Genomic DNA, 121,896 nt, shown 5'->3' on the forward strand with positions numbered 1-121,896 from the left:
CTCTGCAATTAACTCTCTGATTGATTGACTGGGCATCAGTTTGTGCAGGATCAACCCCTTTGAGATGAAAATGGGGAACCCAGTTTAGTACAGTAATACATTAAAGTGGCAACAAATGGCTTAGATGTCAGTGTTTGACAGCTCCAATACAATAGGCTAATCAAATGTTTGGGTGCCAAAAACCATCTACCAATTTTGATCTCAGGAAGGGAAGTGGGGTTCCATCATGTCAGAGACCATAAAAACTCATCGAACTTTGCCAATATTGCTCTGATGGCAAAGACAGAGTCTAACTCTTCCAGACACACCCCTTAAGGACCTTGGCAGACTTCGCTGCACATCCCAACCTGCTTCTCGCCTGATCACCGAGACAGAGTCGGGCTGCCACCATAAGCAAAGTAAACCAAGCTGGTTTGGGGACAAGTACAGTGTCTTCAGACTTTCCTCCAATATCTCCCTTGCGGCACGGGCCAAAATACAAGATCTGTGCACATCCAAGTTGTCTTGAATCGAACTTCGCTACGAACCTGACTTCAGAGAAGAAGCCTCCCCGGAGTCCATACACCTGCCAGGACCTTGGACCAGCTGATGAGCTGACATTTAACAGAACTTGGATTGGCCTTCCCCTTCTTGCCGTTCAGTATTGAAACACATTTTATTTATCACTGACATCAACCAATAGGATAGCTTAAAATTTGTAATACCTGATTAGGGCTATGAATGTGGTCTGGAATAGCAAATTCCCTGACCTTGTTGTTTTACATTGTTGAAAATTGTATTTTGTTTTTGCTATGTGTGTGTTGGTCTGGAATAGAACATTTCCAGAAATTGCTGTTTTTCCCTGTTAACACTGATGAAACAAACTAACCACATAATATTGGGTAGCGTGTCACTAACACATAACACGAATAACATCTGTTAAACGGTAGTAATTCTATAGCATAACTTCTATATGTAGCATTTCAGAATTATCATTTCTTCTGATTGTCATAATATTATCACTCATGCAAATTATTGTTTTCAATGAGCATATTCATATAGTCATTATCATAGCAAATAAAATATTTTCCAAACCATTGTTGTGTCCACATTATTTTACTAAGTTCGCCTCAACAGATGTATAGAATTCTAATTGGTTGTTGAACCTCACTATAAAACCTGTTATCTATAAATATCACTTGTACAGTGACTGCCGTTGTCATGGAAAGCACTCTTACTTCAGTTAACTTCTATCGGAATGATGTTTCAGGAAAATGTTTTATGTGACATATTCTGTATCATCTCACTATTTAACATCTGAGAAAATGTCTTTTCACAATGCCAAAACCACCATTGGTGTGTCTAGCCAAAAAGCTTAGTTTCCTCTCATCTGACTATGACACCTCATTCCAACTGAATTTTCAAAAGCAGTTTGCAGTAGAATAGGGATGCTTATGTTGAAAATGATATAATTTGTACAGTGAAATATGGTGGTAATGATAGCCTTCCAGCTTTAACAAAGTTACAGAGTGAGAGGATCATGATAGGTGAGAAGCGGTGACTCACATACATGAATGACCTGAGGTAATTTTATTTCAATGAATTTTTTTTCCGGCATTTTAAAAAAAATTAAGAAACAATTAGTCACTAAATTGTTGCTTCAATTCATGAGAATCAAATTGCATGGATGTAGCTGAAAGTTGGTAATAAAATATGACTTAACCGTTCTGAATCATCTACACTGAAGGTGGATCAAGGGTATCCTCGAAATGAGGGGCACCAGTTAATTAATTTTAACAACTATTATCCTAAATTAATTTGAGCTGATATTAATGAGCAGACACAACTTAAAAGAACAGGACAACAAAAAACACTTCTGTACAAGACATAATATATATTCAAAAATATGATATGTATTTTGCTCAAACACAGTTGCAGTTTTAATAGGTAAGTATTATCTTTTTTAATTCAGCTGTGGCTGGATGGTGTCCTTCTGCTGCACACTGAAACAAACATAGAATCAAACTTAGACTTCCCCACCCTACAAAACAATGTCACTTACAACGTAATTCTGAACAAGAAGGCAAGGCCTGGCTTAATCCAGAGCCTTGGATTTCATTCCAATCAGGAAGAGAAGAAGACATGCAGAGCACAGAGGAGATAAGAAAATGAAACTATTTGAGCTCATTATGTGTTGAGACTCATAGCTGATTGGCAACGAGCAGGAAGTCCATCCCACATTTCAAGCTGTTGGCCAGCTCTGAAATCACACAGAATAATGTAGGTTACTTCAACCAGGCAGCAGGCTAGTTGCCCTTATTTCCTCACTCTTAAATAGCATCAGTATGAAACTTTGGTCAGGATAATAGAGGATTCATGCCTCATACTGTTGTAGCTTAAGTCTCGTATGACACTCATTTTGAATCACTATACAATCCAGTGTAACAATGTACAGCTTTACACAGGAACATTTGTGGTCTCTGGCTTCCTGACCATAAGACTGAACCTCTGCTGAGTCACATTCACCACTAACTATTTCTGGTCAACCAAGGCATAATTAAGTGCCTGTCCCCTTCCTGTTGTGACTCATAATAACTTCACAATTAATAATATTGTGAATAAACTCACTGCTTGATCAATTAGCCATCAGCTTGGCACAGGAACACCCCTATTAGGAGGAAATGAGGAGCATTTTATTTAACGCTGACATCAACCAATAGGATAGCATAAAACTTGTAATCTCATTTAGTCACTTTATTGCTGTTTGTTGTTGTGGTTTATTTTGGTATGCCTGTGTTGGTCTGGAAAATCAAATTGCCTGACCTTGTTGAAACTTCATTTTATGAGACTGATTAAATGAACTGAACATGCAATATAGAGTACTGTGTCACTAACCCATAACACCAATTTACTTTTGTCAAATGTTAGTGCTGTTAACCTCCATGTTCAACTGCCACAGCATTATCAATTCCTCTGCAGAGGAATTAAGATTAAGAATTGTACATTATTATTCCTCATATTATGCACATTATTGTTTTCAATTAGCTAATTTGTATATTCATTATCATAGCCAGTGGACATATATCCTTTATATCCAAACTATGTCTATGTCATTTCACTAAGTTGGGCTCTACAGGCGTACAGAATTCTAATTGGTTGTTGAACTTAATTTGATCTGATGAAACCTCACTACACCAACAGTGGCAATGTGTGAGGGATGTGGTAAAAATATGGCACTACTAGTTGAGTACAGTATTCAGCTATTTTATAGTATTATACCTGAGCCAGAATCCATTATGCTCCAAACCTAAATTGCAGTCTCAACACCTCTCACAGCTGCTATTTGTCAGTGCTAAATACTTCCACTTGTAGTGAACAGCCACAGTATACAATCAATAGATAGAAGTGATTTCCAGTACTTTGTGCCTGGCATGTGCACAGATAGACATCCACATAAGATGAAGCATATGCCTCTGCCCTAAGACAGCAAAAGTGCAGTTTTGACTGAAGCAATTTTTCTTTATAGTACAAGTGCCCATTTTTAGTTTGAGCAGGGCCAGCTGTAGGCATAGGTGACAAGGGCAGTCACCTTGGGCAAAATTCATCTGTGGGGGCACAAAACGATGGGGGGAAAAAAGATCACACCTGCTTTATTAGATTAACTAAAAAGTAAGACGCATTAAGTCAATTGAAAGCACATGGTCATGTGTAACCCATTGTGTCTGTGCACAGAATCAGATGGCAGCTGAAAGGAATACTGGGATTGGTCAGCTAGTGAATGTCAATATTCAGGCAGAGTGAGTGCCAGAGGTTTTTCACTTCTGTCAGCTGCAATGAAAACATTAGGGGTAGTTTATTATTCTAGACACCGGGTGAGCAAATAATACTGCCTGAAAATCTCTTTTTTTACCAAAGGCTGTGGTTTAGTGGACAATGTTGTTGAGAAACCCAAAGAAAGCATCACAGAACTGTTGCCAGACCTAATCTGCTGTGAGTAAAAACAGGCTTGGCACTGCAATTAAGGTGGAAGAAAAAATAGAACAAGAAAAATTTGCTTAAGTAGCAAAAACAGGGCCTTTAAGTATGTTAAAATGCTAATCAATATGTCTGCCAGCAGCACTAGAAATCATGGTGGCAGAAAGAAAAATGCTTCAGGCAAAATTATGTGCAACATGCACAGTGCCGTCCGTTAGTATTTGGACATTGGCACAGTTTTTGTACTTTTTGGCTCTAAACTTCAGCACATTGATATGAAATGAAACGAGAAATATGAGGTGTAGTGCAGACTGTCAACTTTAATTTGAGGGTATAGTATGACGGTAAAATATTTTCTTTATAGCAATTTTATTACTGTTTGTCAATGGCCGTGTGTAATGCACTTAATTTATATTCAAAAGAGTTTATAAGTATTGGCATGGATTCTACCACTGCAAACAAGACATCTCTCTTGATAGGGTTAAATCAGTTCAAATGCTGCAGTTAGATTAAAACTGATTCATCAGAAAAGTAGAGAGCAACACTGTTGGAATCAGTGCATCCTTTTCAGTACATTAGGTGCACTTGTGTGATTAAAATTCTCACAACAATGTGGCTGTATACACAAATGACATTTCACTCATACATTAGAACACAGTAAAATGTTTAATATAGGCACACAATAACAGCATTTGTAGCTTTCAATCCTGAGCTCATTAAATGCAGCTAAAATGTCAGATCACATAAATGATTGGGGTAATTAAGAGTGGAAGTTGCCCTGAATGTCAAAAATAGATGTGGCTCTCTTTGCCCATCCTTCCAAACATTGAGTTGGAGTAATTGAATTCTGGGCAGACATTACCACATATTTTGTCGCTGTACAACAGCCTAGGGTTATAGGGTAGTCTGAGAAAATGCTTGTGGTAGAGATTTATTTATTTATTTATTCATTCATTCAGTTGAGGAGATGGTCTCCTCAGAAACATTTAACTTTAATCCCATCAAAAGCCAGTGGGTTGCTGTGGATAATCTCATGCTAGCAAACAAGAACATCCTGATTTAAAACAGCAGGTTTCAAAGATGAATAAGCAACAGATCTGCTTTGGGTTTGAGCTCTCCTGTTAAAAAAATAAATAAAAAATGACATAGCAAACAGGAAGTCGACTGCACAAAAATTAGCACTGTGACTGGTTTAAATGGTCTTTTTAATATGGGCACCTTGCTCAATAATTGATTTTAATATACTAACACAGCCCTCTGATGGTGTGACCACAATGTCAAATTGTGTATGCATATGGAGGAAACCGGCTGAATGAATAGTTTAATTTGTCATCGGTTTTACTGTCTTTGTTGGATGGGCAAAAACAAACAGAAAAAGAGCAGCACTAACTCAGAAAAAAGAAAGAAAATAAACAGTAATGAGCTCAGCCAAAGGAGGAAGAACAGCACAGCTCAGACACAGTTCATTCCAGTTTGTCTCGCAAAGCACTGCGGCTGGATTATTAAAATAGGGTTAAGACTGATTGTGATGCATTATCGTGTTGGTGCCAGACCATAGAAGTAATGTAGTCATGTAAGCAAATGCTGCTCAGTTCTGGTTTGGCAGCATTGTGTCAATAAATCATAGTTTGACAGCAGGTAAGAGATAGAGAAGCCCTCTGCTTGAGGGAATAAAGACTAAAGTATATATCAGATGCTAGTGGATATCAGATATAAAAGTAATATTTATTACACAGAATGCAATTGCTCTTAAAATGTCCTCACTTCATGGCTGGAAAAATGGCAACTATTTCTAAGGCATAAACATTATCATAAGGATGAAAACAAATCTTAATACTCGACACTGTGAAATGTTTATATTCATACAACATTTCATGTTACATTCATAGCGTGATGGGTGTGGGGATGCCCTGTTGCCTCGTGACCTGGACAACATACCATTATTGAAGGAACCATGAATTCTACTCTGTACCAGAAAATTCTTAAGGAGAATGTCTGGTCATCTGTCCGTGAGCTGAAGCTGAAGCATAATTGGGTTATGGAAGACAATGATCTAAAACACAAAAGCAAGTCCACATCCTAATGGCTGAAAAGAAACAAAATTAAAGTTTTGGAGAGGCCTAGTCAAAGTCTTGACTTGAACCCAATAGAGATGCTGCGACAGGACCTGAAACAAGCACTTCATGCTTAAAAACATACCAATTTGTCTGAATTAAAGCAGTTCTGCAAAGATGAATGGACTAAAAAATTTTCCACGACGAAGTGAAAGATGGATATTAAATTACAGGAAGTGTTTGATTGCAGTTATTGCTGCTAAAGGTGCAACCAATTATTACGTTTATAGGACAATCACTTTTTTATACAAGTGATAAGGGTGTTTTATGATGTTTTCATTAAATAAATTAAATTATTATTGTGTCTTTGTCTAATATTACATTTTGTCTAAAGATCTGAAATCATTCAGTGTGATAAATATGCAATAATAAAGGAAATCATGAAGGGGGCAAATACATTTTCATGGATTTGTATGTCATACCTATGCATTTGCACAGCTTGTAAAAATTCATCTTCATGAAAACACAAGGCACAAGATCCCCAAGGATGAAAATGTGAATCTGCTTCATGAGGATCTTCATAATGCAGGCCAAACTCACGTGTTTTGATGTCACTGCTTGAAAGACATGCCATTATACAAATGTAATAAATGGAAACTGGTGAATGCATATTTTTATACAATTGTGTTTTTTAGTAAAAGAAATGGAAGAGTATATTAGGAACACTGTGTACACACCCGCAGACACTTCTTGTAACAACATATGTCAATTTGTGTCTAGCTCAACAGTAAAGTATTCACTATAGAAACACTGAGTAGCTCCATAACAAGCCAAAATACTTTCCTTCAACTAAAAAAGAGATGTATGCCGAGCGATTGTAGCCATCAGCTCCCTCACCAGAAGTGAAAACCCTGGGGACAGAACAGGCTTCTGAGGTCACCAAAAGTGAAGCAGAAAAGAAAAAAAAGAAAAGCGCTTCTCCCTTCCACCAGAGATCTAAATACAGAGTCCATTGAACAGCCACTACATTAATCAGAGCCACGTTTCACATAGTTGCTTTCAAGTTCTCGCTGTGGGCAATCAATACATTATAAAGAAACTGCGCCGTGTATCAAAAACATGCCAGTAATTGCTTTTTCTTCCTCTCCAGTTTTTCGTGCATATTTACTGCACCACAATTGCAATGCAGTTACTTCGGTTTTTTGCCATTTATTGAGGGATGTGTTTTTGTGCTTCTGGTTGTGAAAATGTTTCACTCATTCGCTCACTATTCTTTTGATTCCACAGACAAGACTATAGTGTTGTAAAATGTGGGCTTCACAATTTATTCCTTTTATGTGAGGAGTGGGGATGCGATTTTGTCCCCTTTTGTGCCCTGATTCAAAGTGTTCAAAATGAGTTCAAGCTATTTTGTATAGCAAGGAGTAACAGCAGGAGAAACAGCAGTTCAACCATGTGGAAAGTCATTCTTCTTAAGAGCTTAACAGTAGAGTTATATCTATATTAAATACAGGTGAATTTGACCAGAACCCCAGTGATGTTATGGCCTATGTCTTGTCCAATTTCATTTGTGTTTAAAACAGTAGTAATGAATAAATCAGACATTCAATGCAATTCAGTGCTAATGTGGCAACACTCCACAAATGCTTTTTTGTCTACAGTTGAATTAACTCTGTATTTGCACATCTGTGGTAAAAGCAGCATCCATGACATCCTTTACTCAGTAGGTTATGTGACCCTAAAAACTTCACTAAACTTTCTACACTGATCTAGCATGCTAGTTTTAAATGTTCATGAATTATAGATCAAATTACAATACCTTGCTAAGGTTAGCTACATAATTTATAAAATGAATGAGGACAGCACATCTTGTTTATGCATTAGTAGGTAATATGTGACATAGAAACTGGTGGAGTGAAGCTACTATGTGGTATGAAGAACTGTGTGAGATTAACACAAATGTAATCATATGGGGGCCTGCATTTTTATTTGCTGAATTGTCAGTTTGATTAGCTTTCCAAGTATTTATTTATTGACTTAATCTTATTTCTTTATTTTTGTAATGAGGTAGCCCAGGTAGCCCAGGTGTAACGAGGTAGCCCACCTCTTGCCCGGGTGTTCAATCCATCAGATTACAAAACTATGTTCCCTCCAGCACTGCCAGATTGCCTCTTTCCTCTAATCAGTGCTTGTTTGTATACATTTTCACAGTTAAAACTGAAAAGCATGCAACTTGAAATCAGTTAATTGCGGTTGCTATTGTTCCAGGTGGCCAGAGATACCATACATTTTTTACTTTAGGATAAGTTCCTGTCAGCCACATCAATCTGTTTCCCAGCTAACTGTACAGAAAGACAATTACAAATCTATTTTGCAGACCTGTACAGACACATCTCATCTTGAATCAATATACCAAAATATCTGTGTTTTCAAAATAGAGCCTCATTTTTTTTTCTATGTGAAAAATGCAGAATCCTGCATCAATGTAACTTCTGGGAGTAAAAACGGTTTGTGCTCCTGCAAATTTAACTTGTCCATACAGAATGACAGAATGCTCTTCATGTCACTGTCAGTGAATACCTTTAGACAGCCCAGCTGTATTGAAAATGTGGTCAGTTTTCTTGAAAAAAGATGTCAACCAACCAACTGATGTTTCCATCTCTTAGCCTCTATCTGTTGTGTAGAAAACCCTTTGCATACATCAAACAGAAGAAGTATCTGAGTGGTGAAGGAACACATGTAGTCTTACCCAGTGCTACTGTAACGGGATCAATGTAAAGATATCTTTGCTATCTGACTCCAAAATGATGTTTTAACCTTTCCTCTGTGCTAATTGTTTTACATAGAGACTACAAGTTATCTGCCAGTAGTGTGGCTCTATATGGATTGCTATCTGTCTTGGTAGACACAAACGTGCCTTTGGTGTGTGTAACCTACATGAACACAATTGTGTATCTTGCTACGGCACTAGTATATAGGCGAGTGATTACACGATGGAGATATCCTGAGTTCCATGTTAATTTTAGGACCCTGAAACTGCTAAGTGTGCAGTGGTAACAGTCAACAAGGAATGCCATGTTAAAGTGAATGCAGTTTAGTGCACAGTGTGTTCAGTAATGACAGTATACAAAGGTACAAAAATATGTGTGTTGTGAGGCTATACACGAATGTGTGCAGGTTGTACTGACAAGCCTCCCCAAACTATTTCTCCTTTCCCATTATATAGCCCCACCCTCCCCCCCCGCCGCTTGCACTTTCTCTGTAAGCATACCACACTGGATTAACCTTTGTATTTGGCTGGGTGCTGATCCATAGGTGTCAACATCTTTAGAGAGCGTCCCACCACCAAAGACACCAACTTGTTCCCCATGACATCAGCTTTCCAACAATACAAAATATTCTCCACTGTATTACGGCGAACCCATGGTTTACATAATGCTGATCTACATAGACTTAGGGAGAGATAGGGAGATAGTTAGAGGGTTAAAATGTGGCTAAAGCTGTGTGAGAGATGCAGTATGATCGCGCTTCTGGTAAGTGATTTCCAGGGTGAGTTTTTATGCCTCTGTTGCCAGATTACTGAGCTCCTTGAGAGCAAGATCCTTGATCATGAGTGCCAAATTGCTGGAGTCTACAGTTCATAATTGGTAGCATTCCAGGAAATAAGTAGTATGTCTTTCAAAGGACTGGTGCGCATGCCACAGCTGGGAAGGGGGGACACTTCAGAGCAGACAGAGAGAGATAGTTGGGTGACAGTAGGGTGCAAGCACAGAAAACAGTGTTCATACCACACAGGAGTGGCATCTCCGGAGGTTGTGGTGTCCAACCAATCCCAGCTTTTTCAGGAATTTGACCTGGCCCTTGACCCTGAGAGTGTAAGGACTGATGAGACATTGGACAGCCAGATGGCCACATCCTCCTGGAAAAGGGAGTTAGTGGTAGTGGAGGACTCAGTTATTAGGGAGGTAGACAGCATAGTCTTTTCACATGAAAAGGAATCCTGTACAGTGTGTTGCCCGCCTGGTGCCCAGGTAGGAGATCTCCTGGAGTGTGCGGACACGCTTCTGGCCAGGGCGGGGAGGGATCCAGTTCCTATTCACGTAGGAAACAATGACATGGGTAATGGTAGGTCTGAGGTTCTGCAGGATAAATTTGTGGGGCTAGCCGAAAAGATTAGGAGCAGAACCTCCACGGTAGTTTTTTCTCTGGAATACTACCGGTACCACCTGCAAGCAGAGGGAACCAGAGTGGAGGCTACAAACCTGGTGCAGAAAAGAGGGGTACAGGTTTATGAGGCACTGGGACTCCTTCTGGGGCAGGGGTGACCTGTACATGCATGGTAAGCTGCACCTAAGGGGTACTGCTGCACTGGGCCAGCGTATGCTTTGAGTAGCTACTATGACTGATGTTCTCTTTGCTCAACTGTTTGAATGTGTCAAACTGCCCATTTATATTTAAAGTTTATTCTCCTGCCATTGTGGTTCGTAGAGAAAAAAAGCACTGCTTGGTATTTGTCTTAGAAATCTATTTAATCCTCAGCAAATGTCTAAATGTTCATCAATACAACGACCTGGACAATACAACAGCATGGACAAATTATCTTTTGCACAGTGACATTTCCTCAGCAGGTGTCGTTTGATCTTATCGGCCTGGAGAATCAGTGAGAAGGCTCTCTGGTTGAACACATCCACACATTCACCTTTGCACCATTTCAGCCATAGTGTGGACGAGCACGCCCAGACTTTCAGTGTCAGACTGGCTGGTGGTCCAGCACCATTAGGACCTTACCTGTGCATGCGGCAGGCTGGGAGGAACAACGGACTGGACCTTGCACACATTGCTTGTCTCTCTATCCCATTGCAGCAGGCAGTGCACCCCAGCAACACAACTGGTATGAAGGCAACTAAATTGTTGCATAATTTCTTTATTTATTTAATGAATAATAAAGTAGAAAAAAGTAGCACTTCATGGATGCAGAGCAGTGAGGAGGGCTTTGGTGAGCATAAAAAACATGAATCAAAAAACAAAAGGCACTCTGCCCATATGAAGTTAAAATGCCTTTATTACATTATGCATTGTAATAAAGCCATTTTAACTTCATATGGGCCGAGTGCTTTGGTGCCTGTTTTGTTATCTGTTTATTTATTTTGCAAAAATCTCAGAAGGATACAAATTTCACTCGATGCTCTGTGGCTTACCCTTGGTGTTTGGCCCCCAACATCGCTGCTTACAGCAATGTTTTAATAAAGATACTGGCTCACATGGAAAAAGACACAGCCAGATATACTACCTATTTTTACCAGACTGCACTGAATTTAAAAGGCAGCACATTTAAAAAAATGTTTTTGTAATTGGTGGTGTAATTACAGTTACACAATATGTTAGTTTATACTGTTGACCAACCATCATAGTTATTTCTTATACTGAGGGCTATTGGGCTTGTACTATCACTTATATTTATTTAAATCAACAAAGTTTATTCAACAAAAGCAATGAGTTTTTGAATAAAAATAAGTAAAGTATTATATTAATCTTCAATGTCTTTATTTTCTTCAAAAGGTTAAGAAGCTTCATGACAATGACGTACACACTGCTGCTGGACATGGCTGTATGCACATGTGAAGCAATGTTCACTCATGTAAAAAGGACATGCATTGTCACAACTGATGGGTTGTACAAACACTCTGAGTATGTTACAGTATGTTACAACGTATCTTAAAGTCATGGCATTTACTGGAGATTAAATGTGGCAAAAATGTGGCAAAAATGTGATGCGTTGGGGGTGAACTGTATACCATAATTTTACCACTGGCTGATGTGGGTTTTGATAAATAAACAGCAGATTAAGTAAATTATAAGGCAGTCTTCTTTTTACTCTTATGAGTATATTATGTGTGTTCCATGCATGGTTCCTCACATATTTCATACGTTTTACTTTAGTCTTAATGGTACACCTGTTTCCTTCAAATACTGTCATCATCTATGTCTCTGGTGTGTTTTGCCACAAAGTTAGAAGGCTTTATTTAAGAGCGGTGCAAACTTGTGGGGGTAAAAGGTTTTTAAAAAGCACTTGCGATTCCCTTCAAAACTGCACTTCAGTCTTAAGAGGCTCTGGTACCTTTTATGACTTTAAATTATTAATGTGTGTCTGCTCTGAAGCATCACAGCTGAAGATGAAAGGCAGGTGAAGATGAAAGGTAGCCAAGCACATTCAAATATGTTCAATGAGCAGAAACATGTTTGTACTTTTGTTTCATAATTCGTACATTTCCAGCTGTTTTAGTTCAACATCTAATGGTTTTGTGCATTCAGAATGACTAGGGTCAGGGTTTTTCCAAAGCAGTTTTCTCACCTGCATTTCAGTCTTCCCTCAGCATTAGGTCAATAGAGTCTTTTGTGATAGACAGTTATCACTTTACATCACCCCAGTAATCTATGTTAGGAAATTAATTGCCACTTAATGAAGGTTTACAGCAATGTTGCTCTCACATGCTGTATTCAGTGTGGATATTAGTGTCAGGTGATTTTACAGCAGTGTCCATCTTATCAGACCCCTAAAGGAAAACAGACTTTACTGAGCTGACTAGAGGTCATCAGGGTTTGATAAAAAGACGGCAGTTTGGCATTCTACTGGATAAGCATTCTGTCAAGCTTAAGTTGGTGTCTTTGATGGTGTACAATGGGTGCGAACTAAAGATCTTGGAACACCATTCAAAAGTGAACAGGTGAGCACCCAGCTGTAGGCTACTACAAAGGTTAATGTGGTTTGATAGGCTTACAGCCAAAATGTCCTCTGGTGCGCCATTCGCGTATATAGCTATTCCACTACTCACATTTTGCACCATTGTATATTGCCATTATTTACCATAATGTACAATAAACTGTATTCACCGTAACCTGGCATTCCTCTTTGACTTTTACCGTTGCACACCAAGCCGTTTTAAGGTCCTAAAATACATATAGAAGTCTGCACCCTGTAGTTGCTCGCCTATACACAGTACCAGTACAGCAGTATTTTGCAATAAGATATCCAGCTTCAGGTCCACAAATCTGGAAAAGAAATTGAGGTACTGGGAATGGTATGACAGCAATTGTCCCATCTCCTTTTGCATGGCTCAGGTGGGAGTTTTATCAGTAAGTTTGAACCTTGCTCAGTTATTTCATTTCTTAGAAGAGTGCAGTGCAACTTCATGCTTGGATGATGCTTAAAACCCTTCCCTTTTTTACAGCTCCCATGACTTTGTCAACTTCGGGGAAATGGCTTGTCTGTGCCATCTGTTGACTCATCTGTGACCACAGACATGCTGTGAACTGATTTGACCAGTTCCTTTATATATTCTTTTTTGTGCATCAGCCTGTGTCAAATACGTTTGCCTAAGCCACTGTTTACGTAATTTGCAAAAAGAAGTGCAAATAATCTGTGGTCATCCAGTTTTTCTAGAAGTATGATTGCACACAGAAATGCATCGGTCAATTTGTGTATGACATCAATCCACCACTCAGAGCTTTAAAGCTTTCTTGTGCCCTGCTGACAGAGAGAACAAGATAGCTTTGTTGTTGGTCTCCATTCATATATATATATATATATATATATATATATATATATATATATATTTCTATTGTTGTTTTATTTGTATGGATATATTGCAAATTGTGCAGAATATATTGAATTAATCTTTGTGTAGTATGCCAGGCAGATATTGCACACTTGGTCACTCAAAAACATTTTATTTGTTTACTTTCCTTCCTCTCCATATGTTAGGAAAATGTCTTGCTTATGTTATGAGCTTCACAATTAACTACAAATTGAATTGTATCATTAGTGAGGTGAATGTGCTAATCCAGTGACTTCAATATTTATTTGCTCTACTCATTGGGGCAGAAGCTAAGGATGTTTGTCAAAAGTCATAACCTTTTTCAGGGATGTAGAGAGGGTACTAAACATAAATTAAGTCAAGATGTAAGAGTGCCATTGTATTTATGTGTAATTCTTGGTTTGTCAGTTACCTCAAATGGTGTCATTCAAATATTCCAGTTCCACTGTATTTTTTTCCAAACACACCGCAGTAAAAAGGCTTCAGAAATATAGAGCTGAAGCTAACTGCCCAAATGAATAATGAAAATGACATAATGGCTGTAGACCATTATTTATTTATAACCCATATAGTGCATATTTGATATTTTCCCATAAGTTTTAGAATACAACGTACAATGACATAATGGGGATTTATCCTCGTCGTGTTTACATTAGAGTTAAATTTCCCTTTAACACAGTATCTTACCATGGTACTCATGTGATGCCATGTGCCGAATTTGGTATTTGAATTCCGCACAATCCCTACCACCTACAGCTTTTCAACGAGACCTACCAAATTTAGCAAAATTACTGAAAAATACCCCATCATTTAACATTGATGGAACATTAGAATCTGAATTACATACCTGCAGCTTACATCACAAGCACCTGCTGCAGCTGCCACAGATACAGTCAATCATACTTGCAAAGCTTCTAAAGGACAAAAGCTCTGGCAAGGTGAACAACACACAATATCAATGTGAGTTCAACCCAAATTAGTTAATTATCTGTTATGATTCTTGTGAGTGAAAATGCATATGTCAGCATTCAAATTCAAACATATACACTTAAAAACATGTTAGACTTCATTTTCCTCTGTTATCTGTTCAAATTATGTCATTTGGAATGAAGAAATCTTTTTTTATGGTGTAGGTAACAATATCCAAAATGTGCAATTTGAAGAGGTTTTGGGATGCTTTGTTTTGTTTTTTCTTTTTCTTATATTGTTTATCTACATTATATGTATACCATGAATAATTCCTCACAAATTTCATAGGTTTTGACAGTTTTACATTGATGGTGGGCGGCAGGGTGGTGCTGTGGGTTAACACTGCTGCCTCTAGGTATGAATGTGTGAGATAATGGTTTGTGTGCCCTGCCTCTTATCCAATGCATGTGCCCTGTCTCTCACCTGATGCATGCTGGGATAGGCTGCAACCCCCAGGGCCCTGACTAGGCAGAAGCAGGTTAGATAATGGATGGATGGATGGAATATTGATGGGACACTTGTGCCCTTCAAATAAGGTCATCCATGCTTCTGCTGTGTGTTGCCACAAAGTTATAAGGCTTTATTTAAGAGTAGTGCAAACCAGGCATAAATTGCCATTTCAAGTGGGAATATGTTAGATACAGGTTAGGTAGCTAGCTAAACCTCAAAGTATACATTACTGTAAAAATAGTGTGCCTACTTGTGCATCATTTGTGATAACTGAGGATGTGCATTTCAAAGCTAGCACTACCCATTCCCAAGATATATATATATTTTTTTTTATACAACTTCATGTTAGATGTAGATTAACAGGGTTGTCTGTGGCATTCTTACCATGAGTTTAAACCTCAGACCTGTATTACAACTTGAACAGCTAATCCTTACTTCACAGCTTTGGATAGTTAGTCCAGTTGTACTGCAGTTTTGTGGTCCAGAGGTTTAAACTGCAGCTAAGCACTCTGCAATTGACACACAATGATGACGTTTGTAATAATAATCACAATAATAATAATAACTTGTTATTTTAACAGTGTACCATTCAGGTCTGTTAAAAAAGGTCCTTCATACCTGTTTATGTATATTGTATGTTTACAATGAATTATACCCTCTTTACTATAATTATGTAATTAATACTTAATTGCAATTCCTTTTTAATTCTTGCTCCTCTTTTCCTTCCAATTTGAAATGCCCAATCATGACCATGCACTGCAATTCATATTGAAACCAACTAGCATAGCCTAGTATCTCTTTAAAAGAATGCAATGACGGTCATGTCTTCTTAGTGCACTACAGTTTGCAAGTCAGGCTCACACAGATATGAGTCCACGGAAGACATTTCATGTGCAGCTCAACAGGCAAACTTGAGGGGGAACGTACAGTTTGCTGGTGCACAATGAGATGCTGTCATCCCAGCCAAACGACACCCTGGGTGATACTACACCCAACTGTGGGGGTGCCAGTCACAGTCAGAACTGGCACGTTCCGGATTCAACATTAGATACAGGGTGCTGAGCATCCATGCAACAGCATCTCAACAGAATGAGCCACCCATAAACCATCTTAATTGCTGTTCTAAGTAAAGTTGTTAGCAAAATAGCTATAAAGCAGCTTCCATAAAGGAACAATATTTTGCATGTACATGGAGAGTGTAGTTAAAAAATTTTTTTTTAAAAAAAGGTTAAAACTGAACTAAACGATATTCACATGCACACAAATTACAGTACAACAAACAATACACATACTATAACTGTTAGCCAGCATGGTAATACATAAATGAATAAATTCATGAATAAACAAATAAATTAATGAATAAATACACCACACCTGGAAAGGCTTGATTGAAATAAAGTGATATGCATAATAACGATATACTATCATGAATTCATGGACTGAAGTCCTCAGGGTAAATGCAATAATGGAAATGTGCTGCTCTAGTTCTCATGAGTTTGCCAGAAGGAAGACACTGGAGGAGAAAGTTAGCAGGATGTGAGTAATTGCTGGATATTTTCAGAGCTTTGTGCTGGATAAGGCAAGAATAAATTGCGGCAACAGAAGGTAAATTGTGATGGATAATTTTAGAGGCTGTGTGAACTACTCTTTCAAGCAGTTTCCTCTCCTGCTGCATTGTATTGCAATACCACACTGTGATCAAAAAGGTGAAAACACTTTCCATGACAGCTCTGTAGGAGTGAGTCATTGCTTCCTGAGTCACCCCAACCTTCTTTAGCTGTTGTAGGAAATACAATCTTTGGGGTGCCTTTTTAATGACCAAATCTGGTGTTCGCTTTCCAGTTTGTGATAATGGTTTCAAAAAATGTAAAAGTATCCAGCACACCCACAGTGTGTCCATTTATTTCTAGTGGTTGAAGTTCACCCTTTACTGTGCATAAAGTCAACACCAATTCTTTTATTTAGAATATATTGAGCTCTAGGTTGTTATGACAATGAAATGTTGTTACCACCTGTAATTGACCTGATGGGTGTTGCATCCTCAGCAATGTAGCCTTTGTTGTGAACTCTGATTTTGAAACTGGGTAATTTGTGTATAATGAGTACAAACAGCGTGACAAAATGCACCCTTTTGAGAGCCAGTGCTGTTAACTTTACACAAGATTTTGTTTATTTTAACCCTTTTTCCTATCCAGTAGAAAGTAGTAGCGTTCCATATTCAGTGTAGTCTAAAATCGAATAACACATAGATTGGTCTATACCTAGCACTGTCAGCTTTCTGAGCAGCTTTGGGGGAGTAATCTTATTAAAGGCAGAACTGAATAAATAACGGAAAGAATATGATCATGCATTCCAGGAGTACATAGGTATTGTAGAATGAAGTGAAGACCCACAGTCTTCTCAGACCTCTTGGCCCCGTATGCAAACTAGAACTAGTCCATCTGAATGGTTGACAGATTTTTTTTGTCACCGGCCTCTGAAAAAATAAATTATTTTACATAAAGGCAGTGCAATAGGTTTGTAATTATTCAGTTACTGTAAGTTTGTAAGGACTTAATGCATTCCAGAACTCTCAATATGTGCAAGCTTATCAGCACATTGGTATAGCAGTAGAGACATGCCAATTGTTATTTCCCCCCAGTAAGTGCGAAACTGACCTGGTAGGTGATCTGCTTGTAAAAAGAGAAACCCCTGGTTATCCATTGTTGAGTCAGGTACAGTGGCATTAAGCCAAATCTCTGTGAAGCACAGCCCTGAGCAGTCTTTGATGTTTTGCCTTGATTGAATTAAAGGGCCAGTTCTTCAGTTTTGTTTGCTGAGGGGAAACATTGGTTATAAGGAATAATCTTGGCAATATACAATGTTTGCGATGCCACAGCCACATAAAAACACCTGTTCTCTGGCCTCATTTCCTTGGTTGCTGGTTGCAGTGAATGCTAATCCATTTTGTATTTGTGTTTCCCAAGTCACTTCAAGAAAAAAAAATATCTGCAGGTTAAGACCTTGTTCTTTTGCAGATACGTAATAAATCAAGCCTGTTATGTCCATTGACCCAATCTGATCACTCAAAAAATTCTGAAAGAGTAGAATCACTAACAGAAGGACAGAGAATCACCATCGCTATATCCCAGAGCCATGTTAACCTCTGATGCAGTATTAAACCCTTCATCTTGACGAAGACCATTCTTGGACTTATCCTTAAATAAAACTGAAAATGTACACCTTCGGGGGGATCCACTTGGCTGCAAATACCATTCCAGTTTCTCAGGCATTTTCATTGTTTCAACAAAAAATGCAATTAGACAACCTTATTTTACTTTTGCCCTATGTACTGTAATTTTCATGCAGTTTAACATTTGTCAGAAAAATGAATGTCATCTTAGGGGATCTTATGGTCTTTGTGGATATCTGTAAAACACTACTTTATTCTGTACTCTACAGTTTGTTATTTTTGTTGCTTGCCCAGGTATGTAATTTCTCTGGAGTGTCTCACAGATGTTGCCATTTATAATCAGTCAAAGGGAGATGGCAGTGGCAGTGGACTTACATGTAAAGACAAAGACTTTCCTTTGAGTTTTGATCTCAATGGTGCACTTGACTGAGAGATATATTGCAAATTTCACTCAAAGTCGTATCTCTTTCTAAAAAATTGTGAATTACTGAGTCAGAGACTTCTCATATAACTTCTAGTTATGCACTTTTACTTTTCTCTTGGTATTCAAATGCACATGACTGAGAAAAGTATCATTTGGTCTCTTCCCACTCACCTGAATCCTTTTCAAGTAAATTCCACTGTGCCAATTCACATTATTTTTCGGCTGTTAGATATCAATTAGTTTTCCATATAAGAGTTCACATTTTTTGAAATTATTTCAGAAATATTAATATTTCGCTAAATATTATTGCTAAGAATGGTGTATTAATTTCAGCTGTTTTATGGTATTAGGATACCATGAAGGCACACTGCATGAAGTGCCTAGTTCCATCTGTTGAAATGTTAAGTTCCATACAGTCAGATCTAAATTAAATGTGTGAGTTTCATATCCAATCACTATGAACAAAGTGGTTAAATAAAATTTAAAATTCATATGCCAAGACACAGAAAATATACAGTACCAAAAGTATGTTAATGGTAGATAAAGATTTGTTATTTCTGCAGTTATTTGTTATTTCAAGGCATTTGCATGTGAGATCAATGGAACTTAAAGCAATAAATCCTAATATTTGGTTGTATAGCCCTTAAATGCAATAACGCATCAAGCCAATGTCCTATTAACATCACCAAACATTTGGCATCTTCTTTCCAGGTCCACTTTCAGATGATCCTGGGGGTTTCTGTCTTCAGTCTCCTCTTCAACAAATGAAATGCATGCTTGATTGGATTTAAATCGGGAGACTGAATTGGCCAGTCCAAAACATTCCACTTTTTCCCCATTGATGAATGTTATTCTTAGAATTCTATGCGTAATTCTTCTTAATTCTGTTCTCTTCACTTACCAGTTAGTTGGTTTTCAGCCATAGTTACTTCTTTGGTCTTAAAAGCAGACAATGCAGGAATTATTTTTACTTGAAAATATTATAACCATGATAAGGGGTGGCTGCACAGCCTGTGGTATGGGATTATATTCCAGAAGTGCTTGCTGCTTGTTAGCTGCTGCAATGACTGATGCTAAGAAGCCTAGATACAGCGAAGCAAAACAACAAGCTGACAGTGCTCATTCAATAACTAGAGTGAAGTTCTCCAAGGGGATGAAAAGCAACGCGGAGTTGGCCTGTTTTCTGTTGAACCTGTAAGGAGCTTTCTTTTAGGTAGTTAGTCATGTTTGTAAGCTAGATACCTGAGGTTGGGGAGTTTTTGTATTGAATTCTGTCTTCTTCCCTTTGGAAACTGCAGTTATAGTTTCAATGTTTATAGTTGCAATTTAACTGGCTTGATAATTCACCAGCATTTATTTCAATTGGGAACTCAATTGCATGCTATCTAGCTACGTGTGGCCAATTTCAGTAACAAAGCTAACAAAGTTGCAAACAAAGACTCCCCATCCTCATCAGGATTCCCTGATGATAAAATGCAGCAACACTGCCTAGGCATTGGTAGTTCACCTGCATTTATTTCAATTAGGGAAACTGAATTCAATACAGTATGTGTGCTATCTAGCTACACGTAGCCTACTTCAGTAGCAAAGCTAACAAAGTTGCAAACAAGGTCTCTTGTCCTCATCAGTGTTAGCTGATTATAAAACACAGCATAACTACAATTCACATAAAGTACCAGTTGTCTTTAGCCATGAACAAATACATAGTATGTTGTATTTGAGAAAGAGGCTAATATTTGAATAGGATTCATTTGTGAAATAGTCATTCACTTTTCAAGTGTATTCACTAGCAGTAATGTACATGATCTGCTAATGTTATTGCTTTTTCTACACACGATTCAATGTTCACATCCCAGTTCTAGCTAAATGTCCAGAATAGCTTAATACCAACGAGGAAACACAAAATAGCTGCACTACGGAGAACCATACGATATTCTCACATGTTAAGGGGTGCACTCAGTGTAAAAGATCATTATGACAGTGCCTCATTACTGTTACCATTTATGTGGAATCATTCATGTTGTTAAAAATACGATTTTCAATATCTCTATGTCATCTCTTTGCTTGACATTTTGCTTGTAGCGCCCAAGGGTGTGCCCTCAACGGAGGTGTAGGTGGGGCTCAGGATGGAGGAAGAGGAAAACACAGAGTCTAGAAGAGCAACAGTTCTCATTAAGGGTGAAAGTGGGTGGGCTCAACATAAAAACAGCAGTTTCGGTAAAATGGTAAAACATATATGCTTGTACATACCAGGAAATAAAAGCTGATCATCTGAACTTTTGTCTCATAATAATCTTTTGATCTCAAATTGAAATTCCTTAATTACATTGCAAAAATAGCAAACTTTAACATTACCATACTTTGGACGGCACTATTCACCCCCTCATTCTAAATTAGACAAAGCAGCCTGGTAGACACGAATAGCCTGAAAGTCATTAGCCTGGTATGTGGCACTCCAGAATGTAAAGTGTTGGTTTGCTATATGGTGATATCTTGGCATTCTGAACATACCTAACTGCATAGTCTGGGTCTCCACTTTGTGGTGCTGTATTGTGCATTTTAGATTGAATGCCAGTATCACCCTGCTGTATTTGTCGGCCAGTTCTAAGGGTGCTCTGCAGCCCTCTCTAGAGTCTACTTCTCTGTATATGAAGGTAAAAATCATGAAAGTTTAAAATGTCCCTTATTTTATACTGCATGCTATTTATAAATTGCAGATGCCTAGTTAGGATGTTTTCTATTGTTGAGAGCATGTTTTATGTAGAAGAGTATTCTGTATTTTAAGATGCATTTATTTTGACCTCACATTTTTAGCATGTATAATGTACAAAACCCCTTAAATATATAGATATTGTGTGAATGGATGCATTAAAATAGGAGGGGGATCTGGATGATTTGAAGAATTTGTGAGTCCATAAGACAGGGTTTTTAGCTTAGTAAGATAGCTCTTCATAGAAGCTGAGGTTTCAACTCCACAGCAGACCTACTCCTATTTCAAAAGTACTATGTCTTGAAAAATGTAGACTGATAGAAATCTGTGGTTGTGGTTGTGTGGGAGTTTGGTGGGGGTGGGCGTAGTGTGAAAAGGCTGCATGCAGGAAGTGACATCACCCCCTAGGGACAGAAAAAGAGTATGCCTGGGTCCCTTTAATAGGGAACTGTGCTAAGCATATCTTTTGAAGTGCTGTCTTCATCATTTGAACTACAACGGACCTACCTTTACAAGTGTACAGGTACATGGTTTTACCAACGTCAGTTATCAAAGCTGACTGATTCCCTGAAGAAACTATACATTTATTTTACATTCAGTCAGACAATTCACATAATGATACTATAGAAAGTTTCATATGGATGTGTTTGATTAATGAGACTAGCGCAAAATTTGTGTATGCCAGGTAACATACAGTTCATCCAGCAGTTTGTACATTTTACTGGAGAAATATACAAATATCCAGCATTCTACCAAGTGCTACCTCAACTAATAGCAGGTATCACATTTTAAATGTATGAACTAGCAAATTAAATAAATAAATAAGTAAATAAATAAATTATTGCTATGTAAGTTTCATCAATGTCAGCAATACATTGTAACTGTTCCACTTAAATTCCCTTGACAGAGTCCTGTAGAGTACCAACTTAAAACACCTCCTTCACCACTTCACACAAAGACAATTAAAAGGTCAGTGATTCTATTTAAGATCACCTGAACTGTTCACTCGTTTATCATTCCTGTACAACACCTGGAATATTACCATTATCCTGCTTAAATGAAAAACATTTCAGCCTCACAGTTATTTCTCATTAACCTCTGTTGCATAAAGAAATTCCTTTTTGTCACCCTGACTAAGAATCAAAGGAATGCATACTGCTTGTTATGCACTTTCAATTAAAAAGTTTGGATTTGAATTTGTATGTAATAAACACCACCCCAGTGTCCCCCCTCCTTCTCTGCTGTAGTTTAGTCATTCAGTTGCCAATGAGTGTAACAGAGGCTTATTAATGGCTACAGGTCCTTCTGGAATCCAAATGCAAACATGCTTCTGAATTTCAGCCCAGAAAGCATTTTGAGTAGAAGCACATCACTGCCATCTAGAGAATAAACAGGAGCCTAGATCCTTTGAAGAAACAGGCATTCCCTCTGGGCCTTATTAAAATCCCATATTTTATTTCCATACAGGGGTAAGATATGACATCTTTCAACCTTCAATATAATTATACACCTTTAAAAAAAGAAAAAGAATTACGTTATTTAATAAATGATAAGCAGATTTTAGATTTCCTGGTTCCTCCACTATGCCCAAGTCCTGTTGGAAGGGAAGCATCGATGCAGCTACCTTGATCCACAAAGCCAAACAACAAGTTCTGATAACAGTCAATCTTTTCTTTCCATCAATGCCTGCTTTACATATATCATTCCATCATACTACTTAACCATTGTGCTAGTTGGTAGTACTTCCAGTAGCCAAATGGTCGTTACACATAGTCCATCATGTCCACCGGAGACCACCTTACTAGCAGCGTGTTGGCGTATGGTTGTTTTGGGGTGAGGGTTGCTTCTGCCCTCCATGCATGCTTGAGTGGATGGCTGGGAGGGTTTCCAGAACAGAGCCATACTGCCAAACATAACTGTACTGCCTTATAAGATGGTTAATAAAGATTCTTTGATGACAGTGGTCCTGACTGAAATCGAGCAACACATTAGTTCTACCAGGCCACAAGAGTCAAACCCGGCTCCGGCTGAATCAGCAGATGGCTCAGTTGATTAGTGATGTTCACCTATCACAGGCCATTCAAATAACAGGGGGGTCTATTTAAATGGCCTCTCCCTACTCATTTGCTTGCTTCCTCCTGCATGCATGCTTGCTGCATGCTGCCAGTCTAAACCTGCTTCCTCCTGCATGCATGCTTGTGATCCTGCCTCTTGCAGGTTGGCATAGGCTCCAGAACCCCCCGCGAACCAGACCAGGAATAAGTGGGTACAGATAATGGATGGAGAACACTCCCCAGCTGGTATGAGTTACACCAATATTACCTTTCTGACCATTACTAGATAGAAGCCAAACAACTTCAGGGACAGGTCTGAGGTATACTTTGGCAGTCCCTTCTCTTAAAACAGTTATATGCTGGTGATTATACTAACCCCCTGCAAGTGATCTGTGCTTCTCTCCTCAACCTTAACAAGCTGCTGATTGCCTGATTGGCTTCACCTGCCTGTGGCCTTACATAGGCCCTGTCACAGCTGAGGAAGAGGAGATGCTTTTGCTGAACAGTTTTGTGGCTAGCTGCACCATGATGCAGACTTGTGGCTTTGTTTTGGTTATTTCTTTTTGTGTGGTGTTGGATAGGGAATTTTCTTTTTCTTTTATGTGCACATTTTTGTTGAAGACTCACCACTTATTTTTATCAGGAGGAAGAAGTCTATTTATAATTGACCAGGGTTAGTAGTTAGTAGGCCGTTCTTTGGCCTGACCTGTTTGTCCAACATGTACAACTATTTGCACATTGTAGTTTTTGGGTTTCCGTTTTGCATGTCTTTATAATAAATGTGTTTGTTTATAGTATGTTGGGGACATTTCTTTTGAACTTGCTTTGTTTTGGGCACAGGGGGCTTTGTGTTACGTTAAATTTTTTTGTTATCCTTGTTATTGTATTGCGGGTGGATTTGAGATGTAACAAATACATTTTTCTTAAAACTCTAAAAATGACAAATCATTCACTCTCAAATTCCTCATGAGTCATTGTAAAATGAGTCATTGACAATACAATGGCCTGCATATTGTGTGGGTGTATGTGTGTGTGTATATATATATATATATATATATATATATATATACACAACATGCATGTGTACAGGAACATGAGCACTCTGTCAGAAGGAAAGACTTGTACTTGTTTTTGTGCTTTGAAAAACAGCTTAACAGTATATGTGACCAGTGGTAAGCTGTTTCAAAATGGATAGACAGATTCACAATAATAGACAGTGTTCCCCAGGTCTTAATGAAGCCTGGATTTGTCTCATTTCATGTATTCTTGCAGTCCCTTACCTTCCATGCTGTTTTTTTATTAATTTTTTACAGAAGTTGCATTTTTATATATGTTTTACAAAACGGATACCGATTTTTATGTGTGCCCTTGGCCTTTTTCTTTAGTGGACATACCACCTTAATTGACTTCCACATCAATCAGGGTAACCTGCACTTTTTCTGCCTACAATAAAATCCCACAGTCCCTCAGTAAGAAGACTAATTGTCTAAATGTGATAGATGCAACTGGGCCAAGTCACTGTATTCTATAGTTTTGAGAGCTGTATGTGCAATTGGAGTGAACTCCAGTTTTAACATTAAAGGTTCCATCTTCCTTCTTTTTTGCATTAATTACCCAGGGTTTTATCAGGGTTACAATGATGCATTGGAGAACGAGGCCACCCACCTCTTAGGAGAACAACAAACTACACCATTCCCCTTCTGGCCCTGCAACTGCAACACCTTCTTCAGCTCCTGACCTCAATCATGACACTGTGCAGGGACTTGAATGCAAATGGCAACAAGGAGAAAGGAAAGAGGTGTGCAGGCACATTAACCTTACATGAGGGTCATCATTTACAAGGGTATTATAAGCATTCAACAGAGAAAAAAACTGGGCTACTGATATGGGTTTTGAGGGGCTGTTTATCTAAAGAATGGTGAAGAACAGATTCAAAAGCATCCGATGGGTATCGGTAGCATCAGTAACTGACAAATACTCAAGGAATGGACAGTAAAAAAGTAATCTCCAGATTTTGGCCAAGTGTTAATTTAGAGTCCAGTCACTAATTTAGAGATTAACAACTACCTGTGGACCGTGACAGCTACCTCTGGACCATGACAAAATAATAGAACTAAGCATAGAACGAAATTAAATAATGCATGGAACAAAAAACACTACTTTTTTATGGGAAAAGATACACCTGTAAATTTTAAATATACACTACATTTCCAAAAGTATGTGGACACCCATTCTAATTAGCAGTTTTGGCTATTTCAGCCACACCCATTGCAAACAGGTGCATAAAATCAAGCATATAGCCATGCGATCTCCATTGACGAACATCAGCTGTAAAATAGGTCACATGAGCTCACAGAAAGGAAGCCCTGAGTGCTGAAGCATGTAGTGCGTAAAAATCATCTGTCCTCGGTTGCAGCACTCACTACAGAGTTCCAAATTATCTCTGGAAACAATGTCAGCATAAAAACTGTTCATCAAGAGCCTCATGAAATGGGTTTCCATGGCTGAGCAGCCGTGCACATGCCTAAGATCACCATGTGCAATGCCAGGCATGTAAAATGTAAAGCACAATGCCATTGTACTCTGGAGCAGTGGAAACACGTTCTCTGGAGTGATGAATCACACATCACTATCTGACAGTCTGTTGGGCAAATCTGGGTTTGGTGGAAATGCATAGTGCCAACTGTAATGGCCCAAATAGTGCCAACTGTAAAGTTTGGTGGAGGAGGAATAATGATCTGAGGCTGTTTTTCATGTTTTGGGCTTGGCCCCTTAGTTCAAGAGAAGTGCTACAGCATACAATGACATTTTAGAGAATTGTGTGCATCCAAATTTGTTCCAGCAGTTTGGAGACGGCCCTTTTCTGTTTCTGCATGAACAATGCCCCCGTGCACAAAGCAAGTTCCATAAATAAATGTTTTGTTGAGTTGGGTGGAGAAGAACTAGAATGGCCTGCTCAGGGCCCTGTCCTTTCCCCCATCAAACACCTTTGGGATGAATTGGAATGCTGACTGCGAGCATAGCCTTAGACCCAACATCAGTGCCCAACCACACTAATGTGGCTGAAAGGAAGCGAATCCCTGCAGCCATGTTCCAAAATTTACTGGAAAGCCTTCCCAGAAGAGTTGAGGCTGTTACTGCAGCAAAGGGGGTCCAACTCCATATTAATGCCAATGGTCTTGGAATGAAATGTTCCACAAGTACATACAGGTGTGATGTTCAGGTGTCCACATACTTTTGGAAATGTAGTGTATGTTTGCAGCATTAATGTACTGTATGCTTGTACACACTGGACCAAGTTACTTGAAATAATCTAGGAAACATTAGGTTGCATTGCTTTGGAATACAGCTCGTTTAATTTGTGTGAGCTAAGATAGCCACTTTTGTTTCTTGTAACTTTGCCTAATTTTGATATAAATACGTTTAATGGCAGTCCTAGATTTTGCACGTTTGAATTAAGGACTTATACTGTAGACAGTGCTTTGTATGAGCCTTTTTATACATTGAAAACTTGAGAGACTAGTACAACAAGAGGCAGGAACACAAGAAAACTTGAGAAGCTTGTACAACAAGAGGCAGGGAAAACAAACACTAAGACCAAGCAACTGAACAGGGAAACACAAGGGCATGATAATAAAATTTAACACAGGTGAGCCAACTAACAAAAATCATTAATCAATGAAACAATCAATGAAACAATCACATGAAAGATACAGGACACAAAGCCCGCTAGGCTGCCATCTGCTGATGAACAGCAGGAACCATGGCAAATTGCCAATTAATGCATCGACACATGTCTGCACTGAAATTTCATGCCCGTGTCCTGAGACGCGGGCGCCCATGTCTGGTCATTTATGCCAAGTGTCTGGACAAGAACACTTTCGTGCATGAAATTATGTTCATTTCCAGCACTGCACTGATTTTTGAAATTGACACATGTCACGCGTGGCAGGAAGTCTGATTTCTGTCTGCCCATACATTTCCTGCAGTGTAGTTGGTAAAACCATTTAAATCTCTGAAGCTTATGACACAGCTCCTTTTATATTGCTTTATGTCAGTAATTAGCACTTTGGAAACCAACTATATTTCTTTAGCCCATAGGGCCCAGGGGCGTAACCACTAGCTTCACTATGAGCTTCTTTCATAATCACATTTCTCTTCTTCAGACAGCAGAAGAATGAGTCTTTTGAGTCTTGTTTCTAGGGGTCAGAGCTCCTTTGAGTCATGACAAAAGTTTTTTTTATTTTTTACATTTACATGACGCTTCCAATTCTGAATCTGGAACATCCTCTCAGCACTACTAAAGGTGTCACTGTAAGAGATATCTTTCTGTGAGACGAGAAACTGTGTCAGTACCAAAGTCATTAAGCATAGTGTCAGAGGAAGACAGGCCAAGGAACATACAAGCCATCCACAAAGTACTGTGGGTGCTGTGTTAGGGTACTGTATAGTATCTGTAACAAATCTCAGTGTGGTTTTTTTTTTTTTGCCAACGGCTTGCCTATATCATTTTAAATCTGAAATTAACGTTGAATGAGAGAAGAGATTCTCATATGTCTCCAGGATGGGTAGTGTAAACACTTCAAATATGTTGTGAAAGAAAACAATTCCAAAAGGTTTAAGAGAAAAGCTACATTTAAACATTTGAATGTTAAGCCATGACCGATTAAGAAGACCATATTTTGATTGTAATAAATGGGAATGAAAATGAATTAAATTAAATCAGGTGGAATATATTTTCATAATATTGCCACAAAAGTTATAAATATTATATAGCATGAGAGTACCTGTGTAATTACACAGATATTATGGGTCAGTTAGTCAAGAGGCATGAAAATGTTTTAATAAAATTGTCTTTAGGGTCTTAATATTGTATCTTTCAGTGCAAAAATGTTTTTAAATGACGAGAGATTTAGGTAACCCATGTCTCTTAGGAATGTATGCTCATAAAAGCAACTTGAAACATGGCAGTGTGTTGTGACTTGGTACTTAGTTATAGTTATGGGCCTGTGTGATTTGGGGTAATGTGCTGTATGTGTGAGTTGGATTTGGCTGCATTTTTACATGGATTATACAAAAATTACCTGGAAGGTTTCTTCCTACAGCCATTAATATGTGTAGAACAATAAATAATTCTGTCTTAAAATCAATATGTTTGAAAGACTGCAAATGACTATTGTAAAATCATTAGAAAGAAAAACACTGGAAAGTACGGTGAGGTTAGACTATTCCTATTCTTTAAAATTTATTTACATGATGAATTCAGCATCATATCTATGCTTCAACTAATTTTTCATATCTGGGTGCAGTTAGGCTGAATTGTCATTGTGAACTTATGGCTACTGCTTTAGTATTTATTCATGTTATATATATGAGGAAAAAAAACCTTAAACAATAAGGGAATGCAAACTAAGAAATCCCTCTTGCCCTTTTCAACTGAAATATTGTGATAAAAAGATTTTATTTTCTTATATTGTAATTTGTATTGAATGTGCCTTTTAAAGTCTGCATATTCCACAGACAAAACTGATTTATGCACTGTGACCCACGCACAGGCTCACTAAAAAGCAATAAACGGTAATTGTCTTGTATTTTTTTCTGATTTACAGGGATATATCCAGTATTGATGTCAGAGGCAGCTTCATAAGGAGCCTATATCTGCCTGGCCCAGTCCCATTAAAGAGCTGGTGATGGTGATACATTTAGCTGGTCTCCGCAACACAGCATATCGCTGGCAGCATAAAGCATGGGTGCACTGACTGCTGTGGTCTCAAGCAGATGGATCTGCTTCATTGGTCCATGCACCAATCAGACAAGCTAGACACTCCAGTTTCACGACTCAGATGGATACAACTCTTATCACCCGAGAAATACCAGACATCACATTATCATCTAGATAGAAAGGCCACACTCCTGGTTGTACGATCATGGCTGTGAAATTCTTCAAGTAGTGGCAGGCTAGTCACATCAGGGAGTGAAAGAGATCAACAAGACAGGCAAGCATTATTTCCATCAGTGTGCTATAATTACTGCATATTCAAGACCCAGTTATATATTCCATTCAGCTTCTAGGGCAGGGGTGCCCAATCTTTCCTGTTTTCATCCTACTTTTCTACAGCTTCTGCTTGACAGATCGGTAGAAACACTTGATTGATATGAAATGTGGGCAATCTGCTGCTGTTGAGAACTTTGTTACATTAAGCATGCCAGTTCATCTCATAGACACAATTGTGCATAGAATTTTGTGGTATGGTCACATAAATGTCAAATTGTATGCGACAGTAACACAATTACTTTGCCAATGCATTTTATATGGGGCAGAGCAGTCATGGTGATGACACGATGAATCTGGTCAATTTTAGTCAGGGAATTCCTCTTTTAATATCTGTCGGATAACGGTATAAATCTCAAGATGGGATTTTTTCGTGATATGATGCAGGTCTTTTTTCGAATATAGGTTTCTATACAATTTGGCTTATATTTGTGATAGTGATGTGATAGTAACAGGGCAGGGCAACTGTGGTGGTGACACAATAAATATTGTCTATTTTCAGCAGGGAATTTTGTTTTCAATATTCGATGGATAATGGTGTTTTAAATCTAAAGTTTGGATTTTTCTATGTCCAGATATAATAGTGGTATAATAATTTTACTTTTATGCCAATGCAGGTACAATTTTATGTGATATTGAACATAGTTTAACTACACACATGGTAGGCTACTGAAAAATTAGTAGTTAAGCTCATAGCTCTGCCCAACACTATCAATCAATCAATCAATCAGACTATACTTGTATAGCACTTTTCATTCAAGTTAAATGTAACACAGAGTGCTCACAAAGTACTCAAAGCAATGATTTTGTAAATTAATAAAACACTCAATAACAATAGCATTCAATAAAACAGTAACTGAGGAAACACTGTCTTAAAAAACCGATGAATGCATAAAACTCAATTAAAAGCCAGACTAAAAAATAAGTAAATAAATAAATAAATAGATAGATAGAACACTTTACACTAAAAATGTTGGATGGTGGTTGCATGCAATATTAAGTAGACTCAAAAAGGAAACTGTTGGATTTACTTAATAAAATGATGGCCAGTGGTTTCACACAAATAAGTAAGCCATGTGACATCTTCAACTTAATCAGTTTGGCACAGCCTACTTAAACCTCTAGATGTCATTTACCACTTGGCTATAAGATTCATCAGAGGCGATATATTTGCTACACTGATGGTGTCTTCTTTATGAAAAAGTTGGCTGCCCCTTTCTATCTGTGAGACATGATCAGCACTGCTATGCTTTATCTATAAAGCCCTGCTGGGTAGGTTACCATCTTATCTATCCTCACTGTCCTTTGAATTGGAACATTATGAATTATCACACACACTCACAAGACTGACTTGAATTCCATGTCCCCAAGACAAAGTCTGTCCTAGGACAGGCTGCCTTTTGCTTTTATGCCCTTCATATTTGGAACAATTTACAAAAACAACTTTTAAATTAGACTCTGCCTTTAATACACTTGCAGAACCTAATATGGAATTTTATTGATTTTGTTTGTAATTGTTTTGATTTTTGTTTAATTAACTGTATTATTACTGCATTATTTATTCAGCATTTTAATTATTTCTTGTAATCCTTTAAACTAATGATTTAACTATTTATTCTTTGATTATTGTCTTACGTGGTGCCTTCTCGTAGTTCTTTTCTTTGGTCTTTGTAACTTAGCAGTATTTTATGAGATGCTCTCCCTCAATGCTTCTCCAAGGTTTAAATAAAGGTGTGGTTGATAATAGCGACCCATTGTGACCGTTTAGTCAGAGTCTGAAGTAGACATTTCAACCTTGTAGCAACTGCTTTTGTGTCAGAAAAGCAGTCCTTTAGTAAATCTGGCCCTGTCTTACCCATTTCTGCTATTGAAGGCCATTTTCTCAACATTTTGTAACTTTCATTATCAAAACAGTAACATTGCTGAAAAGAACCAGGGGACATAAAACGACATTAAAAACATAAATGGAAAATTTCCCTTCAGGCTCCAACTGGTAACTGAATGAAAAAATTGAAATATGCTGTCCAGAGAAATTCTGGGGGTGTTTTTTTTACTGAAAAGTTACATGCAAACATCAAAAGTACAGACATTCAAAGCTTAAATGTAGAACACCTGTGTGAGTGGAGTTTAAAACCTAAAATGTATGAGAGCAGGTGGATTAAAATGGTATGTTGAATGTATGTCATAACCATGTTTGTAACAATTGCTGCTCACATAAATATGTGTATTATACTCATGGTTGTGCATGGGCCTATGTTGTCTTTTGTGAAACACCAATATGTGTAAATCAAAACTGTGCTATTTAAAAACTCTACTATTGGATAAAATACAGTATTTGTTTTATTTTATGATTTTGCATTTATTGCCAGCTTATCTAATTTAATTTAAACATTAACATTTAATTTAATTACTGAACAGCTTATCCTTGCAAAATTGAGCTGATTCTCTACAGTATGTTGATTGTGCATGGTGTCCAAGCATTGAGAATGATCAATTTAAATTATATTGTTATTAACAGCTGTTCATTCACTTTTATTAACTGGTTAGTTGATGTCCACTTACATTTGAATTGGTGTAATTGATACTGGTGTATTTTGACCACAGGCAATTATCCTATAATGCACATTAGATTCTATTGCCATTCTAATGGAAACAGAGAAGCAATAATTGTAGTAAGCACATTTAAGCAAGTCACGATGAGTCAGACAGCATTTGGGAAATAAGGCCAGCAGCTGTTTGTATAAAGACAGTCACAGTGAAAATTCACTCTTATGTGTGGGAAAATTCCTCACGATTTCCTCAATCTTCTCAAAGTAAAAATGAGAGACATGTATAAATATTCTTTAGCCTTGAAAGAATAACTTGCCAATAATTAAAGAGACTTAAGGAGGACTTCATAATTTAACAGACTTTAACCTTTATGGAGAAGCCAGGCATTACCAAGGCAGAAATAGTGGGTGGGGGGCAACATTTATGAAAGAAATATGTTACTGTAATTGTACAATAAAGCTTAGTTAATAAAGAAAATATATAATAACACAGCTCCTTAAATCTTGAAATCATGGGATCATTCTACACTATCATTAGTAGAGCCATAATGCAGACAGTTATGGTCATGGCATTGTGTCATATACTGATAATGGTGAGAAGTTTCAATGATTTCCCAACCAACTTCAGGGATAAAAAAAACAAGCTGAGTTAATGTAAATTGCCAGTGTCACTGCATGATCTGCCTGGCTTGCCCAATTTGCCTGACATGTCTGCTCTCAAGATTTAACATTCATGACAAAACATCAATACAATCTACGCATTATCTGTCTATAACAACAATAATTATTCTCTCTGCTTTGACGCTGTGAATGATCAGCAAGCTATTGAGAACTGTAGGCTATTATGACAAGCACTTGTAGTGGATAAAGTACATGAAAATATGACATGCCGGTTCAGGGCATGGTTTATCATCCCAAATCAATTGAAATTGTCCTCCAATCAATGTACTATTATCTAAGCTGTTGTGCGAAGATACGCTGACACATTTCTATCCAACTAAGTGTGGTTTCAAACACTTAAATGAACTGTCCTTTAAATATTGCAAGTCAGTTTTGAATTAACGTACTGCCATGGCTTGTAAGCCATGCAGCCAACCTTTGGTTGAATACAGAATTCTAAATTATATTAATTATTAATGTACACAATGTATATTTTTACTGATGCCAGTAAATATTGTAACAGTGATGTCATTCAAAATTGAATGCTATTTTTGTTCTTGAGAACCCATAACATTGATTGATAAAGCAGCAAAACATAAAAATATGAAATAAAATGAGGATGAAATGTTTTCTGCTTAAGCTGGCACAGATTTGATTTTTAAACAAGTACAGTGTACAATGCACTTACTCATTTGAAAAATCAACCAAAATAACATTTTTCATGAGTACATGGGGACAAATACAGTTATTATTGACGTGTGGTAAAATACATGGCTAAAGTTCAAAGATTTGTGAACTTCAGTTATTTTCCCATATCAACGACATTTAATCTCACATAAAACCAGTTCAACAGCAAGATTAGGTAATTTGCATCATTAGTACTCTATATTTGGCATTTAAAGCACGTTGCAATTGTGCTCAACAGGATCTTAGACAAACGACTTGATGAGCACACTGCTATCGGGACTAAAGTAATTTGTTATACATCCCAGCAGCTTTTTGAGCTGTGATGTTCACTGTCTGTGGTACTGACAGTTTTTCTTGCACGTTTGGGAGGAATCCGTCAGCTCACCTGTCCCAGCACAGTTATGCCTGCCTTTCCTGACATGACATGCGCAATGTTCTACTGTAGTCTTCTATGGTGATTTACATTGCTCAAGGGTCAGCAACGACTCAGGCACAGCAAACTCAATAACATATTTAAAGTTTAACTAAGCTTCTTCATGCTACTTTCTCTGAACTATATGCATTGTGTTTGCATATAAATTAATGAGGTCAATACAATTTGTCATTTTCATAAAAACATATGAAATCACAAGAGAGGTTGTGCTGAATGATGTCAATTAATGTATATGTTGACCAGCACATGAACAACTGTGTATATATATACACAAGTGTGTTCTATCAGTGTTCATAAATAAGACCTAGCTAGGAGCAAACAACGTTAAAGCCTCTGTCTTACTATGGTATTTTGTTTGATAAACACATTTATTTCTGATTGGCTTATCTAGGCTCAGGCAAAAACCTGCCATTTAATATGAGGCTAGTATTAATAATTCGCCCAGGTCATTTTGCAATGAAAATGATATGGCTGGCCTGCAGCTTAGGTGGGTCAGTGGAAATAAAGCTATTGTCTCTTGCAGATGTTCTGTATGATACTTAATAGACACAGTTTTCTTCTGATGCTGTTGACTTCTGATGTTGACACTGATAGCAGCCTGACTCAACAATGCTGCATAAAAAATGAAGAAGCTGCAGAAAACAAATAGACGGGAACATCTACTTTTAAAGCAAAGTTCCCACCGGGAGTGAAAATGTAATTGTTCAATTTTTAAAAGCACTCAAAGTTCCAACTCCATTAATCAATCATTTATATATATTCCCCAGTAAACATTTACACTTTTATAAGCTCAGACAAGCTTGAGCAAAATACATTCCATTAGAGAGTCCATAACTGCTAACTGGAGCTGAGCTGGGCTTGAAAGTATTCTCTGAAAGTGAACCACCAGTGCCAAATGTTGCTGGAACTGCAAGTCTTGCAGTGGAGACATATCGTATATTGTACATAGGAACCAGTTCTCCCAAGCTGTGGCACTAATGCAGCGATGTAGGCTATTCAGATCAGATCATGACTGTTCCAGTGCTCACTGTAGCCAGAGCTCCCTCTGGGCACTGTAAAACCGGCACAGCATCCTTGGCCCAGTGATGAATGGAGGGATTTAGATGGCAGTCTCTGCTTCACAACCTCAATTCCTCTGGATGATAGGATGCCTGCAATCTGCCTTTACCAGCTGCACAGGTTATTGAGTCCTCCAGCACAGAGTCATCACAGCTGGTGGACCATAGATTGAAAAGCAATGGTGGCAGGTTTAGAGGAAATGTGTGGCTTTAGAAGAAATGTGTGCTAGTGCATATCCTTTAGAATTGACAAATGGCGTTGCAGTGATGAGACACTTACTATTCTGGTTTAATTACTAAATTTGGGGAGGAAATATGGAATTAAAAATATGTTTACTTGCATTGTATGTAAGTAAAAAAAAGGTAAAGAACTCTACAGGTAGTGGATAGTTGCTATATTAATATTTTAAACAAAGCTTCATTACTTTTAATCTTTATAATCTAGCTCCTGATGTTAGAAAAGCTATCTAGCAACATATAATATAGATACAACAAAAGATGACACAACCTTCAGCCAAACAAATCCAGGGAAGATCAATTAACAATAGATCCTGACCCTCCAGACATCAATCAATGGTTGCCCTTGCATGTTGTGACATGTCACCTTAACTGCATGGGTCCCTGACAACATTCCAAGCTTTGGAAACATATTTTTGGCGAATAAGTCATGAGCCAAGAGAGAATGTTTTCTTCAAGTATTGCATGTAAAGCAGCTAAATGATTTGGGAATGAGCTCTGAAGCTCAACCCGCAATACACTTGCTATTGCTGTAGTATGTCTTGTGACTTGCTGTTTCCACATGTCCATACAAGTAAATAGACAGTGAACACAAGAGGGACTCTTTTGGCAACCGGAAAGTATGCATATATATTTGTACTAATAATATGCATGCTGTCTGGATAATTAAGGCTGAAGACCGCTGTTAATAAAACTTACAGTTAGCAAGTTGTATGAAATCAAAATTACAGTTGAAAATAAACTCATGTTTATATATTTTTTTTAATAATGTGTGGAAGAATGGTGCTGTTACAATACAAAAAGGTACAAAAAAGCTACCATCACATTTTGAAAATGTGTGGAAGAATTTTCCAGGTGAAAGGGTGATTAAAAAGCAGTCCATGGCCCTTTCCTTACAGCAAGATTGTTATACATGTTAAGCTGTCATTGTTTTGGTTTGTTTTTACATCCTCAAGAAAGACTGAGACAGCCACAGACCCTCGGAGACTAGAAAATAAATGAGGTAGAAAACAAAAAAAATATGTGAGCTGGAAATTAGTGTATTGGTTCATAGACCCCAGTCCATTGACTTATTCATGCTTCTCTATCTATCCATTTGTTATTAGTGGTCGCTTAGTGTATTTATGCAATTATGTATGTACAGTTCAGTACCCACACATACATTTTTATTATTTTATTATTTAAGCAGTTAGCTAACTCAAATAAATGAGACAAGCTGGCTACCTTTGTAACATAAAAAAACAAACTGTGTTTAGTAGTTCATTTTAGTGCATTATGTTAATAAATTACTATTAAGCACAAACCATTTTTTACAAGAACAAAACAGAACTTAAAATGTACACTCCATAGAATCAGATGAGTTCTTCAAATTACCCTGACAAATGGGAAATAAAAAGAGATGGAAGGGCAGCTAGATACAGACCTGAAAGCAAAATAGAAAAATTTGAATAATTAGAGATTGGTAGGTCACTCTGAGCTCAAACAGTAAAGAGCAGATATGAAGAATGTATCTATAATTTAAGGACTGCAGCTGAAGATCTTAAGGACAATAGAAATGGGAGCTTCGGCACATTGAAATAGAATGAATTTTTTATGAAAAGCCATAAAGAAAAAGGGGGGCAGGGGTTAAACTGTAATCTGTAGTCCACTGATTAGTTTTAAAAAATATATGTTATGATTAAGTCACAGCTGAACAGAGGATGGTAGTTGAAAAATAGTGATGATGTAAAAAATGATTTGTGAGAAGAAAGAGATACTCTTTGAGTTTTACCATTCATGCCTTGACCCAGAAGGATGTTACAGAAGTTGTAAAAAAAAATTATTAAAAATTAAAAAAACCGACCCCAGTCTCCCCTACAATTTAAACAAACGTTAAAGGGATATTTAAAATCAAATCAAAACAATTTTATTTATATAGTGCTGTTTACAGAGAACTATCACAAAGATATTTTACAGAGTAGCATAAAAAAGACCAAGAAACAGAGAAAAGAAAAAGATCAAAGAAAAGGCCTGAACCCCTAAATAGGAAGCACAAGAGGTGAAAACAAACAAACAAACAAAAACAAACTTCCAGTGACAAAAAAAACTTCCTGATGGACGGAAATATTAGGAGGAACCTGGCTATGGAGAGAAAATCTGTCCTCCACTGTCCAGTCTAGTGTAAAGTAATGATAGAATGGAAAGTAACAGAAATGTAATCATGGATCTATCACAGCAATTAAATTAGGTTGAGCAGGTTACAGTTGAGTTAATAAACTAACTGGAATAGTAGTTTATGAAAAGTCCAAATTGTATAGTTCAGTATAGTGCAGTTTAGAGGGGCCAGGTGAGACATCATCGCTATCTGGAGCTCCAGGCTGCATCAAGGTATGGGCATGGGAGGAACGGAGCTGCAGTGGTTCGTGACCATGGAGCAGGGACAGAGCTGGAGCGATCTGTGAACTCAGGGTGAGGAAACATGGCTGGAGCGGTCTGTGAAGAAGAGAGCTATTGGGCCACACATTTCTCAGGGATATTTGATAGAAATGGGAAATTTGAAATAGGTCTATAGTCTATAGCAAGGTCTGTAGGATCCAAATTTGATTTATTGAGCACTGGCTTGATTACTGCCATCTTAAAGGATATTGGGAACATAGCTAGATAATAATGAAGACTTAATTATATGAGTACTTGGTAATTGGATTGCCAAGAACAGGGAATAGCTCCTTCAGTAGCTACGTGGGTATGGGGTCAAGAGTGCAGGTGGATGATTTTGAAGATTAAATAAATTTGACTAGTTCGCTCAAGTATGGGAGTAATGGATTCAAGTCTCTTTTGCATGTCTAGGAGGCAAGTCTGTGATATTAATAAAAATGACTGTTTTTGACTGGTGTGGAAGCAGATACAGTATATTTGGTATTTCACTTTGGTGTAACACAAGTAATTTTGAGTTTAACCCGTTGTATTTGCATAGCATGAATTCTAGCAACATCAGTTGTCCCTGTTGACTGTTAATAGCATCACCATTCCTCTCGGTTGTCCAACCCCCTATTCACTCCCATTCATTTTTGGGAGCTCATCGAAATGAATAGTTTTAAAGCACTACTACAGAGGATAGCAGATCGATAAAATGGAGTGTGGTGTGTTATTGCATGTGTTGTCTAGAAGACAGTGTGCGGTGGTCCTGCTCAAGGGGCTTTGAGAGAAAGATTATTTTGCGAGAGAAAGTCCATCGTTGGGTTGCGGTGCGGTACTCCTGGGGGGTGTTTGGTGGGTCCTGGAGAAGGGACGAGGGGTTCCATCTGTCTTAATTGGATGTGTCTCAGCACTACCTGTGAAAAACGAAGCAGTTGGTGAATCCAAGACTGAGAATATGCATGCTTCATTACAGTTTATGGTTCGGAATCAGAGGCTAGAGTGGTGTCACTTGTGAAAGAACAGTAGAGGTGCTTCACTGGTCGAGTCCGTCGTGGCACAGCACCATTGGGGCCTTTGTTGGACTCCACTGGCCGTGGTTCAGACTGCAGACCCTGTAGAGTGGATGGTGATAATAGAAGCCAGCAACAACCTCCTGCCTACGATTGTAGTGTTTCTGGACAGTATTAACTCGATTCATTTAAGTATGGGGCCGTGTACCCTGGAGACGACAGTATTTCCCTGCCTGCAGGTTCTACAAGGGAACATTGAATTTGTCATAACAAAGATCATTTTTGTTTTTTATTTCCTGTTTGCATGGTTGTTTTGTTCGCGCCACAGATCATTTCCACATTTCCACCAACATACAGTAGATGGGGGGCACAATACTGACACAGCTTCTTCAATTTTCCATTTAAATTTTCACTAATTTAATGAATCCACAGTTCTTTTTGGATGCTAAGGAAAAATCTGTATCTGGGCAACACACGACGCACCAGTTGTCCATGCTTCCTACATGCTGCCTTTTCGCCCTTATCCTCCTGATGCTCCAGAGCTAGTAGGACATGTTGTTGCATTGTTGTGTTGTGTTATTGTCACATTTCACACTAGAAATAGGCGGCGCACCTTCCAGGTAAGATACAGGGTGCCACCAAATGAGTCTCCTGGTACTTCTGGCTCTGATTAACAGGACAATGAAAAGGCATAATCAGCCAGGGAGGAGAGGGTACCTGTATGACCTGCCGTCACTGAATATGTTGATGGCTTGGAAGCACACACATGAAAACATTTACAAGTTTTAAGATACTTACCCACTAGCTATTCATGATTAAACGGGTGGAGTGCTGTGAAAGGAAGGTGGTGCGGTCTGAACCCATGTATTTGCCACACTGGTGATCGGCAGGCCAGGCCAGCATCACAGACCACCTGTATGTTGGAGCTGTTTTCTGCTACTGTTTTCCATTTTGGTAGATATTTTCAGTCTCACTGGGTGCCCTAATTGACACAGGAGTGCAATCAATAGCCCCAATTATGCTTGGAATCCGAGCAATTCGATATGACCGCTGTCTCACAACTCACCTATTGTCTGCAATGTGGAAATCTGAAGCATGTTTTATCATGAAAGCAAAAAATTGGGCAAAGTACCTTGACACGATCACCTGGGATACAGCCATCTCAACCTTTTATACTTTTTGAAATTGCCCTAGTGCCAGCACTGAAAGTGTAGTTGTCAATTTCATGAGTACTGGAAGTGCAGGCTGTTGGTTAATTCAGCTGTCAAGGTCTTCAGCCAGTAATTCACAGAAGGAATACTTGGCAGCTTTGTTGTTATTGAAGAGATGTACGCTCTGAAAATCCCTTGACCCACCACATTCAGATTGCTTACATTCCTTCAGTTACCATATTTCTAATCCCTTCCATAAATGAAGATACAGTAGATTGTGTTTGGTAGGATGCTGTTTTTTGTTCTTAAAAATATATAGCAAGTATGTGATGATAATTCTGCACACCACAATTAGAACATTTTTCTTTGCTAGATTCTGACTTTGAGCACCTGCTCCTCAAGTTCTCTGCACGGCCATGCACAAGAGAAGAAGTGTTGCAGTATCCAGTGTCTGACATACAGAGCTGCACAACAGATCCCTTTCGATTCAAGCAATCGACACAATCAGGCAAGGGTTCATTGGCAGAGCAGTTGCTGCAAGAGCTAGAATGGAAAGAGTATTGCTTTTTGCAGGCAGTGCAAGTGTTTGGATTTGATGGAACAGAATAACAGAATTAGCAAGACTTTCCCTCTTGGCACCACTATATATATATATAGTGGTGCCAAGAAGGAAATTGGGGTGCTGTCCACTAGAGGGCAACACCGGCCCTACTCACAAGTATGGCCTTAGCCGTAATCACTACAGCTGTGGCCCATTACCTAGTTATTCAGCCTAATAAGGCCCTAGTTGAGAGGCCAAAGGGGAGGATTGTTTGAAGATTGTTTCATGAAGAAACAAAGATGGTGGTGCATGGTGGTGGTGCATGATGGTGGTTTGTGGTGGTTTGTGGTTCTTTTGGGGCTGTTTTGCAACTTTTGTTTGCCTTTCCTTTATGGAGTTTTTGGTTGCCAGATTGGCCTTTCCCTTGGTTTTGTATGGATTTGTTATTTTTCAGTTAAAAGACCATTAAAAGGCAGAAAGCCAAAATTACCAACTTTGTATCTGTTCACCACATGATGCCAAGGCCCTCCCCAGCCATGAATCACAAGTGGTGGAGAATGGTGGACAGACAGTTCTTCAAAAAAAAAGAAAACACTTTTCCCAGAACTTTTTTGGAAAAAAAAAATTCTTCTTGGTGATCCATGCCGTGGAAGAGGCACTATCGAGAAAAGGCGCAGCGAGCCAGCTGGCCTCCCTGCCTGCCCTATAGAGGGGCTTTTACATGAGAAGATGTGGAGGCCTACTCTCTGGACTAGCTGGGGGACCTAACAAATGGTGGCTGAGGCCTACCCCACCCCCAGTAGGGGCCGGGTGGTGTGGCCACCAGAGGAGCTGGGCCGATGCCTGGTACACGTCTGGCACTCTGACAATGTCCCAGACGATGAAGAAGTCTGGCCAGAGTCATGGTGCGAGAGCTGTGAAACTGCACCAGCTGGGAGTCTGTCCGCCACCCGGTCCTGAGGAGCCCCTGCAGTCAGCAGCAGTGGGTTCTCTAGCTGGGATCCTGCCTGGGCCATGACTGGGATGCCCTGGAGAAGTCAGCGGAGGAAGAGAACTGGGATGAGCTGGATGGCTTGGGGTTCTGCAAATGATGTGGGAATCTTTTGGACAAATGACTTCACAAGAGTTTCTTCTGATTTGTCAGGTGTGTTCAATTCTTAATGCAGGTATAACAGCTGTCAGTATCTAGTCTTGATTCTAAGCTTTTGATTGTCTTTGGAGTCTGTTATTGGCATTTGTCAACATGAGATCAAGGTCAAGAACAATGACGGTCAAGAAAGGCATTATGAGGCTGAGAAATAAGAAGAAAAAAAAGTCAGAGACATAGGCCAAATCTTAGGCTTACCAAACATTTGTTTGCCCTGCACTTGCTTCAAGATGGTTTTATTTTTTCTTACTTTCTCTATCTTGCATTTCAGTCTGTCTTTGTTTAGTCCCCATGACTTTGCTGATCCATGGCTGTCCTCTCATTCTGTACCTGTTCTACTTTTTATGTTTCTTTGTACAGTATGTCGCTTAACACCTTGCCACAGGGGTACCACAGGGAGTAATTCAGCACTGCAGACTAGTTTCTATAGACACCTTTTTGTCAAGGTATAGTGCAGTGTGCAATGACAAAAGAATGAAAGACGTCTACCACCGACATTAGGCCTCCCTACACGCTAGGGAAATGCACATGCCACTATCTACATCTATTTGTTCACCTGATAAAAGCATTTGTATTTGTACTCAAATATAAAACAAAAATGGGCATGGCCCATTTCTGGCATTTCTGGTAAGACATGAAGACACATAATTTCTTACTAACATAATTATCAGTTTTTACTGCCTATCTGCCTTTGACCTGTGAGGAAATTGGTTCTGTTCTCCTATTGGTAATATGCTAATCCCTCCCCATATCCCTATCTCACAAGATAACAATATAGAATAGAGTTGGGAAAATTTACATACTGTGCCATTGCTGGGAATGCCTATATCTACAGTTAAGCACTTGGTAAACATGTTTCTCTTCGTCTTGCCATTTTCTCTGAAAATTACACCTATTATTGTCCCCTTATGCGGCACTGTTTGTGTTAGTTGTGTTTAATGCTCTAACACTTGGGTTTTCAACCAGGGGTCTGCCAAGGTATTATGGAAGGTCCATGATTTCTTCCCCCCAGGACTGCAATTTTGCTGAAAGATTAAAATGAATAAAAAGAATGTTAATGCAGATTTATTTTTGTAGGAATTCATTGAAAAGAATGATTAGGGGCGTAAATAATTGTAACACATCTTTCTTGGGGAAAATAGGTTTTGTTACTTGTGTGGAATTGTTGTATTGTTTGATGTCATTTTGACTTTTAGATGTGCTAAACATGTGTTGTTTGTGTTTATGAGTGTTTTGCAATTGAAACTTTACTACTGTTTAGCCTGTTGTGCCAGACCATGTGGTAGAAATACACAATGACTAAGAGGCTGGTGAAAACCGGGCTAACTATTGTGGGGTTGCCATTCATGGTCCTGAAATGTAGATACTGTTTCAAGCCATCAAGAAAAACTGCAATAACGTCTGCTAGTCTGTATTCTCCTGAATTGGTGGAAGATGTGGCAGCAGTGAGATAAGACTATACATATGACTGAGCATTCCAAGTGGGGGGAAAAGGGCATGAGTCAGAGCATTCTTTATGTGAGGCTTATGGGTACCCAGCTGATCAGTAAGGGTTGCCAGTGCACAGTGAACCACTCATCCCAGCTGAATCCCTCCCATCCCTGGGTGATGATAGAGCCAAATAAGTGTCACCTTGTGGGGACAGAAACTGCAGTCAATACTGGCAGTTTCTGGTCCAGATTCAATGCCAAACCATTTGGCCAAATCAAATACAAGAATAGTGCCTTAACAGGATGAGCCACCTAGTAGCCCCGAAGGGATTCTTTTAAGCAGGCTCATAATCTTCACAAAATTAACACTAATTGATATATCTCATTGTCAAAGTAATGCTTTCCTGGATTTTGTGTAGGCTGTGATTAGGATTTGCCTAACCTAGAGGGACTTTCAGAGTTATTGTGGCATTCTGGCCAATGATTGACACCTGTCTCATTCACAGGCATGTGCCATTTAGCGTACCAAATGCCGAGTCGCTGCATTCTCTCTATGCCCGAAAGCATTATCTTTTTCCTTTCATTACAGCTCTTGCAAAGTAGTTAAATAGTGACAGATCTCATTCAGCTGTAATCCCCAATTCTGGCAAAAAATAATAATAAAAAATAAATACAAAAGATATTTTTTCCTAGATCTGCACTAATAGTAGATGCTGTAGAAGAGATTACACAGGGATATTGTGTTATACCAATTGCATGAACCAAAATTATATTTTGAAGATAAACATGACTGGACATTTTAAAATCTGCTCCAGGCCCATAATAGGTAAGCTTTGATGCATTGTTAAAGGATTTTTCTACTAATATTAACCCCAAGTACAAAAGACAATGATAGATATTTAGTATTTAATGATTGTGATAAGAGTAACCATTGGTGTTGAAATTAAACATTTTCACGTTTCATTTGAAGCTTGTGTTGTCAAAAGCTTGTTTGACTCTTTTTAATAACATACTGTATATTTTTCATCCATGCACAGAATTACTTTGTATTATCATCATTTTATGCCCGGCTGTGTGTGGTAGCTGGGTATAACTGAGAGACAGGGCATGATATAGCGGGAAAACATTCTTCCTCTGTCTCTGTATAAAAACAACACCAGTCATGTTCCCGCAGTCACTGATAGTGATGTCCCTGTAGCATTAGTGTGGGTAACAATGAGCTTGTTCATGTTTGGAGCATTGCTGCCACCTGGCTGTAAGATATTGTCATTTTCAAAAAAAAAAAAAAAAAAAAAACTCAAGAAGCAACTGGTATGATGGCGTTTCCATTTCTAGGAATTGCGTCACACAGTTTTCCTTTTGGCGCAGTTGTTCAGGTCAGGATAAATATTGCTGGTCAAGGCAGAAAATGTTGCTATGGTGATATCCTTACAGACAAACTGGGGAAGTTTGCTCATGACCTTCCAGCTTCATTCTGAGATATTGAGAGCATTTTCTTTAAATACAGATTTCAATGGGTAATGCAGTAATCTGTGTCAAACAAGGGAAGAAAGCTAGTGTAAAATTGAATTTAGTAAACTGTCACTTCTGGCAGTGCATATCTCTCATTAGCCAACATGTCATTTTTTTATATAGGTTTTCCAGTTGGTTATAGGAAATAAAGTGCAACAAGCTATTGTACAAATGTAAGCTTATTCATTGTTACTGGGGCTCTCTAAGGGGTGCTATAGGGATATTTATAGTATAGTTTGCACCATGAGGACAGAATGTTCTGAGATCCATGGAAGGTGTATTCCTATGGAGCAGCTTGTTTAAACAGCACATGGTGATTTCTGATAACACTGCCTGAGTTATCTATCCTGTTCCCTTCATTCTTAAATTGATAAAGCATTGCAATATTGTGGCTTTCTTGTGCTTGTTCTTCTTTGTGTAATTTTTCAGAGCCAGAGGCAGAATCATACATTGATCAAGGCACAGAAGCTCAATGCAGCCACCTAATGCGCCATGGCCATTTTATTTTGTTATCGCTCAAACATAGAGCAATTAATCTTCTTAGTACCTTATGGTTTACTTTTATTTCCAAACACATTTAGCACAGAAACAGGATTTTCAAACCATTGTTGGATTCATTGATAAGATTATGAAGGGAGGGAAAATCAATTGAAACAATCCATTGTTCACAATTTATTAGCCTCATTGCTTTCTCAATTTAAAGCTGTTTTTATGTGTAGGTCACAAATGCTATTGATATCATATAAAAAATATCTATATTACTGTATGCTAATGTAATTTTGAAAAACAAATTCAGAAATTAGCAAATGTAAAGCTAGTAAAATGTAAAGCTATCAGATGCAACCAACAGGCTATGCTTTCTGAATTAGATAGATAGATAGAAAGATAGAAACTTTATTGATCCCGTAGGGAAGTTCCCTTAGGGAACTAAGACAACTGGCCAGTGAGGTACATAGGATATTAATACATTCTAACCAAGACTTCATAGATCCATAACTTTAAATATGCCTTGTAGATTATCTGAGCAGTCCCTACTCTAAATAATGGATTGACTAATAATTCAGTGTAGATTAAATTCAAAATCAGGTTTTCTCTTTTTTAAGGTTAATGTAGGCCCCTATGTGTACTTCTATCCAGTGGTTTCAAGGGAAGTGCATTCAGGCGGGCTTGTTTCATGCTCCAGTAATTACTTTTAAAATATTTAAAACAAATTGGGATGCACTATTAGAAGGAAATATTTGTTCTAGACAGCAGAAATGAAGTTCTTCATTGGCTTACCCATTTGCATCAGTGCAAATTCTTGGCCGAAGTCTGCCAATCTATAAGTATTTTTTACTATATGCCTGAGAATTCTGTGTGATATTTCCCGTCCTCCACACCCCTGATGCTTCTTACTGTTAGGTGTGAGGTGCTTGGGTCCAAACATAAAAAAAATGACAATACTTTAACCAACAAATATAAGACCAACAGGACACGAAAAACAATACACTGCTTTCACTTTCTCCTCGTCAAGCTAATGGCTCTGTTCCTGAAACTTACGATCACATGTCAATATATATGTGGGAGGAACTAGAAAATACTATGGAAATACAATTTCACTCATAGTGGTACAAATTGTATATTGGCAGAACACTTATCGCCATTAACTTGGGATGGCTAGCAGTGGCAAAGACATTAAATATGATTAAACCTGTATACAATGTTCTTACAAATTGTAGATTTCTTTGGATAATGCAATCGCATTATATTTAGAATGGCACAAGTAGTAACAGTATTGAAGACTAAGGAGCAATATCTGAACAATTCAAGGTAAAAAAAATTCCAGATATTCAAGCCGAGGACCTTTAGCTACATTCATCCCTGAAATCTGTATATATCTGTATGAGTGCTGTGTTTGAAATCAGTGGCCAGGGTTTCAGCTTTCACAGAACTGGTACATCCCTGAAAACTACAAATCTCTGTTTACATGGTTTTGGGTTTGTTACCGTCACATCAATACCCTTACAATGGTGCCACCCAGTGGATGGAATGTGATATATTGATGAAGTTCACTGCATTTGTACTGTACACAATATATTGCATTAGGACAAATTAATCTTTAACCTTTTATATTTAAATCAAGACCAAAGTTTAGGTTGAAGTATGACAATTTAAACATCTCCACTGTAGATCTGGTGAAAAATGCAATACCAGCATTGTGCCAAAGAACGCCCCAGTACAAAGTATGCAGCTATTCTTCAATGCTAATGAGGGGATGCTTAGAGATGCATTCAAGCAATGATGTCAAATTTGTATCCTGAAAGTATTTACAGGAAATGCTTACATTTTTCAAACATGTTGAGAACCAAAAGCCACCAAGACCTAACTGCCAGTGTAATTTAGGCTACATTTAAATGAACATAACCTTTTATTGTCTGAAATATTCCATTACAGAGTGAACAAAATACTCATACATGGTCAACTTCAGAAACCGCTGCGGGGGAATTTTACTGATGAGATATTCCCTGCAATTGAACAGATATTTAATGGGTTTCAAATTGCTAACAAAAACAATGTATGCAAGTTGTACTTTGTGCATTTGAAAACTCCACACCTCTTATAAGTTAGAGGGAACATTTGTGTTGCAACATAACTAAATTTCTTAAATTGCATTTCTTCAGAAATCACATATGACTGCTGAAATTCATTGGCATAGCTCGTGAAAACTAATCTGCAATACTCATGCAGACTATATGCAAGTAATTGCAGTGATGGGGTTGTCTTATGACTGCCAGCAGTGATCGACAGTGAATAAAACAAAGAACATGATTGATTTACTGCCAATTGCATAGCCAATGTAAGAAATTATACTAAAATGTTAATATACATACAGATAGGTGTCAAGCTTTGAAAATGCAAACTTCAATGATACTTTTCATTTTCCTTTTAAGAAAACACAATGGCCAATTTCATTATCCCATGTGCACGTCTTCCTATATTTGTATGTGCCCAATGCCAGACTAACACACAAATGCTTGGGTGTCAGCAATACAGCATACTGCATCAGTATAAAAAGAAAGCACTGCTTTCCAGGCATCGAATCAGAATCATAGGAACACACCACCATCTATTTGTCCGCCATACACCCTTTTAAATCAGGAAATCTGAATTGCATACTGTGGAGCCTCAACGGCAAATGTGCAAGATCAATGATAGGACACTAACCAAGTTTAAAGGATACCTGAAGTCACCCATAGTTAAAAGCTTGGTTTCTTTAATGCAATAATAATTATACAATAACTATTTGATGGCTTGCACTTCTTTTTACAATATGTATCACATGTACCATACCAGCACCTAAATGTATATACATTAGATAATGTTAAAATAGACAAAAAGTGTTAATGAGGGGACACATATGACAATTGTCACGCGGTAGCATTAAAAAGTGAATCATTTAAAGATTGTACTCAGGGTTAGGCATTAAGTGCATGACCATCTCAGCACCCTTTCTGCTATGTCATACAATCACCAGAAGTAGCAGCTGCTTTAAAGTAGTTAAAATCCAAGTGTCTTATAATTCAAAATTGCCATTTTATTGGAGTTAGGACTAATGCGTGAAAAAAGTAAATTCCAAGTTGCAAGCTGCGTATGCAACAAAATGTCATGAATATATATATATATACCGAGTTATTAACTGGTTTTATATATATACAAGTATATATAAGTATATTCAATTGGAAATATGGCAATAATGCTAAAACTGATCAGATCTTAAATCCCTTCAATACATGGGAACATGTAAGGTCACTTCAGCCTTCAAGCTTGGAAATGTTACCATGATGATCTTGCTCAGTATTAAGACAAATCTCAGAGCTGAGAGGAAAACAGAAAGCCATTATTAGCAAGAAATACCAATTGCAGCAGTTTGACACAGGGAATCATTCATGAATTCAACTCATCTGAATAAATGGTTTCTTTTTACCATGGCAATGGTTCCTTTGACAAAAAAAGATGTTTTTTTTTTTTTTTTTTAAGAGTAAGTGGCTTTTTGTTTTTTCCTTACTTGAAGCAGCACGGTACAGTGAAAATCAGTTCAGATCATTCGATTGCGTTTGTGAGTTGGCGAGTCTGTGATGACATCGCCACACTGGGCTGAGGTCCGCTTCCTAGTGCCACCATTGTCTAAATGGAGTGCCATTTCTTCCGATATGAAAGTGTTCAAGTCCACATCATGGAGTCCATTTCTCCTGCGACTCGGGTTGGAGCTGCTGCTCACATGAGTAGGAGACCCAGGAGTACTGGAACGGACACTTATGCTGGCCATTGCTCCACTTAGACCTAAAAAATATATTGAAAAAGGAGCCATTTAAATTTAGTTTGGGATCACCATCAGACTTCAAAACATGCTTGAATTGTGTTCATTTTAAAATGTGAAAAATCTGCCAGCAAGCACAAGCAGACTAAATATTCACCAAGGTCAAATAAGGAAAGAAAGGGATTTGAACCCCAAATATAGATTTCCTAGTTCAAATTCATGGCTTTAAAACTTAAACATGCAAAGTACTGAGGCTCTCTTCCCACAAACTAGGATCACCTAGGCCTCACCTGCAGTTCCCAATGTGGCCAATGCCACAGCACCTAGAGAGATTACCCCCATGGCAGTCTAGCAAATGTAATGTTTAAAGTGTGAAATCCATTGAAAATGGCAATCTTCTTGTGCTTCCTTTTGCTTGGGATTTCAACATTTTTGCCAGGTTCAACATTTGGTTTCTTATGAACCAGCCACTCCAGGTGGCAAATATGGCACTGTCAATTTGACAACTTTGATTTATTTGAATATAACTTTAGAATTGTATATATCTTACAGCTATATATATATATATTATAAGCAACTGCCTCTGAGAACTGGCTACAATGTTCAACCACATGTTAAGTAAGGCAGAGAGGGAAAAAAGGCTCAGGTTTACCGTGCAATGCAATGGCTTCTCTGAACGGCTGTAAATCAGTCTCTACAGATGAGCTAGTTTCAGAGGAAGGTGCCCGGTTCGGAGACATAACAGTCAGTTTTGGTGGAGCTTTAGAAGTCCTTGGTGGAGGTACTTTGCCACACAAGAAACTGATTAAGTCCTCTCTTCGAATCGTTCTTCGTCTCTTTTTAACCCATGCCAAAACATCCTTATTGCGACGTTGATAGCCGATCTGAATTCCTAGGTCATAACTTCTTTGATGAGCTTCTATGCTTTCTGTTGAACAAGAAAAAAGTAATTTGGAAAATTATATGGGCACAAGACAGTTCCCTGATACATTATGCAATAGTAAATGCATCTTATCACAATCAATGCTGCATTTGTGATGAAGGGACAATATACAAATTACATAATGTAGTACTCTGGAAAAGTGAATATTCAAGTATTGCTCAAAGATAAAATATGAATTAAATTATGCCCAGGTGGGCACACAGTTCAGCTGTGGCTTCTCATTTTAAACACCAACTGAATACACCTCATATGTTTGTTAACTCACACTGGGAACAAACAAGTTATAGTTTCAATACAAAACTAAAGATTAAAGTACAAGAATAAGTTTCTCTATTAAAACGACTGGTCCAACTGACAAATTCAGATATTCTGGAGTCAATCAGACATAAAAAAGCATAAAATGTCACACTAACAAGAGAGCGCACATTCTGATCCGTGTGTGTACTACAACGATCAGGACGTGTTTTAGCAACCTGCAAGTAAGCTGGCAATTGTTACCAATGTCATAAGAAACAAACACTCAAACTACGCTTCATGGTAGAAACCGTAGCTCTGCCGCCCATTTGAAGTATAGCGTTTTAATAAGAGAACACGAGACAGTAAGTTGGCTACAGAGCACTTATAGGTCTAAAACGTACCTTTATACAGATTGGTTACAGCTGTTGCCGCATTCTGAAACGGTACCCATAGCGAGAGTCCCTGTTGTTGACATACTCGGTCTATAGGAAGGGAAAACAGGAAATTCTGAATGCTGACGCAAGGCATTCACAAGTGATCAAACAGTATATGGATGACTGAATTGCTGTCCGTTTCTAGACAGCTAGTGGGATTCATAGATTCAAAGCATCATGTTAACACACAACAGTATCGGCAGCAACTTTATACACAATTCAGTAGGCCAGATTTCCAGCTGTATTTGCTAGATAGCCAAGTTACGCCATCTTGTTTGGTCACAATTCTGGTTACACATTTTTACTTAATCTGTAGTACATCGCCTTTAGCGTTTCAATTGTCTCAACCAACTCCTGAGGTTAACGCTTAATGACATCCTCCACGTCAATCAGTTATCCACTCTTTGATAACTAATTTTTAGATGTTGTCTACGCCATTTTGTTTTGTGTCAGGTCACTTTTTTCCAATTCGGCTCGCTTGCTAGCTAAAGAACTGCATTTCATCAGGATATGTATCAGAGTTTTCACCCGAGAGTACGGTTGGCCAACTAGATACACACGCAGCTATCTTAGAGTATGTGGAAAACTTGCAGGGAATAATTAGTGGCTATTGGTGAATTGTTGCTAGATATTTTTAGCTAGCCATCGAACTCCTCCCAGGATTTCGCCATTTTGTTCCTTTTAAGCTAGGTTGCTAGCTATGCATCTTGCTAAGCAATATTTTCCACAGCCATTACTAGACTACCAGCCAACATATCAGGCCAGATAGTGACTGCCCAGTTCTACAGCCAACGTTATCAAGAAAATGCCAGCGATCTATAACTAGCTAGACTGCTATAGCCAAAGCTAGCCACACGAAGACGCTTGCTAAACAAACCAGCTACTTCAAGTATAACGTTACCCATGTTTTCTGGACTCGCTTACTTGCTCTGTGTCGCTTTGTTCACCTAACATGCCAAGTTAAAACACCTACATAGCGAGCAAATCTAAATCTCGTATGGTGATGAGCAAAAAAATAGCTTCTTAATATATTCGGACCTTTGTAGAGCTGTGCAACCGCAGTAGCGGAGTTCTGGAAGAGGTGCCACAGTTTCTGCTGGCTTTGATCAGCCTCCTCCTCATTCGGCTCCTCCTGTTCGGCCTCGGCCAAGCACTGCCGCTCCCATTTCGTGAACCAGTGTTCGGGGCCATGTTCCTGGATCTCTGCTTCTCCCTCCTCCTTCTTATCCTCCATTACAACACTTAATCCCCTTTTAAATATAAAATATGTTTCCAGTACTGGTGACACTTATCGCGTTAGTAAGGAAAATATATATCCGTCATGGGCACATTAACCAGCTAATTCCTACTTCCCACTTATACGCAGTTACTTCGTAACCGCTTGCAATGCCAAACAAACTGAACCTAATACGACACTGACCCGTTGTATGCTGAAAACATATTACCCTGCTGGCCACAAAACTCCGCCTGTTCAAATGAAGTACAACAGCAATTGGCTACAGAGGCCCCTAGTCTGCGTTTCTAAATTATTCTGGAGATTTCATTGGCTAAGTGAAGGTCATGTCACAACGTTAAAAACCCTTGCAGCTTGGTAGAGAAGTTTGAGGCGGTTCTGTCCCCTAGCAATTGGATGAACAGCTGTGAGCTGCTGACGTTGCGGTCTGGTACACGCCCCGAAATAAACCAAAAACAAACATGTCACGTGTAAATGGAAGGGATAATATAAGTTTTTTTAATTGACTGCGTTGCCACGTTCATAAAAAAGAGATCCTTCTGAATAAAGGCATTCCTTTATACGGAATTTTCACGGCTTAATTCTCTTGTGAGAGAAGACTTACTTTTGCATTGAAATACTCATTGCGATCATTAGACTATGATCTGGTCCGCGCATTCTCACCTGCAAACACACCCACACAGTCTACTTGTGATGTGTAATTCGTTTTAATTGAATTAATTAATTAAAAAGACTTAGTACATCCTGAAATTCCTTCTTCTATTAAGCTAACAGCATTTCAGTCTTCAGGGCTGTATAGTATAATGGTTTGGGTACGTTGTAACTCCAAGGTTGTGGATTTGTCTTCAGCTAGAGTGCTGCCATTGTACCCTTGAGCAAAGTACTTAATCTGAATTGTGTAAGTAACATATCTGGCTGTATAAATTTATTGTATGAAAAACATAATATTGCTCTGGCCAAGATCATCTACATTATCATACAATTCTTTCTGTTACATGTGTGTTGGTTTTATGAAGGCAGACAAACCAAACAAAAGAAAATTCATTAATGAGGACGTTTTGAGTTGCTTATAAATTCATGCAGTTGAGGTTGTGTGTGCCTTGTCCTAAAACCTGTGGAGGACAAAACTCATCAAAGTTACTTAAGTAGGCAAAATAAATAATAAATTGAAACTAAACGGAATAATAATCATAACATACATATTCACAGTTCAGTAAAAGTGACATAAAAACATGAAGAAATGTATATATTGCACAAATTCTGCATTACCAAATTTAGTTTATTATATTTTTACATGTCTGGTCCGCGATTGCTGATAGTGAATGTGGTGAGGTGTGAGAGCAAAGAGTGGCAGATGTGTGCCTTAGGTTATTAAAAGCAAAGCTAAAAAAATAAATAAATAAATAAATTTTTTAAAAAGCCCCCCACATTAAATATTTGGGCACCTGCGTAGATGGAAATCTCACTTTCAAAACCCCATTGACAACCTAGTTAAAAATTCAAGAAAGAAAATTGGCTACTTATTTGGAAATAAAGCCTATAGTCCTATATTCACTAGAAAGAGGATTGCAAGTCCATTTTTATTTCTGATTTCGATTACAGACATATATAGACATGCAGCTGCAACTGCTCTCAAGCCTAGGCTGTCTACTAGACGGATCTTAGATTTATTAGTGGTGATTACAAAACACAGCACTGCATCTTATGTATAAAAGTAGACTGGCTCTCCATTTCAATGAAGAGAGATCAGCATTGGTTTATTGGTTTTATCAGCATTATAAAAACTACCTTTTTGTGTCATCACTCTTAGTTGGAATACACACACACTACACACACTCTCAGGACTGGATAATTCTCCATGTTCTTTGAGTTAGCTTGGACCCAGTAAAAACTACTTTAAAATGATGTGCCCCTCATACCTGGAATGAACTGCAAAAAATACTGGAAATAAATGATTTTGTAGCACTGGGGACATTTTATATCCTTTATCTTGTTAATTCGCATTTGTAACTTGTTTAACTGATGCCTGCCTTTCTTTCATTTCTTTTAAATCTTTTTATTTTATTTTTTTATTATTACACCTCAGCACCATTAATGAGGGTCCTATCCTCGCTATGTAACTGAGAATATTTAATAAAGAAAATAATAAAAATAGTCGGTCTTAATTTGATGGTTATAACATTGTGACGAATGCAGTGAGATTGCACGTGGATAAGATTTTTTTTTAATGAATTTGGTATGCGCGTTATTAAACCTCTAATAAAATATCTGTTTAAAATAGTATGGATGAAATTAGATGGGTTGAGTGATTCCAGCAGTGCTAGTCTATCAGTGTGCGAGATAAATGGAATCCTTCCACAACATCTTAAATCTCTTTATCCCCTGGCTTCTAAATTAGAACGGCCCATGCGTCCATAACATCCAGCCTCTCTGTTTATCCCGCAATTAAAATTGACAGAGTTAAAGTCAGTCATGGATCAAGTAATCTTTTGATGAATGCTGTGAAAGCGAAACAATTGGTGCACCAATTAAAATGGTCCATTAATCATCTCACGGTGATACTACAATTTCCATATATGAGACTGTTGTGCACACCAGGTGACATCACCTCCTGTTACAGACTGATGTTCTCTGCAGCTTTGAGATATTTCATATTCGGTGTCAGGATAGTCATAACTCTAATTTGTATTCTTAACAAATGCATTATTCGCTTTCCAGTCCTTAATCACTACAATGATACTGTAAAAGTTCACAGACTAAGATATGTTTTATTTCTAAGGTGCAGCATGCCATTCATATTATTTAAATGTTTCTGAAATTCACCACAGTTTTACATTCCATTTGACGATGAGATTGAGAACTATAGCCAAATATATAGGGTGGATTCAGTAAATGTGGGACATCAGCAGAAGTGGGACTTAAGCTTTGCATTACTCTCCTATGTACAAATCAACAGCCTTGTCAAAAAAAAAAAAAACATTCTTGAATTGTTGCTACAATAGTTACTGTCATTCAACAATTGTTTTTTATTGAACTGATGTCTTGACAGTGGGCGTGGTCAGCCGTCAAATTAAGACTGATCATTGCAAGTGAACAGTAAGTGGACCGGCATGTGAAATGACACTTACGAATGATAAGGTTACTAGGTTAATAAAAACGAGTCAAAAACGTCCTCTTTTGATCTCCAATATAGTGGCTAAGACACTGGTCAAAATACAATTTATTTATTTTTTGTCATATTGTCTTTAGTTCTTATGATTAAGGGGGGTTTTGCACTGTCCCACTTCTGCTGAACCTGTTAGATAAAGTGGGACAGTGTTTTTCAGGTAATGTGGGACAATTTTTAATCAGTCCTGGTGTAATAATACAATTAACCACAGTTTTATACACTTACATGCTAGTTTAAACCATACTGATGATTATTTGGTGTCTGTCAGTACTTCACATCTTACTGTTACTCAACAGACTCTATATAATCATAATGAATGAATATCATCATGATGCAGATAGCGTAATGAGTAGAGGCACCTAGTGTGTAATGACTAGCTTGTGGGATTAAGCCCTGCTCAGAGCATATTTTTTTTCAAAATAAGATAATATAAACTTTATTGTTCCCCAGAGGGAAATTCAGGTGTCATAGCAGCAACAGCATTGAGAATGAAACACAGCAGAGGTATAGGTAAGAGTAAGAGTCAAGAACCAAATCAAGATAAAATTAAAATGAAGATAAAATAAAATAAAGTACTGAGCTGCTGGCCCTAGATATCTGCACTGGATCTGTGAGTGAGTGAACAAAACTCTAAAAACTTGTATTACCTAGAAACATACTGTATAAATGTGACGCCCACTAAATGTGTCACATTTTTGTGATTTAGTGAATGAATTTACTTTTATTTCCTTTAATATTGTTGTGTTTGATTTTAATCTGCCAATACTTTCAAATGAATGTTATTCTAGTTTTAACCACAGGAGGGAGCTGTAGGTCTAAATGACTGTCCCACTTTACCATGCTGTCCCGCATTACTTGAGTACTCCTATATCAGCTGAATACTCCGACTGAGTGAAAGAGGGTGCCATCATGCTATGTTTATTTTCTATACACAAACGCACAATAAAATTTCCACAGATGTTAAGAAGACTTATAACAATTCATAGAAACATCACTGGTGCAAGTAAAAAAGTTTTTGACAGTCTCCTACTGAATTTACCAAAAAGTGTCCCACATTAGCTGAATCCACCCTACTGACTGACTAGTCGCGTTCCTTCAGCAAGTGCAAGAGCCTGAGCTTGCTGGGTAGCGCTATGTCCATGCGGATGTGACATTAATCATAGAGCGCGGTCGCCATTTTGAGTTGAGACTCAAATTGAATACTAGAGGAAGAGAGTCGTATTAGCTTGAAGATTATTTAAAGCAAAGACATTTTGAACATGTACAATACTACCACTTATTTTAGCGAAATCAATACGGAGATTGTTTACAAGAAAATTAACACGAGCTCGACGAGATTCATTACATAAACTTCTGAATTGGTTCAAAATTAGAAGCGGGTTTGAATGGACACATTTTCACTTGCTCTCCTCCAGAAGAGGGACTATCGGAGAGCCCAACACAGACTGGAAATTCTGCATGGAAAATGTTTACATTGGCATTACCAATTATGTATAAATTTATATTAATCAAATGAAAACTTAACTTGGCACAGTTGTAAACAAGACATTTATTACACTGGTCGCAGTTTTTGGTGAGAGTGGCTGGCTAGTTAGCTAGCAAGCTAGTTCTCTCACCTCGCCTCCTGTCCCATTTTCGTGGGGGGGAGCGCAAGACTGGTTTGCTTAACGGGCTTCCCTTTTGGAGTCCTTTTTATCCCTCAAAGTCAGCGGCTAATACCCCATCAAGTAGCCGAGATTGGGCGAATAGCGAGCAAATACGTCCGCGTTTCTTTGCCTGCTCCCCCACCGATCTCCCTTCCACAACCCCCAGCACTGAGAGCTGGAAAGGTCGAGGTTGCTGCAGAACAGGCCCAACCGCCAGGGCTCGACCTGTCTTCCCCTCCACCTCCCCAAATACACCTTTCTCGGACCGGGTTCCTTTCTGAGCTAGCATCAGGAAAGGGCGAGGGGAACGAAGACGACAGGCATCACACCACAACAATCGTCAAAATGAACCAGAACCACAACCACACTCAGCAACAGCAGCAAAAAACCGGCGAGCAACAGCTTAGCGAGCCCGAGGATATGGAGATGGAAGGTAAAGTTATGGAAGGCCTCGTGTAAAAATGGATACAAGTCTAGCTTGCCGTTAATCAGACGCCCTAACTGTTTTTTATTTCATTTTATTTTTTTAGCTCATCACGAAGACCAAAACTATAGTTAATCGATGGCTGGTCATATCAATTTAAATTATAGTTGTGGCTAGCTATCAAAGTTGCATACGTTGATGTTGCCCAATGAACGATCTGACGTATCCAATGATTCATTTTTGTATCTAGTCGGAGAGATGGCTAGCAACGCAGCATTTGATTTGTTTGTCGTTTGCTAATTTCGTAGGTTAGACTAGCTACGACAGGCTCGGCTACTGAATGCGTATGTTAGGTAACCGTTAGCAGGAAATATTTTTCTACCATCAGTTGCTAACATGCGGAATAGCTACTTCCCTAGCTCAGACTCAGCGACACTTTGCGTCCTGACAGTAGACAATAAGCTAACAATAAAAAAGATAGTTTGTCTCGATTCCACGCAGAACATAGACTATACAGAATTTACTAACTTAACTAACAATGTAGACTAGCTAGTCTAACGCTACGGTAATGTTTGTCCTCAGCGTTAGCTAGCTAACCGTACCCTTTCCCTAATAAATTAGTTTAGTAAATTGGGAAATTAGTTCGATTGTCAGGAAGTGTTGATTATCAAAAAGTAAATTGCTTGCAATGATAAGTTTATAACAATTTGTAACAATCCCTTCAAGGTTGCAGTTTGATTGTCAAGAAGTTAGATTGTTGGAAATTCGTAGTTTAGCTCAGAATTGGCAGCATAGCTTTCAAGTTAGCTGTCAACAACACTTGGTTGTCCAGACTCCGTAAATGGAAAACACGCGGCTAATAATTTTGAATATTTCTAAGGTGTAACGCTATTATTTAATTTTTTAAGATTTGTGTTAAATCCCCCAGGCACACGAACTGCCTTACTCATATGCTTCGTGCCAACTGTAGGCTACATTGATGGGATTTGGTTTATACGAAGAATCACAGAATACGCCAGGGACTCGTCGTGTAAACGAATGCAGCATACGGAAATTATGAATTTTTAAGTTTGTAAGGACACACTGGATGAATGGTTAAAAAAATAAATAAATAAAATCAGTATCAGTCCCAAAATTTGACAAGGTATTCCATAGTTTAGGCTCTGATTAATCTTGGAATAGAAAGATGTTGCATGCCTGATCTGATGGTCGCACTATAGAGCACTGGGTTTTGTGAACACTGCTAAATACATAGACAAACTTTTTTATTTTTTTTAAACTGACCACACCTGACCCCACCCCATATTTATCATCATACATTCTTGGGGACCCGGCAGGCTCTGGCTGACTAATGTATTGATCAGGAATGTACACATGAATTTCAAAACACCGGTGTTGTTTTTTTTTTCATAGCTGGAGATACAGACAACCCCCTGAGGATCTCCCAGAATCCTGTCATCAATGGGAATGTAGCCATGGCTGATGGACATAACACAGAGGAAGACATGGAGGATGGTAAGATTTGAATTCTGCAATTGCAATTCATGTAGAACACTTCTGTGCTGTGTCCAGCTGCCAGAATCGTTCTTTGTGTGTCATGCTTCATTCTCCAGATAGAATTCTGATTGTGCCAGTGCCAATGGGCCAGGGAGTTTTGGGGTGATACTACTAACTTGGCTATTAGGGATTGGATTGACTAAAAGTGTAAACTAGGAGGGTTGTTACTAATTTTTGTATTGGACAATGAAAGAATGGTCAGAAATGTAAAACAGTGAAAAAGAAAACAATAGTCCTATAAAAAGAGCATTGACCAAATAAAGCATTGCGTGTGGTTTATTACTTGAGATTGGATTTAATGGCCCTCTTTCATAGAAGATGTGTACAATTACATTTGATTCGTAAACTGTGTGTAAGAATTTTTTTAAGACCATTTCAGCATTCATATTTTTAGACATGGCTGTTTCCTTATGCTAATCACATGAACAGGACTACACATAAAATTTACAAACCGTCAGCATTCATCATCTCATTAACCTGGGATATGCACAAAAACAAAGGTCTACACATGTCATAAATCAAATATTTTTAAGAACAAAAGTAAGATTGAGTTAAGAAAAGTTTTGTATGAGGCCCAGTGTCTTTAATGCATTTAAGTTACAGAAAATAGGGAGCAGACCCGCAAACCTTGTAATTTAGAGCTACCATTTTTATGTAGCAGCAAAAGAGCTGTGCTCAATCAAATCAAAGAATAAACAAATATTTTGAAATAATGGGATCATATTTTTTTTAACAGTTAACTGATAGGAGCTTATGTTCTCTTGCATTGTAACAGTTGGCTAGTTTGATGTAGATAAGTATTTCTGCTAGCTAACTGAATGCATTATAATGTAATTAACTGCATTCAATTGTTGGAAAGTTAGCAACTATTTAATGAACCGTCATTAGCTACTTCTAGCTTGCTGTCAGTGTCTGCTGTCAATAACACCATGCTAGCCAGCCTGTCTGCTGTATCTGGTCACAGCAGAGCTGGTGTTAGCAAGCTAGCAAACAAGCTATTTTGGATGAAATGTGATCATTCTTACTATCTGTTTAGCTAACCCAGTTAAAGCACAAGTAAACTGTGCAGCAGAGAAAAAATGTATGTACAATTGTCCCAAATTTCTCAGCCGGCTTTGTGAGCATATGCGCATGCACAGTTCACACAATAGCACAATAGACATTAATGTTTTGATCTAGGTTATACACTTGTGCGAGATGGTCTTGAGGTATAGGCTGGTATTAGCAGTTTTTCATGAATAGGTTTGTTGATGCAGTGGACCAATACTTCTGGTAAACGGATCAGCTGTGCAATTGTGTGAGCACAACATAATTCAAATGGATCATTTCTATTTGTGGAGACCTAACTCTTAATATCACTGGGGGGCTCTGAAAGACAAATTCATTCATTTTTCAAAACAAAAATGATTGGTCAGTGTGGTCACAGCAAAACCTCCAGAATTTACCAAATTATATTGACCTCTTGTTTTTTTTTCTTTTTCAGACACCAGTTGGCGATCAGAAGCTACTTTTCGCTTTGTAGTGGAGCAATTCAGCAGACTGAGCGAGTCTGTTCTTGGCCAACCTTGTTTTGTGAGGAACTTGCCCTGGAAGATCATGGTAATGCCTCGCTTCTACCCAGACAGGCCACACCAGAAGAGTGTGGGCTTCTTCCTTCAGTGCAATGCAGAGTCTGAATCCACGTAAGACAAACCTTTGTGTTGGTTTTGGAGGGCAAATCTGTCTCGCCAGTACTGTTTTTCTTAATAATGTTCCAAACAGTTGATTTTAGTAAGTCTAAGGTTTGACCTATGTTTCTGACTGTTTTGTTTTTATTTGTCAGCCTCATAATGGCTTCCTTGACTTTCATTGGCACAACTTTGGTTCTCTTGTTTACAGATGCCAAAAATGGACTCCAAACACAATCGAAAGCCTAGAATCAATACATACAGAAATCTCTCTTACACTTGGGATCTCACCTCACCCACCATCAATGTGTAGCACCCACTTGGGTAATGCACACCAACCATTTTGCACCAGAATGCTCCCCACGCATCGGTTAAGGTGGAGAGGGAGAGAACAATTTTTAGGCAATTAAATTGGGATAATTAGGCGGCAGGTTGAGAGTCAGTTTGGAAATTTTGCCTCTTTGTGATTAGTGTCATGGAGTTTTTAATGACCATAGTGAGTCAGGACCTTGGTTTAACGTCTCATCCGAGACTCATGCCTGTCACTGCACTGGGTCATTGAGGTTTATTTAAAGCTGAGAATCTGCTCTTTATCCACATGTGAATTGCTTGATTGCAAATCTAAAATTGTGAAATACAGGCTGAAGTTAATTTCAAACCCTGATATGCTTATATATTCTGCATCTAATGTGTGTTTATTTTACTTTCAGGTCATGGTCATGTCATGCCCAGGCAATGCTGAAAATCATAAACTTTAAAGATGATGAAAAATCTTTCAGTCGCAGGATCAGCCACCTTTTCTTTCACAAGGAAAATGACTGGGGCTTTTCCAACTTCATGTCTTGGAGTGTAAGTTTTGTTGCCATTTATGTATGTATTATACGTTTGCATAACAAGCATTAACACCTTCTAAGAGCAAGACTCAATGGAAGTTGATGTACTTCTTTTAAATTGGTCATGGGTTCTAAATTATGCCCGCAGAGTTGATACTATAGTGTAACCACACTTGATCATGAAATTGTACACACAGAAAGAAACTACGTTTACAATCCCAGTTTTTGCCTGCAGTGGTATTTATTACATGGTAACACAAAAAATGATGTTGCCCAATTTCAGGATGTGACTGATCCAGAGAGGGGCTTTATTGAAGATGACAAAGTGTCCTTTGAAGTGTATGTACAGGCTGATGCACCACACGGAGTGGCGTGAGTATTCATTTCAGATTCTTTCACCTAAACCTCAGTCACTTTCCTAGCCTCACTCACTGACTTGCGTTTTCCTGTCAGCCATTCATTCATCAGGTGACGGCATGTGTTTAACTGTTTTGATTGATGCATTAAACACCCCCAGGGGCATGAAAGACCGTTACCTTTGATTTACTTGCCCTTTATTGTCCCAAGCACTCATCAGTTGAATTTCTTGTTGTATTGTTTGTGAAATGTCCAGAATGGCAAGACAGTGGCCAGTTCCAAAGTGTCCAGGTGCCTGTATTGACTGTTTTGAGTCAAAGCAGAAGCATTACAAAATGTTGCAAGTTAGTCAATATAGCAACCGTTATCACTTAATCAGCATACACTTCACTGTCATTGCATTCAAATTAGCCTACAACGCTGCTAGAATTCTACCAGTAGGTTCCGTGGTGAAAGGCTACATGTTTAACTACCAGCCTGGCATTCTGCAGTACACCAATGTCAAAAGCTGCTTGTCCGTACTTTTGTCACATTCGTCTTTTGATCTCAAATCCAAATGCATTATGCACCATATGTCTGACTGACTATTCTGATTGATTGACTTTATTGTACTATGGAGGATCATTTCCTCTTTGAGAATAGTTGATCCAAATCAGAATTATGATCTAATCATACTTTTTTTTCTTTGCAGGTGGGATTCAAAGAAACACACCGGCTATGTTGGGTTGAAGAACCAAGGAGCGACATGCTACATGAACAGTTTATTACAGACACTGTTCTTCACAAATCAGCTTCGGCGGGTCAGCGTGCATTGTATAGCCTGATAAAATGAGTTGATACATCTAGTATGAACGCTAGAGAATTGCCTTTCTAGTTGAAACCTTAGCATTAAATTGGCATTAAAACTTATTCCATGTGTAATTGTTGGTATTCTCCTGTGCTCTACTATCTTTAAAATTCATTTTGCAAATTCTTTTTAATAATATGGATTATTCTCCGGTTTCAGGCTGTGTATATGATGCCTACAGAAGGAGATGATTCCTCCAAAAGTGTGCCGCTTGCCCTACAGAGGGTTTTCTATGAGCTTCAACATAGTGATAAGCCCGTGGGAACAAAGAAGTTGACAAAGTCATTTGGGTAGGTATTACATTGTGTGTTTACTCATGAACTTTTTGTTGTATTTTCCTCAGGGCTGGGCAGTATGGCCAAAATGTCATATCATATACATGCTATTCCAAAATATCGTATCATATATGATATTCCAAAATATCATGTCATATATAGGATGTTTTTCATTTTATTAATGGCATTTGATTTTCCAATACCAATTACACAAGATGTAAACAAAATGAAAATATGATACGGTGTGAAATATTGAGTAACATTCAAAAATTGGATAATAAACATGAAGAATGCTACTTCAAGCTAGGACTGGGTGATAATAATATTGACGATTATCAAAAGGATTAACAAAATGACAATCATTGCCATCCGGCAAGCGTATTGGCTTTCTTTTGTCTTTTTACTTTAATTATACCTGATACGGTTGTAAACATCCAAACTTCAGAGGCCATGTAAAGTGGTTCTGGGGTTTTAAAGAAAACACTCCTGTCTATTGGGTGTTGATATGACATCCAGTCAGCATCAAAGCCTTGCAACTTCCATGCATGCCTTCTTCTGATCGGAAAATCACATACCGTTGTGTGAATTCATATCATTATACTGAAAAATAGGGTATACCACCCAGCCCTGATTTTTCTTTTTGTGTTTTTAGAGGATTTAACAATTGATTTTCCTTGAAGGTGGGAAACACTAGACAGTTTCATGCAGCACGATGTGCAGGAACTCTGTCGAGTGGTAAGTATTCCTTTTTTAATGTGTATTCGAAGTTCAGAGTTCTGTAGTTCTGATTGACATTGTATTGCAACTAAAAAAATGCATGTATTGCTTTTATTGTGTGTTGTGCTTAGGCAACAATGTTTCAAATGTACTACTTTCTGTATTTGTGCAGCATAATTGTAAATTTACTGTATGTGGCTGTCTGGCTAATGACCAATTTTCTAAACAAAATGTATATATTTTAGCTTCTCGACAATGTTGAGAACAAGATGAAAGGCACTTGTGTGGAAGGCACTATTCCTAAACTTTTCAGGGGAAAGATGGTGGTAAGCTCACGTTTGCGTAATCTATCTTTATCATAATTTTAAAATTTAATATGTTTATTTTTAAATAAATTTCTTAAATGCTATTTTATTGCAGTCCTATATCCAGTGTAAGCATGTGGACTACATATCTGAGCGAATAGAAGATTACTATGATATCCAGCTCAGTATAAAGGGAAAGAAAAAGAGTAAGTAAAAATGTTGCCTGTTCTGTTTCCAAATTGATGATACATTTTTCCCGGTGTTTGTTGACCTGCATAATCCTTTCTAAGGATTATAGCCCTGGTTTTTCCAACACAGTGTTTGTAATTTTTTTAAAAAGCTTCACAAATAAATTAGTTTGATTATGTTTGTATTTAAATAACAGAATCAATAATGAGGCAGAAATTGGTATTGTGTAGTATGTTATTGGCAAATTTTACTAATTTCATTTTTTTTTTGAGAAATATTGTGACAAGGATACTGGCAGCCATGCAGTTTTGCAATCCATTTTTGATGTGAGTCTATTAGAATTAAAGGATAAAAAACTCCCTAGAAACAAAATAATTGCACTTTAATTTTAACTCAACACATTGACTCTACATGTTGAATAGAAATTGTTTATTCATGAAAACCTGTGTAAAAAAATTGCAACAAGTTGTATTTTCTCTTGAGTCTTTGAGTCCTTCAAAGATTACGTGACAGTGGAACAGCTGGATGGGGACAACAAATATGATGCTGGAGAGCATGGTCTGCAGGTGAGTTCTCACCCTACGTGGAGTGCAGATTTCAATAACATGAAAGCCGGAGTTTGTTTACAGAGGAATGGCTACAATTGAAGTAGTTGTATAGTGAGTTATTTACATTAGGAACATTTTGAAATTTCAACTGTTAAAATAAATAAATTCATTAATTAATTAAATAAAATGTAAAATTTTGTGTTTTAACAGGAAGCTGAAAAAGGGGTGAAGTTCCTGACATTGCCTCCGGTTCTGCACTTGCAGCTCATGCGATTTATGTATGACCCCCAGACAGACCAAAACATAAAGATCAATGACAGGTAAACATTTCAGATTTTTAATAATTTATTTAAAACTTCACATTTCAGTATTGTTCATTATATTTTTAAGGATGAAATCTGAGATTGTTTCCGATTTGTTCATTGTGAGATGCATTTTAAACAGTAAGAATGCAAGCTAGTTAACACAATGTTAGAGCTCTACAAAAAAGCTTTGCATATTAATAGTGACATCATAGAGCAAACATTACAGCGAAGTAATAATGTTTTTGCTGGCTTGTTGCTTTCTTTCACAAGAATTAAACTGCTATTTTGTGCTATATTTGTGGATTTACCACAAGCAAATCAAGTTACTTTATCTAAGTTTTACATATGTAAATAATCACATTACTTAAAAAGTTATCATACAAGGTATTTGAACTGAGGTAAAAAGTGCATTTGAATTCATTAGACTTTTAATTGGAAACTCAATTCAGTACAACTTAATTGGCTTTCATCTCTTTCAGATTTGAGTTCCCAGAACAGTTACCTCTCGATGAGTTTCTGCAGAAGCCAGATGTGAAGGACCCTGCCAATTACGTTCTCCACGCAGTGCTGGTTCACAGTGGGGATAACCATGGCGGGCACTATGTGGTCTATCTCAACCCCAGAGGAGAGGAAAAAGTGAGTTTCAAGGAGCCAATAGTGAGAAACCTTTCTTTTTGCCTTACATTTACCCAACATGTGCTGAGTGACTCTAATTGAGCAAATGTTTTAGTGGCATGTGCCTTGCATTAGTTATGATGGCGTTTAATGCATTATGTATTGCATTGTCATAAAACGTAAATGTTGTGTTGCTATGGGAAAGGTCTGCTTGTATTTATGTGGTAGATCCTCAATTACTCTATAGAAATCCCAATAAATTCTTAGAACTTCAGAAATGTCCAAGAAGCTGATAGTGTTGACTTTCTCGCTGAACAAAGTATCCAAAACTCTGCTTAGGCTGCAGTTACTTTGCTGTTATTTATTTTGCCCACACTCCAGCTCTTTTCATTGTTCTCCATGGGTTTTCTGATCTGGTCTTAGTCTCACCCTACAGCTTGTAAACAATCGACTAAATCGGCTCTATATCGACTAAATAAATATTATATTTCATATACATTAAAATTGTGATGCTTCTACCATGTTCTCACTGGCCACATCCCAGTGTTTTGGGTAAATACCACAGATCTACCTGAGCTTGAATCTATTCCAGTGGCCTAGGAGGTCACATGCCTTCCCTCTTCAATGCAGTAGGTGTTAAAATGATGCTCTAGTGTGTGTTTTAAATGCTTATTCAGTCTATTCTTATTCATAAAGTTATGATGTTGTTAGGAATTATGGGTGTCTGAGGCATTGCAACTCATGCTGAAAAAGGCATTGTTAAATGGTAGTGCTAATAATAACAATGGTGACATTGAAAATGGGTTTGATTATCATACATATGATCATAGCTGTGATGAAAATGAACAATGAAGTCCAACATTTTTTACCTCTCTTTTCAGTGGTGCAAATTTGATGACGATGTTGTGTCCAGATGTACGAAAGAAGAGGCGATTGAGCACAACTACGGAGGGCATGACGATGACTTATCTGTGCGTCACTGTACAAACGCATACATGTTGGTGTACATTAGAGAATCCAAACTCAGTAAGCAAATAAATATTATTTCACATTGCAGATCGTTTAAAATTGGTGAGCTAATTTTTTAAAGACCCTGTGCAATCACTTTTACTTAAAAAGCGCTGGTTAAGCCATGACTAAAAATACCTTACATATGTATAAACAGGAAAATAATACAATTTTTAAAAATGTAAAGTAAAATATTTATGATCAGTAGAGCTGGAGGACTGTGTTATGTGTTACTTCTGTAATGAGTATTTGCAAGTATACATGTGATAGACAACCTAATAAACAGAACCCCCCTACTGGACTTATTTAACAAAAAATGTTTGCATTTTGTACTGAAGAGTCTTACGAAGTGGGAAGTTAATACCAAGTTTTCTCTGAAGGTGAGGTGTTGCAGCCTGTTACAGACCTCGACATCCCTCAGCAGCTGGTAGAGCGACTCCAGGAAGAGAAGAGGGTGGAAGCCCAGAAGAGGAAGGAGCGGCAGGAGGCTCATCTGTACATGCAAGTGCAGGTACACAGACTACATTTACTCTTCAGACATGGTTCATTGTTGATATTTGCTTGATGCTTCTGAGTTCAAGATCTATAAGACGATGTGAACGAACTATATAACTATAAAAACCATAACCTGTGGGATATGAACCGCATTTAGGCCAATTGTTTTTCAAATGTAATGTTAGCGTGTACATTCACATTTAACAACTGATATGAAGGGCAATTAGCATCTTTTTAATTTCAAAACAATAAAAATAGGCAGGCAAATGCAGCATTTTTAGTTTACTGTTGTAATGCACAAGATGTCTAGCTGTTGATTTGTTCTCATTGGTAATTTAAATCAAAAGTTTGGATAAATAGCAATCTAACTATATTTTCTGAGCCTGGTGTGGTGTGGTTTATCTAGCTAGTTTGATAACAGCTAACAACAATAAAGGATTTTGGTTAATAGAATTTTGTTCACAAATGATGGAAGCAATCTCACAGAGAGATAAGTGAAGGTCAGTTTTAAGTAATACAGTCACGTCTTTGAAGGCTTGTTGTCAACTCACGGCTGCTGATACCTTGGCACACCTAGCCTATAGCACACATGCATGCCTTCTTCTAAATTTTCCCAGCAAAGGATTGTAATGTCCTACTTAAACACGAGTTCCATTTAATTTTAAACAAGTGTCCACCTATGTATCAATGATTGATTTTGAAATTATTATGATAATGACAGTGCAGGGGTTGTCTTGCCTAAGTCATTAATTATTTGGTTGGTCTTAGGAGCATTGCTTATCAGACATAACATTATATTAATTGTACTCAGGTTGCTGCAGATAATAAAAATACAATATTAATTTCAATATATTCATTTCAAATACAGTATAACTTTTCCTTTAATATATTTGTAAAAATCATTTTTGTCTGATAATACCTGGACTCAGTTGTCCTAGCCCTGAAAGGATATATGGACCCTTGCATGTTCATGCTAACATACAGTCTTTTAAAGTACCTTATTATCCATCCCTGATAGTATTTGTGTTTTAATATCTCTTATTCTGTTGTGCATTGTTTTGTTTTAGATTGTAACAGAAGATCAGTTCTGTGGACATCAGGGCAATGACATGTATGACGAAGAAAAAGTTAAGTACACAGTGTTCAAATTCCTGAAGAACTCTACGCTTGCAGAGTTTGTCCAGAACCTCTCCCAGACAATGGTAAGCTTCATAGCTCATTCTAAATTTTCCAGTTTTACAGTATGAATTATTTATTATTTTTATTTTTTTTAAATTTGGAATAATCTGACGCTATGTTCAAGTTGATTTAAAAATGCATTTTGGCTTGTGATGATTTGCTGCAGGGCTTCCCTCAGGATCAGATACGGTTATGGCCAATGCAGGCAAGGAGTAATGGTACAAAGAGGCCAGCCATGTTGGATTATGACGCTGATTGCAGCAAGTCTGTAAGTATGTAACGTGTATTATTTGTCAGATGTCATCCTTTGTTTTGCGGTTTCATTGTGAAGATGTTTGAACTGATCTTTGTATAAGCTCCTCATGCATGTTGCACTAGCTTTCAGAAAGTTGCTGAAATGCTCAAAACTTGTTATTTGAAACTTCTGTAAAAATCATCAAGTGCAACTTCAATTCAGCTCAGGAACATTGTTGCTGTTTGTTGGCTGGTGATGCTGTATTTTGTGAAGCATGTCAATCCATCTATTTCCCAACTGGTGGTACACTCAGAATATTAGAAATCTGTACATATTTTGAAAATCAATACATCTCTCATCTTAAAACTGAACTGCATAAATAATGCAGTAGTCTGCATTTTCATAAGTTAACATTTTGTGTTTTCATCTGTTTTCCATGAAAAACACAATCCTGCATTAATGCAACCTGTGTCATACCCAAGAGTTTCACTTACAAATGAATCATATCAAGGTTCTTCACAAACTTGGCTTGCTAGCCATGAAGGCCTTTGTTGTCATGTTTGTCCAATGCAGTGAACAATGTTAAGGAGTGTTAAGTGTGTCTCAAATGTTATTGTTCTTTTTTCCATATAGATGATTGACTTGAGTGACAATGAAAACCCATGGACAATATTTTTGGAAACGGTCGATCCAGAAATAGCAACCACTGGTGTGGCTTTACCCAAGTTTGACAAAGACCGTGAGTGTCTGCAGATAGACCCAACTGTTAGTATCGCTGATGTTTACTGAAGAATGTGTATAATGAAGTGTGTTCTTGATATGAATTTGTATTGGTAGTGCTCTGTTAGCACTTAAATGCTTTTTTCAGTTATGATTGGCATGTATTGTACTGTAAATAATGTTGTCCACTGTATTTTGATCTCATTTTAACCACTGCAATAATGTAAGGAATTATTTTTTTATTTTAGATGATGTCATGTTGTTCTTGAAGATGTACGATCCAAAGTCTAGCAGCTTAAATTATTGCGGACATATCTACACTCCTATATCCTGTAAAATAAGTAAGTAAATAATTTTATTGTTATTTTAAAATGTATGTTACACTTTCACATTAAAATAATTTTCAGGGGCTGCTGGGTAGCTCGCTCGGTAAAATCTCCACTTGCGGCGTGTTAGTGAGCACCAGATCAAATCCGACCCGTGCCAGTGCCGACTGTGGCCGGCAGCCCCTTCGCATTCCTCAGGCATATGGGAGGGATACAGTTGGTATGGATATAGTATCGTTCATTGCTTGAGTGACTCCTGTTGGCTGTCTGGGCGTTCATGGCCAGCTCTCTCTGAATGGGTCTCCTCCGGTCCTGCTCTGTGCACGTGCGGCTTGTGGCTGCAGTGTGAAAAGAAGCAGCTGACTGGCAGGCACGTGTTTCAGAGGAGAGCCGCGGGTTGCTTTCACTCTCCCGAGCCGGGAGCAGGGGCCGTATATGAGCATGCTTGTACATGGTTCACAAATTGGACATTCCAAATTCTGGTGGGATTGGAGATGCCAAATATTTTCAAAAAAGAAGAAATAAAATTTAATTCCATTTATCTTTATATAGGAGACTTGCTGCCAGTCATGTGTGAAAGAGCAGGATACCAGCAAGGAACTAGCCTTATCCTCTATGAGGTAAGTTTTATTCAGGACTGCTGCAAAAGAATTGGTATTTTCTTTAAAATTAAAGTTGAATTTCTATACTGAAAGTGGGTATCATTGATCCTTGATATGTATGTGAAACAATACAATTACAATAAAAATCCAGATCTCGGAGCATATCTGGCTTTTCCGATCAAGTGATGTTTTCTCTTTTATTTAAAGGAAGTTAAACCAAACTTAACAGAGAGAATTCAAGACTATGATGTCTCCCTAGACAAAGCTCTCGATGAACTCATGGATGGGGATATAATAGTGTTTCAGAAGTAAGTTTTTCTAAAGCCGTTTATTTAAAAATATCTTTTTTCATTTTTATTTTTTAGTTTGAGTTCACACCATTCCCATTCTTTCCATTGTGTCATGATAGGGATGACCCTGAAAATGACGCAAGTGAATTACCAACTGCAAAAGACTACTTCAGAGACCTGTACCACCGTGTTGATGTAATCTTCTGTGACAAAACAATCCTCAATGACCCAGGCTTTGTGGTGACACTCTCAAATAGAATGAACTACTTCCAGGTAATGTATTTATCATTTTTATAATTGTTTTTATAGTTTACATTGATCAACTTTTGGCTTTCCATACTTAGATACATTTCTCCCAGATGAGACGGATAGAATATGCAGCTTTTTGTCTTTTTTTTTGTGTCAGCCAGACCCATTGGAATATCAGCACCTACACAAATGATACAATTTGTACAAAATTTTTACTGGTGTAAGATGGTGCTTTTATCCTGAAGACACAGTTGGAGCGATAGCGTGTACATAGCATTCATGCTTTCAGGAACTTTATTATCATCATCTTTGATTTTAACTCCTTTGCACAAATGCCAAATCTGGCCAATCCTTGCCAATTTAGGGAGTGCCCCATTTAAAGCTTTATAACCCCAGGTGTGAGCATCACAGAGACCATTTACAAAACTAACATAGATTAGTTTATATACATAATTTAGGTAGACATAAAGTTCCACAAATGCAATTATCTTGGCAAAAAAAGTTGTTCTTTTTTAGTTTGTAATGAAATACTGAGAGATCCCATATGATGTCTGAGATTTTAATGAAACACTTGTTTGGAATGGTTACAATGCCACATCAGAAGACTTTAAGTATTATGTTTCAAGCTTATGAAAAATAATTAGGCTGTAATTGGTGTGTGTTACAACCACAGTGAGCATAAGTAACAACATATGCATTTAGCGAAATAGAGGGATTATCATTATCCTCCATTGAATATAGTCCCAATGCTAATTAGTGCAATGTACTTACCCTGTAGCAGCTTGATGTTCTACATACCTTTTACTTTCAGAGATTTTCAGAACACTTGTATTTAGACTACTTAAATATTGATTGCTCATCCATGCAAAAATTATATTGTGGGAGTGTCATTTACCTTAGTAATTTCTCATGAAGCACCTGATATATTGCTTTGGTAATCCATGTGCATTCCTGATGCCAACATGTTTCCTGCAGGTGGCTAAAACTGTTGCTCAGAGGTTAAACACTGACCCAATGTTGCTTCAGTTCTTCAAGTCCCAAGGGTATGTGTTCGCCAAGTACGAAAGACCACATACATATCTGGAGTCAGAAAAGAAACAAAATTTAAGTTTTGGAGTGGCTTAGTCAAAGTCCTGATTTGAACCCAATAAAGGTGCTGTGGCAGGACCTGAAACGAGCAATTCTTGCTTGAAAACCTACCAAATTGTCTGAATTAGCCACAGAAATGTGAAAGACTGATATTAAAGTATAGGAAGGGTTTTCTTGAAGTTATTGGTGCTAAAGGTGGTGCAATCGGTTTTGAAGTTTAAGATTAAAGGAGTACCATGGTGATTTTCACACTTTCTCGGTTTTATGTACTATTTGCACAAGAGGCATTGAAGAAACACAATGAGTAAAGTATTAAATATGTCCGTTCTGTATTTTTGGTTTTAAATGTATCGTCCTATTTTCAACCGGTTGAGAAAGTTGTCAACTTGGTGCGTCACAAATACAGTAACCACTCCCCTTTCCACGCCCCGTAAACCCATGGATAACTTGAGACCCATAGTTTGCGCCGCTGGCTTACAGGCAAGACAATGCAAATATTTGACTAACGTTAGGTTCACTTAAATTAGAGTGCCTTTTAAGGACTATTAGATTATCTGGTTATATTCATTTAGCTGTCTAGCTAACGTTAGCTAGCTAGGTAGTTTGCTTTCATAAGGCAATGTTATCGATAACGTTAGCTAGCTAGTTTGCTTTTATGAGGACGTTATAGTTGTGCTTTTGTCTTAACTTGGCTAGCTAGATAGCAAAAATTATAACTGGATATAAGTCAACGTCCTTACCTTAGCTATCTATCGATACTTGATATACTACTAAACTAGCTAGCTTGTGATAATTCAGTCTCCCAAAAAGAGCGCGTATCATGGGGGTAGCTATGGTAACGGGGCACGGACAGTTCTCATTACCACGCCCAGACGGTTCGGGTGAACTTTTATAGTGGGAAATTTAGGCTTAGAAAAATACGTTTTAAAGTACATTGAAATGACTGAATAATAAAAAAATTATGCGCATTTGTTTTGTTGTTGCCTAAAGACAACTGGGAAGTGTCACGTTCAACCACCATGTTACTCCTTGAATTACTTTCTCACATGGGTGTTTGATACCTTTTTTCATTAAATAAATGAAATAATAGTTGTTTTAAATGTGTTTTATGTTTACTCATTTTCCTTTTCTCTAATATTATATGTGCAAATAAGCAATAACAGTGGAAATTAGGAAGGTGGTAAAATACTTGTTCACAGCACTATCTTAATTGTGGAATTTCTTTGTAACATGATAGATACAGAGATGGACCTGGTAACCCTCTCCGGCACAATTATGAAGGCACTCTCAGAGACCTGCTGCAGTTCTTCAAGCCCAGGCAGCCTAAGAAGCTGTTCTATCAGCAGGTTTGAAATCCAGCTAGAAATCCAGCTAGAAACTGCTAGAATCAACATGTCAATCAACAGTCAGACATGCTGCACATTTTTATCTAACTGGATTCAGGTTGTTGATGATTAATTTTGCACTTTCTCCTCAGTTGAAGATGAATATCACAGATTTTGAAAACCGAAGGAGTTTCAAGTCCATATGGCTGAACAGTCAGTTTCGGGAAGAGGTAAAAGAAAACACAATGTTGCATTATTCCATTGTTAATTTTTGAGCATTTTTAAATGACATGGTAATCAACAGCAATTCCAAGGATGTATTATCATTTGCAGTTGAGATATGATGACTTTGGATCTGGTACATGGATGCATGAGAACCTTATATGTGGGATTTGTTTCATCACTTGTAGGAAATAACACTCTACCCTGACAAGCATGGCTGTGTCCAAGACCTGTTGGAAGAGTGTAAAAAAGCTGTTGAACTGTCTGAAAAAGGCTCAGAAAAGTTGAGGTAATGCACTATTTACCACTAGAACAACACACCACTTAACACAGTTAACATGGTGTTTTCGCTGTTCATTGAATATTTACTGACAGTTCTCTGGCAACTTTAGCCATTCAAAATGAATGTTTCATTTTGTGGTGAAGTATTGAATGAATAAAGGAATGAATGAAGAAAATGATTGACCGAGGATGGTATATCCCCAACGATACTAAAAGTACTAAATACTAAGGGTGGTGGTTATACACCTTTGACCCCTTCAGGCAGATGAGAAATCTGGCCAGTCCTCACCAATTTTTGGGGGTGTTTTGTTTATACCTTATAACTCCAGATGTGAGCACCACGGAGACTTGGAAAATGGCTTAAATTATGATTAGGTTTTGCAGATCAAAAGAGCATTGGTAGAAATCTGTTCACTTTACATTGAAATGTGGAAGTATTTATTCCTCAAAGAGGGGCATTACTGGATGGAGAATATCACTAGGACTCATGGAATTAGGGCACGTTTGAAACGACTACATGCAGTAAAGTACAGACACTAAATTGATTCCAGGAGCCATGTTTCTTTGTGTAGAAGGCAATGTTATCTGTTATTTTGCCATTCTTAATTGTTTTTGTTTTTCCCTATAGGCTGCTCGAAATTGTAAGCTACAAAATAATTGGGGTCCACCAAGAAGATGAATTGTTAGAATGTTTATCTCCAGCTGCAAGTCGGACATTCAGAATAGAGGTTTGTCATCCAGCAGCTTGCAGATTATGTGGCTGGTTCAGTAAAAGCCAGTTGTGTCAAATGTTGGTTCACATAAACCACAATGAAATGTGAAAATGGATGTGATATTGAAAAATCTAATCTTTTTTTTTTTTTTTTTTAACTTTTCTTTGTGATAGGAAATTCATCTGGACCAAGTAGATCTTGATAAGGAAAACGAAATGCTGATTCCTGTTGCACATTTCCACAAGGAAGTTTTTGGAACTTTTGGTATCCCGTTTTTACTGAAAATCCGTCAGGTACTTGTCCGTATGTAATCTGAGAGAGACCTGAGCACATTGATGATCCGCTGACAGGCTCTGACTCCATATTATCTGTTGTAGGGCGAGCCCTTCAGAGAGGTCATGAGGAGAATTCAGACCATGCTTGATGTTCAGGAGAAAGAGTTTGAAAAGGTGACAATTAATTGTCCAGCAATTCTTGTGTGACATTGTTGAGAACTCGAGTGTCAAGATTTACTGGAATTGTCATCATCCCGATCAACTTCTCCTCCCGTTTTTCTTTTAGTTTAAGTTTGCAATTGTGATGATGGGACGGCATCAGTACATCAACGAAGATGAATATGAAGTAAATCTGAAAGACTTTGAGTCTCAGCCAGGTATATTATTTTGTGAATTTTCTGATTTCAGTTTTTTTCATTTGTCATTGTATGAAAACAAAATTTTATATGGATACTGTCTAATATTGTAAGTGTGACATTTTTATAATTAATGTGGTTTTTAACTGTGGGGGAGGGGGTGCTAAATCAAATCTACTGTTTTCATGCAGTTGTATACTCTAGCAATATGTCCAAGCATTCTGTGTAAAGCCATTTTGTAAAATGAAACTTATCATCCTCAGGGAATATGTCGCATCCTCGGCCGTGGTTAGGGCTTGACCATTTCAACAAGGCTCCAAAGAGAAGCCGCTACACATACCTGGAAAAAGCAATCAAGATTCACAACTGACAAGATTCACAACTTTGGCCTAACCTACCTGATTAAAGACTAACCAAACCCATTTTGTGCATCACATAACAGCTTGGGTACAAGTGTTCTCAGAAAGGATTTGCAGCAATGGGTTTTTTTCCCCTCAGTTGGCCTTCCGTGTCTTCTGACTGCCTTGGTTTAGAATAATGGATTGGATTTTATCACAGTGGTGTGGACAGTATGTACCTACACTACATGGCCAAAAGTATGTACGTATATTTGCTGCTATAACGACCTCCACTCTTCTGGGAAGACTAGATGTTGGTGCATTGCTGCAGGAATTTGCTTCCATTCAGCCAGAAGAGCATTAGTGAGGTTGGGCACTGATTGGGTGATTAGGTCTGGCTCGCAGTTGGCTTTCCAATTGATCCCAAAGGTGTTGGATGGGATTGAGGTCAGGGCTCTGGGTAGACCAGTGAATTTATTCCACACCATTCTCAAAAGAAACCATTTCTATATGGACCTCGCTGTGTGCATTGTCATGCTGAAACAGGAAAGGACCTTCCCCAGACTGTTGAGGAAGCGCAGAATTGTCTAAAATGTGATTGTATGCTGTAGCATTAAGATTTGCCTTCACTGGAACTATGGGGCCTAGCCAAAACCATGAAAAACAGCACCAGACCAAGGAGTGTCTAGATCATTTTGGTCATACAGTGTATTTTTAATAGTTGATAATGACAAGAAAGCTGCTGCACAAGAACAAGGAAGCAATGGGGGAAAGAAAATTTGGCATTTCTTCTACCCTTCACAAAGTCTTAGGGAACAGGCATGCTGGTTGCCTAATGTGGTTAATATTTCCTGACTTTAGCACAGGTAGTCAACAAATCAACAAATCTTCTACAAAACAAATGGCAAGTTTTAAGTCTACTTCATTTTTGCACGTTCACACTTAAGATACTATTTTGTTACTAAAAGGAGTCTTTGGTTTTGATTTGTTCTCCTCCCCTTATCCTCTTTGCCGTGGGTTTATGTTGGGATTATTTGATGGCTTTAATGACTTCTGAAGTGTTGCTGTGTCGTAGCAAGCAGCTGCAAATGCATTTGACTGGTTTTGGATGTAGACTAATTGAAATGCAACCCTTTCGCACAGGAGTGCCCACTAGTGTATAGTAAGCTATTGACTTTGTAATATTTTAAAAAAGAATTGTTGGATACAAATCAATTCAGATGTCCATATACATTGTATATTTTTGGTTCCTTCACATAATTTCATTTCTCATTTTAAGCAATCACTACACTATGTCTAGCTTGAGTGCAGTACAAAGACGCCCTTGAATAGCTGTCAGTTCCTTCTGTCCAATTTCCTCCATGTTGCAGCAGTGTACAACTTCCTGTATATTGCTTTTTTGCTGGAAAATGTATGTTGAATAAAGTTTTGTATAAATATGCGTCAGTGAAGTCAAAAATCCAAGTGAAGCTGAAAATGAGTCACATGGATCCATGCCCAAAGAAGCAGCTCACATCACATTTTAATATTTAATTGCACATAAAACCAATTGTTGTACACATTGAAAATCGAACAATTTCACCCCCCCATTTGCTATAATCTAGTTAATCTAATACCATGGCAATGAGGGAAACATGAAGGATGAGTTATACAGGGGTATTACAAACCTGCATGCGCAAGGGTAGAGGATACTGCGCTGCTTGATATTTGAATTTGCGGGTCTAAAAGTAGTGAATTCTGCAAAGGTGTAACTTTTTCTTTTTCACACCAAGTGCTTTGTGTAATGTCACATTGGTCAACAGCAGGATGACCTCTCAACATGAAGAATCCGATTACACCTTGGGCAGGAGTGGTAGACGTCTTTGAAGCGTTTGGCAAAGAACGGAATGAGGCAGCAGCCAAAAAACAATCTGGAAGACAAAGTTTTTCAACCTACAGTGTTGGTCTTCTAAAAACATTTGCCGAAGATGGCTGGTGAAAGAAATTACCTTCTTACCCGCAGAAAATGAAGACAAAGCACATTAGCCAAGCAAAAGCACCAGCTTTGTGGGTGACATTTGTCATGACCTGCTGTTGACAGGAAGTGCAGGTGGTCACCCCTGGGGATCGTCCCGGTACAGTCTCGTAGCTGACAAACTTGTACGTGGGTGGGGAGGACCTATAGACTAGTGGGAAAGGCATAGCATATAAATCAAGCTTGAGCTGGTAAACATATCCGTTTTTAAATCATTTCAGTGTCCCAGTCTCAAGTTGTACCTACCATAGAAAATAATTTAAACCAAAAAGATGATTATATGCATTTGTTTAACATGCACACTGATATTAGCCCCTCAGAGGTTATGTGCAAGCTGCCCTGTAGTTACTATAAATGCATTTTCTTACATTAAAATTAAAACAAATTCAACTTTGTCCCTGTATCGTAAATACGGCTGGTCAGAAACATTTGTATGCAAAATATCCATCACTCATGGAAAAAAAGGCACATTTCACAGCATTTCATAGAAAATGATCAATTACACAGGAGGCCGATTTGACAGGAAGAAGCCAATTTCACGGTGACTCAACTTTCACGACCGTGAATTTGGTAGGGCCCTACACATGATGGAAATGACAATACATTTTGTAAATCAGTTCAGAAATTAAGGGCTCACCAGGGACAGGTGCCTGAACTTTGAAAATATCTTCCTCTGTTGCAGATGTGGGTGGATTGAACACTGTGTGCAAATGATAAACTTTCACTTCTTCAACATCACCACCAACTAAAATGACAGTGAAAAGGTAGGTTTAGAAACATTCCAAAATAAAGCAGTTCCTCCCCACTGTTCTTCAAAGTCTCACATATTATTCAGATTCTTTAACCATACTGAAATACAGACTTCCATTCTCCACAATGCAGTCCACATAAAGCACCTGAGCTAATCTTATTAACACAGCAAAAATCAGAGGCAAAAATGATCTTACCTGTTTTAATATAAGGTGGACAGGATGTGGTTGCTGCTGTGGTCCCCTCAGTACTCATGTTCCTCTAAGATCATTGAATGTAAATTTTCAATTAACCAAAATATTTAATTTTTATCATGCCACCAATTGCAGTGGAGCAAAATGTGCATTTTTAAAAAGCCCATGTAACAGACTTTCGAATATGTGCTTAATAAGTAGACTCACAGCATTTTTGTTATAGGTTCAAAACAGTATACAGTGAAATGTTAGATGAAAACTACTTTTAAGATAAAACTTTTGACCCTAAAACTGACCTCTTAATTTCACTCACCTTTGGAAAGTCTTTAAACAGGGGTGTGTCTGATTGAGGAAGAAAAATGATTTGTCAGCTGCACATAGCTCCCAATAATTTTCTAAATTATTACCCTAACAATGAACCAGTTTGGGAAAGATAGATAGTCTTCACACAAAAATAATGTGGAGGTCCAGCATAATCATTAACAGCTGTGTGCCATTACTGAACAATTACTGGGATCCATGTATAGTTGACAAATCTGTCATCCTCCTGGCTCAGCCATGCCCTTTTAAATACTTAAACAAGCAAACCGCAAAATGTTTCACAAAGGTGTTGATGGAGCCTAATTATATGTCACATACTCTCTTAAATCTCTTGCCCTCCCCTGTGACATTGCAATATATGGCCCTTTTCTTTCTTTTGATACTCACCACTGGGTGTATTGTCAAATCATACATGTGAATGACAACAGTATTTGCAACCGATAGATCTCTGTATATCTCAAAACCCCAAAAGGTCAGAGCACCTGCTGTTTCAGCAATTCTTTAAAGTAATTGAATAGTTAAAGGTTCCACACACCTTGTGTCCAAAGTCTAAATTGGCTGCTGATGGAAAGGAAACCACAAAAGCCACGAAACACCTTGGCTTTCAGGACGAAAAGTAGTAATGGGAAAAAGTCTCATAGACCTGAGGTACAAAATCAATATTGTTTTAGGCATCACCTATCCAGAGATGTCAAGTAAATGTGATTAATCAATCATTCAGATGTGCCAGAGCCACTACAGGTGTCAGTGGCAATGGTTCAATCTGAAGCAGGTGCTACCTTGGAATATCTACTCAAGAACTCCCCTATATTTTGTTGCAATCATCTGGAGTTGATAATTAACACAATTTGTCAGACAACTAATTAGTGAAATCAGCTGACTGAGTTCATGGGTAGAAGAAACACATGGTAGGACTTTTACTTTGTGATTTCTACCTCTGCTCATTACAGAATTCAGATGGCAACTTCCAGCTGAAAAATATTATGAGTTTCCTTCCTTTCCATTGCTTCAACAAGTAATATTAAGATAAACCAAAACACAAACTCCAATGAAGTGTTTATAAACACATCTTGTCAGCACACATTTTCAACCATATTTGTAAATATGGGTATATTATATATAACATAATTATATTTATATGTTCATATTATTTTGACTCCTACACACACAGACAGCACTGTATATAGTTTATGTGAATTGTTTGTGTACATTTTTATGATGTTGGATGATCAATTTTTTTTGTTGTAAAATCCATTGCTTATTTCACTCACACTAAAAGAGATCTAGTTAGGATAAAATTATATATATATATATATATATATATATACAATTTATAATAAATATACAATCTATTATTGTAAAACAGTCACATAAATAACCATGATTCTATGAACATTCGGACAAGGAAAAGGGAAGATATTTTTATCCAGTTCTACTATTTATTTATCATGTTTGAATTCAGAAATCACAGTCAATTGTTAGAGCAATGTTTTTCTGCCATTAATATTTCAATTGATTACATTTTTGAAAAAACTCAATAAACAAAATAAATACCTTGCAAGGGCCTTAATAAATTGTGAAACTGATGGGTTTTGTTGCTAAATTATAATTTTGAAGATATTGTAGTGTTGGGTGTTCGGCTGGGCTGTAAGTCAGCTTTGATATTTATGATCAGTGCTCAAATCCAATGGCTCATTAAGACAAACCGTAAAACTTGCAAAACAAAGTGATTGAAGTCCTCTGCCCAAACTATTGTGGGAGATAGCTGAGCAGGTGTTAAGTAATAAGGTAATAGACAGAAATGATGTGGTGATGTTATTTTAGGTAGGTATGCACCATGTGACAGGACTCAATGCATGTTAGCAAGACCAGTTCTAGCAGAAAGCTTGCAGCACACCTTAAAAAAAACATTCCATTACTGAAGCCATTTTTTCATTGCATTCCTAAAGCAGGTCTGCAGTTTTCAGTCAAAATGTGACTAATCTTAGCTTCACCAATAAAAAATCACAGTTCCTCTTTTGTGTTTTCCATTAGTTTTTGAGCCTCAATATATTTTTTCCTCTCCTCTTCCTCCTACATGACAGAGAAAAAAAACCTCGTTAATGGACAGGTACAGTTTATTTAATTTCATTGAAAAGTGTATTACTTTTATTTAATATGTTATTTACTTATGAAAATATGAATGCAATAATACATACAAATAATGGTGTTTCTATTAATTGCCACCTACCTTAGCCTTTTCTTCTTTGGCTAACTCAACCTGATTCTCTACAAACTCCACCAGTGCTTCTAATGTTCTTTCTCCAAAGTAAGGAATTGCCTGCAGTCAAAAACAGAATAAAATCAAAATTATGTATTTAAAGTGTTTAAATAAATCCATTCATTAAAACTGTATTTTAAAATCATGATTAATCTGCTGTTATCTTAGAAATATTTCCATTACAAAAAAGTTACTCATTACAAAGTGAAAACATTGCCATTACAAAATTGCCATTGGTTGTCATGCTTAGCACAGATCCTTTGGAAGATGGCTGCTCCCATGTTGAGTTCACGGGGTTGTATTTTTTTCTGTTTACTCTTCAGCTAGAACAACTCGGATCACACATTGCTAATATATTATATATAACTTAAAGTGTAGAAAGCAGGAATGCAAACATTAGTTTGTCATTGTAGAAATACCCTATATCTGAATTGGCTTTGACCCACCTTCTCAGAGTACACCGCTGGGAAGAACATGAGGGTGGGATAGCGTTGCTGTAGGAGAATGTTTATGTCGTTTGCTGTGGCATCTATTCTGGCAATCACCACACTCTCATGTTTCTCATACACCTTCCCAAGCTTCTCCCACAGCTGAAATAATGCTTGGCATTCCTTGCTCCAGGGAGCATCTTTTCATGTAAAAATGCACACAGGGTGAGTTTCCAACAGTGTGACAGAAAACTATCATCACTTTTAATGTAGTACAAAAAGGTTTGCCAATGCAAGGGATTGTATGCAAATTCTGGACCGGACGCACCACACTCTGAAGGATACACACTGTTCAATGTGAAACATTAGTTTAATTCAGTAAAATAATAAATATTTGTCTCCAAGACCTGTAGGTTTCACATAATCCATTCATGTTATGATCCTCCATTTTCAACTAATATTCTCTATTTTCACTATCTCATTAAAACAGGATAGAATATTTATTCTTATGGCAAGTTATCATTTTCATTGATATGTAATACTAATATACAATATGTTTACCTACTTGGGATACAAACCATATGGTTATAAATTATGTTGAAGTACAACATTCCATTACAGTATGGCAAAATAAGTTTGGAGAATTAGAATTAATTCGGAGTACGTACAAAACATGATGAAAACATTCCTTTCCTCATTGAAGCCCACTTTTTCAAAGTTAGACCCCACAAGCTCCTTCACTGGGTGCTTATCCCAGTCTTTAGGAATTGGTTCACTTTGCAACTTGGGCTGAAAATATTAAACAGAACCATGTAAAAACTGTCTGTCACTTCACCATCTATTTCCTGCTCAATATTAAAAGAAAAAGCCACATGTTAAGAATGTTTGATACAGTATAACACAGGAAAGAAATCACCTTCAAAACCATCAAGAAATCAAGAAATCACCTTCAAAACAATATTTCAATTCATTTCATTGGCTAGTATATTGAGCCAAGAAGTGACAAGTAAACTAAGTAATGAGATCAGTGAATTAATCTGGCAAACTTTAAATCATTAAACTTTACCTTTGCTTTTCCATCAAGATATTTCTGGCAGAAGGCCGTCATTTTGTCCAATGTGATCTCTGACTGCATTTGGTACTGGATGTTATCAGTCAGATTCACCATTCGCACTGAGGGGGTTTCCACCGCACGCACTCGGAAATACTCTAGAATCCGACCATTTCTGGGCTCATCTGTATCAATGAGCACGAATAAAACCTGGCAATGGGAAATACACAGACATGCACAAGTGTGCCTTTCACAATGCTGAAAGTGACAAGGCCTCAAGGCTCCTCAGCAGTTTATTTAAAACTTAAAACTTGAACTCCTGAAACATGTTAGTTAGTCAGCTTAATTTCAATGTTTTCTTGCTAGAACTCCAAATAAATGGCGCTTGTAAAACTGATATAGAAACACTTGGTGCATCCAATAAAATCTCAATGTTCTCATTGGGTTCAATGGCCTCATTGGGCCTCATCGCTCTGGGAACTTATTGTATCATAGCATTTGAATCTTTGAACTATTGCACGTTTATTAGGAAAATTACAAGAGCTGAAAAAAGTCTGGGTTTAGTTCAGTGTTATTCAGCACAGATACGTATACTTCATACATGGTTATGTATAATTCAGACAGACCTAAAAAATAGTGACATTCAAAATAAAAAACAAATCTATATTAGAATTTCAGATGTCTTACCTTGCCTATGAATGCGGCTGCAGAATTTTTGAAGGCTTCATAGTTTTTTCCGAAGTTTTCTTCACTTTTATTATCAAACAATATGAGATGGTTGGTGATCACAGAGCTCAATATTTTTGCTGATGTCTTATATCAGTGATGTGCAACACCCACCAACATGGAAATAAATGAGACAGAAATGTAAAACACTGTCATGGATTCTTCAGTCTCATCTAGCAGTTTTGTTGAACATGTTTAATACTTACCATCGCATTGTATTCTGTCACCAGATCCATTTCATGCACTCTGATGAACTGTATCAGATCCGTCTTTGACACTTCACTGGATACCTCATATACCTCTGACTTTTTAGACTGGAGTAAAAACGACATAGTCCAAAGACAATTAATAATGTAATACTTTTACTGACAACAAACTATGTTTGTGTCAATTTAAATATAAACTTCAAGGCCTTGCACAGAGATGAACTGATAATGAATGAGAGCACAAATAACTAACATGAACATTTACCAAGAAAGTACTGTTCAGTGGGTTAATTTTTCACAGTTTACCATTTTACTATTTAGAATATTACAAATGCAGATAAAATACATATTTTTACTGCCCTATAATACACGTGTATTGGTTGCCATCACATTACTGGAGAACAGAAGGAGAAACATAGTGATGTACAGTATATACCAAATGTTGAATATCTAGTGTTTAGATAAAAAATTTTTTTACTTAATCCTCACTTTCCTGACACAAAGGAAATAATTACTGGATTATGTGAATCTTCACTTACCGCTTTAAACAACACCACTGTATCCTTTGTAATTTCATATTTCAAAAACACTTCTTTATTTTTAGTCACTCCAAATGGTAGATCAGGCATATCTGCTGCTGCAGCATAAAATGCTTCCACACCACCCTTTTCAAGATCCTGTAGTGCCAAATAAATCAGAGATAATGGGGAATGGCAATCAAGGACACACACCATGTAATACGGAGTTTAAGTCATCTTTTTTCCCTTTGAAATACTCAATTACCTGCAAGAGAAAATCTTATTATTTGTTTGTTTGTTTGTTTGTTTTTTTAAATGATTATTTGAAAAATAAATGTTTACATTATTGCACAGGAAAAATAATTCCATGTGCAATAATTATGCAGGCTAAGTAATTGGAGCTTGATTTTCTGTGGGGAAAACACACCTTCACATCAACACCCAACACTCTTTTCATATGACAGTAACCTTACGAGAGCTGTACCTCATAAAAGCCCAGAACCACCACATCCTCAACAGTGATAAAGATCTCTGCTTGGGCGAGATTTTTGATCAGCTGTGCACTGCGACCACTTCTCCGCTTTAGCCAGGTGATAATGGAAGAGGCCGTTTTCACAACTGAGGAGAGTCAATTACAGAGCAACTTACATTGGAATTGACAATAAGCACCCCCACCCCCATTAAGCACCCAAAACCACAAACTGTAACCACAAACCACTGGCTACCCATAATACATACCTGGACAGATAACGGGGTTCTGTTTGTCACCTGAAATGTAAAGCCTCAGGGACGGAAATGCTGTAACATTAAGCTCTTTGGCTAAATCCTTCTCACTGGACACATCAATCACTCCCAGGTGTACTTTGAAGGATTCTGCTTTGAGCTGTTCTGCTGCCTTGGTGAACTCTATTGACAAGCTCTGGGACTCTCCAGAGAACGGAGCATCTAGAGGACAAACAAGGACACACCAAAGCAGTGTTTAAACTGTGTTTCCTGGACATATTTCTGTTTCTGTTGCAGCTGCATTGTAGTTACCCCCATATCTTCCAACTGCTTCAGCTTTTATGCAGAAACATTTGTGTACAAAGTATATGTTGCCCAGGAATTGCTTATTTTGGTTACAATCTGCTGGCATGTTTGCTCTTCAAAGACTAGTAGTCAAGCTTCATTAGTGGCTCATGCAGTCAGTCAAAGAGTGAGTGTGAGGGGAGCTACTGTATCTTCCAACTACAGCCAAACTAGATTGAAGTCTAAAGGAAGCACAGGCGTACGTTGCAAAAGAGAAGAAGAGGAACTAGGCAGACAAGTCATAATGACATGGCATTTTATATTCCCCCAAAATGAACTAATGCCCATCTCAGTGAAATCAGAGGTTGGTTGATTTCCTGTGGTATTATTCCATGAATTAATCTGTGAAATTCATTTGAACTGGGCACTAGATATTAAATACATGAACAGTAACAGAGACAATTACACTAATGTATATTAATTTATGAAGGGTGCTCTCAAAACATTAACTAGGTTTCTAAGAGTCTCCATAATATGTATTGAATATCTGCATACCTGTCACTTAGGCTAAGAATTGACTCAGTTCAGAAAACAAGATACACATACAGCAGATATATTTCATACTTTTGTATATTGTAACTGAACCTCCATAATAGGGCTCACAAAAATACAGAAACATTTACAAATTACTGGGACTCACGGAAATTGACCAAGAGCTGCTTGTGCTGTTTAAGTGCCTGCTCAAAGTTGCTTTTCTTTAGGACCAAAACTCCTTTCTCCTCCTTAATGGCATTGGTCTTGGTTTTCTTGACTTTTACATTTTCATTGTCTTGTGTCTGATTGACAACAGCAGTTCCGCACAGCCAGGCCACAACAATCAGAGAAATCAGCAGTTCCTTCATTGTGGTGCAATCTGAGGGAGCAGCCTCACACAGTAACCTTTTGGAGTCATGGGCGGGGAAGATAATAATAAAATGAAAGAACGTGGGCTTCACTGATTGTTCTGGGTGGTCACGTGGTAATGCTGAGGTTGCCACTGATAAAAGTGTGTACTTTGGTAATGGACTTAATTTATCGCGGCACCATTTACTGTGCAAGGTTAAATAAGCTGAGTTGAAAGGCAAGGTGACTGCAGAGGGGCCTGTAAGAATGTTATCATGTACATACCCTGAACATTTGTGTTAATAGTTTCCAGTGAACAAAAACTGACAAGTTTCTTTTGAGGGGGAGGGGTGTTGCCTATGTGCTTGCATTAAAAATAAACCTTGGGTGCCATGGATTAAGCCAATGTTTGAGGTTAGATTAAATGCATTACGGGATTCTTCTCCATCCTCTCTGTTACTCAACTGACGTTATAAATAAATGGTGTAACAAGCTACTTTTTCTGCAGTGTCTTTCTGTTTCTGTGTTTGATGCAAGCTACTTATGAATAATCCTTTAGTCAAATGTTGTTTGGCCTAGAGCTATTTTCAACCTGTTTAATATGTGCTTGTTTTCCCCCTTATGGTTTGCACCATGAACACTCTGACCACTACACTGTATTTTATTACTGCAGGTTAGAGTTACCATCTGAACTCTTAGCATCTAGCACTAGCATTCAATCAAAATACGTAGGTTTTGGTCAGGTTCCATTACAGAGCTAGGATGACAGTGAGCCTGAGGAAATAACAACAATAGGGAAAGTGTACATAGCACTTTTAAAAAGTCCTCCATTACAGTGAATGTGACTAAACATTTAAATATGGCCATGTAGATATTTTTCCATTTCAGATTATTCCAGCTTGTGTGAGTTTTAATGGCAAATTTACATTTACATCAGAATTGTTTTTATTTTCCTGTGAATGACCTTTCAATGTCATTGGCCAAAGATATGACTCTTCATCAAAGTGTAAAATTACCTCCCAAGAGACACATACTACATTTTTTAAAATGCATTTTTGCTACTTTGCACTTTATTTATCTTTATTTTCATTAGTCAACTGGTGGATGGGCTAAATACCCTTTGTTAACCTTGAGCTTGGCGAATGACCTGAGGCTGAGTTTGGTGTATGAATTAATTTTAATTTTGGAAGTTGTGGTTGTTACGGACATGGTAGTATTGGTTCGGAGGAGAGTTACATTAATGCCAGAGGTGGAAAGTCCAGGGGTCAGAAAGTAAAAGTCCTGCCATGTGTTTCTTCCATCCATGAACTCTGACAGTTTATTTCTCCAATTAGTTCTACCTCCTGGCTGAAGAATCATGCAAATCCAGGTGACTGGAACAAAATACTGGGGAGGACTTTCACCTTCTGAACCTTTATTTTCCACTTATGATAATGCTGATATAAAGATGGATTATTGAATAAATGGAGACTATAAAGGTTATGATGAATTTACATAAAGGTCCAAAAAAATCCCACAAATAAAGATCACAAATGGGAAGGTAGAGGAGCGCACACATTGGAATAAAATGTTGAATGTGGCATAGTGAGTGTTTTGAGACTAGGCATGGTGCTATACACAACAAGATGTGAGCCTTCCTCCTGAGCTTCAGCTTCATCAAGCTTCTGAAATCATGAAAAAATGGCATTCTTTTATGATTCAATTTAGATCTGTGGTCTGGACATGCATGTTTTACTTTAGTGATTTCTTCTTCATTGGTGACATGGGTAGCAGTAGTGCAGTGGTTACAAACTGGTAATAAAGTCGTTAGGGAGTCTGACTTATCACTTCAGGTCCAAATACCAGCTGCTATTGTACTTTTGAGCAGGTACTTAACCTAGCTGTTTGTCTTAAAATATCCATGTGCAAAAATGTATTATACGTAAACTGTGTTGTGTTGTTTAAGATGTGAGTAACGGCTAAGCAAAAAAGTAATTTAATATGTATAGATTTATAAAGTGTGAGCATAAATTGCATTCACAATATCTTATATTGTCTTATCAAAAATAATTGTGAACTAATTTGTAGACAAATGAATTGTTTCTAGTATCCGACAGTTCCACAACAGCAATACTACAGGTAAAGGCTGTTTCAAGTACAGATTTGTGTCTTTTGTAAAGAAAGCACAGAACTCTTTGTATTCCACTGCTTGTATAAACAGTAGGGGGAGCTGCATATACTGTATAAGTGTGATGAAGCACAAATATCAAATATATTTTACTGGGTTCACTTGATTATTTGAAGAGCACTTCCTTCTGTCAGGTATACAGTAAAACGAAACCTATTGTATGAATAAAAATGATAATGGTATATGTGTTTAGTTTAATACGCTACAGGATTGATAATGCTTTATGAAACATTCACTTTTTAATAAAAAACTTTATTGACTTTCAAAGTTCCCTTTCTTTTGTTTTCTATAATAATTTGTAAGTAAGATGAAGAGATTGTCTTCAAATAAAGATCAGAGTTCATCCTTGGCCGTCTCATTAGTTTTCTTCAGAGCTTCTGTAGTTGACTCCTCTGTGGGCTAGAATAAACGAATACATTTTTTAAATAAGTTTGAGCATTTTGGGGAGTATGAATGTACATCTAGTATAAAGCTTTCCCAAAAGAGATCAGGTTGTTATAGGAGCAAATGGTGGACCAACTCCATATTAATTCCCACATACTTTTGGCCATGTAGCGTATCAAGCATTACATTTACGGCGACTCTCCCCTACATTTGCAAAACAAGGGAGAATCTTTAAAAATCTTTTTAAAACACATGACTCCTTCATCTTTAAGGACAGTTGCCTGTTAGAGAAGTTGAGAGGAAGTGACTCTGGAGCTGGTTGGCTATTGGGTACAAAATTAAATAATTTGAAATATTAAAACTGTGTTCTGAAGTTTTTACTAATGAGACATTTTAAAATTTAAAGGTGACTGTTCCTATCCATTGTTTCCATGGATCGTGACACTTGTCCAAAACCCGACTTCACCAGTGATGGAGCGACACAACAATGTTGCTTTCCTGCCATATGCAAGACACATCTTAAATACTGGCAGTGCAATTAAATGACCTCGCTGTGGCTGAGCTCATTTACATGACTAGTCTTAGTAAATACCCTTTAAAATTGAAAACATGCGGCGACCCAGAATTTTGCAACCTGCAATTTGCAGCATTCTTAATAAATATGGCCCTTAAACTGTACAAATATAATATGTACAGCTCACACTATCACCAACGCAATATAGTATTCATTAAAAACATATGCAACCATTGTATGATAATGTTTCTAGGGCTGGCTGTATTACTAAGAGCTCTGAATTGTTCCCATTATCATGGTAATTCTGTTCCTGAAGTTTAGGGCTTCATAGAACATTCACATTTCTATGCGGAGCATTAGTGCAGTTCAGGCCATTGATTTGACTTCCACATACTATTTATACTGTATTTAGCGATGAAACACAAAAGTTTGTTTACCTCTTTTTCTTCGTCATCATCCTCCTCCTCCTCCTCATCATCATCATCATCATCATCAGCTGGTTCCTCTGGTAGCTCTCCACCATTATCTATAAATTTCGAAAAAGTTTCCAAATCCCTCTTGCCATTGTAGTCAACAACCTGCCAAAGATAGAAAATAAAACATTATGATGAGTGTACATGAATGTAAATCCATATATTTTCCTAGTCATTTTTAATCAAGAGGTATATTTCCAAAGAGCTTGCTCACCTTCCTCTCTGACCCTGCCAGAAAGTACTTAAGAGTGGGGAATCCAGACACGCTAACAGATTCCACCTCATTGGCAGTGGAGTCCATTTTGGCTATGACGAGGTCTTCTCTGTCCTTGTATTTTTCACCCAGTTCTTCCCAGATAGGTGCCAGCTCCTTACAGTGTCCACACCATGGGGCATCTTTCACAGGACAGAATGAAAGAGAGAGGTTGTTTACCATGGTTTTGCTTTAATATGGGAGTTTTGAACTGCAGTCATATTGGTTGCAGTCACATTGTCACATTGACAACTTGGACAGGCATTGATCTTGTCCTTCAATAATATCCCATAAGATGTCCAACACAAAAGAAATTTCCTTCTGTTGGAGAAAGTTACTTCTTAACATTTACATTCAGTATTGTGCAGGTCTTCACTTGAGCGTTTGAACTTATGAATCTATTACGCTTTGTAAAAATGTATATACTGGAGGTGCTTGGCTTACAGAATTCAACAAAGACATTCTTGGTTTCATCAAAGGCCACGTCTTCAAAGTTTTTGCCCACAAGGACCTTGACAGGGTTCTTATCCCAATCCTCGGGAATCTCTTGAGTCATCAAGTGGGGCTTACAGGGAAAGAAATGGAAAAAAACATTTGTGGAGCATTCCCATTGATTGCAGGCCACTCTGCCACTCTATGGAATATCATACAAACATCCTTGGATCATTTTCACAAGTAGCCCTGCTTGCACAGTCCCCGATTCACAATACTCTCCATCTGAATTGCTGCTTGTTAATCAGACATGTGACTTATAAATGCAACACAAAAATATGGTAAACTCATGAAACATGTTAATACCCTGTCCCATAGTTCTGGTAGTTTTAGTAACACTATATATTTCAGTAGCACTGACATAACTATATAAGTCTTAATATTAAGACTTAACCTATAAAGCTGTAGAAAGCCTCAATTATAGTGACACAATGCAATGCCTTCAGAGCCAGTAAAACAAAATTCAGTCACTGTCCAAATACTTAGGTACTGCATTGTACATCCAACTAACCTGGTAATCACATTTTGAAACAGACTCTCTTCCAGACAGTGAATATGGTTTTTAAATTGTGGTACATGTAATTTGATGAATGAAATACAGCTGGGCTGTCAGAAACTGCTACTATGGTTTTCTCCTCCATTTTGGACTGCAGTGTTTGTGGGGAAATACAGGGGGTGTTGTGATATTTATCGCATTAGATGTCACCGCATTTTGCAAATTTTATCGAAGTAGCGTTCTGAGACTGTGAAAGGCAGAAAGAGGGATTGTGGATGGGCTACCTTCACTGTCCCGTCCAGCACACCCTGGCAGAAGGAGCGGAGGACCTCAGCAGTGATGTCCCCTCCATCCATTGCATACTTCTTTACTGTCTCTGTGTTAATGAGTCGAAGAGTTGGTGCATCCTTTTCTGTTAGACCAAAGTACTTCAGTACATGTGAGACAGCACCAGATGTCACGTCAATCCGCACAAACAAAACCTAAGTAAATGTAAAACAGAAAAAATCAGTTATGAACCAGAAAATGCTGTCGAAGATGGTCATTTATTCTTCATTCACTGCCTAACCTAATCATATTATATTAAGCCACATTCAGCACTTATATTCCGCTTAATTGAAAAGGGGAGAGAATTATGATTTAAACTTACAATTTAATGGACTATTTCTTATATTTAAATTACTCAGAATCTCATTTTATTTATAAAAAGTAACACCAGCACATTTTGTCAAAATTGCCATTATTAATTGCACATAAAATGTAACTACATTACAAGTACTGCATAGAAGATTTTAAAACCCATATCTACAAAGATCTATCTACAAAGTATTGCATTTGTGTTGATGAAAAACATATTTCAATGCATTTTAAGGTGCAACAGGACATGTGAAAATGTTCGAGGATGGATACTTTCTAAAGGCACTGTATATACACAGTGCTTCTCTGCTATACCACCCCTAGTTAATCCACCACTACTGCCTACCACCACTAGCATTTCCTCATTATAAAGGCCTCTGAAAGGAAACCACTGCATTTGTACCCCGCTATATTGCCCCCTATTGTTCACCATTTCCCAGCTTTATGAGCTGATGAAACATAGAATAAAATATATGTCAGCACGATGAGCCCTGTTACAGTGGTATATTTATTTAAAATATGATGCACAGTGTAGCATTATGAAATAATAAAACTTCATTTCAAAGTTCAACACTATCCCTAGTTTCCCCACCCCTTAGCTGAGTTTGCCAATTCTTGCTTTAGTCATTGGTTTTTTTATAACATGGGAGCACTGTACTTTTACAATTAAATAGGAGCAGAGTTCATCCCAACTATTTCTTGAGTAATTTATTTTGTGCTATGGAGCATGGCATTGCGGGTATCACGTTCTGGGTTTTTGTATTATCATCTTCAGATAGTAAAAACAGCTTTTTTCCATTTGTGGGTAATTTTTTCTGATAATTGTTTCATTCTCTTGAAACATAAGTGCTTTTTGTTCTGCCAAAAAAAATTTTCTTTCATGTGGATGTACTTCCGTTGTAATGAATTTTAAAAACAAGAGATATGGTACAAAATATCCAACCTGTCATTGTGTGAGTTTTCCTATTTCCATACCTTTCCTTTGAATTCTGCTGCTATTCCTTGGTAAGTCTCCAGAATTTGGGAAGATACCTCTGTACTTGAGTTGATGAACAGCAATAAGTGGTTTTGAACTTTGGAGCCAAAGATCTTGTCTGCATTCTGGTAAAGGAAAGCTGTATGTCAGACCTTTTCCACAATTGACAGAACTGTGAACATATGCACATCTGACCCTTGCTGTGTAAATTAAACGCTAAAGGGAAACTGCATGACAAACCTGTTCATTAAACTCAATGACAAGTTCCAGGCTGTTGGTCTGTATGAATGTTGTAAGCTCGTCTCTGTCAAGGTTTTTGTCCTCCAGAATTTCATGGTCTGCACGGCCATCATCAAACTGTTAAGTCAGGGATGCATAGTATTTTACAAAGCATACAATTTATTTAACATGGTCTAAATGTATAGACAAATATGTGTTTCTTGTCCAAGAAAAGTTTATTAAATCTACATCAATTATTATAGCAAATTTGCTTACCTTTTTGAATAACACAACAGCATTGTTTTCCACCTTATATTTCTTGAAAACATCAGGGCTTGTGGTGACTCCAAATGTAATGTCTACTAAGTCCATTGCAACTCCATAAAAAACATTTGCATCTTCACTGTCAAGGTCCTGGAAACAGAATGAGAGTCTTTGGCAAAGCAAACTTCAAATTTTGATTTATTAAATACCATTAAAGTATAAAGTTTAAGAATTAAATTATATTTCATAAAAACAAGCTCTTCATAAAATCAATGAGGAAATACTTCTAAATTGCAATCTGACATTCTTTCATACATGCAGGTTAATATAGAGAGTCAAATTGATATACTGTCCTCAGGTACCTCAGTAGTGCCCCACCTAGGACTTGAACCTGCAACTTATTTAACAGGGAGCCATACAGTATTTCCACAACCATTTCACAATACTACTGCTGCTATAGTCAGATTCAAAGTGAATTTTGCTTATTTTTACAAACTTGTCACATATTTTTATGTAGTACACTTACAGAAAAAAATCCAACTACAACAACGTTATGTGCATCAATGAGCTCCTGAGAATCAGTCTCATTTTCTAGAATTGTGGCACTTGGCCCACTCCGTCTCTTCAGCCACTGAACAATTCCTTTGGCATTCCTTTTTCCTGGAATAACATAGAGGAATTTTTATCCTGTGTTTGTACACAGTCCAACAAAAAGACTCAATCCTTTAAAAAGGTACAGAGAAAATGAAAGACAGTGAAACAGAGAGATAATACACCTGGTAACACAAACCTGCATGGCTTACTTTGGATGGAAAATGAGGATAATACATTTCAAAATATAAAAAATATATTATGAACTAGCATCACTGTATGCGCTGTATTATCTTTTCTCATTATACAGTGTACTGCAGGTAACTGCCAAAATAAAGGAAACACAGACCACAATACCCATCAATGCGGGTTAATGGACTATTCTTGAGGAAACTGTCAGTTTGCACCCTAGATTGACATTTGCAGTCCACTGATTCAAACATGTTTGTCTGTTTTGTCGCAAACCAATGCACAGACATCATGGTTGAGGAGTTTGCACTTTTGACCATAGTTAGCCCAAAGTAATGAGGTCTTCAAGGTGAACTGGGCCACTGTGCCTGTCCAGCATTCTATACAAAATCAGAGCATGCTGTAAATTTCTTAATTAGCTCACAAAGTACACCTTTTCAGAAACACCAACTTCCAGTATACTATGCATACCTCGTTTTCCTCTAATAACATCCTAATGTTTTTTTTTACCTAATATGTAAATCAAATGTATACGCTACATCCAATTAGCCTGTATCTACATTTTCCTCTACTCAGAGCAAGCCTTACTATAACATGAGGTAGACGAATGCAGACATACCACTAAAGCCAATAGGATTTTCTCTTTCCCCGTCTTTGAAGAGTTTCAATGTAGGAAAACTACCAATTTCAAACTCTTCCGCGAGTTCCTTCTCCTCAGTAGCGTCCACTTTGCCCAATCGGATTTCGGATGATTCATTCTTCAGGATTCCTGCTGCTTTCGCATACTCTGGCTCCAGCGCACGGCAATGTCCGCACCAAGGCGCATCTAAGAAAATACACATTGAAAATGAAGAGAGTATTTCCTGTTCCATCGCAGAGGAGCTTAACATTCTTAAAACATTTTTAAAACACAATACACTTCATGTAAGAAACAGTCCATTAAACCTTCCAATACTGCTCATGAAATAATGCTTGACCAAAAGCTAATCTGTGATATGTTCAAGTTGAAGATCAAAATGCAAATGTTATTGAAAGGAGCCATTGTAGTATTTCAGTTTTTATAAAGGACCGTTAATATGAAATCTTATCATGGGAAAATTTGCATCTGCTGCACCAGTGAAGGTAAGGTACACGTCACAGTAGATAAGTGCTCTATGGCACAGTGATGTTTGGGGCTTCAATTATTTTAGACCACCATTAAAATGGGAATTCAAATTAAAATTAACAACCAAATCCATGATCGTGCAAATATATATATATATATATATATATATATATATATATATATATATATATATTAAAAACACGTAGGCACATGTCAGGAAACATTAACCTTCTCCTAAGCACATATTGTCATCTTTACATGTTCAAGGGTAACTACATTATCAAATAAAGCACACACAACAAAACTATTTCTCCACTATGTTCAACGTGTCTGGTATAAATACATTTTTTTTACACAAGATACTTACAAAATTCTACAAGAAGGAGCTTGTTTTCATTGAGCGCTCTTGCGAAGTTATTTATATGAAGAACGATTACATCATTTTCTTCCAAGATCTCATTTGTTTTCTCGTTCATCTCTGAAGAGTTTTCTTCACTTTCTTCCAAATTTTCCTCGGCATCCTCTTCAGCCCTAGTATAGGCTGACAAGGCCAAAACCAGAGTAAGCAGTAACAGGTGGAACTTCATTGTTGCAGATCACTCACTCTAGCTGAACTGGTGCTCTCCATAGGCAACGGTGCTGATAAAGAGTGGGTAATCCATGACGAGCTGTCCCTACACATGCGTGTAGAATTTCTACTGGTTTCAGCGAGGTCACCCTTTCTAGCCAATATCGGTGATTGAAAAGCCAACCACATGTTGAGGAATCAAGCGCACAAAATATCGTTCCAGTTATTTAGCATACACCAAATAAAACGGTCAAAATGTGATATAAGCATAAGTTCATTTCTGTATATTTTATGGCTGTACACTCTCTGTAAACGATCAGATAAGCGCAATAAACTTGCAATTGCCCTAGAGTGTGCAGGGAAGAAATTGCAATTATTTGTATCGACTACATATTTGGGTGAAAAAAATACATGAGTGGTTGACAAAGAAATAGAACTGGCGTTACTACTCTCTGCACCTGCATCCTACACTTGGTTACTTTCCAATTTGTGGTATCAGTTGGTGACACTTTTTTGCAGGGGAAGCGCACCTAGTTCAGACATTGGAACAAGTGCAACTGTAGTTTAGCCTGGGCCACCAACTAAAACCCAGACTAAATTTGATATATTTTGCGAATAAAACGATGACTTCTATATTATTATTGCCATTTCATGTTTCTAAGTAATAAGCCAATAGTCCTAAAATATCAACCTTCTCCACTTTATAATCTCACGCATAGTCCTGTTAACGAAGTGGCGCCTGTTTGTAATTTGTACGACGTTGACGGCGCGACGGTAACGTTAACAAAATAAATTAATACCTAAATAATAATAACGAAACAGAATTAAGACACACGTTTACCAGCACGAATTCTTCTTTCCGATACAATTTCGTGTGTGATTGTGAGAATTCTTGGCCTTACGATGCAACTTTTAGTCTCTGCTGTCTGATCACACTGTAGGTCTATGCGTAGGTTCTGCTGTGGTTTAGGCCTCAGCGAAATGTAATATGGCAATGGAAGGTTAGCAGGGATCAACATACTGTTTGAACGATGATCTACTTACCTTGTTACTTGTATCGGTGATTTAAAGTGTTGTCTATGAGTAGATAACATTTTCACCGAATGATTATTCATTCAGAAGCAAAACTAGATAAGAGGCCCTGCAATTCATCTTTATGGGAACAGAACATTTGGTAGCCCTACATCTTGCCTAACATCTCTCAAGGTAGTATAAAATTAATTTTGAATACGTAAGTTAAAGTAAGTTTAAAACATTATCAAAAACAAAGAAAATCAATGTCTAAGAGCGAAAATTTTTACATTGAATACAGACTTGTAAGTACATATGTGCACATTTGTGTGTGAGGAGTCTGCTAAAGCCATCTAATTCTGGGCTTGCCTCCTTCCGCCTCGGTCTATCCTGCAGCTCCTTTTGGGAGAGATGGGAGGGTGGTAAATCACAGCTCACAGAGCACTGCCAAGTATGAAGTGCATGTAGTTCAAGCTTGAGTAGGAAAATCAGCCATAGACCCCTCTTCACCATGAGTGGTTGCAGAGCAAGTGTGGGCTTTCTCCTTATTGTGATATACCTCCACACACAGCCTGCCTTTAGACATGTAGCGGCCCAGAAAAGCCCAAAGAACTTCATTGACCGACTGAAAAGGCTGGATGAAAAGGTCAGTATCAGTTTGTTTCACTGAGGTGCTCATGTAAATGTTAAATGGCAGTCACAACTGATTTATGTGTCAATAGTAGCATGGCTGTTTCACCATTCAAATAATTAATTCATGTTTATATTTCTACACTGCATTATACTTGTAGCAGTATTTTCGTTTTTGGTTTAGTATAGTGCAGGAACTATGGTGCAAATGCCATCTGTTTTTTATATCTTTTTTCCACTGCCTCTCGCACATTCCATAGGGAAAAATGAATTGAAATGTTTTTAGTCTGTTATTTTTTTGTCGGGAAAGTCTGTTAGCATGACTAATGTATAAACCAATATCCAGTTTTTTGAAATTGCCTTTTGTAAGTCTTACATTTAATCGAAGTAACAAATTCATGTTACCTATAAAAAATCAAATGAGTAAAAAAATAAAAGATTGGAAATGGAAAATTAGCAGCCTTTATTGCAATCAGACTGGTCCAGGATTTTTACAAAATCAGCTCTGTTTGAAACATTTATCAAGTCATTTTCAATAGGAACCATAAGACATTTGACATTGTTTTAAATGATGAAATTCATATAATCTATGAAAACAAATTGAAACCTGTTGTCAATTGTTAATTGTAGTTAATCAGCTCAAGAATATTTTATTTATCTATTCCACAGTTTCGAAGATTCAAAGAAGAGACACTTCATCGTCTTCAGGGTATTGCCGACAACTACAACCTCCCCTACAACAGTGACAGCCATGTCCAGCTTTTGACAGACCAGTACCAGAACATTTCAATTCTGCTTACTGACTTCCAGGCCAGAGCAGCTCATGACCTAAACACCCTGAAGTACTGGACCAAGAAATTACAGAGGAAGACCCAAAAACTGGACCAGAAAGTAACCGCTCTGGAGATAGCTCTGCACGAACAGAGGAAGCTGAGTGTAAAGGAAAGCAAAAAGCAGAGGTCTCTCCTGTTTAATCTCACTCAGCAGCTCCAGGACCACAGAAGTTGGATTGGATCCATCTCTGCACACCGGAGTGAGCTGCAGGGAGGGTTTAGGGGGCTCCAGGATGCCCTTAAAAAGCAGGTGGACATTACAACTCGACTGCAGGGGCAGGTAAACACCCTGCTGCAAAATAACTCCCCTTCTTCCAGAGTATCGTTGAGTTCTGGAGAGTCTCTTACCTCAAACCGTACGCCCCAGGAGCCTGCTCTTAGGATCCAGACATCAGGCTTGGAGCACAGCCAAAGAAGCCACCCAGCCAGGAATAAAGTCCACATCAAGCCTTCCAAGGAGATGAGGATGAGGAACAAATTGCCCTTGCCCAGACCAACTCAGGTGCTTGCGAGAACCCAGAACCAGCCCCAGACAAAGCCTAAACCTGAGGAGCAAATAGAATCAGATGTACATGACCTGGCCCAGGTTCCTCTTAGACACAGGATTCCTCAACAGCAGCATATACCAAGGAAAACAGGCACACGTACGTTTCCCCTCATTTTTCTCTCTGTGACTAATATTTTAATATAGCTGGGATGTTTGTGTATTTGGGATTTGTGTTTGACATTTTGGCACTAGGTACAGCCATATTGGAAGGTGCTCTGTTGTTATTTAAGGGGACGGATGGAAATGTATACCTGCAGCCTGCAGGCATAAAAAAATGTTGGGAGCATAAATATGCATTGTAGGGAGGAAAACAAATGGTATTCCATTTTTATCACTTTCATGCCAAAAAGGAAATTGAACATCTCAGTTATTTGCTGAGGATATTGGTTAACAGTCACAGGCAATGCTTATATCTGTTTCGGCCAAAATTGCTATTCATTTTTTCATTAATACCATTAGAACAAAACTGAATGACTAGTATAACCAGTAACCTAAACATGATCTTGCTGTGATCAATAACAAGTCAATCACAGTTTAAATTTTAGGTGGCTGAACTGAGGTAGTCAGCAAGGTAGCTTGTTATGAAGGTGATGAGACTATTCGTTTTTTAATAGTATATCACAGACTCTCCAGGAAATGTTAGGTACCGATTTTAGCATTCTGACTATCTTAATATGAATGAGGTATGGTAACAATTCATGAGCATCTTTTTCACAATTTATATGCGCTTTCAATTTAATTTTTAAACGAGACATCACAAAATGCATGTACCATGTACTCAATACTGCTGACAGTTTCATTGCTCCTTGTTTGATATATTTGAATGGATAATTTCAACCAGGTGCCACAAGTAAAGATAACAGTATTTTGCATGCCCTCAATATGAGCTTACAATGGCTCTTTGTCATAACCTTTAATTAAATTTGACTGTCCTATTTTGAACAAGATGATGAGTTCAGTTTTTTCAAAACAAATTTTTCCAGCCCAAATTGCTTCACTTTAAAATAATTCATGAAAAAAGAACAGTAAAATAGAGAAACAAATATAAGCTGTTTTTTTAAAATATGTCAGCTGATGTGGCAAATCGGAATGATCTAGAAAACCGTTCCGTAGCTTTGAGCCAAAGAACAAAAGGCTGCCTTTTCACATAGCTTTCCTGGGATGTTAAGAAGGCCAGTGCTAGTGCCAGGGCCTTTGGGGTCTAGTGAGGACATATTTGCATGAATAGTCTGAAATATATAGGGGCTAAACCACTTACCACTTTAAAAACAATAAAAAGAGCTTTAAAATAAATTCTAAGAGACATGGGTAGCAAATATAGAGTAACAAGGACAGGAGGGATGTGAGCTCTCATTTATGTCCTGATTAATGCTCTTTTGAAAAAAGATGTAATCTATCAACAGACATTTTTGGAAGACCTGTAAAAACAGCACTTTAATAAACATGTCTGCTGTTATCTAATAGGCTACACTGTGAAGATGGCAAAAAGGGACCCGATAACAACATTTGACTATGCAAAAGTTGAAAATGTAATGCTGACTGGTCATGGCATGGGATACATGTTGCCCTTGTAACATGTAGGGCTTAGCACTGGGAGGATTGAACTTATTGAAAAGTTAAAATGTGGTTTTCCATATCAAGAAATTTCACTTAATAAAAATAAATAAAAAATATTTAAATTATAAAAATAATCATGCATTAGTGAACCTAGTAAATACTACTGGAAAAAATTATTTCCTGCTGAAAATATGATGTGCTAGTTATTTATTAAACTTGTAGTAAGAATGGAATGCTGAGGACCCTAGACTGAACTGTGTTATGTTCATTTAAAAGATGTTATCATTTCACACTTAAGGAAAAAACTTATTTTGCATCTAATAGGCATATGTAATCAGTTTAAAAAATTGCACCAGAGGAAACCAGGGCAACTAAAAATATCTTAGGTGGGCTTGCATTCACCTGCTTTTGTGATGCAATCCATGGATTGAATTTACAGGTGCAGTATGTATGTTTGGAGAAACGATCAAGAGAGAGCTAGATTTAGAAAAAAAAAACAGTCTTCCACCCCCTCCCATCTGCTCTCCTTTCAAAATCCCTCCCTCCAAACACGTGCACGCACACTGTCTGATGTCTGAGTACTGCAGAGTGAGGACGTATAAAGCACGGAAAAGTAGGGAGAAGAGTGGAGCGCATCATGTCTCATCCACAGGTAGAAAAGAAAACACATAACATCATCATAATGAACATAGACAATGAACATAGCTATAGTTTTTATTTACAGCTATGGGCTATAGCAAGCATGATATTATTGGCAAAAATGATTGAGTTTGATGCAGTATTGATGGCCAGGTAGCGGTAGACTTAGCGTTAGCTGGCTGTGGTGACAAAGCTAACAAAGCAAGAAAGATAGCGATACTGCATGGCCAAACTTTATTTTGAATTACATATTATTTTTGCTATGCACATTTCACCCATAAATTTTGTTGAAGCAGCAGCTGCAAGTAAGTAGGTTACCTAGCTAGTAGCTACCTAGCTACTTGATGATTTATTATTTGCATTAGATATATCTCAACCTATTGTATTCTACTAGCCAGCTAGCTTTAGCACTATTTCTGGAGTGTCTCTGCTCTGCCTTTTTCTGTGTAGCCGCACCCTGCCTGCTCTGGCAGCGCTGTGAATGTGCAGCAGGATTGACATGCAGGTAGGGAAGCCTCTTTGGAGAGACCGGTCCTGATTGGTTGTCAATATTCAGGTGCAGTGAAATTTGGTGTAGCTGATTTCAGAGCCTGGGGCAGTCAGAGAGACCAGCATTTTTTCTTAGAGCTTTTCATTTCTTAATATCTTTCAGGATGAAGGAAATTCAACCAAATATGAACACAAGTGTTCTAAGACAAATTTACACACCGCCCCTTTAAATAGCTGTCTCTGTGGTGGATGTGGCTGTACTGAAATGCAACATTTTTCAGTTTTTTATTTTGAAATTCTGTATGCGATTTTTACTATTTCATATTTTTTTATATATTTTATAGTTTGCAATGTGAATTCCATGCTACACTTCCCCTCCTCGTCCACTGAGAACTATGTCACTTTCAAGAAGAGCTTCTTAAATGGGATCCATGAGATGTCTGTCTGCACTTGGCTGAAGGTAGAAGTGGATTATGTCGGCACGCTGCTGTCCTACGCAACAGAGGATAACGACAACAAGCTTGTCCTGTATGGCCGCTCCAGCAAGCTGAGCAGTTTGGACTTTGTTATTGGTGACCCAGCATACCGGGAACTACCGGTTGACACCATTCTGGATGGTCGTTGGCATCACTTCTGCGTCATCTGGTCCTCTATTGAAGGCAGGTTCTGGCACTACACTGACCGCCGCCTCACCTCCACTGGTTCAAATTTCCAGAAGGGCTATGAAATCCCAGGGGGGGGTTCCATCATCCTCGGACAGGAGCAAGACTCCTTGGGAGGGGGCTTTGATGAGGCCGAGGCCTTTGTTGGCAGGATGGCAGGCTTTACTGTGTGGAACCGGATGCTGAGTCCCGGTGAGGTATCTGGGATCGCAACAGGGAAAGGGCTTCCCCGGGGAGCAGTCCTTTCCCTGGATGATGTGGACCAGTTGAATGGCTCAGTGCACCATGTGAGCTGCGGGTGCCTGGAACAGTGTATGTAAACATATATCACTAAGGCAGTCATTTTACAACCAGAGTCTTGAACTTTCATCAAACAGGCAGCACAATGATCATGATTTTAGCTTATGTGAAATGTACCAGGAATTTGACTAATTTAGATGGGAAAAAATCGGTGTTGTTATTTTGATTGTGAAAGAAACATTGTTTATTAATAAACAGTATTCAACCAAAAATGAACTGGAAAAATATTGGACCTCATGTTTACCATCCCATTGTACAACTGATCATTTTAAATTATGGTGAAACGTGAGTTCAAATTGTCAACACGTGATTTTGTATACGAAGAATCTTTGTCATGTTGATAGGGAACTACAGTTGTCATCAATCTGCCATTTTCCAAAACATAAACAGGTGGGCGGACGGTGGGGGGAGAGAAACTAGATGTTTCAACCCGTCTCTGCACAAAACATTGCACAAAATCGAAACTGTACTGGTATTTTCTGTGCTATTTTTCCATTGGCTGAACAAAAAAAAGAAACGTTTTTTTTTTCTTAACTTTTGATTGGGTGGGCAAGATGCACGTTTGGGTGGGCTGCGCCCACCCCTGCCCATAGGCACCGCCGGCCGTGACTGGTGTGTACAAATGCAGATCTATGAGATAAAATTTAATTAATGTAAAAACGAATCAGCTGCTATATATATACACACACACACACTCAACTAAACCGCCTTCTTCTTTTCTATATTTCTTGCACCTTTAGTGCCTATATTACTTACACAACAGGCCAATGGTATCAGGCTACTTGTGTAAGTAAAGTGATGCCACGTTCTCAAATACGACCTGCGTAGCTACAAAAAAAAGATAAAATACTACACTTCCCATAAATCTTCATTCATATTGCGTATGTCCCCTTAAACGTTCCGTAGACAGTCCTTGGTCACGGGATCACAACGATAGTCATATGAAAACCGGCAAGAAGGAAGAGCTGGAAGATTCGAACAAAACGGGAAAGGTCTATAGATAAAATCACCAGGAGCGATTCCTTACCCCTGGGCACCATGGCAAATATCACCAAGAAAGTGTCGTGGTCCAGCCGGGATGATGACCCGGCCCAGGGGGAGGGTACTCCGCTTCTGAACGGAGCCAGTGGCGCAGCCAGATACACCAGACAGGTAACTACACTTAACGTTAGCTTGATCTGATGACGGCAACATAACGTTGTACATGAAGTTTTGTTCCCCTCGACTATAAACAATGTAATCCATGCTACCTTAGTGCTAGTTGCATTCATTGCTGAGTTAACTAACTTACCTAATGTTAATTTTAGGTTGTCAATCAGAGCATAAACTGTAGCTGGCTCGTTTGCTAGTTGGTTAACGTTAACCAACTAACGTTAACATTGACTGTGAAAGGATCACGTTGTTGTAAAATTTCTTCTTACCGTGAAGAATCCCTAACTTGTTTACAGTCTGGACGGATGTGACTGCAAAGTGAATTGGTCCCTGTTTTCGTCACAGCACTTTCGACACTTTTCGAGAAATTTCGGAAGCGCTGTCCTAAAATTTCTTCTTGCCGTGAAGAGTTTTTGAGCGTATACGCCAGTTTATTGAAATTATATGGCGTTGCACCCCCTTACAATACATAAATACATTTAAAAAAAATACCTTAGGCTACAAGTGAAGTTTAAGCATAGGCCCACTAGTCTGACTTAAACATAGGCCCACTAGTCTGACAACTTTGGGACTAAACTGGCTCACTTTATAATTAATAAAACTAAAATGTTACAGCATGTTTGTATAATTTTCTGTAGCCTACTGGAGTATACTTCGCATACTAAAAGTTTCAAATAAGTTTGAGCATTAATGTATTTGCAAGCTGAGAAGGTAGCATAATGCACTATGGATTTTTTAAATAGGTTTGGGGCTCATAAAGTAACTTTTTTTTTTTCTCACGACCAAGGAGTGACTGTGCAGTCTGTTTCATTAACTCAAAAACATGACTGAGGCTCATTTTCAGTGTTTTCGTATCTGTAAGATAGCTTAGATGTTGTAGATTCACTAACATTGCCAATTTAGAGTTTTGCTGAGAATGTTACATTATCTATATTGAAAATGTGGGTCTATGACAACCCTGCTAAATAATGGAATTTTTGTTGTTGCAAAGTGTTTCTGTTACACAACCATGTTCCTGCATTTTGACCGAGACTATAAATTGAAGTATTAGCCGAAAATGTTACTGAACAACTTCAAATGGGTTTTTTATTCTTTCTGCAAAACTTTTTAAAAAATATCCTCAAGTGTCAGGAAGCCAAAGAAAGGGGCTTTAATAGATTTAAGATTTGGGAACTGCTGAAAAAAAAGAAAAAAACTGCAGCATATTGAGCAAATGTGGGATTACCCAGTCTGAATTTGCAGTGCCCTTACAAATCATATAGCCTATCCCATCCTAGAATTTCCTCCATTCAAACCTCAGCAGCTGTGGCCGATATCTGTAATAATACACTACCTAATAAGTATAATAGGATGTGAGAATTGATTTGCAATCAAAAAACTAAAAAGGTGATTTAGTTTTCTTGTGTTAAAGAGCAAGCAGCTGAACACACATGAATATTATTATATGAGGATATTAATTCAGTAAATAGGCCTAACTTCATGGGTAGCTTTGAATCTGGGTATAATTGTTGGCCTATACGGTAGGAATAAGATGAGCACTGTTTCAATGGATATAAGGTAGTCTTATATCTATCTATGCATGAGCAGAAAAAAATAAAGGTGTGTGTGTGTACAGGACCTCTTGGTTTAAGATGGAGGTGGTCTGTGGTCATATGAGATGGCAATGCCCCTGTGGTTACTCTGCCATGTAAAGGCACAATATTTTAATTTAAAAACAGCATAGCAGAGATGAATAAGTAAAATGTTGTGTTCATGCTGCTGAATGTGAACTCCTACTTTATATCAGATAGGAATTAATCTTCTCTGCTCCCCATGAAAACCATCATTCCAGGAAAAATATTAAATAGAGGAAACAGCGATTAGTCGAACAGCCCATGTGTCACCCATTAGTTAATTTATTTTTGGCAGATTTTTCCGCATCAAGAGACAGACAAATGCTTGGATCACATGATAAGTCATTGCACTCATTAGAGTAGAAGGCAACCAGAGTTCAGACTCTGGAATCCTTTCTTTATTACAGTGACTGTAAGTCATGGCTGCAAAGATATAAAACTACATAAAATGTGTTCTCATTCTATCCCATCAGTGTCAACATTTTTTATTTGGCCTGCATCCTGAGTGTGGGGGAGAAAATATTCTATTTAGCCTGTTTCTTCGTACTCCGTACTGAAGAGGTATCTGAAAGTATTCCATAAACACGTAGACAGCCCTTACCGTTGTATTTTACTGTTTACAATAATTGTGCAGATGAAATGAATGGAAAATGAACTGATAGTCTGGGGAAATTAACTTATTGAGCTTGGGAAATGGTTCCGGTTTCATATTTAGTAAATGGCAGTAATAATGTGGCTTGTGTCTCGTGGCATGATTGGAAGAATTGCAGAAATGCTGCACTGATTAACTCGTTCATGTCAGGACTTTGCACCTGCTTGTAGTATTTCAGACGGTAAAATTAAAAACCCATTCCTGATTATTTCACTGCATGAATATGTATATGTATTTAGCAAATTGTGACTTTTGGTGTTGTGATATATGCAATACACAGTTAATCAAAGGTGTATCAAACTGTAGTTTTAAAAGATTTAATTACATCAAAAATGAAATATTGTCTTGAAAAACATTCTTCCAATTGAGCGTTCTTCCAATTGAATTTGGTAAAATGGAGTTTTCATTTAAAAGTAGCCTATAATTTCTACAAAATAGCAAGTCATCTGTGCTCCCTGAAACATAATAACCTGATGGATTTAAGTTTTTAAAAAGTTTCAATAAGAATTGTCTTTGAGAAACAAGTGTCATGCTTTGTTCTTAGTTCTCCGGAGGCAGTATATTTCATATAGGGAGGCTGAGTACAGTGGACCTGGAAGAAGACATAACCACACAGGAGGTAATTGTCACTGACCATCTGAGGGTATTTCACTTGCATGTTATGTTCTCTTCACAACAAACAGAGTAGTAGACACAGAATATTGACACAGTTGTTGCATTACAGTAGTTGCAATACAGTTCACTCTACGTGAATCTAGTGAAACAAGCAGTCTTCAACATTATTTGATAGTCGGGTGGATTTTTATTACAGTGTCCCTGCTCAAGCAATTTATTATATTTAAATCCAAATTTATAAAAAAATAAAAAAGATTCCCTACCATGGCAATGACTGCTCGTAGTTTAATTGGCTGAGCCCTTCACACTGATATGACCATGCTCAGAGTGCTCCATGCTACAGGCAGTTGTGTAGTGGAATGAGGTCATGTCTGCTGCGTGTTTCAATTGCATACACCGGTAATCACTGTTTGCTTCAAATGAGGTCAGCAGTGAGTTTAATATCTGATTTCTTTGCCCCCCGTCTAATCCCATGAAGGATGGCGTCTTGAGCTGGCCTAAAGAGATTCCGCATAATGAGAAACTGCTGTCTCTGAAATATGAGGTAAGTGACACAAATGAATGTTCACTTCCATGAGCCGTGTGTGTCTGTGTAACAGGGCAGCCAACAGGACAGCCCCCATCTACTTGCAAGACATGATTCGATCCTATGTGCCTGCTCGACCACTCCGCTCTGCGGCAGCAGGGCGCCTTGTAACCCTTCCCACCCGACCAAAGGGATCACAGAGCTTCTCCACCCCTAGCTCCCCAGTGGTGGAACGAACTCCCCGTCCCTCTCCGAACCTCCCCCTCGCTACCCATCTTCCGCCGTGGTCTGAAGACTCATCTCTTCAGACTATACCTAGACTAACCACCACCACGCTGTATATTTCACTCTAAATCTCCCCCCCCCCCCCTTTTTTCATGACACTTGTTACATGTTGCCCCATCCCGGCACTTTTTGGTAATTTGTATTTGTCCTAATACTGTAGCTTATTTTTCTGCCTAGTTGGCTTTGCAGAGGTCAGGTCTGAATAGTGTTCACTGTGTGAACTAAACTGTGTTCTTGGCTAGAAATAGCTGTACAAAATAAATATTGTATCTTACTGAACCTGTGTTTAGCAGTTGTCTATGACCATGAAAATGCACTTTTTGTACGTCGCTTTGGATAAAAGCGTCTGCCAAATAAATGTAATGTAATGTAATGTGTAAGTTTATGGTAGCTGATTTGAAAAATGAAATTTCAATGGTGTGTGTATGTCTGTAAATTAAGGTATAATATCTGTATTTTGCTTCTCGCAGAGCCTTGACTATGACAACAGTGAGAACCAGCTTTTTTTGGAAGAGGAGAGGCGAATGAGTTATATGGTCAGTCCAGCTGTTGATATACACAGTTTGGCTGTGTTTTCTGTCCTGCTACTGCTACCATTTATAATATATTTGGCAAAGCTAAACTAACGAAGGCATTACTGTCCTGAATCATGTAGGTGTTTGGGCAATTAGTCCATTGGTAATAAATCCAAATAAGAAGTAAGTGAGTTAACTGAGATGACTGTGTCTTTTTCTTTCTGTTGTCTTCATGCAGGGCTTCCGATGTCTGGAGATCAATCGCTGGGTTGTGTGTGGGCTCATCGGCTTCTTGACAGGCCTCATTGCCTGTTTCATTGACATTGTGGTGGAGAAATTGGCTGGATTGAAGTACCAAGGGATCAAACAGAGTATCCTTCATCTTTGTAAAATGCATAGGTCCGTCTGATCATGGGCTAATTGCTATACAGCGTAGGGTTACTGTGTTTTAGAAAAGGTTGGGTTTTTCTGAACAAGTTGTCCAGGCATTGAGAACTTCACAGAAGCCGGAGGACTCTGCATCTCCCTGATCCTCTGGGCGGTGCTGAACTCGGTGTTTGTTATGGTGGGCGCTGTCATCGTGGCCTTTTTTGAGGTGAGGATGATCTCTACTATAAGTGTCATTGTTACTGTTGCTGTTTCTTCATGTGGTTGTGCGGGCTGTCTAGCTGAATCTCTACAGCATTTTGTTTCTGTGTGTACATCACCCCTCCAGCTTGGTCATATATATCTGTAGTTGTTCCCTTTGGTTGTCCGCATAGTTATATATACTGCCCAATTGACATTATTTCTAGACAAGAGGCATACTGAATCATTTTGCACATACTCGTGTGTAGAGTTTGTGCTCTCTTTGATGAAAACGCGTACCGATTTCAATCTGTCTGTGAAGAAAATATACTTTTTTTTCTTCTTTACAGCCTGTTGCTGCTGGTAGTGGGATCCCACAAATTAAATGCTACCTGAATGGAGTGAAAATGCCTCGTGTGGTACGACTAAAGGTAATGTCAACCATTTAGGAATGACCTGGTCAGATCTGTCTGCCCTTTATCCTCTGTATGCTGAGGCTTTGTGTGAATGTAAATGACACTAATACTGTATACACAGAAGTACTCAATATGTATTGCTGTCTTCTGCATTGAATTAAATACAAAGCAACTTGTTATAGTACACAATTGTTTTCAAAACAATATTACTAACTGGGAAGTTTGTTGAACATGTTGAACATTGTTGATGTTCCATAATAAAATAATGGCCCCTGTCAATGCTTGAATCTCCTCCCCAGACCCTAGTGGTGAAAGTATGCGGTGTGATTTGCTCTGTGGTTGGTGGCCTGGCTGTCGGAAAGGTAAGAAACAGAATTAGTTTTTTTTTTCTGAATACTGATATAGAAGCTATTTTGCTCATTCTAAATTGGAAATGGGTCTTCCTGTCTTCCCAGGAAGGACCCATGATCCACTCAGGGGCTGTCGTGGCAGCTGGGGTGTCCCAGGGCAGGAGCACCTCGCTGAAAAGAGACTTTAAGGTCAGTATTTTATCTGAATTTCTTTATTCTGGGCAGAACTAGTGCAAGTGATTGGTTATACGCCTGTGGAGCGCTAATTTTGTCAACTCGCTGTGCTATCCTGCAGATCTATGAATACTTCCGCAGAGACACAGAGAAGAGGGACTTTGTGTCTGCAGGGGCAGCCGCTGGTGTGTCTGCAGCCTTTGGGGCTCCAGTAGGTGAGGTCTGTTCCCAAAAAACGCCGGCATTTCAGCAGTGAACAGCGGTCTGCATTATAGCGTCTGTGAAGAGGCTAGCATAGCAGAAGTCATGCTTGATCTTATTCTGCAGAGGAGGAGGTTTGAATTTAATTGTGCATTATATTTCATTGTATTTACTTTGGACAAGAGTAGCAAGTGTGTGAAGTTTGGGATCCTAGGGATGTACAGTAAAACAACTGAGACTTGGTGAAGCAACGTTAGCAATCATATTTTATACAGGATGATTAGTTCACAGAGAGACATGGACAGGGGAGCACTGTGACTGTTGAAGTCATCTTAATCCATTTTCAGATTTATCTTGTCTGCATTTCCTCTTTTATCTTTAACAAACAATTTAGGTTACATTTTTTATCACTTGCTGTAGATTTCTGAGTTAGATGTTGACAAGCATGTTCCAGTGTGATACCACACAGTCATGTAGATGTTCAGCCTGCACTTGAATGTTCTAGGTGGCGTCCTTTTCAGCTTGGAGGAAGGAGCTTCGTTCTGGAACCAGATGTTGACCTGGAGAATTGTGAGTACAGCGCCATAACAGGTTGAAAAAAACATGAAAGGAGCTCAAAAGGTTAATTATTAAGAACAACAAATCGGCAGTAACCTTGTAATTGCACCCAGTGGAATCTTCATTTTATTTTAGGATGCACAAAAACAAATCTTACTTTGTTTTCAAATGTTTATTATCTCCTTTTCAGTTTTTTGCCTCCATGATGTCAACGTTTACACTGAATTTCTTCCTGAGCATCTACCACAGTAAGCCAGGAGATCTCTCCAACCCTGGTCTTATAAACTTTGGCCGTTTTGAAAATGATGTAAGTATCAAGCTGGGTCCTGAAGCTCTGTACCTGTGCTTCTATTCACCGTGTCTACCAGACTGAAATATTAAGTACATTTCTGTTTTTAATAGCCTGAATTGCATCTAAATTGGGGTGGATGTGGGCAGCACAAAAATGCCAAATCTGAAAAAAACATGAACTATAACGCTGTTTGGTTATTGGACATATAGAAAGTCATAATAAATAAATATCACAAATATGTTGGGTTTTGATGGAATATTTGGCTATAGTCTGTGAACCACTAAAATCTTGCTTTCCTGCTAAAGCAAAGGTCTCTGACTCAAAAAAGTGATGTGGAATTTATTCCTCAGAATATCCACTCTAATGTATATACCATAGGAACTGTGGCAGGGGTCTTATTATCGTATGAAATGATGGGCTCTGTGAATAATTTGGCACAATAAGATAATTGGTTTTACGATGGCTGTTTTGATTTGCAAAATAAATCCAAAATAAAATTTGAAATAAAAGTGAAGTTCTTCTTGTGCTGTTCAAGGGATTAGAATTCTGATTTTGAAAAAAAAAAAAAAAAAGTTAATTTTACTTCATGAATATAGTAATGAATCAATATGTTTTGGATAGTATATAGAGCAATGCACTGTATCATCACTGGTGGAATTTTCCCCCTGGCTTGGCTTCCCCAATGATTCTTCCTCACACAAAGCTACTGAATTTGTTTTGGGGACATCTGTGTGCTATGACAAATTTGAAGTCAGCATGGAAATGATGGAAACATAAGGATATTTTGAGTGTCTGGCCTGAATTTAAAGTTCCTGTTTTTATTCTCTTTATTTCCTTCTTTTTTTGTATGTATTTTCTTTAATTTTACAGTTAAAAAAAAAAGTTTATGCAATATACACTCCACGGCCACTTTATTAGGTACGCTTGCTCATTAACGCAAGTAGTCTGTCCAAATGAGAGGTCAGTAGAATGTGCAGTGCGTTTCTTGCAGAGAGCTAACATTTAAGCACAGTAGTTAGTCCTTCAATGAGAGATTATGGTTGAAGAAGGGATTCCATTTGTAGCTATGACTGCCTAAAGACAGTGAGTTATTGCAATACATGTTAAATTTTGACCCAGTATAATTACCATGTTTGTCATCCTTCAACTTCTGCCAGCAAGCCAAATAGTTCACCTTTAAAAATTTCTGGATCGTCTTTGACCTAGCTGTGTACTTTGAATCTTTCTAAACTGTAAATCTAGTATGTGCTTTGTACTGAAGTATGTTTGGGTAGGCCTGGTTTATTTTTATTGCTACAGTGAATTTTAGCTTTTACAGATTATTTTTTGAGTTTGAGAAGTGGAATGTCTCAGCAGAATTCTCCCCTTTTGCCTGCTGTTAAATTGGTTTTTAAATTTGGTTTGAAATAGAGTTGTAAAATATGTTGAAAAGATCTGCTCTTTGCCTTCATGTATGCCATTGTCTAGCCTCAGTTTACTCAGCAGCAGAAAGTGAAAGAAAGCTTTCCTTTCATTATCTTTTAGCTGTCCCATTTGGGACCTCTTTGGGCTGCTAAATCTCACCAATTCTCACACATTTAGGGAGTGTTCTATTTAAGACTTTATGACTCAATGGCTTAAAGGGAGACTCTTGTGTCATTTACAGTACTAACTATTATTATATATTAGATTATATTATATGCATAATTTAGGTAGAAATAGAATGCCATAAATGCAATTAGCATAGCAAAAATTACACTGCAGGGAGGGGGTGCATAAATGGACAAACTACATGACAATGGTGCCACTTATAATCTCTGTATTTGGCATAGTTGTTTTGTATAATATACTAATAAAGCTAGAACACAGAGTTTGTTGTTTCTATTCATAGTTTGGTTGCAGGAGCACTGAATGTCTGAGGTGAGCAATATCAAGACACCAGCGTCCTGGCCGCTAGGGGGCTTACTCAAAGGGGTTAAAGGAACATCTGGGACTGCTTTTAATTTAATGTTTTATTACTTTAAAGAATTTTTTTTTTTAAAGGGAAAATTGTTGCGCATGGCTGTTGATATCATGCATGCCATGGTTACAAATTGTAAAATAGGCAACTTAAAAAAGAACTATAGCCTTTTAATATTTACTTCGTCTGAATAGTCTTCAGTTCTGACAACTTCATTCTGTTTTTCAGAGTGTGACCTATAACATTTATGAGATTCCCATCTTCATTATAATGGGAGCTCTAGGTGAGGAAACCTTTCTTTTTCACATATTGGGTAACATATTTGAAATATTGTAATTAAACTAGTTTCAGTTTAGTTGTATGTGTTTTATAAGTACAGCATTTACCAATACATGGTATTTGCATGGAAATGCATTCAAATACATTACTTTTGTTTGGAATGACAAGTGCAACTTGAATATTTATAGACCTATATGGAATTCTCCCGCAATTAGTCATATAAGAGCCACCGCGAAGCCATGTTAAACATCCAATGTGTCAAAACCTTAATGTACCATTTCACTTGAATTATGACCTGCTTTTTTACATTTGCGTTTATGAACATTTTATATCTTTTGTACCAGGTGGTGTTCTGGGAGCACTGTTTAATGTTCTAAATTACTGGCTGTCAATTTTCAGAATGAGGTATGCATATTCATTGTTTGTGCAAATACATATATTTAAACGGCATAGGAATTGGAATTAATTTTAATTTTCAAAATATCTGAAGTATTTGGAAAAAAAGACCAAATTAGACTTCAGTTTTCTCTATTCTTTTTTGTTAAAGATAGTAAGCCATTGCATATTTTTAAAATTTTTATTTATTTATTGTAAAATAAAAATAGTCATGGTGGGTTTTAATTTGTCATTTGTATTTGCTTGTTTGATTCTTGAAACATAATGTCACCCCCAAAACATTATGGTTCTGTCTAGACATCACAAAAATATAAACAGCATTAACACTGGACTGCAACATATATAGTATACTCTTTGTTTCAAAATGAATCTCATCTGAAGCATCAGCTAGTATTTAGCTAAAATAAGCATTATAACAACAACAGAAGAAAATCTTCCCTGGATCCATTTGTTTTATTTGTAATGAACTGATAAATGGTTTTGCCCTCTCATCATGTGCATTCACCCACTCATCATAGATCAGGTACAACTTTGAGTTACCATATGCAGAATGATGCAGAATTGTAACTTAAATGACTATGTGGTTGTGTGGAGAAGGACTGATAATATGATCTCCCTATGGGTTGCCTCAGGTACGTCCACCGACCATGCCTGCAGGTCATGGAGGCCATGCTGGTTGCAGCAGTAACGGCCACTGTCTCCTTTACCATGATTTATTTCTCCAATGACTGCCAGCCCCTGGGGGAGGACCAATCAGAGGAGTATCCCCTGCAGGTACAGACACGGCACCCCAACCTTGACCTTGAGGCCCAAAGGGGATCCAGGGTAGTTTCAACAATTCTCAGCTAACTGGCTAGCATGTATTAACAGAACTATGCAAATGAGAAAGCATCCTCTGGGAAGGATTGTAAATACATTATCTACAATGCTTTGGTCATTACTTCATTTGGAAGCAAATCTAGATAGTAAGGACTGATTGGTCTTATTTATGTAACTGCCTTAATCTGTAATTTCATTTTGGGAATTTTCAAAAATTATAAGCATCACTCTTCATATACATTTATAAATGCTTGTATTGAAGTGATACAGTATACACATATATTACACACTAACACTAATAAACTCAGTGGCAGGTATCATAAAACCTCTTCGAGCCCCAGTATAAAAAAAAGGTTTAGATGGAGAAAGTTTGGCAGTCCTGAGTTTCTGACACCTACTGTTTGCAGCTTTTCATGTGCATTGTATGCAACACATACAACGAAAGGACTTCCTTAAATGTATGTGGTTTTGACAGTGCCTTTGTTCTCTGCTGCAGCTGTTTTGTGCTGATGGGGAATATAACTCTATGGCCACAACTTTCTTTAACACGCCAGAGCGGAGCGTCAGGAGCCTGTTCCATAACCCGCCAGGTTTGTGTACTGTTTTTCCCATCAGATCACAGCTTAACATACGGGCCTCTTTCAGTCTGTGCTGAAGTCCCAGACAATTATTACATTTAAAAAGGGAGATCGGATCCCATAATAGGCTGAGGGTGACTGCAGTTATGGCTTAAGAGCTGAAAGTAAGGGAATGTTTCACGAAGGGCATTGACACAAAGCAGCTTTACAGAATTTCGAGCCTCACACCCCACCCCCCCAAGACCATGCCTAGGGCAACAGTGGCAAGGAAAAACTCTGTGGCTGGTAAAAGGAAGAAAACCTTGAGCAGAACAGAGGGGGGAGCCCAATCTGCCGCTGGCTGGAACACGTTAAATGTCACCGAAATGTTTCAGAATGCCTCGTCGCCCCATCAGGCTGATTGTTCTTTCTTCTGAGGTTGCAGTACAGAGGCCCAACCATTCATACGCCAGATAAAGTAATGGGATGATTTAAACCTACAGGATGTTTGCCAGCTGTTAGAGCACTCAGAAAGCCCAAACCCTTGTTCGCTGCCCAGGGTCTCCTGATTGGTTTCCCAAGCGCCCAGCTGGGAAGAGTGCAGAAACTCCGCCTCGCTCTGTGCTCCTGTGCTGCTGCTGTATGCTTATATTTCACAGCATTCAGGGTTCCCAGCCCTGGAGCAACAAGCTGCTGCACAGCAGCAGTCATAATGTGCTAATGTTTAGCAGCCCCCAGGATACAATTTCTGCTTATTTGTTTGCAGCTATTCTGTGTTCTCTTTGCTTCTTATCAAAGCATAGTCATATAGCTTATTGCAGTCATGCTACATAACATCATCTACAAATATGAAATACGGTGGATGGACAGATGAAATATGAATGTAATTTAATAATGTAATGTAATAAGTAATGAGCACAAGTGAGAATTGACAGTTAAACTAGAAAAGGAAAGTAAATGTGAATATACTTATTGATGTGTTACTTATTGATTGGAAACAAATCTATTACAAACAATTATGTGACCACTATATAAATAGTAGTGAATGATAATTATGGATTGTACCCTATGAAAGTGCCTACTTTACTAATCACTGGAGAAACATGAGGTACAGTCAAGAGTCTACTGCACTGACATTCCAATTATATGATTCTGCAACCAACATGTCTCTGGCCTTTTTTTTGTAACATTACTCAACTTTGCTCGCTTACTGGCAGCAAATGGAGATTTGGTCTAACTTGATTGGGAACTAGCTATGAATCATCACTTGCTCAATATATTTGAGGAAGCTCTATCTTCTGGTGGCAAAATAGGACTTTATTTTGCAAACAGTCAAGCCACATTCACATGTTACACAACAGCATTTGGTGTCTACCCAGCAAGATGGATGTGCATTCCATGTGCATGAAAATTAGCCTGTATGGGTAAATGTGGCACTTTTACATGGTGCATTTAAGTTCTCATGTTTATTAATGTGCACTGTCCCTTTCTTAAATAAAATAAACCTTAAATCTTTACTGTGCTTTATATGATTTCTATATGTGCGAAGTGAACTTTACGATGAGGTTAGGTTAAGTAAGGTTAGTAGCATTTTCTGCTTTTAGTAGATATTTTTGGTCATTTTTTCCAGTTATGAAAATCATCATTTTGTAATTGCAAGCTCTGTCCTGCTGGACCAAAGAGCAAGTAGTATTCTTCATGTGAAAACTGAGTGGCGTTTACGTACTCAGGTGTACCTGTTTGTGGTTTCCGTCAGGTTCCTTTAACCCTCTGACCCTGGGCGTGTTCACGCTGACTTATTTCTTCCTGGCGTGCTGGACTTACGGGCTGACCGTCTCAGCCGGGGTCTTTATCCCCTCCCTGCTGATCGGGGCAGCCTGGGGCCGCCTCTTCGGAATCCTCCTGGCTACCATCACCAACAGTGGTTCTGTAAGTACTGAGCTGTCTCATGATAAAGGCAGTAGAAATGGCAATGCACGTGTTCAGTAACTTGGAAGAATCTGTGTAAAACTCTGCTTTCTTTTGCAGAATTGGGCAGATCCAGGAAAATATGCCCTGATTGGAGCAGCAGCACAGCTTGGTAAGTCATATTTATGAGCATGTACTCAGGCCTTCTGCCTTAACATGATCTGCTCATTTAAATATATTATTTCTGTTCTGATTAGACTAACGTCATGTCTCTTTCAGGTGGAATTGTGAGAATGACTCTGAGCCTGACGGTTATCATGGTAGAAGCCACAGGCAATGTCACATATGGTCTCCCCATCATGCTTGTGCTGATGACTGCAAAGATTGTCGGTGACTACTTTATAGAGGTCAGTCGAGGAACTATGTATGAGATGGTAAAGAAACATTCAGGCAAAATAAAGTCCCAGTCACAAACGGTGTCCTTGTTTGTAATGTTTTGCTTTGAGGCTTTGTGTTCTTCATGCATCCCACTGGAAAATGGTCATTTTGTTTGGTTCTGCACAAAATTTTAAGCACTGTTGCTTGGTTAGTGCTCTACTTTCTAAAACAGCCACTTCCTTTTTCGTTATGAAATTGGCCCAGATCACTGGTTTACTGCTCTGTACCACAGAGCTCTGCAAATAGAAGTGCCACACACTAGACAATGTGAAGTGATACTGGAGTGTAATGTCTGTATCACTCTTGGGGATGTAAGAGCTCCTGTAGTCCCTGCATAGTGATTTTGAGGCCTGTCTATATTTCACAGGGGTTGTACGACATCCACATCAAACTGCAGAGCGTTCCTTTCCTTCACTGGGAAGCCCCAGCTACGTCTCATTCTCTGACAGCCAGGTAATATCTCACCTCTCTCACCTGCAGGTGGCTGCCTTAAAGCAATCTAGCTGAGGAGAACCGTGTCAAGCCCGCTAACTTGGATTTTAGAATGGTAACTGGGCTATAAATGTGAAAAGCTGAGAGTGTGGTGTTTAACTGCTGTTCATTCCTTTTTCTCCACACAGGGAGGTGATGAGCTCACCCGTGACAAGTTTCAACAGGATAGAGAAAGTTGGGAACATTGTGGACGTTCTCAGCAACACGTCAACCAATCACAATGGTTTCCCGGTTGTGAATGAATTCATTGATATTAACGAGGTACCTCTCTTTCACTGCAGGTTATCAGTTTGATTTCCAATGCAACAAATACGTCATGTATTCTTATTACATTCGGGTCATCTGCATTATATCTGCTGGTGATTGAAATTAAAATTAGAAAGTAGAAATTGAGGACACAGTACATTTAGTACTAGCAAAAAGGCTACAGTTGAATTTTTTTTTTTTTTTTGGGGGGACACACATGCCCCCTTCACCTTGAAAGATTTGGTTGACTTTTGAGCGAGCTCATCTTATGAGCAGGACACTAATAGAGTAATGATGAGGGAAATTCTGGTTAGTATCAGCACTGTTCCTAACCTTTTCAGGTGGAATGTACAGTGTACGTGATGGATTTGATTTTGTATTTAATGAATGTCTCTTTTTTCCCCTTTCTCTCAGCCTGGCAAAATATGTGGGTTAATCCTGCGATCCCAGCTTATTGTCCTCCTGAAACACAAGGTGAAGTGTGTTTGGATTTTTGACTGAACTCAAGAATTGGGTCACTAGCAGCTAAAGGAATTTCATGTTCACATTTTTGAAATGCTTATAAAACACTGAGAACAATATCAACTGCATTGTCCTGAAATGCTAATTTACATTATATTTCACATTTACTGACTAGAAAACAAAATCAAGTCTACAATTCAATGTCTGATAATATTGTAAACTGGAAAAAAATTCAAAACCTTACCTGAGTGTTTGTGTTTAAAATTTGAAAATGTAGGGTGCACCACTGTGATTCACACCATGCCTGTCATTCAGGTTTTTGTGGAGAGGGCTCACTCTCGCCTCCACCAGCGGAAGCTTCAGCTGAAGGATTTCCGGGATGCCTACCCCCGCTTCCCCCCGATTCAGTCCATCCACGTGTCCCAGGATGAGAGGGAGTGCATGATGGACCTGACAGAGTTCATGAACCCAACACCATACGCCGTACCGCAGGTGACCAGTCACATTCTAGCAGGAACCTGTCAACCCCTCAGACTCCATAAAGATCGTTGATATCATGCAGCTCCAGACGGCACCCTCATTTTCAATCATATGAGAAACCGAATACAAGTTTTGAACACACGCTTGTAGAACCTGTACTAGAGATTATACAAGAAAAGTGAATTGTTGCCATATGGAAACTGCGGGACAGAAGAAGAGTGATCTGTGCCTTTCTGTGTGTTGGAGGCATGTCCAGATATTTGGTGTGATATAATTATTTTGCATTTGGATTGCAGGAGACTTCTCTTCCTCGTGTTTTCAAGCTTTTCCGAGCTCTTGGTTTGAGGCATCTCGTCGTGGTAGACAATGAAAACAGGGTATGTCTCTAAAATCAGCAAGGTTTCTGTTTAATATACCATTATGACATTAATATACTATTACATTACAGTACAAATTATAATAACATTTTGCCAGGAAACTTCCACATCCCCCAACAAGATATGTGTGATTTTCTGTCAGGTTGTTGGACTTGTGACGAGGAAAGATCTGGCTCGGTATCACCTGGGCAAACACGGGCTGGAGGAGCTGCAGCTGGCACAGATGTGATGAGGTGTTGGTAGCTGGGCTCTCTGTAGGGACTACAATGGTCATCCACTGCCTGCCTCAAACATGCCAGCTATGCACTGCAAGAACTCAGGTGCTGACATGGGCTATGAAATAATCAGATGCCAAATATTCACTCCAAAATCCTCATTTACCACACATAACATTATTTTGGGTTCATTCCTTTTAAAGAAAATTGTTTTTCAGTGTTATTTTATATTGTAGTAGCTTTATTTCATTTATTTTTGCACTGAGAAGGTTTGAGTTTATGAAAAGGTACCGTGGTGGTTCAGAAGTGTTTGGACCAACCAGCTGTTCTGTATGCGTGTGCGTGTGTGCGTGTGTGCATGCCTTTGCAGTAGGTGGGTATATGTGTGTGTGTGTGTGCTTGTGTGAATGTATGAGGATTTGCCTTGAAGGTGTTAGCAACGGCAATGACTTGTTTACAGTCTTTTTTTTTTTTTTGCTCTTTATGGTTTTAGATTTGGAATTGTCCTTTGATGAGGATGATCTTTCATGGTGAATTCTAATTCTTTGGATATTCTTTAGAAGGCCAAGACTCCCAAAACTGACCTTGAAATAATATTCATTTTAGGATATATTAGTGATTTATGACTGATTATAGTTTGTAAAGATGATTTTATATTTGTCTAAATCTGCTGTGTAGCCAGTTTGAAATAAATAGTTTGCAAATAATGATTAGCCATTTATGAATAAGGATTCTGTTGTGCACTGAGAAATGACCCTTTCACACATTGTACCATATTTTTTTTATTTGGTATTTTCCAGACAACAATCTGCTGTAAGGGTACAAATTGCCTCTTTTTCTAATAATCATGTAAGTTTGTTAAAATAATATAGTGTTCTTAATGTGTTATTTAAATGTCTTAATCTGAATGTTTTGAGGATTATACTTCAGTTGTTTTGTTAAGATATTGCAGTTGTGAATTATATGCAATATTCATTTAAACATTTATACAATATAATGTTCTGCTGGAGAGGAAGGCTTATCCTTGTTTTTGAAAAATGATTGCCATTTCTTTGAACACATACTGCTGTATAGAGTTTGTGAATACTATTTGAAATATCACTCAATTCCAAAATTGCACTTTGTTTTTTGTGTGTGTGTGTGTGTGTGTGTGTGTGTATACATATATATGTATTCCGCTCTGCACGTGCGTGACGTTTTGGCTCTGAGGTGTGAAAAGAAGCATCTGGCTGGGACTGTGTGGTTGGGAGGAGAAACTCGAGTTGTCTTCACTCTCTCAAGCCAACAGCAGGGGGTGTGTATATGCAGTCTTGAACGTAGTCCACAAATTGGGCATTCATAATTCTGGTTGGATTGTAGATGTAAATTTATTATTATAAATAAATAAATAAAAATATATATAGCACAGACCAAAAGTATTGGGTGACCTGTATTAAAAAATAACTTTAAATAGAGAAGAATTTGGTTAATACGTGTGCATTTATTGAATAACAAAGTACAGTACAAACATTTATATTTAAATTGTTACATAAAATAACACGGAATGGTGATTTTTACTTAAAAATAATCTTAGACACACCTTTCCTTGGAATAGCCTCCTTTAGCTTTAATTACAATTAAATAAATTATTGGACGTCTATCCAGTTGTTTTGCAAAGTGGGAGGTGGAGAGGTAATTATAAATAACTTTAGCCTGTAGTGCAAGTAAAATTGGTGTTGCAGGGCCAAGTAAACATTGTGGCAAATTAGGTTATTCCCAGTGAGAAATTACCAAGATGCTTAAATTTTTCCAGATGCTGTGTTCAGTACTCACTCAGAAGATTCTAGCTGCTGGGAAGTATTGTTAACAGGAGAAGACCAGGAAGATCAAGAGGCAGAAGGCAAATAGCTTGTGTTGTCTCACGAGAGAAACTGTTGTAAAACTGCAGTGCAACTACAGGAAGAACTCAATGCAGCTAGAGAGAAACCAGTTCCCCTGACTACAGTGAAACAGCAACTACAATTTGCTGGTCTAAAAGGATGTGTATCCGTGAAAATGCTATTCCTATGTGCTGTTAACAATAATTGACAGTGGGCCAAGCACCATCAACATTGCACCAAAAGGATTGTGAAAGGGCAGATGCACATCCTTTTAGACCAGCAGATCATAGTTGCTGTTTTACTGTATTCAGGGGAACTTGTTTCTCTCGAGCTGCATTGCATTCTTCCTGTAGTTGTGCAGTTTTACAATGGTTTCTTTTGCTAGACACCACAAGATATTTGTCTACTGCCTCTTGTTATTCCTGGTCCTTCCCCTGTTAACATTACTGTCCATCAACTGGACCCTTATGAGTGTGTACTGAACTCTGCACCTGGAAATCTTAAGCTTCTTTGCAATTTCTCTCTGGGAATAACATTGCAACAGTATGTTTACTTGGCCCTGCATGTCTAAGCCTAACTCCTTCTTTGCCATATTCCCTGCAGCTTTAGTGCCTATGCTTTAGTGCCACTACAGGCCAATGGTATTAGGCTACCTGTGGTTTTAAGAAAACTTAAGGTAGATAAGATTTCACTCAATTCAACTATTCCCTCCACCTCCCTCCCACCCCACATTTGCAAAATGATTGGATAGACTTCCAATAATTAGTTTAATTGTAATTAAAGCCAAAGACTAATTTCCGGAAAGGCATGTCTAAGGTGATTTTTAAGTAAGAGTCATCTTTTTGTGTTATTGTGGGTAGAAATAGACAAAAATGTTTATACTTTGGTCTGTTATTCAATAATTATATTAACTGAATTCTTCTCTACCTTAGGTTTTTTTTTTTTTTAACCACAGGTGGCCTAATACTTTTGGCTTGTACTGTACATATATTTATATATATATATACACACACACACACAAACACATTTGCACACTGTATATTAGGCATATGTACATGCTGGTATAAAATTAAATTTGAAATGCTTTGTCTTCATACAGTCTGTGCCAACTGAAATTTTATCATTTTGAAATAAATTACATGTTGATTATTTCTTTTCACATTTCTTATCCTGGTATATCTTTGAAAGTAATTAACAGAATGGAATGTATTTTTGTGTGCTAATAAAGTTAGATTAATAACAGTCTTGACATTATCTTTAGTAGAATCCACAGATAGAATGCTGTGTAGTTGCTTTGGAATGAGAAATATGGGTCAATTTGTCCGATATGAATCTACTTCAGAGTTAAGGTGAGTTAAGCAGTTATTTTTTCCTATGTAAAACACACAATAATTAGGCTAAACGTAAGTATTAGAGACTGCAGGGGTAAGCATTATTTTGTCATTGAATAGAATCCAACGATGACCGTTTAAATTGTGCTCATTGAGAGCTCCTTTGTGGAATGTTTTTTGAACATTCTGTTGCTACTAATCATGTTGGCTTGAGTGGTTAAAGCAAAAAGAGATGGTCATGGGCCAGTTTTTGAGTTGGGTTGAGTTGAAGCATATAAGTGTTGTTGAGTTTTTAACTCTGAACATACATTTTTACCAGTTTTTTCCTTTTTCATTGTGCCATACCAGAAAATGTAATTCCTAAGTAGCAAGCACCTTTAGAGATCAGTTCCAAATTACATTATCACTCCAGAACTGAGTTTGAGTGGGCGAGTGCATGTGTGATGTACACCAAGAGAACAGTACAAGCCTGAATGCTTGACCCCTAAAGTGAGGGGGTCCGGTGGCTCTCTTATGCTGTGGTTAGCATTTTCCTGGCATGGTTTGGGTCCACTTGTCCCCTTAGAGGGAAGGGTCACTGCAAATCAATATTAAGTTATTCTGACTGAGCACCTTTATCCTATGATGAAACATTTCTATCCTGATAGGAGTGGTTTCTTCCAGGGTGACAATGCCCATCCACAGGGCATGAGGGGTCACTGAATGGTTTGATGAGTATGAAAATAATGTAAATCATATGCTGTGGGCTTTGCAGTCACCAGATCTCAACCCAATTTAATACCTATGGAAGATTTTGATTGATGTGTTAGACAGCACTCTCCACCACCATCATCAAAACTCCAAATGAGGGAATATCTTTTGGAAGAATGGTGTTGGCTCCAGTAGAGCTCCAGAGACTCGTAGAATCTATGCCAAGGCGCATTTAAGCTGTCTGGTTCTGGTTCTCGTGGTGGCCCAACACCTTACAGAGACACTTCATGTTGGTTTTTTCTTTAATTTGTCACCCATGTTTGTGTATGCAGTAATTTAACATTGATGAGTCTATGAAGCAAATGCACTTTTATCAGTCTTACCATCACCTGTTTAGATTAGCTTAAATGGCTACAATGAATTGTGTTGTTGCTCAATTTTTTCATGACGTGAGGAACTTCAGAGGCCTGTGAGATATTGGGAAAATATCATATGGCTAGTTAATTTGTACCCATAATACTGTACCATTATGTTTCAGAAGTTAAAAAATTATGCTTTTTTCTTTTTTGTTGCTCGTGTAACATCAGTTT

The 121,896-nt window shown here is 38.0% G+C and overlaps 7 protein-coding genes across 20 annotated transcripts; 3 read left to right on the forward strand and 4 right to left on the reverse strand.

Annotated features, from left to right (window-relative positions):
• Positions 1-46,634: 46,634 nt before the first annotated feature.
• LOC135248260 (HUWE1-associated protein modifying stress responses) lies at positions 46,635-51,627 on the reverse strand. Its single transcript, XM_064322667.1, has 4 exons — positions 51,196-51,627; positions 50,125-50,205; positions 49,196-49,471; positions 46,635-48,566 (listed from the first exon to the last, which is right to left on the reverse strand). Exons 1-4 carry the CDS (start codon positions 51,389-51,391, stop codon positions 48,322-48,324), a joined length of 798 nt encoding a protein of 265 aa, XP_064178737.1. The 5' UTR covers positions 51,392-51,627; the 3' UTR covers positions 46,635-48,321.
• Positions 51,628-56,168: 4,541 nt separating this feature from the next.
• Positions 56,169-75,990, forward strand: LOC135248261 (ubiquitin carboxyl-terminal hydrolase 7). Of its 2 annotated transcripts, none has more exons than XM_064322669.1 (31): positions 56,169-56,639; positions 58,044-58,145; positions 59,671-59,869; positions 60,565-60,703; positions 60,971-61,059; positions 61,736-61,844; positions 62,051-62,181; positions 62,847-62,901; positions 63,129-63,209; positions 63,304-63,394; positions 63,861-63,943; positions 64,136-64,245; positions 64,710-64,887; positions 65,727-65,871; positions 66,234-66,364; positions 67,416-67,550; positions 67,694-67,795; positions 68,396-68,501; positions 68,731-68,823; positions 69,361-69,428; positions 69,618-69,718; positions 69,820-69,973; positions 70,925-70,992; positions 72,276-72,384; positions 72,516-72,593; positions 72,774-72,874; positions 73,496-73,595; positions 73,754-73,873; positions 73,958-74,029; positions 74,142-74,232; positions 74,475-75,990. In XM_064322669.1, exons 1-31 carry the CDS (start codon positions 56,552-56,554, stop codon positions 74,579-74,581), a joined length of 3,336 nt encoding a protein of 1,111 aa, XP_064178739.1. In that variant the 5' UTR covers positions 56,169-56,551; the 3' UTR covers positions 74,582-75,990. The 2 variants fall into 2 exon arrangements, with proteins under 2 accessions (XP_064178739.1, XP_064178738.1); XM_064322668.1 differs by having other exon boundaries at positions 56,412-56,639; positions 64,710-64,866.
• Positions 75,991-76,064: 74 nt separating this feature from the next.
• Positions 76,065-78,603, reverse strand: LOC135248262 (lipopolysaccharide-induced tumor necrosis factor-alpha factor homolog). 12 transcript variants are annotated; one of them, XM_064322678.1, is made up of 6 exons: positions 78,364-78,602; positions 77,821-77,849; positions 77,511-77,574; positions 77,201-77,263; positions 76,546-76,714; positions 76,065-76,459 (listed from the first exon to the last, which is right to left on the reverse strand). In XM_064322678.1, exons 3-6 carry the CDS (start codon positions 77,566-77,568, stop codon positions 76,345-76,347), a joined length of 405 nt encoding a protein of 134 aa, XP_064178748.1. In that variant the 5' UTR covers positions 77,569-77,574; positions 77,821-77,849; positions 78,364-78,602; the 3' UTR covers positions 76,065-76,344. The 12 variants fall into 12 exon arrangements, 11 of the variants coding, with proteins under 11 accessions (XP_064178748.1, XP_064178744.1, XP_064178750.1 ...); XM_064322674.1 differs by having other exon boundaries at positions 77,201-77,308; positions 78,364-78,598; XM_064322680.1 differs by lacking the exon at positions 78,364-78,602 and adding an exon at positions 78,216-78,337.
• A 642-nt stretch (positions 78,604-79,245) lies between these two features.
• zgc:136472 (uncharacterized protein LOC678514 homolog) lies at positions 79,246-84,975 on the reverse strand. Its single transcript, XM_064322686.1, has 11 exons — positions 84,726-84,975; positions 83,756-83,962; positions 83,502-83,635; positions 83,039-83,176; positions 82,500-82,607; positions 82,255-82,380; positions 81,583-81,777; positions 81,185-81,305; positions 80,535-80,716; positions 80,059-80,148; positions 79,246-79,901 (listed from the first exon to the last, which is right to left on the reverse strand). Exons 1-11 carry the CDS (start codon positions 84,925-84,927, stop codon positions 79,833-79,835), a joined length of 1,572 nt encoding a protein of 523 aa, XP_064178756.1. The 5' UTR covers positions 84,928-84,975; the 3' UTR covers positions 79,246-79,832.
• Positions 84,976-87,305: 2,330 nt separating this feature from the next.
• Positions 87,306-95,406, reverse strand: pdia2 (protein disulfide isomerase family A, member 2). 2 transcript variants are annotated; one of them, XM_064322684.1, is made up of 12 exons: positions 95,279-95,406; positions 94,034-94,207; positions 93,181-93,387; positions 92,308-92,441; positions 91,794-91,931; positions 91,539-91,655; positions 91,298-91,423; positions 89,971-90,168; positions 89,143-89,263; positions 88,660-88,841; positions 88,410-88,550; positions 87,306-87,473 (listed from the first exon to the last, which is right to left on the reverse strand). In XM_064322684.1, exons 2-12 carry the CDS (start codon positions 94,140-94,142, stop codon positions 87,408-87,410), a joined length of 1,539 nt encoding a protein of 512 aa, XP_064178754.1. In that variant the 5' UTR covers positions 94,143-94,207; positions 95,279-95,406; the 3' UTR covers positions 87,306-87,407. The 2 variants fall into 2 exon arrangements, with proteins under 2 accessions (XP_064178754.1, XP_064178753.1); XM_064322683.1 differs by lacking the exon at positions 95,279-95,406 and having other exon boundaries at positions 94,034-94,450.
• Positions 95,407-95,664: 258 nt separating this feature from the next.
• Positions 95,665-101,079, forward strand: LOC135248264 (pentraxin-4-like). Its single transcript, XM_064322685.1, has 3 exons — positions 95,665-95,891; positions 96,545-97,352; positions 100,285-101,079. Exons 1-3 carry the CDS (start codon positions 95,757-95,759, stop codon positions 100,920-100,922), a joined length of 1,581 nt encoding a protein of 526 aa, XP_064178755.1. The 5' UTR covers positions 95,665-95,756; the 3' UTR covers positions 100,923-101,079.
• Positions 101,080-101,798: 719 nt separating this feature from the next.
• On the forward strand, positions 101,799-118,800 carry LOC135248266 (H(+)/Cl(-) exchange transporter 7-like). The gene is made up of 25 exons (XM_064322687.1): positions 101,799-102,054; positions 104,864-104,938; positions 105,413-105,478; positions 106,216-106,281; positions 106,499-106,631; positions 106,746-106,855; positions 107,178-107,258; positions 107,543-107,605; positions 107,699-107,782; positions 107,889-107,982; positions 108,474-108,538; positions 108,717-108,833; positions 110,986-111,040; positions 111,381-111,441; positions 112,065-112,206; positions 112,748-112,841; positions 114,565-114,737; positions 114,837-114,888; positions 114,996-115,123; positions 115,522-115,607; positions 115,775-115,907; positions 116,307-116,366; positions 116,670-116,846; positions 117,131-117,211; positions 117,354-118,800. The coding sequence occupies exons 1-25, from the start codon at positions 101,941-101,943 to the stop codon at positions 117,438-117,440; spliced, it is 2,397 nt and encodes a 798-aa protein (XP_064178757.1). The 5' UTR covers positions 101,799-101,940; the 3' UTR covers positions 117,441-118,800.
• Positions 118,801-121,896: the final 3,096 nt, after the last annotated feature.

The sequence above is a fragment of the Anguilla rostrata genome, chromosome 2 (assembly GCF_018555375.3).
Source record: "Anguilla rostrata isolate EN2019 chromosome 2, ASM1855537v3, whole genome shotgun sequence".
In the NCBI taxonomy this organism is placed as follows: domain Eukaryota; kingdom Metazoa; phylum Chordata; class Actinopteri; order Anguilliformes; family Anguillidae; genus Anguilla; species Anguilla rostrata.

Coding starts and splice junctions, on each gene's coding strand:
- LOC135248260 (XM_064322667.1), bottom strand. CDS start 51,391: ATGGAGGATAAGAAGGAGGAGGGAGAAGCAGAGATCCAGGAACATGGC. Junction 49,472..50,124: donor TGTAACCAATCTGTATAAAG/GTACGTTTTAGA, acceptor CTTGTTCAACAG/AAAGCATAGAAGCTCATCAA. Junction 48,567..49,195: donor AGAAGCCATTGCATTGCACG/GTAAACCTGAGC, acceptor TATATTTTTTAG/GTCTAAGTGGAGCAATGGCC.
- LOC135248261 (XM_064322669.1), top strand. CDS start 56,552: ATGAACCAGAACCACAACCACACTCAGCAACAGCAGCAAAAAACCGGC. Junction 62,182..62,846: donor AAGTTGACAAAGTCATTTGG/GTAGGTATTACA, acceptor TTTTCCTTGAAG/GTGGGAAACACTAGACAGTT. Junction 74,030..74,141: donor AGGAGAAAGAGTTTGAAAAG/GTGACAATTAAT, acceptor TTTTTCTTTTAG/TTTAAGTTTGCAATTGTGAT.
- LOC135248262 (XM_064322670.1), bottom strand. CDS start 78,242: ATGTATGATTTGACAATACACCCAGTG. Junction 77,575..78,215: donor ATTTGACAATACACCCAGTG/GTGAGTATCAAA, acceptor CAATGATCTTAG/AGGAACATGAGTACTGAGGG. Junction 76,715..77,200: donor AGTTCAGGCACCTGTCCCTG/GTGAGCCCTTAA, acceptor CTTTCCCACTAG/TCTATAGGTCCTCCCCACCC.
- zgc:136472 (XM_064322686.1), bottom strand. CDS start 84,927: ATGAAGGAACTGCTGATTTCTCTGATTGTTGTGGCCTGGCTGTGCGGA. Junction 83,177..83,501: donor TGGTTCTGGGCTTTTATGAG/GTACAGCTCTCG, acceptor TTGGCACTACAG/GATCTTGAAAAGGGTGGTGT. Junction 81,306..81,582: donor ATCTTGATGGAAAAGCAAAG/GTAAAGTTTAAT, acceptor TAATATTTTCAG/CCCAAGTTGCAAAGTGAACC.
- pdia2 (XM_064322683.1), bottom strand. CDS start 94,253: ATGAAGTTCCACCTGTTACTGCTTACTCTGGTTTTGGCCTTGTCAGCC. Junction 93,388..94,033: donor GCTCCTTCTTGTAGAATTTT/GTAAGTATCTTG, acceptor GTATTTTCTTAG/ATGCGCCTTGGTGCGGACAT. Junction 91,656..91,793: donor CTGTTGTGTTATTCAAAAAG/GTAAGCAAATTT, acceptor CTGACTTAACAG/TTTGATGATGGCCGTGCAGA.
- LOC135248264 (XM_064322685.1), top strand. CDS start 95,757: ATGAGTGGTTGCAGAGCAAGTGTGGGCTTTCTCCTTATTGTGATATAC. Junction 95,892..96,544: donor TGAAAAGGCTGGATGAAAAG/GTCAGTATCAGT, acceptor TCTATTCCACAG/TTTCGAAGATTCAAAGAAGA. Junction 97,353..100,284: donor ACCAAGGAAAACAGGCACAC/GTACGTTTCCCC, acceptor TATATTTTATAG/TTTGCAATGTGAATTCCATG.
- LOC135248266 (XM_064322687.1), top strand. CDS start 101,941: ATGGCAAATATCACCAAGAAAGTGTCGTGGTCCAGCCGGGATGATGAC. Junction 106,282..106,498: donor AGAGGCGAATGAGTTATATG/GTCAGTCCAGCT, acceptor GTCTTCATGCAG/GGCTTCCGATGTCTGGAGAT. Junction 111,041..111,380: donor CATTATAATGGGAGCTCTAG/GTGAGGAAACCT, acceptor CTTTTGTACCAG/GTGGTGTTCTGGGAGCACTG.